Genomic DNA, 144,179 nt, shown 5'->3' on the forward strand with positions numbered 1-144,179 from the left:
TGGATTGGTACTGGAAAAGTGCTTCCTGCATCAGTGGGCAGTCACACCAAGCCGCAGCAGGCACGCAGTAGCTTATAGCAATGATCATTAGCACCTACAGTCTGACCATGTACAAGATTACCCGCGTCCCAATTAGCCATGACCAACAAACTGTAAAATATTAAATGTTCACTATAAAACCCATGTGGCTGTGTGCATATCACTAGCAGGGGCATTGGACTTCCCAAAATCCCACTGCACTGCCTGGCAAATGAGGACAAACCCTTCTCACTGAAGAGGGCAGCCTCAAAATTGGCCTTCAACGGAAGCAATTGAGAAAGGATATGTGCCTCTAAAGTCCTCCCTGTGCCTGCCAAAGGGGCTTGAAATGCACGTGTAAAACAAGCGCACAGGAAGTATGAACCTCCAACACATGGAAGCAGCACAAATGGACCGCTGCCCTTAAATGGCCACCTGATTGGCCAGCACAATGCACCACAAACACTCTCACTACGATGCCAGTGCCAGCATTTTGGCTCCCACAGGAAACAGTCCAAACAGACCATGGCACCAAGGTAGACCAGTCTCACTAGAAAGAAAAAAGGGGCAGCACATGCCCATAAAAGCAGCACCGCACATGCTTGTTCTTGATGCACTAGGCAGAGACTAGCACACTCCAGCACGGCACTCTCACAGGACCTGAAAAATCACGCCTCCACCGAGCTCACACCTATTCACCTGCACTGAACTCACACCACTGCATCCCACAGGCCCCAGCTCCAGCCCAGAAGCCAAGAGGGATGCAATCAAAGTAGGACATAACCACCACCCTGTGCTTCACCCCCCCCACCCCCAGGGGCCTTGAGGTAGAAATGTACCACCTGCACTAATACACCACTCCCACACCGTGCACCCACCAACATGAATACACCACTCCCGTACTACACACCCAGTGCTCACTGGACTCAGGACCTGCTTCCACTCCCACACTGTGCACACACTCGGGACCCAGAGGCGGGTGGCTAACATCCACCAGCATGTGCGGCCAGCTGGCCATGCACCATGCATTCCTCCCAGGATGCAAAGACCGACTTGAAGAGAAATGTCATGCCTACAAAGCCGAGGAACCAACTCCTGTGAACAGTCACCTCTCTGCGGCTCAAGCCATCATATGCAGGAGCAGAAAGCCAGGAGCACAGTGGACGCCAGATGATCAATTCTGAGTGACAAGCCACGAGAGGTAAGCAAAGGAGCATGGAGCAGCAGGCAAAATGGTGACTGCACTCTCACAGAAGTCCCTCTTACTACCTCCAGCGGCCACTCCTTCCTGCCTCCAGGACCTCTTCACTTAATCCCTGACTCCCCCATCTCTCTCCTATCCTATACACCTTCCCTTGCTTATCCCTGATCTGACCAACCTGACCTGACCTGACCTTTGAGTCCCTTCCAAATCCCCAGCCTCCCCTCCACCTGCACCCCTTTCCTAGCCGTGCTTGGGCTGCCACCTGTTTGTGTGACTAAACTGCCTAATTGGCTAGGTCAGCTTCCTTTCTGTCCTGCCCATCCATTCAGATTTCATTCATATTATCTACTCATCAACTCATCTCTGTGCCCTACATAAAGGGTGTGATATCAAAAATGGGGCAAACATCTAGCTGTAGCCTGGAGAACCTATGTAAGGAACAGTGGTTTGACTAAAAAGTGTTCTAGCTTTAATAGGGTATAATGCAATGTCCCCTGTAGCCATTCCTTGAGATGGCACAAAAGCACTGCAATATTGTATGCTCTAAGGCCTAGCAGTTCCATCCCCCTGACCCCCAACAGGCCATCAATCACTCCAGTGTCACTCAGCTTAGTTCTCCACCACAGAAATTTACATAGGATTCTGATTTAAATCTCTTCTCAGGGGGATAAGAGGCAGCATTTGAAAAAAATTATATATATATATATATATATATATATATATATATATATATATATATAATTTTTTTCAAATGCTGCCTCTTATCCCCCTGAGAAGAGATTTAAATATATATATATATATATGCAGAATAATTACCTTGTTGCAGAAAATCATGCTCTGTAAACAAATTGGGAGAGGTGTGGTGGGATATTTATCTGATATAAATCCCAGAGGTCTTGTAGAATAAGCATACCAAGGTAACGCAGACAGCCCCCTGAACCAATTTAAGGGAAAATCTCCTCCTCAATCCTTCCTTGTTTCTGATAGGGGTGGAAGGGCCTCTGATTTATCCATATTAAGCCTTAGTCCTGAGAAGAACTCAAAGTCACTAAGGGGTCTTTTTATCAAACTGTGGCAAGCACTAGCACACGTTTACCACAGCTTAAAAGGGCTTACCACAGGCATGCATACCACTCGGTAAAAAGCTATTTTTATTTTCACCACAGAGGGGGGTGTCTGCAATAATCAGTGCAACTACTCTGCCATGCACTTACAGATTAGCACCTACAGTATTAATCTTTAATGAGCACATGCTAAGGTCACTTTTTAGCACTGCTTTGTGAAAGAGCCTCTAAATATGTCTAACACAGTGGCATAGCTATGGAGGGCCTTGGGGGCCCGTGCCCCTCAATTCGGGTTTGGGGCCCTCATGTCTGCTGGTTTGCCTGGTGGGAGTCCCCCAACCCTGCAAGCAAAAGCTTTTCTGCAGTGATATTTGCCGCAGAGCTGTCTACCCTGCTTTCCCCCTTCCTCGTGCATAAGCTCGTTTTTAGTGAAATTGAGCAGGACGGAAAAGCAGGGCAGGCAAAGTAGCAGTGAATATTGCCACAGGAAAGCTTCTGCTGGCGGGGCTTGGGGACCGCCCCGCGAGCCAAGGTATATGGGATTATGGCAGGGGTCGAGAGTGGCAGGGAGGCGGGCAAATTGTGCCCCCCCCCCCCCCCACACACACACACACACACTTTGGTCTCATGCCCCCTCCCAAATCCAGGTCTTGCTACACCTCTGGTCTAATAATATAAAAGAATATACAACAGAGAGAAAAAAATCAACAATTTCTAATTGTGACGCAGTTTCAAAAAAGAAATGATGAAAACGGTGCATCAAGATATCATTGATCCATCAGTGAAAAACTGTTCAACAGAGCTCGAAAAAAATATTTTCATGAATTTCTTTCAATATGCCAAATTGAACAAAAATATGTTCAACCTGTCCAAATTTTCATTATTCTTAATACAGAAAAGTCTCAGTTCTGTACTTAACTTTGCAGCAAAGCTCTCAGTGAGCACTCACTGACTCTGCATAAGGGCAGGATAAAGCAGCAGTCCAAATTAGGGGGGAGGGTGCTTCTACTAAGCAGCAGTAAGCACTAACACAAGCTTACCATACAGGAAAATGCTCAGGCGTCCTGCGGTAGTGTTGGCATCTGCGCACACTTCCCACATGCTAAAAACACTTTTATTTCTTAGTGCTGGGAGCACGTTAGCGCAGCCACATTGCTGCACGCCTACCGATTAGCACATGGTTAGCATATGAGCCTTTTCCATCTACTAAATAGCTGAGGCATAGCCAGACCTCGCGGTGGGAGGGGGCCAGAGCCTGAGGTGGGGGGGCACATTTTGGTCTGCAGCCCCCCCCCCCACTGCCTCTCAGTCCCTCCTGCCGTCCTGCCGCTCCCCACCCACTGCCGCAGCAAATACCTTGACTGGCAGGGGTCCCCAACCCCCGCCAGCTGAAGCGTCCAGTGCCGCCGCATTGCCTTCCCTGCTCTGCTTTCCCCTTATGTGCTGAATTCTCAGTTTCACTAAAAGGAGTGTGCTGGACATGAGGAGAAGACAGAGCAGGGCAGGCTAAGCAGTGGCACCGGAGAGTGGCGCTGGACAATGCTTCAGCTGGCAGGGGTTGGGGACCCCCACCAGCAAAACCAGGGGCCCAGATTATATTAGGGGGCCCAGGCCCCCGTGGCCCCCACCTAGCTACACCACTGCTAAATAGGTGTAAGGGCTCATACACTAATTGGGAAAATCAGCCATTTATAGCTGTGCTAAAAGTGGCCTCAGCGTGTGGGGAAACCCATGCACTAGTCATAGCACAGGCCACCTTTTAGCGGAGCTTAGTAAAAGGGCTCATTGATGATGTTTTCAGATGCTGAGTAATCCCTGGAACAGAGAAGTACATGTCCTCCTCCTCTCACCCCGTCAAGGGGACAAAACTGCATATATATTTTCCAAGTGCACTCTGCGCATAGTCCTACAGAATTATTGTCTTAGGGCCCCCTTTACCAAACTGTGGCAAAAGGGGGCCTGTGCTGGCATCGGCATATGTTTTACATGTGCACCGAGGCCCTCTTTTGCTGCAGCTGGTAAAAGGGAAGTCTCGCCTTCCTGCAGGAAATGACTGTGCGGCAAGTAAAGCACTTGTCGCAGGGCTATTTCGGGGGAGCCCTTACCGCCACCCATTGAGGAGGCGGTAAGGGCTCCCGCTTTAACCCGGTGGTAGTGTGCCATTTTAAACTGAATTAGGCACATGTTAGCACCCCAAAGGACCCCAAAATATGCATGTTGAAAATGCCCATTTTTGTAGTGCTGGAAATGATGGTGCGCTAGGGGTGGGATGTACTGCTGGGCTGCTGCAGTAGCCTGGTGGTACTTCCCGTATAGTGAGCGGTAAGCCCACGTTGGGCTTACCGCCGCGTAGTAAAAGGAGCCCTTCATTTTTTATTTGTTTGAGGATATATGTATCCGTGAGGTTCTTTTATAAAGGTGCTCTAACAGATTTAGCATGATCTAATGATTAGCGCATGCAAATGACAGTGCAGTCCATTGTATACTTAAGGGCTACATGGCACTTAACTCACAATAATTCATTAGCACACTTTAGTAACAGGACCAGTGGCGTTCCTAGGGAGGCTGACACCCGGGGCGGATCGCCGATGCGCCCCGCCCCCACGGGTGCAGCGCCTCCCCCCGGATGCAGCGCGACCCCCCCCCCCCCCCCAGTGAAAGAACCCCCCCCCAGGTGCACGCCGCTGGGGGGTTCCGGCGCGCGCCTGTCCTTCGTTTGTTCCATGCTCCCTCTGCCCCGGAACAGGAATGTTCCGGAGCAGAGGGAGCATGGAACGAACGAAGGACAGGTGTGCACGGCACTCCCCCAGCGGCGTGCACCCGGGGCGGACCGCACCCACCCCCCCCCCTAGGAACGCCACTGAACAAAACCCCCCATATGATTTAGATGAGGGTAACTTTATAACAGGATGCCTGTGAGAAATCCAAAAAGTTACGTGTTTAATAAAATCCAATCAAACATCTATATCTATCGATCGAGGGGAAATGTGCTGCCTGAGAATGGTACGTTGATGCAGGGAGTGGGTTGGGTATTACTATCAGCACTGTCATGTGTGTGGTTTAAAATCAGGTCTTTATTGCCATACATTTCGTTTCACAAAGCAGCACAGCGTTTTCTTGTGTACGATATCGTTGTTAGCAGCTTTAGTGCTTTTTTTCATCTGATCTACAAGGTACTTTTTTCTACAGATAATACTAGACCCCTGACGCAGGCCTCACGGCCGAAACACGTCACGTGTCGGGTCATTTCTGCTACTGTCAATAAAGACCTTGTTCAGGAAGACACTCATTGTGAGAGGACTCTTTTGGATCCACTGTGTGTTTTGCCTTTCATTGGTTTTCCTGTGGAGAGTTCACCTTCTGTGGTTTAAAATCACCACATAGAAGTGACAGCACTGAACCTTACACGTCCAGGTGCCTAGGTGATCTGCCTCTGTGATTTTGCTATATGGATTTGTGAAATGGGTGCTCCTGTAAGACTTACTGTTGTAGGTATATCCGTGCAGGCTTTTTTTTTGTTTGTTTTTTTGTTTAAAGAGGATCTCTTTTGGCAGATCCTTTTCTAAAATACATGCCTGACTGTACACGCTTCAACCTGGGCATCTTTGATCAGGCTTGTGCATCCTTTCTAATATGCTGCTCCATGTCTCTTCATAAAGTTGGCTCTGAAAAGCTGAAGAAAGAGCAGGTAAACTGAAGCAGGTATAAATGGGAGTGTAAATCACAACTACGCCCATGCTCTATCCAAACTTCCCCCCCCCCCCCCCCAACATGCCAACACCCAAATCATATAAAAGTACACACATTCTTGTCACCGTGTACACATCTACACAAAGGAGACCTTTATAAGCCATATTTTATGCTACTGTACTTACATATATATGCCAAACACCTTCACAAAATTGCCCCCATTAAAATCAATCCTTTTTTTTCTTTTATTAAAAGACTGCATATTGCTTTTTTTCAGTTTTAAAGGAAAACGTGCATTCTTACTAAGTCAGGGAAAATGTTTGAGGCTGCCCATGAAATACGTTAGTTTTGTGAAATTACAATGCAAATAACAATATCTCTTGAGGAAACATAAAAAGCAACAACGTACTGCAATTAATCATACGATTTTATGCCCTTCCTCTGACATGTAGTGAACGGAGGTATTTCTACAGTTGTTTTCATTCCAGCCTTGAAAGGTGCTTCCTTAAATGTCAGGAAGGCAAACTTCAACAGTCCTCTCTGTTTGTGTTCCATTATTCTGTGCATCACACTGATCAGTCTGGGTACTGGTAGAGGTGGAAAAGGAAAGGGAATGGGACTTGATATACCCACCTTTCTGTGTTTTTTGCAACTACATTCAAAGTGGTTTACATAGGAAATACAGTGTCATTATGCTCATATTAGCCCTCTCCTCAAGTCACTTCACTGGCTTCCTATCCGTTTCCGCATACAGTTCAAACTCCTCTTATTGACCTATAAGTGCATTCACTCTGCAGCTCCTCAGTACCTCTCCACTCTCATCTCTCCCTACATTCCTCCCCGGGAACTCCGTTCACTGGGTAAATCTCTCTTACCTGCACCCTTCTCCTCCACCGCTAACTCCAGACTCCGTTCCTTTTATCTTGCTGCACCATATGCCTGGAATAGACTTCCTGAGCCGGTACGTCAAGCTCCATCTCTGACCGTCTTCAAATCTAAGCTAAAAGCCCACCTCTTTGATGCTGCTTTTAACTCCTAACCCTTATTCACTTGTTCAGAACCCTTATTTTATCATCCTCACTTTATTATTCCCTTATCTCTTGTTTGTCCTGTTTGTCTGTCCTAATTAAATTGTAAGCTCTGTTGAGCAGGGACTGTCTCTTCATGTTCAAGTGTACAGCACTGCGTACGTCTAGTAGCGCTTTAGAAATGATAAATAGTAGTAGTAGTAGGTACTTATTTGTACCTGGGGCAATGGAGAGTTAAGTAACTTGCCCAGAGTCACAAGGAGCTGCAGTGAGAATTGAACCCAGTTCCCCACGATCAAAGTCTGCTGTTTTAACCACTAGGCTACTCCTCTACTCAGGAACACAAGTAATAAATGGAGTGGAATATGCCATGCATATGGGCTCATGTGCGGCAGCCTTCATTAACTTTACTCAGGGATTCTTTTATTAAGCAGCAGTAAGCCCAACGTGGGTTTACTGCTCGCTATACAGGAAGTACTGCTGGGCTAACGCAGCAATCCAGCAGTACTTCCCATCCCTAGTGTGACATCATTTCCAGCACTACAAAAATGTATTTACCTTTGTAGCGTTGGAATGTACCCAACGGTAATTGGCAGTGCCACGTGCTGCCCGGTTACCGCTGGGTTAATTCGGGAGCCCTTACCACCACCTCTCCTTACTTGCCGCATGGCCATTTCCTGCAGGAAGGCAAGACTTCCTTTTTACTATCTGCGGTAAAAGGGGGCCTCGGCACGTGTGTAAAACACGCACCGATGCCAGCGCTGGCCCCCTTTTGCCGCAGCTTGGTAAAAGGGGCCCTGAGTTTCCAAGGGAAACAATGCACTTTGTTTCTCTTTGAAAATTAACAAGTGCCAAGGGTTCCTTTTACTAAGCAGCAGCAGAAAGTTGCTTTAGTGTGCCCTTGCGTGGATTTCTCCCACACACTATGGCCATTTTTACCACAGCTGTAAAATCGCCAATTTTAGATTTTTTTTTTTTTGTACTATTGGCTGTGCGGTAATTTTAACAGGAAAAAACCTCTGCGTCCGTACAACAAAAGTTCAAAAGAAGTGGAGAATGACACAAGATGACGATCAGCCATAGGAGTGAAGTCAGAAAAACTTTATTCAGAGCACCAGTGATGAAGACCCAGCAGAGGCCGAGTTTCGGTGGTCACAGTCACCTGCGTCAGGGGTCAGAAAATACCCTGTGGATGCGCAAACCAGGAAAAATCGGGTGTATATGGTGAATTGGACTAATACAACTCAGCTGTACTGTGAACTCAGTACACAGGGTAAATTAAAACTATATGTACATAAGTATTGCCATACTGGGAAAGACCAAAGGTCCATCGAGCCCAGCATCCTGCTTCCAACAGTGGCCAATCCAGGTCACAAATACCCGACAAAATCCCAAAAATGTAGAAAACATTTTATACTGCTTATCCCAGAAATAGTAGATGTTCCCCAAGTCCATTTAATAACGGTCTATGGACTTTTCCTTTAGGGAGCCGTCCAAACCTTTTTTTAAACTCCGCTAAGCTAATCGCCTTTACCACATTCTCTGGCAACAAATTCCAGAGTTTAATCACACGTTGAGTGAAGAAAAATTTTCTCCGATTCGTTTTAAATTTACTACATTGTAGCTTCATCACATGCCCCCTAGTCCTGGTATTTTTGGAAAGCGTGAACAGACGCTTCACATCTACCCGTTCAACTCCACTCATTATTTTATAGACCTGTTTCATATCTCCCCTCAGCCGCCTTTTCTCCAAGCTGAAGAGCCCTAGCCACTTTAGCCTTTCCTCATAGGGAAGTCATCCCATCCCCTTTATCATTTTCGTTGTCCTTCTCTGCACCTTTTCTATTTCCACTATATCTTTTTTGAGATGCGGCGACCAGAATTGAACACACTGAAGACGCCTAATTTCACTCCTAAGGCTGATTGTCATCCTCTACTTTTGTTGAACTTTTGTCATATGGTAATGTTGTCATTAGCATGTGGCCATTTAAAAGAAATTACCTTGTGAACACATACACCGTCCATTTTGTATGCAGTAAGAGCTCACATGGTAATCCTGCACTAACTGGTGAGCACATCCTAATGTGAATGTGGTAATCGTTTAGCACAGGAACACCCACCCGCCACCTCCTGACACACCCTCACCCAAAAATATACTAATTTTTTTAGCACCTGGATTAGTGCACACTAATTTGACAGATACCTCAGGATGCCTGAGTGCGTCCTGTAGTATGCCATTTTAAGATGAATTAGGCAACGTTAGTGCCCCAAAGCGCACATGTTGAAAATGCCCACATGGTTTTCACCTGCTATTTGTTCAGGTAGCCAAGAAAGGGTAAAACAATAAGCATATATTTGAAAATGCCAAATATGTCTGCTCTCTTAGTACCTTAATTGAAAACTGCCTCTTTTTCACTCCTCTAAAAATAAGTACATTATATGAGTCCATGCATACTTTCAACCAGGCAAAGGAAGAGGGTTTTCAGTAGGAAAGCCTACTTTTTGCCACAAGAAATCCAGATAATATTCAAACACAAGCTATCTGAATAATTTGCACATTGGCTTTTTATGCAACAAAATGAAACTGTGATACTGCTATTCCTGAAGACAAGAACACAAAAAGAAGAAGATATTCTCCTAATGCAGAAAAGTGTAGAGATTGCTTTCTCGATGTCACGCAGTCCCTAAACAGTTGTTTACAGTGGGGCTCATTTTTGAAAGAGGAAAATGTCCAAAAAGTGTCATAAGCAGCATTTGGATGAAATTTCTTCTCAAAACGTCCAAATCAATATTTTCAAACCTATTTTGCAGATATTTATCTATTTACACTATCTGGTTATTTGCTCTGTGAGTTTCAACAATCCAATCCCTCTATAGCAAATAATGTATGTTTCTACACAGTCTTCTAATAAAGAGGTAAAAAGACTTCAGATTCCCGGTGCCATTCTTATTTTTTTTTTGTATATGAGAATAGCACCGCTCCGCTCTACCGCTGGCTATTGCTAATACCAGTGCAGTAACAAGCGGGAATCCTCATCAGTCAAAACATCCTCTTATCGCTTACTGTTATACAGTGTATATAGATATTTTGCAATTATAAGAGAAAGTTTTAACTGTTGAGGATTCCCGCTTGTTACCGCACTGGTATTAGCAATAGCCAGCGGTAGAGCGGAGCGGTGCTATTCTCATATACAAAAAAAAAATAAGAATGGCACCGGGAATCTGAAGTCTTTTTACCTCTTCATTAGAAGACTGTGTAGAAACATATATTTATCTATGCAATTCATCTGCAGTGCATCCAAATTACAAGTGGGGGGTGTCGGGGGTGTTGCAAGGGTGAGCTTAGGGCGTTCCTAACAAATGGACGTTTTACAGCCATAATGCAACAAAATTAAAATGTCTAGACCTGTTTTTAGAATGAATAAGGCACAAAAAGGCTCCCTAAATGACCAGATAACCACTGGAGGGAATCAGGGGTGGCCCCCCCTTACTCCCCCAGTACTCACTGACCTCCTCCCATCCACAAAGATGTGATTAAAAATAGTACTTACCTGCCTCTATGACAGCTTCAGATGTTATAGCCAGGTCTATTAGAGCAGCAAGCAGGTCCCTGGAGTAGTGGAGTGGTCAGTGAAGTGCACTATAGAGAGGAGGACCCAGGCCCATATCCCTTGCTACCTGATACACTTATGGTGGAAAGTGTGAGCCCTACCACATTCCCCCAAAACCTACTGTACTCACATATAGGTGACCCCCTCACCCCTACGGGCTATTGTAGTGGTGTACAGTTGGGGGACAATAGGTTTTTGGTGGGTTTTGGAAGGCTCAGCATACATTATAAGGGGTAACAGCGAGATATGTACCTGGGAGCTTTTATGTGAAGTCCACTGCAATGCCTCCTAGGGCACCCCATTAGCATCATATCCCTTTTATTTGAAAGTTCTAATGTGTTCTTATTAGATATTTCATTGGTATTATGTTGAGTTTGTATTATATCTATGTTATTTGAATGGTCTTTTATGCTGCCTACTATGATATTGTTTGTATTGTACTGACATCTATCATATTTCTGTTACATGGTCATTCTGCAGTGCTGTTAAATGTGTATATTTTTGATACTGTTTCATGGTAGTCCTATTATTAGGTTTCAATTTGCGGTTTCCAATTTTACCTCATGTAATTTATTTATTGTTTGTATTTGATCATTTTACTATTATTGTGCTGTTAACAATGGATCAGCTGTGGAGTCCAGCTGCTCTGAGGGGATTAAATTGTTGATTTACCTCCATCCTCACAGCAGGAGCTGCAGTGAAAGCCCTCTAGCAGTTGTAGAAATTGGTTTATGGTTTGTTTACCTTACTGCTGGGAAAGCAGGGGGGGTTGGCTGGAGGTGTCCTGGGTTGCCAGGGAGATATTTAACGAGGATGACTTCCTGACCTGCACTGAGGACAGATAGCAGCAGAACGGATACTGGGCCAGCATGATCAGAAAAAGCCACCAGACAACAAAGGTAGAAAAGATCATTTTATTTTCATTATAGTGTTTGGAATATGTCAACTTTGAGAATCAGGTGCTCAACATTAAAAGTTTATATTTATTTATTTATTTATGGCATTTTATCCCACATTAAACATGAATTAGGGTGTTTTGTGGCTCTACATGAGAATTGTGATGATGTGATCCCTTGTTTCATATTGTTGACGGTCAGCATTTTCCATATGGGTGGTATATTGGTGTATTAGGTCTGCCCAGTGTAATATTTATGGTACAGTAAGGTTCTGAGTGTGTTTTTGGACAAAGTTATGCATAGTGTTTTGCAGTTGAGCGATTGTGGTTAGAATATGCTTTGAGCAACCACTTTATTCTTTGACATATGATACATATCTAATATCTAAATTTAATAAAAGGTATTAATTGTGACTTTTATTTTTATGTATTTATTTTTTCTGCATGTTATCAGACAATTATGGATTTAAGCTCCACCCTGGCCCCTCCCCTAACCCCGCCCCCTTTAGCCTCCTCAAACAGTTGGGCCACCGACTGCCTATGGTACCTGCTGTACAGCACCTCGGGTGAATCTCTTCATAGAGGTGGTTAATAAATCCCAATAAATAAATAAAATTAAGTGCAATTATGCTATTGTCAATCAGTAACATGGTCATGTCACATCAAGAAAGGCATCCAGTCACCCCCTACTCAGCTTCCCTCACCGAACTGCCCCCCCCCCCCCCCCCCCCCCCCCCCTCCCCGGTTAATCCAATTCCCATAAACATGCTTCCTACCCATTACTTCTCCTCTGATCAGTACCCTCTCTTTGGATAATGCCTGCTTCCCAATCAAGGCCTCTCACCCAAGATCAAGTCCCCCAGTATATACCCTACCCCTAACAGGGGTCATATGGTATTACAATTAGAGGTCATCCTTCCAAATAAGTAGTGATTGCCCATATATGGAAGGATGACCCCAAGCACTAGTACTCTGAGAATACTGCAGGGGATCACGTGCCATTTTGAATCCTGGAGCCAGATAGGGCAGAAGCGAAGGGGTATCTCTCCCACTGCATTCCAATAAACTAGGATTCTCCAGGTGAGTTTTAGAGGCGGGTTGGGGGTACTAGGTGTTGCTCCTTTAGGTGGTCACAGACCTTTGGTGGGGGCGTGTAGAGGGGTTGCTGTCGAGCAGGACCTTCTATGTACGGAAGTTTGACTGGGCATGGTTGAGTGGAGTGTTCCTTTTCGGGGGGTTCTTGTCTGGGGGTTTCTATTGTGGTAGTGCTGGTAGGGGGGATCAGGTAATACTACCATGTTCCTTATCTCTTAGAGTTTGTGCCGGGGACCTTGTCACATAACCAGTGCTAGTGAAACTGTCTTGTCTACTGGGTCACATGAGCCTATGCACTGCATGTTTTCCCTGTGTGCCACACCCCTTGGATTTACAGAATAGATGCACGTACTGCACCTTTGCAGTTAATTTACAGTAAGTGCAAAAACTGCTCTTCAGCAGACATGTTTATGTTTATTAAAAAGTTTGATATATCACCTAACTTCAAAAGATATCAAAGTGGTTTACAATATTAAAATATAGGACAATAAAGAAAAGGAAACAGAATTCCATTAAGATAGGATAGGTCAACAGTCACACATAAGGCGAACCAATAATAAATACAGGATAGTTAGGGTAAACCAAGGAAAAGGGGGAAACTGGGGAGGGGAGGGGAGGGGAGAAACAAAATAAGGTAAAATAAGAAAGCAGCAACTGAATGTCCCAGTGCCAGGGCCGCTGAGAAGGGAGGCGGGGGGGGGGGCAAGATTCCCTGGGCCCGGCCTCCAAGGGGGAACCGGCACAGTGGTCTGTCTCTCTCCTGCTGCTGTGTGTCGAGACCCTGGTGACTGTGTTATCGCAAAAACCCGGGTCCTGGCACACAGGAGTAGGAGAGTGACAGACCAAGGGAGGAGCAGATGCAGAAAAGTAAGGGAAACGGGGGGGGGGGGGGGGGGGAGTGATGGCTGCCTGAGTAGGGGGTAGGGCAGAGATGGCCTGAGTGTGGTGGGGGGGGGGGAGTCCAAGTGGGAGGGCAACATGTTCCAAGTGGGGGGCAGCAGCTGTGGTGGCCCTGCCCCAGGCCTAGCTCTGTCTCTTAGTGGCCCTGCCCAGTATCTCCAGCTGTTAGGAAGAAAAAGGATGTTTTGCCTGGACAAAAAGACTTTTGAATTTTTAACTTTAGAGAAATGCATCCAGTATTTTTATTCTGTCATGCTCCTGCTTTTACCAAACAAATGTTTAATGGGCTACATCTTTCTGTGATGGGAAAAAGGATCCTTGGGGAGAAATTCAGACAGTATGTTTCTAGACATTTAAAATAGAGGGTGGGGATGACAAAAGGAAGCAGAGGATTTCGGAAAGTCACCCCCAGAATAAACATGAAGGCAGAGGGAAAGGTCATGTAAATATAAAAAACCACCCAAACTCACTAAGCACATGGAAAGCGGTCCTGCTTATAATCAAAATAGAAAAACGCCTATATTGTGACCCAAATCGGGAGATAGACGTTTATCTCACAAAACGAATAAACGGTATAATCGAAAGCCGAATTTGGACGTTTTCAACTGCACTCCGTCGTGGATGCGGACAAAGTTGATGGGGCGTGTCGAAGGCGTGGTGAAGGCGGAACTGGGGCGTGGTTATCGGGCGATCAGAGATGGGCGCCTTTCGCCGATAATGGAAAAAAAGTATGCGTTTGTAGGTAGAATTTAGGGCACTTTTCCTTGGCCCTGTTTTTTCACGAATAAGGCCCCAAAAAGTGCCCTAAATGACCAGATTACCCCCAGAGGGAATCGGGGATGACCTCCCCTGACTCCCCCAGTGGTCACTAACCCCCTCCCACCACAAAAAAATGATGTTTCACAACTTTTTATTTTCACCCTCAAATGTCATACCCACCTCCCTGGCAGCAGTATGCAGGTCCCTGGAGCAGTTGTTTGGGGGTGCAGTGGACTTCAGGCAGGTGGACCCAGGCCCATCCCCCCCTACCTGTTACAATTGTGCTGCTTAATGCTTAGTCGTCCAACCCCCCCAAACCCACTGTACCCACATGTAGGTGCCCCCTTCACCCCTTAGGGCTATAGTAATGGTGTAGACTTGTGGGCAGTGGGTTTTGAGGGGGATTTGGGGGGCTCAACACACAAGGGAAGGGTGCTATGCACCTGGGAGCTCTTTTACCTTTTTTTTGTTTTTGTAATAGTGCCCCCTAGGGTGCCCGGTTGGTGTCCTGGCATGTGAGGGAGACTAGTGCACTACGAATCCTGGCCCCTCCCACGAACAAATGCCTTGGATTTATTCGTTTTTGAGCTGGGCGCTTTCATTTTCCATTATCACTGAAAAACAAAAACGCCCAGCTCACAAATTGTCGAATAAAACATGGACGTCTATTTTTTTTCGAAAATACGGTTCGGTCCGCCCCTTCACGGACCCGTTCTCGGAGATAAACGCCCATGGAGATAGACGTTTTCGTTCAATTATGCCCCTCTATGTGCACAAATGCTCGTAGTCTAAGTAAAAAGGTTCAAGACTTGCAAGCCCTGATGTTTGAAGAAAACTTAAATATTGTTGCTATTACGGAGACGTGGTTCAACAATTCTCATGAATGGGATGTGACCATACCAGGCTATAATCTTTTTAGGAAGGAGAGGGCCGAAGAGGTGGAGGAGTGGCTCTGTATGTAAGACAGAGTATCAGAGCGGCTGAAATGCGGGAAACCTGGAGAAAAGAAGAAGCTTTATGGATCATCCTGGAAAGAGAAGACGGAACCTGTATCCGCACAGGGGTTATCTACAGACCCCCTGCGCAAACGGAGAAGTTAGACAAAGATCTGATAGAAGATATTCAAAAGATTGGTATGAAAGGGGAGGTGCTACTGTGGGGTGATTTCAATTTGTCTGACGTGGATTGCTTTAAAGTTTTCGGATACAGCGGAAAGAACACTACAGCGATCGGATTAAGATAAGTGATATCTGGCGGGAACACCGGGGCTAAGCCTAAGGTTACAATATAAATGATATGGATTGTATCAGAAAAACATTGAAAAATTGATTCCAATATCTTTAAGCACACACACAACTGTTATTTGAGATTGAGAAGTATTCTGAGAGAAGTTATTTGAGTAACAGCAGTTAGTAATTAATTGATGGAGTTTTTTTAAGCTAAATGATGGTGCGCCGAACCTACGCCTTATAGCCGCCGAACCTATGCCTTATAGCCTGCTATGTCGGGCTGGCTGGGTGGCAATACTGAAGCTTTTTTCTCCATCAGTAATTGTAATAATTGTGATAAGATTGATAACAGGGTGTGTGTTTAATACTATATATACACAACCAGCATGAGGCTGTGGTTAGATTTTCAGTTATTCCATAGGCTTGAGTGGACTGTTAGTTAAAATTTAATGCCAAGAAGTGTAGAGTGATGCACTTGGGGTGTGGAAACCTAAAAGAGAGATACAGGATAGGAGGGGAGAGATTAGTAAGCTCGACTCAGGAGAGAGACCTTGGGATGTTGGTGTCAGAGGATCTCAAGGTGAAGAAACAAAGGGACTAGGCGACGGCTGTGCCCAGAAGAATGCTAGGCTGCATAGAGAGGGGGGCATAGCCAGCAGAAGAAAGGAGGTTTTGATGCCCCTCTACAAGTCATTAGTGAGGCCCCACTTGGAGTATCGGGTTCAGTTTTGGAGGCCGTATCTTGCTAAAGATGTAAAAAACTGGAAGCGGTGCAAAGAAAAGCTACAAAATTGGTATGGGATTTGCACTGCAAACTGTACGAGGAGAGACTTGCTGACCTGATCATGTATACCTTGGAGGAAAGGAGAAACAGGGGTGATTTGATACAGACATTCAAATATTTGAAAGGTATTAATTCGCAAATTAACCTTTTCCGGAGACGGGAAGGCGGTAGAACTAGAGGACATGAATTGAGGTTGAAGGGGGAAGACTCAGAACTAACATCAGGAAGTATTTTTCATGGAGAGGGTGGTGGATATGTGGAATGCCCTCCCACGGGAGGTGGTAGAGATGAAAATGGTAATGGAATTCAAACATGCGTGGGATAAACACAAAGGAATCCTGTTTAAAAAGGATGGTTCCGTGGAATCTTAGTGGAGATTGGGTGGCTACGCCGGTAATTGGGAAACAAAATGGGAGCTGGGCAGACTTCTACAGTCTACGCCCTGACCGTGACTGAATAGATAAGGATGGGCTGGAGTGTAAATTTTAAGGGGCTTCGATGTTAGCTTCAGAACTTAGTACAAGAACAGTACTGGGCAGACTTCTACGGTCTGTGCCCTGAGAAAGGCAAGGACAAATCAAACTCAGGTATACATATAAAGTATCAGATACCATGTAAAATCAGTTTATCTTGTTGGGCAGACTGGATGGACCATACAGGTCTTTAACTACTGTCATTTACTATGTTACTATGTTGTGTGCTGACATTCAGTATAGATTCTTTATACAAGGATGCAAGTGCAAGAGCTCCACTGAGGTTGATAGATAATTATTATCACTATTATTATTATCATATCCACTTATACCTCATACGATCACTATACAACTTTGTATTTGTTATCCACCGACTCGGCAAACGCCTTTGATGGTACTATGTAAGCCACATTGAGCCTGCAAATAGGTGGGAAAATGTGGGGTACAAATGCAACAAATAAATAAATAAATCATTATGTATAAAGAACAGTAACTGTTATTGGGGTCCCTTTACTAAGGTGCACTGAAAATGGCCTGCAGTAGTGTAGGCACGTGTTTTGGGCACACGCAGAATCATTTTTCAAATGCCATTTTTACAAATTTTTGCTGATAAAATATTTGGGTATAAAATATGTTTTCTTTAATCCTGTTCATTTGAAGCAATTTATAGATTTGAAAAAATTGTCATGAAGCCTGTTGGATAGTAGCAGTATTGACCTTATAGTGAAATGGAATAATTATAGATCTCCCATGTGAAAACGGCTCTTGTCCCCTCTAATTTGTGGTCTAATATAGGATGCATAATTATGTTTCTTGAACTAAAACATTTTCTGTAACTTTGTTTTATTTATATCTGATTTTCCTTTTCAAGCGTGATGAAGGCTTGTAATTTAAAAATGATAAATAAAGAATTTTAAAAGAAATTTTTGCTGAAAATGGATGTGTGGCAAAAAGAAAATTGCTACACATCCATTTTGGGTCTGAGACCTTACCGGTAGCCATTGACCTAGTGGTAAAGTCTCACACGGCAACCAGGTGGTAATGACCTTCACGCGTCAAATGCCACTTGGCACGCGTCCAATACACGTGTCCAAAAATACAAATTATTTTTCGTACGCGCGTATCGGATGGCAAGAACCACATGGTAGCCAGGCAGAAACTCCATTTTGGTATGCGTTAGGCGCACGTAGACGCTTACGTGGCTTAGTAAAAGGGCCCCATTATGATTACTATGATCATTGAAGACTGAGGTGCCAAGGCATTTTCACAATGTGACAAGGCAATTAGTTGAACTACTTCAACTAGTTGCCTTGCCACTACTTCCTTTAGGTCAGCTTGTCTCCTAACTGAATTGAGGGATTTTAACTAACAATAAGCAAGTACTGCAAGCAGGGGGGTATGTTGCACTATGGAATTTTTTTTTAAAGATTTAAAGATTACAATGAAGTAAAATGCACCATTAGCAGAATTTGAAAAACACATACCTATATCATTGATACAACATATCAGAGTGCTTTTTAATGAAAAATCACAATCCAAGGCCAAAGACTTAAACACAAAATAAGAAATCAAAGAAAGAAATCAAAGCCCTAGCCCTTCACAAACCAGAACATTAAAATAACGAGATTGTATTCAATTACATATCAATTAACCAGGTGCATTCCATGACTTATTTCCATAATGGTTTAGCACTGGAAAAAAAATGAACTGAAATGCTAAACCCATGCTACAAAATATTTGGTAATGCTTCTGTTTCTGCTCATGCCTCTCCCCTCAACTTCTAGCCTCTTCTCCCTTTCTGGGAACCAATGACAATTAAATCTATGGATGCGAGGAACTCACCTCACAGCACTCAGCTGTAATTATAATGCTGCAGCCGGCTAGCAGATCTGACAGGCTCCGTCTTGTCTGCCCCTTAGTGCTGTGGCATTTATTTACAATCTCAATAACTTCTTGCAGAAAATGAATTGAGCCTATGCCAGAGATCAGTGATTGATATATTGACATGAAATGTAAGTGGAGCAAATATTGAAAGGATTGAGGGATAATGGACAATTATATGCATTTTAATGAAGAAGGTGGTACCTGTTACAAAGCCTGTGCGCTTAAAAAAAAAAAGGTTTACAGACGATAAAAGGAAAAAAGAGAAAGGAAAAGATCATTTTTGTTTTATTACATGTATCTATATATCTATTTATTATTAGGATTCATTTACCGCCTTTTTGAAGGAATTCACTCAAGGCGGTGTATAGTTTAGACGTCGTATTGAAAATGCCTCTCTTTATATATCTCTGGGTTCTAGCTGATTGACATTGGAATTTGAACAAACTCTCACTTCCTTAAAATTGAAAACACTTAATAAATAATTCACACAACACCCTCAAATAGTGGCAAATACATTGGCTGCAGCCTTATTGCATAAACAATATTTTCACTTATTAACAAAAGCAATCATAAAACTTTACCCTAACCCCTTCCTATCCCTCACCACCAGTCGGTATCGAACTAGTTGCACCTTACCATTAAACACTATCATTTAATTACCCCCAATCTCTCTCTCTCTCTCTCTCTGTATATATATATATATATATATATATATATATTATATATATCAAACATATAAATGGCAAGTGACCGACTCACCTGCAAATACGCAGTAAAGACTTCCTTCTCTGTCCCGCTATCACGTCAAGATGTGATGACGTCAGAGGGCAGAACAGAGGGAAATGGAGACGGAGTCACTGTCGGATGCTGCCACCTGCAAACAAACATCGCGCGAACCAACCTCCACCCTCCCCGCCACCGCTCCCGCCCTTCTCCATATCGGGCCTCCTGCACTGACCTGACAGTACTTCTCACCTCCGTGTGGAAGTGCTGCAGGCAGCAGCAGAGCGATCTGCTGCTGCCTGCAGCGCTTTCACACGGAGGTGAGAGGCGCTGTCAGGTCAGAGCAGGGGGCCCGGCATGGAGTGGGGAGGGAGCGGCGGCGAGGAGGGTAGCTGGAAATCTCGCCTTATTCATTGTAAAAACAGGTCTAGCTCAAAACATCTAAGTTTAGTCATGGACGGTTTGGTTTTCTTCTATTATGGCTGAAAAACATCTAAGTCTTAGGAACGCCCAAGTTCCACCCTGAACACGCTCCTGGTATGCCCCCTTGAAATTTGGACACACTTCTTACGGACTTCAGAGAAAAACATCTAAAAATAGGTTTCGAAAATACTGATTTGGACGCTTTTGTGAGAAAAATGTCCAAATGCAGACTTATACAAGAATGTTGAAGAGTCCAGTATTGATGCAAGATATGTATTACTGATCTTGCTAACACTAGGAAAAGACCTCAATACACCCGAATGCCGACTTGAATTCTAGCGTCTTTCACTGGGGTTGTGGTGATCATCATCGGTCTTAAAACCTCGTAGTGTATTTTTTAAGTCTGTTTTTATTTATTAAATTTTTTGATCCTTAGTTTAAAACATATATTTGTTTTTTAATTATTTCTTTCAGTTTCTTATTGCAAATAGCAAATAACTTTCATTTATTATTTATTCCCAAACCACTTATGTTCATCTTATCTCTAAAAGAAAAAAAGCCGAGCACTTAGCTAACACCCGACAGTGGCCAGATCCGTTTCACTTCTACGGCTTCCTCAGGGGCTGTACTTCGACATTAACTGATTCCCAAGGATGGTGCCATTCATTTCAATGTACACCTATAAAATATATGCACCATACATTTAAGAGAGAAGACTATATGAAATGGCTTATATAAGATGTTATACATATTAATTATCATGAACAACCTTTCATATAGTCAGCTCCCCCTGTTTCTCACCTTACCTACCCCACCCTCTTCCTGTGAAACTGTCATTGGAAAGCTTTGGTGTTTCATTTATATATACATTTGCTTATTTCAGATCTGAAGAAGAAGGATTACCTTCATAAACTAATCAAAAAATGCATTGTTAGTCCAATAAATAAGGTATCATCTTGTTTTCTTTTCTCTGTTTTGTTTTATTTCTATTTATTACCTTTAAACATGGACTAACATGGCTACCACATCACTATACTGTGTGTTGAATACTTTGAGCTTTATGGTGACCTTATTAACACCCAAATAATAAGTAAGCCTACAGGGATACCCTTAACATTTTTGCATTATAATCCACCTTATAATTGAAAGAGAAAAACGCCTAGATATCGACCCAAATCGGGAGATAGACGTTTATCTCACAAAAACGAATAAATCGGTATAATGGAAAGCCGATTTTGGACGTTTTCAACTGCACTCCATCGCCGGGGGCGTGTCGGAGGCATGGCGAAGGTGGAACTGGGGCGTGGTTATCGGCCGAGAGATGGGTGCCTTTCGTCGATAATGGAAAAAAAGTATGCATTTGTAGCTAGAATTTAGGGCACTTTTCCTGGACCCTGTTTTTTCACGAATAAGGCCCCAAAAAGTGCCCTAAATGACCAGATTACCACCAGAGGGAATCGGGGATGACCTCCCCTGACTCCCCCAGTAGTCACTAACCCCCTCCCACCCAGTGCTTTTTTTGTAGAAAAAAAGGTGCCGGTACTCATTGTGGGCGGGGTCACTACACATGGCACTGCCCCTATTATAGCCACACCCACATTAGTCACACCCCTTATACCAGCCATGGCGCATATAAACAGACATCATTGAAAATATTAAACTAGTATAGGAGAAAAAATAATGTGATTTCTTTTCATTATAAATAATTTCTGTAAGCTGTTACAGCTCCAGTATACCCAGTGCAAAATAAGACAAATTCCAAACACTAAAATGAAAATAAAATGATTTTTTTCTACCTTTGTTGTCTGGTGACTTTGTTTTTCTATCCATATTGGTCCCAGTCTCTGATTCTGCTGCTATCTGTTCTCTTAACTCCATTTCCAGGGCTTCCTTTCCATTTATTTCTTTACTTTCTTCCTTTCTTCTTTTTTTGTTGCCCTGCATCCATAAGTAAAAGCTGGGTCCTCCTCCATGGAATTGACTGGAGGAGGTATAACATGGATCCAGCTTTTGCCTATTTTCTCCATCCATGTGCAGTTTTTCTCCTCTTCCCTTTCCCTCATCTCCATCCATGTGCATCTTCTTTTTTCTTTCCTCCCCTCCATTCATGTCCAGCACTTCTCCTCTCTCCTCCCCTCTATCCATGTCCAGCATTTCTCATCTCTCTTCCCTCCTCTGTATCCATATAAAGCAATAATTCTCTCTCCCCTCTCCTCCATCCAAGTCAGCATTTCTCCTCTCTCCTAGCCAACTCCTCCATCCATCCATGTCCAGCAATTCTCCTCTATCTCCTGCTCTCCTCTCCATCCATTTCTAGCATTTCTCCTCTCTCCCCTCTCATCCATGTCAAGCAATTCTCTCTTCCCTGTCCTCCCCTCCCCATCCAGCGATTCTCCTCTCTCCCCTCCATGTCCAGCAATTCTCTCTTCCCTGCCCTCCCATCCCATGTCCAGCAATTCTCTCTCCCCTGCCCTTCCCTCCCATCCCATGTCCAGCAATTCTCTCTCCCTTGCCCTTCCCTTCCATGTCCAGCAATTCTCTCTTCCCTGCCCTTCCCATGTCCAGCAATTCTCTCTCCCCTGCCCTTCCCTCCCATGTCCAGCAATTCTCTCTCCCTTGCCCTTCCCTCCCATCCCATGTCCAGCAATTCTCTCTCCCCTGCCCTTCCCATGTCCAGCAATTCTCTCTCCCCTGCCCTTCCCTCCCATCCCATGTCCAGCAATTCTCTCTCCCCTGCCCTTCCCATGTCCAGCAATTCTCTCTCCCCTGCCCTTCCCTCCCATGTCCAGCAATTCTCTCTCCCTTGCCCTTCCCTCCCATCCCATGTCCAGCAATTCTCTCTCCCCTGCCCTTCAAATGTCCAGCAATTCTCTCTCCCCTGCCCTTCCCTCCCATGTCCAGCAATTCTCTCTCCCTTGCCCTTCCCTCTCATCCCATGTCCAGCAATTCTCTCTCCCCTGCCCTTCCCTCCCATTATTTCCAGCGATTCTCTGCCTCTCCCCTGCCCTCCCATCGACGTGCGATTTTTCCGTCCCTCCCCTGCCCTCACCTCTCCCAAATCCAGTGATTCTTCGTCCCCCAGTGTCCTCCTTCACTGCCTGCCAGCCAGCGTCGGATGCAGAAGTGAACGGTGCAGGCAGCAATTGGCTGGCAGCATCGTAGCTTCCCTCTGCAAGTCCCGCCTACAACTTCCTGTTTACGCATAGGCGGGACTTGCGGAGGGAAGCTACGACGCTGCCAGTCAATCGCTGCCTGCACCGTTCGCTTCTGACTCCGACGCTGGCTGGCAGGCAGTGAAGGAGGACGCTGGGGGACGAAGAATCGCTGGATATGGGAGAGGTGAGGGCAGGGGAGGGACGGAAAAATCGCTGCACGTCGATGGGAGGGCAGGAGAGAGGCGGAGAATCGCTGGAAATAATGGGAGGGGAGGGGAGGGGAGGAGGAGAAAAAGGTGCCGGTACGCCGTACCGTTGCGTACTGGCACAAAAAAAGCACTGCTCCCACCACAAACAATGATGTTTCACAACTTTTTATTTTCACCCTCAAATGTCATACCCACCTCCCTGGCAGCAATATGCAGGTCCCTGGAGCAGTTGTTAGGGGGTGCAGTGGACTTCAGGCAGGTGGACCCAGGCCCATCCCCCCCCCCACCTGTTACAATTGTGCTGCTTAATGCTTAGTCGTCCAACCCCCCCAAACCCACTGTACCTACATGTAGGTGCCCCCCTTCACCCCTTAGGGCTATAGTAATGGTGTAGACTTGTGGGCAGTGGGTTTTGCATAATTACTTATGGCACTGAAGAATAGAAAATAAAATCCTAGACTGAAAAGCTGCCATCCCTCCCTGTGGGAGGGTCTGCCTTAGCAGGCTGTATGGTCTTAGCATGTTAGGCATTGGGTATCATAACATGATTTATTCTTGAACTCTACTGGTTACTGTGATGTAGCCACACAGCAGCAGGTTATCCTAGCACTAAAGATACTTGTATCATGGAATTTTTAGATGGCACCTTTATGTTTCAATCAAGTACAATCAGAAATAATATACCTATCCAGATACATTGTCCATTTCATAAAACTTACTTACTTATTTCATAAATATTTACTTACTTATTTATTTCATAAATATTTAAATATTTGATTTATAATAATATTTTGGTATTCTTGTTAATTTCTTTCTGTGATCTGCTTTGATACTATGTTGATATAAACGGGATACAAATGGCACTAAATAGAATAGAATATTGGGCCCATGAAGCTATGGAGGAGGACAGAGACCTTGAAGTCCTGAGTTGTAAGCCACAGCAAAAAATGGCCTGTGGAACTGTGAGTGCGTCTTTTGGGCGCACGCCGGACCAGATTTTACCGCATCCTAGAAAAAGGGCCCTTTTAAGGGGCTGGAAATGGACGTGTGGCAAAATAAAAACCATTTTTGGCCTGAGACCTTACTGCCACCCATTGACTTAGTGGTAAGGTTTCATGCGCTACCTGGGCAGTAGGCATGCAGCGTGCGCCCACTGTCATTTATCGCTGGGTAAGCTCCACGCAGTAGAAAATAGAAAATATTTTCTACTGCATGTTTTCAGCGCATACCAAATTCAGGCACGTGGTAGCCAGCCGGTAATGCCAATTTGGCGCACGCTAGATGTGCATAGGTCCTTATGCGCCTTTATTAAAGGACCCCATTGTGTTAGAGATCTCTGGGAAGGTGTTACATTGGGATAATGCCAGAGGAGCATTAATTCTGTTAGGCTGATTTGTGCTGGAGGCATGGGAGGGATACCTCACTCAAATTGTACCCCTGAAAAGATCCTGAAGAGGCCCTCAAAGCACACCAGCAGGCACATTAGCCTGTTGAGACTTTCTGAGAAACTTAACTACACCTCTACAGTGTACAACTAACTTTCCTGAACTTATAACAGATAGCAAGGTTTATTGCAAACTGCATTAAGCTTTAAAACATAAGAGTAGTCGTACTCGGTCAGACCAAGGGTCCATCTAGCCCACTATCCTGTTTTCCAAACAGTGGCCAAGCCAGGTCACAAGTAGCTGGCAGAAACCCAAATTGTGGCAACACTCCATACTACAAATCCCAGGGCAAGCAGTTGCTTCCCATGTCTGTCTCAATAGCAAACTATGGACTTTTCCTCCAGGAATTTGTCCAAACCTTTTCTTAATATTAATAAGTTGCCAACCTTGCATTTACACCTAATAGTAATATTTGTTAATGTGCTTTTAGCACACATTAAAAGCTGAATTTGGCATTTGACATTTGTTGCTTCCTTACCACAGGTTAGTAAATGTGTCTTTCAGCCCTTGGTGTCCACAACTAGCAGGTCACCACAGTCTGCTAGCCTACCAGTGCAGGAGAAGGCAGTTAAGGAGTGGACTGGCTTACCTTTAGGACTTAGATCAATATCTGAGTATGTGTTATTTCAATATTACATTGCTTATAAATTGTAATTTGATTTTTAGAAATAACTATTCTGTACGTCCTAGGTATGCCTAGTTTTATCTTTCTACAACTTGCGTTAAGCTAATATTTTGGTATGCACAGGATATAAGAATTGTACTGATATTGATATTTTCTACGTACAGCTCTGCCAAGTGAAAGCAATGTGACAGAAACTGTATTAGAGCCAACAGTTCCTGCATCTTTATTTATGCAGAACAGTGTAATGCATGCACACTACACGGAAACTAGCACCCATGTTTCTGGAAAGAGCTGCCCACTGGCAAAGTGTCCGGAAATCTGATCGGCTTGTGTTTCTTTAAACTGGCCTTTGAAACAAACCCCATAAAAAGTAAATACTCTTCAAATTCGGAAACTGATTAATGATGAAATATATTTAGTTAGGTCCCTGCAAAGCAGTAAAGACTCACTGATGACACAGTTGCATTCTTAGGGGAAATGGATGTTAATTGCTGTCTAGACATTTTATTACTACATTGGGGCACTAGCCATTGACCATCTCTTTTTTTTTTTTTTTAACGCATTAAACTATAGGTCAGACTAAATTGTTTGTTTGTTTCGGCAGAAGATAACAACTTAGTTTCAGGGTGGTATGTAACTGAGAACTTTGTGATACCAATACCTCTCTGTTGTGGAGAAATTTAACAGGCTAGTTTCAACCTAATGGCACTATCTACTTTACAGGGCACTTATTTACCTGACTTGTAAAATGCAAATAAGTCTACTTCTGAGCAGACTCCATTAGCTATGCATGTCTCTGATTTTCATTTCAATTTGTTTTCTTCTTCTTGCCTTTTTTTAGATTCATGTGGTTGCTGTTTGCTTTGCTTTGCTCACAGGACTTCATAGAGATATTCAGTATCGTTATCTTCTTCTCAGCCAACAAGATGCTTCAGTTTAGTGAGGGTCTCAAGTACTGATTGTATATGTATATTTTGTAATCTGCCTAGAACAGTGTTTTCCCAAGTCTGGTCCTGGATTACTCCTTGCCAGTCAGGTATTCAGGATATCCACAATGAATATGCATGAAAGAGATTTGCATGTAATGGAGGCAATGTATACAAATCAAGATCATGCATATTCACTGTGGATATCCTGAAAACCTGACTGACAAGGACTGGACTTGGGAAACACTGGTCTAGAATTTTGGATAGTGTGGAATATAAATTATTTTTTAAACCAAATCAATCAATCTGTGTTTGCATTTTAAAAAAGAATGTTTTGAGATACATTTATACTTCATGCAAACCATGTGCAAAGGCCTCAAATACAAGACCTACTACGCATCCAATTTCTCCGTTATAGGCAGCCAACTCTGGAACGCCATACCACGACACATCCGAACAACCAATGAACACCTACTCTTCCGACAACTGCTGAAAACTTACCTCTTCAAACAAGCCTACCCAAACGACCCAACTTAACTCTCGAACCTAATCCACACCACTAACACTACCCATACTCCAATCCTTTCCCCCACCTCTCTTCCTATTGTCCTATTCAGTGTGTTCTTTCTAGCAAAAAAGGTGCCGGTACTCAAATGCTAGACCACCCTTCAGGATTGGGGTGATCACTGAGAGAACCACCCCATAATAGCCAGGCCCCTGCAACCAGTCACAGAATCTATGACAAGACAGAATTGGTGTATAGAGCCTGAGCTCTATCATTAAAACTTGGGGGTCCATGGATCAATTTTAACAGACAATGGAAAAGATGCCGGTACTCAGTACCCCCTCAAAAAAAGCCCTGGTCCTATTCTACATAACTGTATTATCACAGTGATACTTTGTATCATACCTTGTGATATCTCTATGATACTTTGTTCCATATTTTGTAAGCCGCACTGAACCTGCTATCAAGCGGGAAAGAGCGGGGTATAAATGCTATAAATAAATAAATAAAAATGTGCTAAACTTATAATAGAGGCTATTTCACAATTCATCCATCTTTGCTTTCGAGTTTTCCTACCCTAAGGTGCCTACCAAAGGTGCTTGCTGGTCATGGCTCCTAGAAAAATAGGCAGCAAATTTCTTTATAGAATACTAATGTGAGTGGCTGAAAATGCAGCCCTAAGTGTGTATAGAACACATGTAAATTATAACAGTCTGTAATTTAAATATGTAAATGCCCTGCCTAATCCTGCAAAAACCCTGACCATGTGCACATCCACCGGCAAAGCACATGCCATCATAACATGGCACATATTTTTCCACTAGGAGGTCCTTTACACATGCAAGTGGCCACTTAAGACCATAAAGGACTTGAATGCCAGCTTTTATGGGCCTTCTTGCTGCCTACAATTGGGCAACTCCTTATAGAACTACACCCCATAGGCCAGATTCTATATATCGCACCTAAAAAATCCATGCAGTAAACATTTCTGCCTAAGCGTATTCTATAAGTGATGCCTAGATATAGGAGCAGTGTATAGAATATACTTAGTTGATATCCCAACAACTAAGATTACATGCATCCATTTACACCAATGAAAACGTGGCGTAAATCCCAGCATGTAGATTTACACGCACTGGACCATATTCTATAACAACATGCATACACCCACAAAACACTCATTTTCCCGTCTATAGTCACACCCCTTTTGAACTGCGCAATTTAAAATGTAGGCGCATTTCATTACACAATCCACTTAGCAAGCTATGCACGTAAATTCTAAATATTGCCAATTAGTGCTCATTATTGCTTGTTAAATGCTGTTAAATACGCTGATTAGCTTGTTAAACCAATTAAGTTATGAGTGTTGTTATAGAATATGTCTGGATTTTGGTGCAGATCTCTAGGCTCACTATATAGAATCTGGCAACATATGACTTAGATATGCCATTAAAAGTTAGAAATGCTAACATCCCAGCAGTTAATTTATGAATCTATTTGTACAATAAAAATATGACATTCTTAGAAATACTCTTTTCTTTTTGGACCAACATGAAAAGAAATGTGTTGAACTACTTAAGAATATTAAATGAAACCAGGCGTTGACTCTATCACATTTTGCCAAAATGACTGGAAGGCCATGAAGACTATTGTAGGTGATAAGGACTATGTTCCCCTAACAAAAACAGTGTCAATATATCAACCAGTGTCAGGATTTGGGACAATTAATTGAGAGAGGCAACATCATCTTCGCAGAATGGAGGTACCGTCTCCTTTTCAGGGATGTGTCAGGCTATGTTACTATTCATAAATCTGAGGGTTGTTTTTTCCTTAATGAACTCTTACAGAAAGGCATTTAGGGGCCATTTTACTAAGCCGCGTCAATTTTGAGTTACTACCCTGCTACTGAGTGGCCTTTGTGGTAATTTCATTTTTGACACACGTCCGCTATGTGCGGCAAGAACCAGGCAGTAATCATCATTCTATGCGCATAGACAATTACCGCACAGTTACCGCTTGAGACCTTATCACTAAGTCAGTGGCTGGCGGTAAGGTCGCAGACCCAAAATGGACATGCGCAATTTTTATTTTGCCGTATGTCCATTATCGGCAAAAAATTTTTAAAGGCCTTTTTTTACAGGTGCAGTGAAAAATGGATCTGCATGCGCCCAAAACATGCACCTACACTAGTGCAGCCCATTTTTCGGTGCACCTTAGTAAAAAGGCCCCTAAACCATTCAACAAAGGGATGTTTTGGATAATACAGAAATTAAGAAGAATTAGAAAATATCTTAATGAGAAGCAGTATAAAATTGTTGTTCAGTCATTATTTCTGAGCAAATTGGGGGGTCAAAGCAGGGGCATAGCCAAACTTCGGAGGGAGGTGGGTCCAGAGCCCAAGGTGAGGGAGCACATTTTAGCCCCCCTTGCACTGCCAACCCCCACTGCCATTTTTGACCCCCCCCCCCACTGCCGCCACTGCCACCACAACCACCTTTGACCCCCCCAGCACCAACCCTTTTGACCCCCCTTCCCGCCGTCACCGTCGAGTACCTTTGCTGGCGGAGGTCCCCAATCCTCGCCAGCCAAAAGTCCTCTTCTCCGGCGCGGCCATATTGCTGATCTGCAAGGCTTCTGTTTCTGTGAGTCTGACGTCCTGCAGGAAACAGAAGCCTTGTAGATCAGCAACGCGGCCGCGCTGGAGAAGAGGACTTCGGCTGGCGGGGGTTGGTGACCCCTGCCAGCAAAGATATCCGACGACAATGGCGGCGGAGGAGGGTTGGCGGCAGGATGGGGGTGACAAAGGGGTTGGCGGCGGGGGGACCAGGGCCAAATCTATGGGGGCCCATGCCTCTGTGGCCCCATGCCCCCATGGCCCCATGTAGCTACACCCCTGGGTGAAAGAGCTTTTTGAACCTACTGCAAACAATATAAAATAATGTGATTCACTTGATTTTTTCTTTAAAGATCTCTACATTATCACTCCATTTTACTTAACTATTCATTAGCTTCCGATAGAAGTCCACATTGGGCCAGTTTCTATACGAGGCGCCTAAAAAATCCACGCAGAAACATTTCCGACTAAGCGTATTCTATAAGAGGTACCTCGATTTACGTGTTGTATAAGAGGTACCTCGATTTACGTGTGGTTTATAGAATACGTTTAGTTGATATCCCAGCACCTAAAACTATGAGCCTCCATTTATATCAATGAAAATGTGGAGTATATTCCTGTGTATAGATTTACGCACACTGGTACACATTCAATAACTATACGTGTAAATTTTGGAATGCCTACAAAATGCCCATTTCTCCACCCATAACCATGCCTCTTTTTGCCTGCACATTAGAAGTTAGGCACACTGTGTTATAGAATACTCTTAGTGAGTTTTATTTATTTATTTATTTATTGCATTTGTAACCCACATTTTCCCACCTCTTTGCAGGCTCAATGTGGCTTACAATACATCATGAATAGTGGAAATACATGATAAGATAGATATTTAGTATTACAGACAGATCTTGTGTGCGTGAATTCTAAATATTTCCGATTAGTGCTGATTATTGCATGTTACATGCTGTTATCAATGCTGATTAGCTTGTTAAGTCAATTAAATTATGCACATTGTTATAGCATATGCCTGGATTTCTGTAATCAGTCACTATCTGAGAAATCTGAAAAATAATTTCTGTCGGTTTTTAAATAATTTTCTGACAGAACTCTGTGAAATGAAACTATTTTAGGGTTTATTTGTGACTCTGAGAATTTATCTCTGAAAAAAATATATACATGTTCTGGTAATAGACTGAGACCTTTATTCCTTTATTGAAATCCTAAGATCCTCTTGAAAGAAGGAGAGGGAAACCGAGGCTGAATTTAAAGAAGTGCCTGGTTTATAAAATTGCTAATTTTGATAAAAGAAAATATGTATTTAATCTTATCATTAAAAAAATAGTGAAGAACAGAAATTTGAATTTTTTATTACAGTTTACCTCAGTCACTTTCGACCCCTCTGCACCACCGCCCCTCCCCCGCCACTTTCAACCCACCTCTGACGATGACGACGACCCTCCCCCGCCAGATACCTTTGCTGGCTAGGGTCCCCAACCCCTGCCAGCTGAAGTCCCCTTCAGCGCCGGTCTCCGGCACATTCGCTGATCTGTTTGGGGACCCTGCCAGCAAAGGTATCTGGCGGCAGTGGTGGCGGGGGAGGATCAGCAGCGGCAGCGGCAGGAGGGGAGGTCAAAAGTGGCGGGGGAATTGAAAGTAGAAGGGGCCAAGGCTAAATCTGTGGGGTTCCATGCCCCCGTGGCCCCACCTAGCTACGCCCCTGGCGCTATCCCCAGCATGGATCTTTCCCACGCACCTAAGCCATTTTTAACGCGCCAAATAAATGGCTGATTTAGACCTTTCTGCAATAATGCCCACACACTAATTTTCCCATTAGTGCATGGCCATCAGCATGTGAGTAGTTACCAAGGGGTCCTTTTACCAAGCTACAGGAAAAAGGGCCCTGCACTAGTGGTGGGGACCGTTTTTCCCATGTGCCAGGGCCCTTTCTACTACAGCAGGTAAAAGCTCCCATACACACATGGCCATGCGATAAGAGAACTCTTACTGTGTGGCTATGCTGTAGGAGATCCCTTACTACCACCTTAACTAATTATGAGCCCCTTTCACTAAGCTACAGTAAAAAAGTTCTTTTTACCACTGCAGGTATAAAGCCCAAAAAAAGAAATGGCCATGCGGTACGTTTACACTTACCGTGCAGCCATTTTTGGGGGAGGACTTACCGCCACCCATTGAGGTGGCGGTAAGGGCTCCTGCTCTAATCCATTGTTAACTGGGCAGCACACGGTGCTGCCCCATTACCGCCGGGTAACCCCGTGATAATATGTTTCTGGAATTTCTGGTAACAGCAGAAATGCCACACACTGGGGGCAGAACTACCACCAGAGGCTGTGTTAGGCCTGCAGTAGTTCCAATTTACCATGCAGCAAGCTATTACCATGTGGTGGCAACCCTTTAGTGAAAAGGCCCCTAAGAAAATAGAAAGACCTGTGCTTTAAAGCTCACAGAGACTATCTATTATCTCCCTCATGATTGAGTACTTCCCTGCCCCCAAAGAAGACTGCCTAGAGATCCCCTTGGCAGCCAGCAAGGTTGTTAAATAGGAAGGTTCCCAAAATACATGTTTCACAGATTGATAATTTACCAAATATTTACAGGGATATTTCAAAAAATAAAAGAAGAAGAGGCTCCCAATTGTAAAACCCCAGGACACAGCAACAGAAAACGTTGCCTGCATTTCTGGGTTTTTCTAGATAAATTGGGGAAAAACAAACTTTGTCTACCCTGAAATTGTCTATCTCTGTTCTTAAAATAACTTTTTAACAACCTGTCTCTTTCAAAAACATTAATCAGTGTCACTAATACAGTTGCTTAAGACTGATCTCCATGGGTCCAACTTTGGTACAGATTTTGTTGAGGGGCTCAGTGGGTGTGGGTAATGCACTGCCTGCTGCAGGAGACAGTGAGCTGCTATAAGGACCAGTGACATAGTTCTATCAAAGGATAATTATAGCTTCAATTTTTTTTTCTTTTTCAAACATGACAAAAGCTTTCATGGTAGCATCATCAGTGATATCAGCATTTCCATAGTATTGCCACCACAAAATTTAAGGGTTATTCATTTTATTGCCAGCAGACCTGGCAGTAGCCCCCACACTCTGGAATGCACTCTCTGAAAGGCTCCACTTACATCGAGAAGGTAAATCTTTTCCCAGTTGTGCATGCCATGGTAACATCAAGACTGGATTACTGCAATGCACTATACAATGCTCTGACTACAAAGGGCCTGCACCAGCTCCAGTTGATTCAGAATGCAGCAGTAAGACTCATAGAAGGTTGCAAGCGACATGACCACATCACACCATTTTTGCAAAAACTTCATTGGCTACCAGTACAATACAGGGCTAAATTTAAAACTCTATGTCTGATCTTCAAGGCCCTGAAAGGAAATGGCCCTGAGTATCTGAAGAATAGGATGATCCTCCACACACCGCCAAGGACACTAAGGTCCTCCCAAGGACTTTCACTAACTACACCCTCTCCAAAAGACATTTCACAATGTGATACCCGCAAGCAAGCCTTCTCCGGAGTAGCCCCCACACTCTGGAATACATTGCCTGAAATGCTCCGCTTAACACAAGACTACTGTAACCTGGGGTTAATAAAATAAAAAAATACTTACCTGGGGGGTCTGAGAAGGTGTAAGGTCAAGAGAAGGAGAGAGGGAGCGTTGTGGGCGCTTTGGCCTCGTTCAGGGCCGTTTTCTGTAAGGCTGGCGGTGTCTGGGGTCTGTTTTGGGTCTTGAGGGCGTCTGGCGGCGTAGTTTTGGAAACCGGGAGCACAGGGGAAGGGAAACAGTGCTCCCGGTACAGTGTCGCATTTTTCGGGGTCCGGGGATGGTTGGGCACGTCTTCGGGCCTGCAGAATTGAGTCGGAGTGCTGGACGAGCGCTCCGGTACGGAGGAGGGGAATCAGGAAGCGAAGTGGCGTTTTTTTAACTTCCGGGGGCCAAAGGAGCGCATCTCCGGGAGTGAAGATCTTTTTCGGGCCCGTGTAAGAGAGGAGCGCGGATGCCGGTGGAGAGGACGTCGGGGGAGTCATGCGCGAGTGTGCATGAGGCGGCGCGCCTCATGCACGAATCGCGAACACGCGTCTTCGCGACTAGGCCGAAGCCGGGGCCTAAATTTTGGGCCGGCTTCGGTGTTTTTTTATTTTTGGATCCGATTTCGCCCCAGGACGTCCGGGACCGGAACCGAGGGTAGGCATCGAGTGTGCTGAAAATCTACATAAAGGTAAGGGGTTTTTTTAACCTAAAATTTTCATTTATTTATTTTTAAATTGTGTAAGTTCGGTTTTTGATTTTTAAAAAATCAGGGGTTTAAGTTTTTTAAATTTGGTTTTTAGATTCATGATCAGGGGATTTTTCTTGATTTTTCTATCGGATTAGTTTTTTGAATTTAAATATTTTTAGGGGTTTTTTTTTGAGGGGTGCTAGTTTGAAGGGGTTAATAAAGGGTTAAATTCTTAAATTCGACAGGGTAGATTAAAGAAGGGGTATATTAATTTTTGAGATGGGTTTTACAAATTTGGGTAGTTTTGGAGGGGTGTTAGAGGGGATAATGTGCGGCGGATAGGAAAATTGGGGTATTTTTAAAATTTAAAAGTATGGTTAGATGGGGAATTCGGGGTTTTAGTGGCAGGGAAAATTTGGGGTATTTTGGGGAAAATTGGAAGGAGTTATAGTTTAATTTTATAATTTCCCATTGAACTCTATGGGAAATTATAAAATAAAATGGAGATTTTGCTGTGCTTCTCAAGATTCCGCTGGTCAGCTAGAGGGTTTAGAATGTTGGAAAAGGCTTGGGATTGGTCAGTAATGTTTGGAATCCCAAGCCAAAGCTTGGTCTCCTAGGAGATGAGGCTAACTGACAGTGGCAGTGAGAGGCTGGTGACTGAAGAGAGCGGAAGCGCAGCTCAGTGTGGGAGAGTCAGTGTGAGATTATTGGTGACTGGAAGGTAGAAAGTGAGTTTAGTGTGATAGTAAAAAGTGTGAGAGTGATAGTGAATAAAAGGGAAAGCCTGTAAAAGGGGTTTTATTTGATTTTTGATTAATTATAATAAACTTGGGGGGTATGAAGTGTGATTGGTCTTGGTAGTAAAGTGTATGGATGATAGGGGAAAGGGTATGATTACATGTGAGAATAAAGGTGATTAAGGAATGTTGGAATGCAAGGGACTGAAAGGGTTATCAGCCTCTTCAGTTTAGGGAATTCAGTGATTATCATAGGCTTGAAGCAGTACAGGGATTTTTATTTAATTTTATTTAAATAGTCTAATTGGCCCTAAATATTGAATAATAATTCCCCAGAACTAAAAATATCAACCACGTGTGAGAATAGATAGGGTTTTTCTTCCTATTAAGTTTTAAGAGATAGGTTTAGGGAGAAGACCTGGAAAAAGAACCTGGAAGTTGGAGAACCAACAAGGGCCCCTCCGCAAGACAGACTTCACATCATCCAGTGAACGATTATCAGCTAAGTGACTATTGTGAGAATAGAGAAAAAGATAGAAAGAAAAAGATAGAGAAAGACAAAGACAACACTAAATATACTTACCTTGCTTGCTTCTCTAGAGTGAAGCAGGGGCGTATCTGCGTGGGGCCTCAGGGGCCTGGGCCCCCGCAGATTTCGCCCTGGACCCCCCTACCGCTGCCAACCCTCCCCCTCCGTTGCTCGCCTACCTTCGCTGGCGGGGGACCCCAACCCCCGCCAGCCGAGGTCCGCGTCCTCCTGCCGCTGCCGGCTGCCTTTGGTCCTTTAATTCTTCCATTGAAGCTGGCGCCGACGAAAGTTTCTTTTGAGTCTGACGTCGCTGCACGTTGTACGTGCAGGACGTCAGACTCAGAAATTGTTTCTGAGTCTGACGTCCTGCACGTACAACGTGCAACGTGCAGCGACGTCAGATTCAAAAGAAACTTTTTCGTCGGCGCCAGCTTCAATGGAAGAATGAAAGGACCAAAGGCAGCCGGCAGCGGCAGGAGGACGCGGACCTCGGCTGGCGGGGGTTGGGGTCCCCCGCCAGCGAAGGTAGGCGAGCAACGGAGGGGAGGGTTAGCAATGGCAGCGGCTGGGGGGAGGGGGATCGGCAATGGCGGCGGCGGCGGCGGGGGGGGGGGGGCTATAATGTGCCCCCCCTCTCTGGCCCTGGCCCCCCCTACCGCCGCAGTTCAGATACGCCCCTGGAGTGAAGACAGGTACCTGTGGAAATAAAAAACAAAGAACACACAAAGTATCAATTCTAATAATTTACTGTATAGCTTGTTTGTCATCTGATTTAATTGAAAAGAAATTGAGAAATGTTATTGGAGATACTTATCTGAAAATTCTTGAGACTAAACATGATTCCTGAAAAGAAAAAAAACAAGAAACTAAGTTAATATATTAACCCTAAGTTGAGAAATTATTTAGTTAGAATTGTGATACCAATAGAAAGGAATTTGGTTATAAATTAAAATGTTATTGTTCCTAATTTTTATGATTACCAAAAGGTGTTGAATAAACTTGTGTTATTTATATTTAACCTAATAGAGTTTTATTGTCTCCTTCAAATAAGGGATAATCCTGAATTTAGTTTTTTTCCCCTCATGGTCCTAGGGATTATGAGGAGAGGTTAGTTTTTGTAGCTTACCCCTTTCATTCTGAGGTAGAGTTCCAAAGTCACGACTACTGCCATCTGAAAATTTGGAGCTCTATTTCTGATGACATCTTGCGCCAGAGCGAGAGGGGTACAGCCAACACTACCACTACTTCAGGAAGCAGGTAAAAGCTTGGCTCTTCAACCAAGCCTTTAATGGAAGAAGTAACTAACTTGTTAGTCTCACTCATACACACAAGGAGTGACACGGGCTGCACATACTGCAGCAGGACATGTTTATCAACTCCTACCCTAACTGGGATACTATTAAACCATCTCTAATTCTTCACGAACTTATCTTAACCTACACCTTCCCAATTGTAGAGGAATTAAGTACAAGACCTACTACGCATCCAGTTTCTCCTTTTTGGGCAGCCAGCTTTGGAACGCTATACCCAGACCAATCCGATTAATAAACGACTTCTTGCCCTTTAGAAAAATGCTGAAAGCTCATCTCTTTAAGCAAGCCTACCCAAATGCACCAACCTAATCTCGCCAACTTCCACCCCCAATTCTGTTCTGACTTAAATACCAACCTCCCATCCTTCTCTTTCCATCTCTCCTTAATTTTATCCCTCCTTACCCTTTCTCCCAAATTATACTATCCTATCCTGTCTACCTTCTTTTATCCTAGTCATATTTTATCTAGCTCAACTTATCATACACTACTAAGCCCAACTTTACATTGTTTTACTACTGTTTTATTAAAATTCTATTAACTTTGTATTTCAAATTACTATGTAAGCCGCATTGAGCCTGCATTATGTGGGAAAGCGCGGGGTACAAATGTAATAATAATAATAATCTCTCTGACCTCATGTGCACCTTTCTTTAAATTAGTCACCTTATTTTCTAACTCCTCTTACTCTCTTACCTATATATGTTCCATCTTTGCTTATACCCTACACTGTCAATTAAAATGTTCTACTGCATATTGTGTTGACATTGTAAGTACATCGGTGTACACTATACACCGCCTTGAATGAATTCCTTCAAAAAGGCGGTAAATAAATCCTAATAAATAAATAAGTAGTATACTATGCTATACTGTCAGGCTCATTTTCGAAAGAGAAGGACGCCCATCTTTCGACACAAAGCGGATGATGGGTGTCCTTCTCACAGGGTCGCCCAAACCGGTATAATCGAAAGCAGATTTTGGGGGGGTGTCGGAGGCGTAGCAAGGGCGGGACTGGGGCATGCCTAACACATGGGCGTCCTTGACCCATAATGGAAAAAAAGGGCGTCCCTGACGAGCGCTTGGACGATTTTACCTGGTCCTGTTTTTCTTACGACCAAGGCACAAAAAGGTGCCCGAACTGACCAGATGACCACCAGAGAGAATCAGGGATCACCTCCCCTTACTTCCCCAGTGGTCACTAACCCCCTCCCACCCTCAAAAAACATCTTTATAAATATTTTGTGCCAGCCTCTATGCCAGCCTCAAATGTCATACTCAGGTCCATCACAGCAGTATGCAGGTCCCTGGAGCAGTTTTAGTGGGTGCAGTGCACTTCAGGCAGGCGGACCCAGACCCATCCCCCTTCTACCTGTTACACTTGTGGTGGTAAATGTGAGCCCTCCAAAACCCACCAGAAACCCACTGTACCCACATCTAGGTGCCCCCCTTCACCCGTAAGGGCTATGGTAGTGGTGTACAGTTGTGGGTAGTGGGTTTTGGGGGGGTTGGGGGGCTCAGCACACAAGGTAAGGGAGCTATATACCTGGGAGCAATTTATGAAGTCCACTACAGTGCCCCCTAGGGTGCCCGGTTGGTGTCCTGGTATGTCAGGGGGACCAGTGCACTACGAATGCTGGCTCCTCCCATGACCAAAGGGCTTGCATTTGGTCATTTCTGAGATGGGCGTCCTTAGTTTCCATTATCGCCAAAAATCAGAAACGCCCAAGTCTAGAGACAACCATCTCTATGGACGACCTAAATGTCAAGATTTGGGTGTCCCTGACCGTATTATCGAAACAAAAGATTGACACCCATCTTGTTTTGAAAATATGGGTTTCCCCGTCCCTCCACCGGGACATTTTGCAAGGACGTCCTCAGCAAAACTTGGGTGTCCCTATCGATTATGCCCCTCATTATGATTTAAAAATTGTAGTTTTGTCTGAAAAATATTACATTTTCATTACAAAGAAAAAATGCACTTTCACACAAAAAAGAAGTTGAAAAAGTTCTAAAAGTTACTGGCAGCTTATGACACATACTATGTCACGCCCACAATTCCTCTCCAGCTCACTCGCTGACAACCAGTTTTCAATTCACTTGCCAGCGTTCTGGACGTATGGTTCAACAACTCTTTATTGTACCATAAAAGTGTTGAGTAGTTTAGCTTTCTTTCATGCTGTCTGGGCATCTACCCATTTATTTTACTGGGACAGTAAAATTTTGTGCTGGCAGAACCAATATTTGTGCACCTGAATCTCTTGCCAGCTGCTTTTAATACTGCTAGCTATATAAACAGCACTGCACCCTCTCAGATCTGAAGAAAGATGGTACATTAAACTTCTTAAAACTTCCGTCAGCTCATTCTTTCATCTGAGCTGACTACGGATGCAGTAGAAAAATGTCTTTCTTATCAGACTATACTTCACAATTGATCAAACAATGAGAAGTCCAAGAAGACAGTATTGTGCTTGACAAGCTGCCTGAGTCCAGTTCCCCAGCCAGGTTTTCCTTTTCCCTGCTTGGCTGGTGAGGAATTCCCAGGCCTTACACAATGGTGGCACATTCTGCCAGATTCTATACATCGCACCTTCATTTACGCACAGAAATTGAAGCATATTCTATAGCAATGTGCTTGACTTAATTGGTTAATTAGCTAATTAGTGCTGTCAATCGGAATGTTAGCAAGCAACAATAGCACTAATTGGCATTAATTATTTATGGCATTAATTGGCATTAAGATTTATGCGCACAACTCACTAAGCATATTCTGTAATGTGATTCACGTAAATTCTAAGTTGCATAGTTGAAAAGGGGGCGTGGCCATGGGTGGGGTATGGGCGTTTTGAAAATCTATGTGCACTGTTATAGAATACACCTGCTCTGCACCTAATTTTGGAGCCCTTTTACTAAGCCGGGGCAAAAGGTGACCTGTGGCAGTGCGAGCGCATCTTTTGGTCATACATTGGGCCATTTTATGCCGCGTCCTGGATAAAGGGCCTTTTATAAGGGGCCAGAAAATGGACGTGTGGCAAAATAAAAACTAGCGTGTGTCCGTTTTCAGCCTGAGACCTTACCGCCACCCATTGACTTAGCAGTAAGGTCTCACATGCTACACGGGCAGTAGGCTTGCAGCACGTGCACACTGCCATTTACTGCCAGGTAAGCACCATGCATTAGAAATTAGAAAATATTTTCTACTGCATGTTTTTGGCGTCTGATAAATTCATAATTACCGCCCAAGGCATGCGGTAGCCGGGCAGTAATGCTGATTTGGCATGCGCTGGATGCGCATAGGCCCTTACGCACCTTTGTAAAAGGGCCCCTTATGCATCAGGATTTACACCAAGTAAAATGTGGCGTAAATGGCCTTGACTAAATCTGGTCATGTGGAGAGGCGCCCGGTGTATTCTTTATACCGCGTGGAAATTTAAGCTTATTCTATAAAATTTATTTTCCACATGGAATTTTCAGGTGCCATATATGTGTGTGTGTGTGTGTGTGTGTGTGTGTGTGTGTGTGTGTGTGTGTGTGTGTGTGTGTGTGTGTGTGTGTGTGTGTGTGTTTGTGTGTGTGTGTGTGAATGTCAATATTGAGATAGACACGGGGAAGCCACCGCTTGCCCTGGGATTGGCAACATGGAATCTAGCTACTAATTGGGATTCTACCAGGTACTTCTGACCTGGACTGGCCACTACTGGAAGCAGGATACTGGGCTAGATGGACCATTGGTCTGACCCAGTATGGTTATTATTACATTCCTATTAATATTCTAGTCATTTACATGCATATGTGAACACATACGTGCATAAATGACAATAATCAGACTACGAGCTACTCTGTAAGTACGTGCCAAACTTCGATGGAGAGTTCTTTGCAGGTAGGCATTCACATGATGAATTGTGAGTGTGGTGCACAATTACATGTGTAAATTATAGAACACTATGTTGTTCGTTTGTACTATTCCAAGCTAGACATGAGCATTTATATCACCTCTATGGCTGGCATAAGTGCTCATATGTAACAAAACTCAAACATATTTAACCAGTTACACTCCTATTCTATAAATTTATTTATTTATTTATTTATTTATTTAATTATTTCATTTGTATCCCACATTTTCCCACCTTTTTGCGGGTTCAGTGTGGCTAAAGAGAAATAGGTGCCTACTTTTCTTAATAGAAGGCTCTAAGGGGAGAGAGAAGTTATCAATGTGGACTACCATTAAGATGGGTTATTTTATTATGAGCCCTTTTTACTAAGCAGCAGTAAGCACTAAGGTTAAAATGCATTACTGCAGGGTGGGCTTAGGAGTCCCACAGTTTTTTCGTGTGCATGCACTATATATACACTAAAAAGGAAAGGGTCCGATATTCAACTGGCAGCGGTAAGCATTTTGTTCACCACTGATGGACTTATTCCTGGGTATTCAGATCTGGGACCTGTGCAAGCTTGGCTTTGAGCATCCAACTATTTTTAAGCTTGATAACACATAGCCACTTAAGTTGATATTCAGCTAGAGCATAACAACAGGACAGACATTTCTGTGGTCCCATTTAAGCACTAAACCTGGCTGCTTAAGGGCTAAATATCAATTCTTAAGTGGCCAAGTGCTGACTCCGCCCCCCTAGAATGCACCCACATCGCCAGCTTTGAGTTAGGTGAATTTCAGCAGCATTTAGTTGGTTCAGTGCCGCTGAAAATTAGTAGCTAGCCCTGACCAACTGAACCATTCAGCGACTGGCTAAATTGCTTTAAATATCGACGCCAAAATTTATTTATTTGTTTGGGGATGAGTGGGTGCAGTTATGCTAATTGGTTAGTGCATAGGCATTGCCACCCACTAACTGATTAGCGCAGGATTATTGCTTGAGGCCTTACCACCTACAAAATAGGTGGCGGTAAGTGCTGACACGTTAATGGCCATGCACTAACGAGGAAATTAGCGTGTGGCCATTATTGGAAAAATAGAAAAATCTACCTTTTACCGGCAGTGCTAAAAGTGGCCTCAGCGCACGTGAAAGACCCATGTTGGGCCTACCACAGGCCACTTTTTAGCACTGCTTGGTAAAAGGGCCCCTTTTAGCACAGGGTCCCACAGTGGAGTAGTAGCCTAGTGGTTAGTCCAGTGGACCTCGATCCTGGGGAGCTCTTTGTGACTCTAAGCAAGTAATTTAACCCTCCATTGCCCCAGATACAAATAAGTACCTGTATATAAGTACATAAGTACATAAGTACATAAGTAATGCCATACTGGGAAAAGACCAAGGGTCCATCGAGCCCAGCATCCTGTCCACGACAGCGGCCAATCCAGGCCAAGGGCACCTGGCAAGCTTCCCAAACGTACAAACATTCTATACATGTTATTCCTGGAATTTTGGATTTTTCCAAGTCCGTTTAGTAGCGGTTTATGGACTTGTCCTTTAGGAAACCGTCCAACCCCTTTTTAAACTCTGCTAAGCTAACCGCCTTCACCACTTTCTCCGGCAACGAATTCCAGAGTTTAATTACACGTTGGGTGAAGAAAAATTTCTCCGATTTGTTTTAAATTTACTACACTGTAGTTTCATCGCATGCCCCCTAGTCCTAGTATTTTTGGAAAGCGTGAACAGACGCTTCACATCCACCTGTTCCACTCCACTCATTATTTTATATACCTCTATCATGTCTCCCCTCAGCCGTCTCTTCTCCAAGCTGTATAGCCCTAGCCTCCTTAGTCTTTCTTCATAGGGAAGTTGTCCCATCCCCGCTATCATTTTAGTCGCACTTCGCTGCACCTTTTCCAATTCTACTATATCTTTCTTGAGATGCGGCGACCAAAATTGAACAGAATACTCAAGGTGCGGTCGCACCATGGAGCGATACAATGGCATTATAACATCCTCACACCTGTTTTCCATACCTTTCCTAATAATACCCAACATTCTATTCGCTTTCTTAGCTGCAGCAGCACACTGAGCAAAAGGTTTCAGTGTGTTATCGACGACGACACCCAGATCCCTTTCTTGGTCCGTAACTCCTAACGTGGAACCTTGCATGATGTAGCTATAATTCGGGTTCTTTTTTCCCACATATAATACATAATGGCATATAATACATAATGGCAATACACACACTGTACAAAATCTAAACATCAACATTTACACCTGATCTAAATGGCTGTCAGCTACTCATTTGGAACTAGGGTTGGCAGTAGTAATTGAGGGGGTGTTATTCCCGATGTGAGCCCTTGAGCCCAGGCTGAGGCCTAGTATAGGATTTAGGCCAAGGCCTAGGGTGGACCGAACAGACCCTATGCATCACCCCAGCCACCAAACCCCGCATATTCACAATAGCCAACAGGCACCACCAGAAAGGGGAAGATAGAGCATTCAGGCGGTCCTCACGGCCGATCGGGAACTCACTCACACAGAGACCAAGCAAGCGGGCCTCACGGCCAACCAGGAACCAAGTCACACTCTGGGAAGGGAGAAAGAATAACAAGGGTTCCACACGGAGCTGGGCCACATGCAGCACACACAGTGCAAAGTAGAGTCACAAAGGAAAGGGTGAGAGGCAGAAGCCTCTAAAGGTATACAAGGCTGTGCCACAGGCAAACAAGAATACAGGAAGCCCCAGAAGGAAACACTCTAAGCTTATACAACACAGCACTCAAGGAAAAAGGAAACCAACTATAGGAATACACTCTAGGCTGAACCATTCAGCACACAAGGGAACTAGGCTGTACCTACAGCATACAACAATACAGGGAGTCCCCACAAGGGAATACACTAGGCTGACTATACAGCATACAAAGGGAAAGGGAGAACTACACTAGGCTGAACTATTCAGCACACAAAGGAACTAGGCTGTACCTACAGCATACAACGTTACAGGGAGCTCCCACAAGGGAATACACTAGGCTGACTATACAGCATACAAAGGGAAAGGGAGAACTACCTAAGGAATACACAAAGCTGGCCCCACAACATCCCAAGAGAAAAAGGGAACTGCTAAAGGAATAAACAGAACAGTGCTACTCAGCAGACCAGGGAAAAGGGGGAGAGATAAGCAAACAGGGGAAGCTGCCTAAACACACACAGACCAGCAAAGGCACGCTGCACCTCGAACACAGGAGACAGCTACAGCAAACAAAGAGAACTAAAACAAACAAGAGCAAAATAGTAGGACAGGGGAAGGCAGAACCACAGGGAGCAGAGCAGAAGCTCAGCAAAACAAAGGGAACACCGAGGGAGAGAAAGTTAAACAAAGAAACTGAAATGGCTTAAGGCACAAGCTTACCCAGACAGTACTAAGTTAGAGCAGGAGAAAGCAAACCAGGTGTGGGGAGTGAGGCAATCAGGCTCATGCTGGGAATACCCAGCAAGCACGAGGAGAAAGGCTAAACTCCAACTTGAACTGGCTTCAGCAAAGCAATCAGAGTAATCAACGCCAAAGCAATGATTGCAGGGGAAAGACAGGCTTAAATAAATCAGGCTTCTGACGTCTGCTGGCTCAGCCCCTGACAAGCCAATCAGGAATGAGTCCCAAACATTCCCCTTCCTATCCAGCAGAATCATAACAGGGGGTAATTGTGCTTACTTCTCTGCTGTTTAAAACCACATCTAAAATCTAAAAAGCTTCACTTTTCTAGCTTGACTTCTTAATTGCATTCAAAGGCCTCAGTGAAGCCACTTTTTTGAACCTGTTCCTTTCTAAAATGGCTGCTCCTGCTATGTGTGCCAAAAACTACACATGTATTTCTCATATATGTACATGTATTTTCCAAAAGGCTTTATGCCATAAGCCGTTTATAAAATGCTTGAAAAATTATGTAGATTCGGACTTAGATATCCTTTTTCCTACCTAGGGGAGTCTTTTACTAAAGCTTAACTCGAGTTATCTGCAGCAGCGCCCATAGGAATAAAATGAGCCCTGCTGCAGATAACTTGAGCTAAGCTTTAATAAAAGACCCCCTAGATGACCTATGGAAAGTTGAGCTTATTGCCTTTTAGCCAGAAAGGCTTATGCTTCTACTGGGAGACTATGCCCCTCCTTTTGGTTCTGGGAGGTGCCTGTGAGCAAGTAGAAGCTTCAGGGATTAGTTTTTCCCCAGATTTTGTTTTAGCCATGTACAGACCTTTCTGTTTAATGAAGTATGGAGGGCTTCTCGGGAGCTGCCTTCCCTTGAAGTGGTATAGGCTGGACTGGTAGAATGAGGAGTTACTGGAAGTGGCCTCCTTCAATTCTGAGGAAGAGGCCATGATGTAGGATTGGCCCTAGGGGAGGATGCATGTGTGTTCTCAGGATGGTAATTCTAATACACAAGGATCTTAAAGACCCCAAAGGGTTATATAGTACTGTCAGTGAAATTACTTGGTAGTCAATAGTGCAGTGTAATGTATATTACTGCTGTAATTGTCTATTGCTTATGTTTGATTTATTCTTACTGTACACTGCCATGAGTGAATTCTTTCAAAAAGGCGGTAAATACATTCTAATAAATAAAAAATAAAATAAATAAATATCAGCAAAATTAGAAGCAAGTGTACCTATAAAGCTAACATTCCTAAATTTGAAAAATAATTTCAGTGTCCTGATGTTGTTAATTGAAAGGATGAGAGTTGCCAACAAAATATTTCTAGCTCATAACTCTAATTAGGATTCTTCTAGCAGCCCACTGGCATCTGGACTTCCACCATCCCTTTGCACTCTTCTCTTATCACTGAAACCCTCTGGAGCAAAGACGGCCCGCCCTGGTAATTGGTGGCTTGGACTCCAATAGAATTTCCAAAAATTTATACTCTGGTGGAGAAACCTCTAACCTGTGCATAATCACATTTTTTCACTTTCTGAGCTTAACACTCAGGTCCACATATTGCTATTCAGCTTTCATCAACTTACCCTTGTAGCTTAATAGTATGACCCAAGACATAGTTGTTACGGTTAACTAAAGAATCCATCTCCCCAATAACAGTACAGTCATTATCCAATGTTACAATAGGTGGCCTACACTGTGTAGAACTTAAATAAGCCAGAAATTCAAATTGCTGCACCTGCTACAGCTTCCACAGCATTCCCCTAATGTCTCATACCTTGGTACACTCTTCCATGCTCCATTTATCACTGCAGACAGTGCATTTGGGGCCCTCCAGCAAAGCTGCCCTATCAACTTGCTATCACCACCTTCCATCCAATCTGAGGGATTGCTGACTCAGCTACCAATCCTGGTATGGAAGGGTAAGAAAGCTCCTCTGGGTTAAGCAAGATTTCACTCTCACTGCAGCACACATCCACCAAGCCTGATATTTCCAGATCTTTATACCACCGAGCATGCACCGCCAACCAAGAACAGAACAATGCTTGACTGTACAAGCCAGAACTCCTGTGAGGCAGGAGGAATAAGCTGTTTACTATGGCCCTTGCATTTATTCACATCAACACTTCATCCTGCCAAAACAGTTTTCCGAGTTCTGCACAGGTGTGCCTGTTCAGCAGCCTAATATATTCCCTTGTAAAGACCATGAAGGAGTTCCATACCTTTACAGAAGTCTTGTCAAGACGGTTCAGACATGTTTTGACTGGAAAATGCCAACTGTTTGAAAAATGGATGATATTTCTCAAATTATCTATAAACTTACATTTCCCCCTGGCTGAGAATAAGGGTAGGAGGAAGTTATCGTTTCAGTTTGCACAGATGGTGACCACCCTCAGTCAACATTCTCATAAAAATGACTATGAACTTTGTTTCTAAATGAATCCAGACAGAGCTTTGGAACAGTGACGAGTGTAAAAAAAGGCAGAGAAAGAAAATCAGTTCCTGCTTGCAAATAATTTAATTTCTATCTTCTTTCTAAGTACCCCAATTTCCTGTGGCAGATTATAGTTAAATTCCGCAGAATGGCTGAAAAAATTCTGAGGCAATAATGGGGCAAATTTGACTACTTCTAAATAAAGTTTTGATCACCATACATGCAATAAAATGTCAGGTTTTATTGAAAATCTCCCATTATTCTTAAACAAGATTTAAACCATATACAGTTTATATAAAATGTAACCATTAATATAAAACCTTTAACAAATTAAAAACCCAGAAAAAAAGTTAGAGACCAATATTCAGCTGACCACAGTCAGTGTTTCTGATTGCCATTACATAATTAGACCCAGAAATTCAGTGCCAGGCTATATCCAGGCACTGGACCAGGATATTAGGGTCTTTGGCAATGCCCAGAACTTATCCCGGTATAGGCAATATTCATTCACCTACCCACATATCTAGCTGGGCAAAGCTAGGACCACTGTTCCCTCTAAGCAGAGCGGGTCTCCTAGAACTGCATTGCTGCCGGGGGGGGGGGGGGGGGTGCTTCAATATTGTGTTTTCAAGCACTAGAAACAGGCAGGTTCCCTAGAGTCATGTAGAGCTTGCCTGCTTCTCTCTAGTGAAAATGTGATAGTGAAACAGTGCCCCCCACTGGCAGGATTATAGGTGGAGGACTCCCACTCAGCTTAGAGGGAACAGTGGTTAGGACTGCTATTTATGGGGGTCCAATATGTCCACCTAGTTGTACAGGCACTAGCAATAAATATTGGCCAGCGCCTGCCTAATTCCTGACTCCACCCTGATTCCATCCCTGGATCGCTAGCACTAAGAGGAAGCGCTGCCTGATCCACTGAATTTCTGCCCGATTAAACCAGGCAGGACCCTTTTCTATGCATTTATCATTTTGAATATCAATCCCCTAGATTTTAACTGTAACTCTTGCTTCACGTCCTGCTAATACACAGGAGTTCCTGGGGGAGATCAGTGGCCTTCGAAAAGCCCATATTGCTAGGGTCCTTTTCTGGCAAGGGGAATGTTAATATTTGAAAGCCATTAAGCTCATGAAAAAAAAAAAAAGATATCTTGCAAAGTCCCCGCATAACAAAACACAGAACACACACAATGAGAATTTACATCTGCTGTAATCCATACACAAAATCAAAAGTCAAAACAGACCAAAAATCATAATCAATGCAACCTGTACACAGTAGGGCAGTGGTTCCCAAGCCTGTCCTGAGGGATCCCCAGCCAGTCAGGTTTTCAGGATATCCACAATGAATATTCATGAGAGAGATTTGCATGCACTGCCTCCACTTCATGCAAATCTCTGTCATGAATATTCATTATGGATATCCTGAAAACCTGACTGGCTGGGGAGCCTCCAAGACAGGTTTTTGAACCAGTGCACTAGGGGTTTCACCATCAATCACTACCTAACAAAAGCACTCTTTGGAGAGGAATCCCCTGTTCACCGACTATTCCCAGATTTTCAGTGGCATTATCTGGATAATGCTGCTAGAAACCATCTCTGACCACCTTGGCACTATCTGGGTAGTGCGGGAACTGTCTGGAGGCAGAGCTGAAAGTGATCCGTATATCACCAATATTCAGCACTGGTACCAAAACTGAATACCTGGAAACATTCCCAAGAAAGGTAAGTGCAAACAAAGGGGCAAAGCTGGTAAGAGAGTACTAGACTGGAAACACAAGGGAAATTGACATGTCTGAAACTGCATCCATATATAAAATAGGTTGACATGGTTAGACCGGCAGATGGGCCACAGACTTTCGCCAGTACTTACTCACTGCAGGATTGGATGGGGGCTGTGAACATCACATACGGACAGGGCATATACTATATGATACAGAATCAGACACAGGGGCACATCCCACCTAATCTGCCCAAATACAAGTCCCTACATGTAGTCACTGCATATGTATGCTGTGGTCTGATCTTATATGTAGAGTCATGAAGAGGTGCTGAGGCAGGACTTCCTGAGGTGAGAAAAACTTCATTGGAGTATCTTACCTGCCAGAAAGTACATTTAAACTTGGGGAAAAGGTAATGTTGGGGTTACATAGGTAATTTTCTTCTCTTCTTTTTTTAATTACTCTGTTTATTTAGTGTCTGATAGGGTTTTATATAAAACTAGGAAAAAATGCCCGTTTCTGAGCGCAATGAAACGGGCGCTAGCAAGGGGCCCCCTCCCTCCGTCCCTCCGAGCTACTTGCCTTGTTCACTGTGGCGTTTCCGTTTCGGCCCTGGAGTGTCATAGCTCCGCCCTCAACGTCATGACATTTTGACGCGAGGGCGGTGCAGACACTCCAGGGCACACCGGATATCTCGGGCGCCTCAACTTCCATGGAGGCTTCAGAACGTTGGGGTTGCCTTTTATATAGAGAGATGTGTTGTAGAGTCTAGCTTAGTATTTTAGGTTGCATTTTAGAAATTATCATGGCATCAGTTTAGAGTACACATACCAGTTGAGAGAAGCCTCTGTGTAAGATTTCCATGTAATTTCATTGAGTGTCCCCTGGTATTTGTACTTTTTGAAAGAGTGAAAATTTATTCATTTCTACCTTTTCTAAACCACTCAGACATCTCTTTTCCAAGCTGAAGAGTGCCATCCCCTTTATCATTTTGGTCACTCTTCTTTGAACCTTTTCTAATTCCGCAGTTTCTTTTTTGAGATACGGTGACCAGAATTGAACGTAATACTCAAGCTGAGGTCGCACCATGGAGCAATACAGAGGCATTATAATATTCTTGGGGAATCATTTTCAAAAGAGAAAAACGTCCAAAAAGTGGTATAAATCTGCATTTGCACATTTTTCTCACAAAAATAAAATTCCAAATTGGTATTTTCAAAACCAATTTTTAGACACTTTTCTATGAAGTCCATCAGAAGTGCATTTAAATCACAGGATCTGGGTGTTTCTAACACTTGGACATTTTTCTGTTATAACAGAACAAAACAAAAACATCCAGGCTATAAGTTGGAGGTTTTGGTCTAGACTTGTTTTATTAACGAATAAACCACAAAAAGGTGCCCTAAATGACCAGATAACCACTGGAGGGAATCAGGGATGACCTCCCCTTGCTCCCCCAGTGGTCACTAACCCCCTCCCTCCCACCCACCCAAAAAATGTGATTAAAAACATTACTTACCAGGCTCTATGCTAGCCTCAGATGTTATGCTCAGGTCCATTAGAGCAGCATGCCGGTCCCTGGAGTAGTCTAGTGGTGGGTGCAGTGCAGTGCAGACAGGTGGACTCAGACCCATACTTCCCTCTACCTGTTACACTTGTGCTGGAAACTGTGAACCCTCCAAACTCACCAGAAACCCACTTTACCCTCATATAGGTAGGTGCCCTCTTCACCCATAAGGGCTATTGTAGTGATGTACAGTTGGAGGTAATGGTTTTGGGGAGGCTCAGCAGACAAGATAAGGGAGCAATAGTGAAATGTGTACCTGGGAGCATTTATTTGAAGTCCACTGCAGTGCCCCCTAGGGTGCCCCATTGCTCTCCTGGGATGTCTACTAAGAATGCTGGCTCCTCCTATAGCCCAATGGTTTGATTTTGTGAATTTTTCACTTGGACCTTTTTTTTTTTTTGGCCCAAAAAGATAAACGCACAGAGCATTAAAGCATCTAACAAATAGCCATTTTTTAAACAAAAAAAAGACCTTTTTCTGTTTTGAAAATGGCTATATTCCCCACTTGAATTTTGCAGATTTTTAGCAAAATGTCCGAAGCTAGATTTAGATGTCATATCGAAAATGCCGCTCTACGTCTTATTCTGCATTCCTTTCCTAATAATTTCTAGCATCCTGTTTGCTGTTTTGGCCACTGCTACACACTGGGCAGAAAATTTCAGCGTATTGTCTACAATGACTCGTAGATTCTTTTCCTGAGTGCTGACTTCTAAGTTGGGACCTAGCATCAGATAACTACGATTCGGATGATTCTTCCCAATGTGCATCATTTTGGATATGTCCATATTAAATTTCAATTGCCATATGAATGCCCAGTCTTCCAGTTTCCTATGGTCTTCCAGCAATTTTTCACAATCCGCTTGTGTTGTGACAACTTTGAATAGTTTTGTGTCGTCTGCAAATTTAATCACCTTACTCATCATTCTGTTTTCCAGATCATTTATAAATATGTTAAATAGCATCCAGTACAGATCCCTGCAGTACTCCACTATTCACCCTCCTCCGTTGACAAAAATGGCCACTTAACCCTACCCTCTGTTATCTTCCAACCAATTTCTAATCCATAGAAGTACATTGCCTCCTATCCCATGACTTTTTAATTTTCTCAGAAGTCTCTCATGTAAGAGATCTCTTACATCTTCTTCCATAGAGACCGAAACAAATAATTCATTCTGTCTCCTCGCTATGACCTTTTCCTCCCTGAGTGCCCCTTTTGCTCCTTCATGATCTATCGGTCCTTCAAATTCCTTCACAGGCTTTCTGCTTCTGATGTACCTGAAAAAGGTGTTAATATGAGTTATTATCTCCACGGCAAGTTTTTCTTCATATTCTCTTTTAGCTTTATCAGTGCTTTGCATCTAGCTTGACACTGCTTACATTGCTTCTTATTTTCTTCATTCTGATCTTTTTTCAGTTCTTTGAAGGATGCTTTTTTGACTCTAATAGCCTCTTTCAATTCACCTTTTAACTAAGCTGGCTGTCGTTTGCTCCTCTTTCCACCTTTCTTAATACATGGAATACATCTGGCCTGGGCTTCCACAGTGGTATTTTTAAACATTGTCCACACCTGATTTAAAGTCCTAACCTTTGCAGCCGACCCTTTCAGCTTCTTTTTAACCATTTTCCTCATTTTGTCATAGTCACCCTTTCAAAAATTAAATGCTGCTACAGTAGATTTCTTTAGTGACTTCACTGTAGATATCAGCTCAAATTTGACCATGTTATGATCGCTGTTTCCCAGTGGATCCAACACCGTTACCTCTCATACCTTACCCTGTATTCCACTAAGGACCAGATCTAAAATAGCCTTCTTGTCTGTTCTTGGGTCAGTTGATCCAAGAAGCAGTCATTTATTACAGCTATAATTTTACCTCCCTAGTGCTCCCTGATGTTGCATTTATCCAGTCAATATTGAAGTAATTGAAATCACCTATTATTATAATGTGGCCCAGTTTGTCAGCTTTCCTAATTTCTGTAAACATTTTTTAATCTGTCTGTTTGTTCTGTCCTGGCAGATGGTAGTACAGACCTACCTGTATACTCTTTCCCTTCACACACAGAATTTCTATCCACATGAATTCCACGCTACAATCTGTTTCATGTGAAATATTTATTTTGTTTGACTCTATTCCCTCTTTAGCATATAGAACAACCTCCCCTCCAATTTGATCCACTCTATCATTGCGACATAATTTGTACCCTGATAACACAATGTCCCATTGATTATTCTCCTTCTACCAGGTGTCTGAGGGGCCCATTATATCTACCTCTTCTTTTAGTGCTATATACTCCAACACTCCTGTCTTAATTTTTGGGTTCCAGCAGTTGTATATAGACACTTCAAAATTGTGTTACAAGCTGCTTTGAAGTTGATGGGGATAATTTGCATCCTTTACTCTGTTCTCCAATTAAGCACTCCTGGCTTTCTTTCACCATTATTGAAACCTCTCTATTGTAATTCCATAAATTTTATTTATTGGAATTTATTATACTCCCAAGGTACAGTATAGTAGGTACAGTTTAACATGAAACTTATCATTTTTGTTAACAGCATAACAATAGTAAAATAACCAAATACAATAAGGGGCCACTAGGAGGAGTGCTTGTCAATGTAGGGGATCTTTATGTCAGGGGTATTGGATACTGGGGGTTTTAATGTTGCCAAGGGAAATCGGATGATGGGGGAATCAGATGTCAGGTCATCAGATAATACAGGGGCACTTGTGGTTGGGGGGGGGGGGGTGTTCAGGTCTTCAGCCTTTATAGCTGCCCTTCCAGTAGGCACTTATGTGTGCCTCAAGGCAGGTATAAATGCCAACTTCTATATGCTGTGACAGGTACAACTTGTATTCCTCTTTTGGTGTTGCCAACAAGCTGACCTCACTACCCCCATTGCCATTTAGATCTAGCATGGATCCCCATGTTTAAGTAACATGTGTAAAAGTTGCTATTTACACATGCCAATCATTCTAAAATAAGGACCATAGCTTGCCCATAGAAGTTCTGCTAATCGGCAACTAGACATATAAGTTATAAGGGCAATTTTATAACTGGATGTCTAACTTTAGGTGCCAAGAGTGTGTGTATATTCTAGAATAATAGCACTTAGCCTAGTGGTTAGTGCAGTGGCCTTTGATCCTGGGGAATTGCGTTCGATTCCCACTGCAGCTCCTTGTGACTCTGGGCAAGACACTTAACCCTCCATTGCCCCTAGTACAAAATAAGTACCTGAATATATGTAAACCGCTTTGAATGTAGTTGCAAAGACCTCAGAAAGGCAGTATATCAAGTCCCATTTCCCTTTCATTAATCAGTGGGAAAAACACATTGGGATTTGTAGTATGGAGTATTCTCACGATTTTGGTTTCCGCCAGGTACCTGACTTGGCCACAGTTTGGAAAACAGGATACTGGGCTAGATGGACCATTATCTTGACCCAGTATGGCTACTCTTATGTTCTTATGTAATAATTGGCAGTTGTACATGCTAGGCCTTATTCTAGACTGTACACACCAAAGTCGCTTAGCACATACCTACGAGGGGGTGAACATGTGTGCAGAGAATGGATGGACCATGGGCTTTTTGCCAAGTGACAGACACAACTTATAGAATACACACTTTCCCTGACTGTATCCCAATCAGTCCAAACGTCTTCACTCTTTATACATTCTCACAAGAATAGTGTGGTGGTTTCTATGCTGTATAACTGAAACTCACTGCTAGCCACAAAGTCCTGAAGGAAAACAGAGCAGTTGTTCTGGACACAGAGCCAGCAGAAAACCTCCGGACAAGGAGCAGGAAAGTATTTGTTATTGAGATAAGACAGTTAAAGAGCCACACTTAGGGTCACTGGGGGCTCCCACTGTCCCCCAGGTCCTTGCAATGAAGAACATTGGTATAGCAAGTTGGCCCTATATATTTCCTTTTGAAAATTATCCTCCCCCCCCCCCCTCTGATTTTCAGATGTTTTCATTTTGTTTCACACATCGAAGTTGATACAAAATTGTTGACCTGTACTAATTTACTTAGATTCACAATAGAAGAGTGTGTTCCATGTACTACAGATCTCTTTAATATAACAATGTTTGTATTTTTTTGCTTTTCTAGAACAGAAGTAGAGCATCTTGAAGTTTTGAAAGAGAAAATTTGGAGGACTTGAGTAGAATGATTTCCCATTTAATAAAGCAAAAAGCAAGGACTATTTATCCAACCATTTGTGATCTCTCTGGCTCCCCTCCTCCTCTGTTCTTCAATCCACTGCTCTGATTAATTTGCTTGAAATTTGTTTTCTCAAGTGTGTTACACGCTGCACCTGCCGCTCCCCATGGTATTTGGGGCAAGACAAAAGAATGTGAATAAGAATCTTTTTTTTTAGATGATTTCACATAAATTATAGACTGATGCATATGCTGTGAGATAGAGCAAGCACAGCAGCAGCAGTGGCCTAGTGCCAAAGGAAAGGTTTACTGTACATGGGAAATCATTGAGTGGGAGGGGGAGACGGCAAGAAGAGAGGTCCAATCAGGATCTGGCAACTGCTGTTAATATGGGGGGAAGGTGATTGGATCTGGCAACCGTTGTTAATTTGGGGGTAAAGTGATTGGGGGTGTGTAGAGGTTCAGCAGCTTCGAGCTATGAAACCCACGGGCTCTGCTTTAATATCATGCTTCTTAACGCAACAGGATTCCTCAAGGTCTGCCAAATTTTTTGCTTTGTCAAGACAAATATCAAACAGTTTCTATTTGCTTCAATTAATGTCATCATCATCTCATGGCTTCTTGCTAGGGAGCTTTACTTAGTTTATTTTTTTCTACATTTGAGTCTGAGATAGACATGTATAATCCAGTACTTTCTGAACCTCTTGCAGTCCTGAGACAGAAAGGAGAACACTAGCCAAATGACGGACTTGTCATTTATTTTTCATTTCATTTCCTCTGTTTTCTTTTAAAGTTTTTCTCTTTGTCTGGTGTGTTTGCTTTCTGTCTTATATCGATTTTGGAGTTCTTTTCCTTTTCATATTTTAATCTTTATGTTCCTCCAACCTGTTTGCCAGAGAGAGGAGTTTAGCCAATTTTATTTTAAACAGAAACATATAATAATATCACTGTGTGCAGTAGTGTTGAGTGCACAAGACATACAGGTTTCTTTTGGAAGTGTGTTTGCCCTAACATAATAACTGGGAGAAAGTCCGATAGTTTGGTACTGATATTCTTACTGATTTTAATAGTAACCCAGATCTGTACCTTTGATACGCTATTAAAAAATATAATCTATACATATATAGAGAGAGAGCAACAGTTCACTGCTGTTTATTGATATTTATTGCTTCATTTATTAGATAAAGGAAAATGTTTGGTTATTATAGACAACCAATATATTGGACACCTTAGGAGTTTATGTGTGGGTGATGATTCTAGCACGGACGTTTTTCTTGGAGCAGGGAGCATAGATGCCGATCAATTCAAATCCTGTCATATTTAACTTCTACTATAATAAAACGCACCTCCAATGTTCTGAAGCTGACTCCGTGGCTTCAGTGAAGGGTTCGTAACATCATAACATTCGTAAGTCTGTCACATCTCTCTATGCTCTGCCCTCGCGTCAAAACGTGACGACGTCGAGGGCGGAACAGTGAGAGTGAAGGCAACGGTGCACAGTTACGACATCAAGGGACGTATCACATGGAACTGTATGGGAAGAAGGGAGGAGCGTCAGGAGAAGGGGTCATTTTCAGTGAGTAAAGGCAATGGTGCACAGTTGTCAGGCAACGGTACGCGATGTCGATGGACCTATCAGAGGGAATTGTATGGGAAGAAGGGAGGAGCCTCACACAATGGTACGTGACGTCCAGGGACCAATTAGAGGGGCGTGTATTGGAAGAAGGGAGGAGCATCAAGAGAAGGGGTCATTTTCTCTGAGTGAAATCAACGTGGCTCGAGGGGGGGCAGGGGAGACAGGAGAATCGCTGGGTGACTGGAGGGGGGGCAGGGGAGATGAAAATCACTGAGTGGCTGCAGGGGGGGCAGGGGACAGAGGAGAATCGCTGGGTGCCTGGAGGGGCGCAGGGCAGAGAGGACAATCACACACACTCTCTCTCTCACAGACACACTCGCACCCAGTCTCACTCTCTCTCTTTCACACACACACACTCGCACGGTGCTGCCACCCATGCAGAGGGGGGAGGGGCAGGGGGTCCTGAGACCAGAGAGGAGGGGAACACAGAGGGGGAGGGGGTCCTGAGACTTGACGGGCGAGGGGAGAGGGGATCCTGAGACCAGAGGGGAGGGGATCCTAAGACCAGAGGGGAGGGGATCCTGAGACCAGAGGGGAGGGGGAGGGGTCCCCACACCACAGATGGAGGGGGAGAGGTATCTCTGTCGCACACACACTCTCTAGCTCACAGTCAGTGTCTTTCTCTCTCACACTCTCACACAGTCTCTCACACTATGTCTCACACTATATCACATTCACTCTCTATGTGTCTCAGAGTCACTCTCACACACTCTTGGTCTCACAGAGAGTCTGTGTATCGCACACATACTTTCTCACACTCTCTCTGTCTCACACACACTCTCTCTCTCACACACAGTGTATCTGTGTGAAACACTCTCTCTCTCTCTCTCTCTCTCACTCACTGTGTCTCACATACGCACTCACACAAACTCTCATTCTGACACACACACTCTCTCACAGACACACTCGCACCCAGACTCACTCTCTCTCTCTGTCACACAAACAGACACTCGCACAATCACTCTCTCACACACACACACACTCACTCTCACACACACACTCTCTGAAACATACACACTCCGAGGAAAACCTTGCTAGCGCCTGTTTCATTTGTGTCAGAAACGTGCCTTATTTACTAGTTTCAAATAATTGCCGCTGTCACCAAGGTTAGTTATATTATGATTAAAAAATTTAAAAAAACTTCACTTCTCCATGCTCATTTGAAGTTTGTGTCTATTGTCACTCCATACAGGTCTCTACCCCAGCCTGCTCAGAAACCTAATGCCATTGTACCACTGTTGTTGATAGTTATAACCAGTGCTTTTTTTGTGCCGGTACGCAACGGTACGGCGTACCGGCACCTTTTTTTTTTTTTTTGCTCCCCCCGCCCCGTGACGGACGCAGTGCCAGCCCCCATTTCCGGCCGCTGCTGCTTCTCCTGTTGAGCAGCAGCGGCCTACACAAAGAAAAAGATTTTAAAAAAACTTCAAACCTGGCTGAAACGCGGCACCCCGGCACTGTAGACAGCCATTAGGCATTGGCTGTTGTCCCTCAGCTGCTCCTCCTCTTGCCTCTACGTCACTGCGCTCCTCCGGGGTCTTCCTCCAGGGGCAGTGACGTAGAGGCAAGAGGAGGAGCGGCTGTGGGGCAACAGCCAATGCCTAATGGCTGTCTACAGTGCCGGGGTGCCGCGTTTCAGCCAGGTTTCAATTTTTTTTTTTTAATCTTCTTTTTTTTTGTGTAGCGGCCGCTGCTGCTCAACAGGAGAAGCAGCAGCGGCCGGAAATAGGGGCTGGTACCGCGTGCATCGCGACTTCGCGCCGTTCGCGGGAAACTTGGCAGGGAGAGGGAAACCAACAGAGGGAAGGATTGGGGAGAGAGAGAGAGAGAGGGAAAACAACAGAGGGAAGGATTGGGGAGAGAGAAAGAGGGAAAACAACAGAGGGAAGGATTGGGGAGAGAGAGGGAAAACAGGGGAGAGAGAGGGAAAAACAGATGGAAGGATGGGGAGAGAGAGGGAAAAACAGATGGAAGGATAGGGGAGAGAAGAGAAAAACAGATGGAAGGATTGGGGAGAGAGGGGAAAACAGATGGAAGGATGGGGAGAGAGAGAAAGAGGGAAAACAACAGAGGGAAGGATTGGGGAGAGAGAGAAAGAGGGAAAACAACAGAGGGAAGGATTGGGGAGAGAGAGAAAGAGGGAAAACAACAGAGGGAAGGATTGGGGAGAGAGAAAGAGGGAAAACAACAGAGGGAAGGATAGGGGAGAGAGGGAAAAAACAGATGGAAGGATGGGGAGAGAGAGGGAAAAACAGATGGAAGGATTGGGGAGAGAGGGGAAAAAACAGATGGAAGGATTGGGGAGAGAGGGGGAAACAGATGGAAGGATGGGGGAGAGAGAGAAAGAGGGAAAACAACAGAGGGAAGGATTGGGGGAGAGAGAAAGAGGGAAAAAACAGAGGGAAGGATTGGGGAGAGAGAGGGGAAAACAGATGGAAGGATGGGGAGAGAGAGGGAAAAAGAGATGGAAGTATTGGGGAGAGGGAAAAACAGATGGAAGGATGGGGAGAGAGGGAAAAACACAGATGGAAGGATTGGGGAGAGGGAAAAACAGATGGAAGGATGGGGAGAGAGAGGGAAAAACAGATGGAAGGATTGGGAGAGAGGGGAAAAACAGATGGAAGGATTGGGGAGAGAGGGGAAAACAGATGGAAGGATGGGGGGAGAGAGAGAAAGAGGGAAAACAACAGAGGGAAGGATTGGGGGGAGAGAGAAAGAGGGAAAAAACAGAGGGAAGGATTGGGGGGAGAGAGAAAGAGGGAAAAAACAGAGGGAAGGATTGGGGAGAGAGAGGGGAAAACAGATGGAAGGATGGGGAGAGAGAGGGAAAAAGAGATGGAAGTATTGGGGAGAGGGAAAAACAGATGGAAGGATGGGGGGAGAGAGAGGGAAAAACACAGATGGAAGGATTGGGGAGAGGGAAAAACAGATGGAAGGATGGGGAGAGAGAGGGAAAAACACAGATGGAAGGATTGGGAGAGGGAAAAACAGATGGAAGGATGGGGAAAGAGAGAGGGAAAACAGATGGAAGGATGGGGAGAGAGAGGGGGAAAACAGATGGAAGGATGGGGAGAGAGAGAGGGAAAAAACGGAAGGATGGGGAGAGAGAGAGGGAAAACGGAAGGATAGGGAGAGAAAGAGGGAAGACGCTGGATGGAAGAATGCAGAAAGAAATAGGGGAGACACTGGAAGGATGGGGAGAGAAAGCAGAGCTGCTGGATGGAAAAGGGGAATAGAGAAAGATTGGAGAATAAGAGGAAGGGGCATGGGGAGAACAAGGGTGAGGAAAAGATGAAAAGCCACGGGTAGATGAAGGAAATTAAAGAATGGATAGTAAGAATGAATTAAATCTGGACAGAGAGAGAGCCTGAAAAATATTGAAGAAAGCAAAGAAAAAGGAGACAAAAAATGACAAATGGCACAGAAGAGTTAAGCGAAAACAAAGGAAAGGAGAATCACAGACTGGGACCAATATGGAAAGAAAAACAGTCACCAGACAACAAAGATAGAAAAAAATCATTTTATTTTCATTTTAGTGTTTGTAATATGTCCAATTTGAGAATTTACATTGGCTGTCTTATTTACTGCTACTACTTAGCAAATCACGTTATTTTTTTCTCCTATAGTACTGTAATATTTTCAATGATGTCTGTTTATATGCGCCATGGCTGGTATAGGGGGTGTGGTTAATGTGGGTGTGGCTATCATAGGGGTGGAGCCATATGTGGTGACCCCGCCCATAATGAGTACCGGCACCTTTTTTTCTACAAAAAAAGCACTGGTTATAACTGAAATTCCATATAGACTAACCGAAATGCATTCTTAGATGCCAAATACAATCATACTAATGAGCACTGTATAAGGTTGTAAGAGGTGGTAAAGTAGTCAGGAAAGTAAAGATACAAATGGAATAAAAATAGCCAATTTGTTTAGATATGTTAATGATAGGAGAATGTGCAAAAGCGGCATTGTGAGACTAAAAGGTGAAGGGGAGGAATATGTTGAAGCCGATAAGGATAAGGCGGACTTGCTTAACAAATATTTCTGTTGTGTTCACAGCTTGGAGAAGAGACGGCTGAGGGGAGATATGATAGAAGTGTATAAAATAATGAGTGGAATGGATCGGGTGGATGTGAAGCGACTGTTCACGCTATCCAAAAATAATAGGACTAGAGGGCATGAGTTGAAGCTACAGTGTGGTAAATTTAAAACGAATCGGAGAAAATTTTTCTTCACCCAACGTGTAATTAGACTCTGGAATTCGTTGCCGGAGAACGTGGTACGGGCGGTTAGCTTGACGGAGTTTAAAAAGGGGTTAGATAGATTCCTAAAGGACAAGTCCATAGACCGCTATTAAATGGACTTGGAAAAATTCCGCATTTTTAGGTATAACTTGTCTGGAATGTTTTTACGTTTGGGGAGCGTGCCAGGTGCCCTTGACCTGGATTGGCCACTGTCGGTGACAGGATGCTGGGCTAGATGGACCTTTGGTCTTTCCCAGTATGGCACTACTTATGTACTTATGTACTTATGAAGATAGGTCTGCAGAAAACAAACACAAAAAGGATTGGAAGTATGGTAGACCCTGAACGATTTCTAGAGGACTGTTTCTGTGAGTCGCTAGCTAAACTAAAAGTGAACAAAGCGAAGGGGCCAGGTGGCATACATCCAAGGGTACTGAAGAAAATTAGGGAAGTACTGGTAGCTCTGCTGTCTGACCTTTTCAGTGCTTCTCTAGAGTCAGGAATGGTCCTGGAGGACTAGAGAAGGCAGATATGGTGACTCTCCACAAAAGCAGAACTACAGGCTGGTTAGTCTAATTTTTGTGGTAAGTAAATTAATAGAAATTAAAACCGAGAATGGTGAGGTTTCTGGAATCCAATGGATTACAGGACTCAAGAGAGTATGGTTTCACTAGAGACAGGTCTTGTCAGACAAATCTAATTAATTTCTTTGACTGGGTGACTAAACAGTTGGATCGAGGGCTGACGTTTAGAGGGTGAAGTACTTTCGTTGATGAAAGAGGAGTGGGACTTGGATGTGGCTGTATGTGGCCTGGCTTGGCCACTGTTTGGAAAACAGGATATTGGGCTAGATGGACCATTGGTTTGACTCGGTATCAGTGCCATGGCGAGGGTTAATGGCACCCGGGGCGGGTCACCGCTGCGCACCCCCCCAGGTGCAGCACGGCGCGACCCCCCCCTCTGCGGCGCACCCCCCCCCGGAGCCCAACCCCCCCCCCCCCCCGGACTGCATTCTTACCTGCAGGAGGGCCAATCCGCCTCGAATGCACGTCACTCGGAGCTGCGCTGGCCCCGCTGGTTCCCTGCTCTCTCTGCCCCGGAACAGGAAGTAACCTGTTCTGGGGCAGAGAGAGCAGGGAACCAGCGGGGCCGGCACCCCCCCGAGCGCGTGCACCCGGGGCGGACCGCCCCTCCCCCCCTTCCTACGCCACTGCCCGGTATGGCTACTCTTATGTTCTTATTATAATGGGGATTACTAAAAATCATGAGAGAAGTCTCCAGAGTTACTGAAGGGAGGGTTCTAAGATTGTGGGTGGTAAAGGATACAGCCCAAGGGAGTGGGAGGAAAATGTTTCTGGTTATTGAATGACAGTGTGGGAGGAGTTTGTAGTTAATAAATATAAGTGTCGGGGAAAGCACAAGGTCTTTGGTTGCCTCTACCCCCGCCAGGACCCTTGGAGGATAGGTTCAAGAAACTAAGGGGGTCTTTTACTAAAGCTTAGCTTGAGTTATCTGCAGCAGGGCCCATTTTATTCCTATGGGCCCTACTGATGATAACTCAAGCTAAGCTTTAGTAAAGACCCACTAATGCTGACCAAAGAGGGAAGTTTCTGCCAGTAAAGCATTAATCGTGAAATGGAGGTAATTCCTCACCCCTTTAAACCGTTTACTTTCATTAACAGTGTTCTTTTTTGTATTTAAACTGTTTATTGATAGAAAAAGCACTTGTGCAGTCCGTGATGGGTGTAAACTCCCAGGCACTGTTTTAAGAAAATTACCAGCTTTTGTACAGAAAACTTTTGGTTGTACAAATTGCTATCCAGCCAGCAATATCTACTTTGAACTGAGGTGGGATTTGGGGCATTCCAGATGTAGGGCTGAATAACACAGAGAGCATCAGCAGCTCTTTGTCTAAGATATGCTCAAGAATAACTTTACGTGGATTTGATTTTCATGTAACTATGTATTGCTGCCCCACTGAATACTAATCTCCACATTTTTACGTTCCCTTTTGCACGCAAAAGTGGTCATTTTATAAATCCATGTTTTTGTGTGTATGTGGTAATATATATCACACCTTGATTTCTGTGTGGAAATCAAAGTGTATTCTATAATGTACGCTTTAATTTAGGCCAGGGGCATAGCCAGACTTTCTGGTGGGAGGGGGCCAGAGCCCGAGGTGGAGGGGCACATTTTGGTTTGCTGCCCTGCCATCACTCCCCCACCGCCTTGCCGCCCTGCCGCCCTGCCACTCCCCCAATTGCTAACTGCAAGCTACAGCAAATACCTTGACTGGCGGGGGTCCCCGACCCCCACCAGCTGAAGCCTTCTCCAACACCGGTCTCCAGCGCCACAGTGTTGCCTGCCCTGCTCTCAGTGCTTTCTCTTCCCCCTCACGTCCTGCATGCTCCTTTTAGTGAAACTGAGCATGCTCAATTTCACTAAAAGGAGCGTGGAGGATGTGAAGGGGAAGAGAGAACAGGGCAGGCAACTTGGCAGCACCGGAGACTGGCACTGGACAAGGCTTCAGCTGGCAGGGTTGGGGACCCCCCACCAGCAAAACCAGGGGCCTGGAGGAAATTTGGGGGGGCAGGCTCTTGTGGCCTCACGTAGCTACACTACTGATTTAGGCATACATTGTAGAATATGTCGAGTGCTGCTCCACACAACTAAATTTAGTCGCAGTCAATTATGCCAATTAAAACCTTGTGTAAATCCTGACTCCTAAATTAGGCATGGAGTGGGTATATTCTATACCACCACATATAGATTTTAGAAACGCCCACGACTCGCCCATTTCACTTCCATAACCATGTCCACGTGACTTAGAATTTATGCACACCACATTACAGAATACGCGTGGCAAGTAGTGTGCATAAATTCTAATTACTGCCAATTAGTGCTGGTAATTGCTTGTTAACATCCAATTGTCAATGCTAATTAGCTTGTTAACTAATTAAGTTATGCGCATTGTTATGGCATACACTTTGAATTCCGCATAGAAATTGAGGCGTGGTACATGGAATCCCAGGGAAAATGGCTCTTACAAAATTCTGCAAAATGTTAATGGCATGTTTGCGCACTTTTATTGTTGGCATTAGTAGGGGTGTGGTCTGGGTGGAGTCACAAAGTATAAATGTGGATTATAAAATACCTTCATTCACATGGGCACTTCAGTAATTTACATGTAGATGTTTTGACCAGTTCTTGAGTAGTCGTAATGGAATAGATTCTATATATGGTGCCTGTAAAATCCATGTGGAAAAAATGATACCTTGGTATATGCTCTGAAGTACACCTAAATTTTATAGTATAGGCTTAAATTTACACATGGTATATAGAATATACTGAGCACCTCTCCATGCGACCAAATTTGGTCGTGTCCATTTAGGCCACATTTTACTTGGTGTAAATCCCGATGCCTAAATTAGGTGCAGATTGTGTGTATTCTATAATAATGTGCATAGAGTTTAGAAACACCTATACCCCGCCCATGGCCACACCCCCTTTTCAACTATGCGACTTAGAATTTAGGTGCGCCACATTATAGAATACACTTAGCGAGTTGTGCACCTAAATCTCAATTAATGCCAATTAGTGCTGATAATTGCTTTTCAACATCCAATTAACAGCACTGTTTAGTTAGTTACCCAATTAAGTTATGCACATTGTTATAGAATATGCTTCAGTTTCTACGTGGATTTTCAAGTGCCATATATAGAATCCGGGGGAATGTCTGTGCCTGCAATGTAGGTGCCATCTCTGCTGTATTTACATTAGTATTCCATAAAGATAAATAGGTGCCTATTTGTCTTTAAAAAATAGATGCAAAATAGGCACCTTCCAGCCCACATAGCCTTGGTGCCCTGTTCTACAATTACCCTCAAAAAACAAATTCTTATGGTATTTGGAAAGGGTCACTGTAGATATATATTATTGCTGACTCATTCATTTTCTTGTGCTTAGTTTACACTTTTACACAATTTATTTATTTATTTATTGGTTGGGATTTATGAAGAGATTCACCCAAGGCGGAGTACAGCAGGTACAGTTTAACATAAAACTTACAATTTTGTTAATAGCATAATAATAGTAAAAGTAGACAAATATAAACGTAAATACAATAAATAAGGTAAACATGAGAACAACAAATATGAACCTAATAAGAGGACAACAGCATCAAAAATATACACATTTAACAGCACTGCAGAACTACCATGCAACAGAAATATGATAAATGTCAGTACAATACAAACAATACCATCATAGGCAGCATAGAAGACTATTCAAATAACATGTCAGCGTAATACCAATGAAACCTCTAGGGGTCCTTTTACTAAGGTGCGCTAATGGATTTAGTGCACGCTAATGATTAGCGTGCACTACACGATAAAACGCCATTTATATTCCTATGGGCATCTTATCATTTAGTGCACATGAAATCTATTAGTGCACTTTAGTAAAAGGACCCCATAATAAACTAATGTGCTGTTCTAAACATATGTGGTTACTCTTGTGATTTTAGACTGGTGCCACACTGACAGCATAATCTGTTCCAGTTTTATGCTCTCTGGATACATGCACTATTTTACTTGTTGAATTGAGATAACATGGTTTCTGCACAGATATTCTGAAACCTCTTGGAACTCTTTATTCGAAAATGATTTTTCCCTAATCTATGCTAATAAACCAAATCTGATATAAACCACACACACACTCATCACATAGAATGATATGTGCTATTTGTACTATTTTCATAACATTGGACATAGTTCAAGCGTAGGCATAATTCATGCACACAATTGTAATTTGTTTGTGTATAACCAAAATGAGGTGACTGCATGATCTCTCGATGGTCACACATCAGGGGGAAAAAAAATCAACCCAAACTATTTAGCATTCTCACAGATGTCGGAGTAATGTGGTAGATGTGTTAGTCCACTATTAAAGGTAATCAAAAGAAATAAAATAAAATAAGATGATACATTCTTTATTGGACTAACATTTTTGATTAGCTTTCATCAGATCAGAAATAAGCAAATGAACAAACTTATGGAATCAACACTTGCTTATTTCTGATCTGATGAAGGGTTACCTTCGAAAGCTAATCAAAAAATGCATTGTTAGTCCAATAAAAAAGGTATCATCTTATTTTCTTTTCTATGTTTTATTTTATTTCTATTGATCACAGATGTCAAAAAGTAGAAGACATTACCATTTATGTGCCGTCAACTTATCTCTATCTACTTTGTCAGCAATGCTAATTCCCCAGTTTTGCCCTTTTCCAGTGTAAACAGAAAATGATGCCTGCAACGCATACTAAGTCATTAAAAGGCAGCTTTTATGCCTTGTCTTAATGTTCAGCAACATAAGGCAAGCACTGATGTGGCTTCGCAGCTGTTGCCAGGGGAAGGAGGAATGCATCCTGCCACATCTGGGGTGACATCTTTGAAGAGGCATTTAATCTGCAGTGCTGAGGTATGCTAAGCCTCTTTGCTTTTCTTTCCCACATCTTCCACTAATGCTGCTCCTGGAGAGCAGGGCTGATTTCAAATCCAGAGGAGTGGGAGGTGAAAGAACAATTAAGGACAGTGATACTCGGATGTATTGTGCAAAACAGAAAGGCAGGACAATGGTCTGATTCCTTGATCAGTCCAGCAGAAGATGTGCTTTGCCACACTTAAATTGCAGGATTGCTTACACTCAGCTGCACTAGGGAACAGAAACAAAAACCCATCAAGAATGTTTAATCACTGTGTGCACTAGTAAAGATAGCAAGCCTTAAAAGACTAGCGAGAGGTTGCCTGATGTTATTGAAATGGATGGCAGCAATTTTACCTTCTTGCAGCTTTTAACGTTTTGCCTACAGTTTGCTGTCTTTGCATCATGGGAAAGGTAAAATGTCAAAATACTGTTTGAAAGATAAGCCTGTAAACTTGTCACATTTTCTTTGCTTAAGGCAACTCTCTCCCTACCATTTTAAGACAGATTCTGTCTTCCACTCGTATCACTGACTTCTTGATCTAAGGGGTAAAATCACAGTGGCTGAAAGTATGATCAATTTTTAATATTTTTGAATGAATTATAACCCGTTCTGGATTCTTTGTGATAACTTGCACTGGATCAATACCAGAACTTCTAAAAATATATATGAGCTTTTGAGACCATCTTGGGCCCCTTCTTCAGATGGGACCTTATAAATCATTCTGTGAGAGGTGTGACAGTCAAGGGATAGCTGAGCTGTTCTCAAACCCACTCATGCATATCGTTGCTTTATGTTCTGTGACATAAAAACAATACAGGGTAATTTGAGAGAATCATAGATTTTGGGGGGAAAGGTGCGTTTAGTAAATAAGACAAAATAAGTCAACATTAAGGTCTATTGCAGTGATGGCTGGGCAGAGTTAGGAGGAAAGATATAAAAATAGAGAAAAATCCCAGGTAGTTGTAAATCAGGGCCGGTGCAAAGCATTAGGCACCTAAGTAAATCTTTATCCTTATGACCCCCCCACCCTATTACTATGTCCCTCCCCACAAGGCTTTAATAACTGAACTCAACACTCACAATTACCCATAGGGATTCCAAGATGGCCGCTGGCTTTCGCGACTAGCTGCAGCATTATTCCTAGCTCATGCCTAAAAGAAGAGGAAGGGCTGCTGCCCGTGCCTCCCAGACCCCTTCCTAGATACCTGGACCGATTGATCGGTTTCTTTTGCCGCAGAGGGCTGGTGGAAGTGATCCCGGGACCAGCCCAAATTTAGACGCTAGCGATGGTGAGGAGCCTTCGGCGTCTTTCGGGCCTGAAACAACATTGAGCCCCGAGGAGAGAGCTCTGCCCCCGCAACCAGTAACAATGAGTTCCCCGCTCTTGGGGGTGACAGCGTCTTCCCGAAGGGGTTTTTCGACGTCGGAATTGCCAGGGACCCAAGAACAGCTTGTGATAGCGGGAGACAAGAGGTTTAATCCTCTTGAAGAACCTCGTTTGCCTGGAGAGATTTTGTGAGGAATGGAAGTGACGGGGGAGAAGAAAGCTGGACAAGGATTTACTTTTCCTGCTGGTTTGACTACCAAACCGAAAGAGGTAACGTTAGATTCACTGTGGGATCTTATGTCCCAGTTGGGACAAATGTTTCTTTCCTATGTAACTACACAAACTCAGCAAATAACTGATATGGAACAGAAGATTGAAAAACAAGGAACTGAGTTAGAAAAAATTTCTTCTAGACTAGATACAATGGAACAAAAAATACAAAAGTTGGAGAATATACAATTGACTATTGTTAAAGATGTATCTAGCCTAAGAATTAAGACTGAGAACTTTGAAAACTACACCAGGAATCAAAATTTGCGTTTTGTAAATTTTCCTTATGTACCTATGATAAAGCCTGAATGAATGATTGAGTGTATGAAGGAATTGTAGAAAATAGGTGTAGATTTTCATGGAAATAACTGATTTATAATAAACATGAGTAAATGGTTTGTAAGATTTTGAAAATAAATATTTTGTAAACAATTAAAAAACTTAGTGGTTACTTGGTGATAAAATAGTAATATAGTGTGTAACCTCTATATATAGAGAGAGAGCTCAGGTGGTGGTGTTTTATGTGATAAAGCCTGAGGACATGTTAAGAAGATATCTACTTGAAAATCTTGGAATACCAGAAATTAATTTACCACTGTTTTCAAAGGTTTTCTATCTTACTCAAAAATTGCCTTCACAACAGAGTTTGAATGTAACAGTTCTTCTTGAGACATCGGATACTCAACAGGCTACGGCGGCAACTTTGGTTGCAACCGTGGTCTTAGTTCCTGACAAGGCATGGTTTTTCCAGATGTTTTTAAGCATAAGGAGAAACCATTTCTTGGTTTTAGAATTTCCTTATTCCCAGATTTCTCAAGAGAGACTCAATAGAAAAGGAAACAATTTCTCACAATGAAAATAGCAGTAACTCAAGCAGGAGGTACCTTTTTTTTTAGATACTCCTGTAAGTGTACAATTAGGTTTGATAATGTCAAATATGTGTTTACGGATCCGCCTCAGCTTTCAAAACTTATCGCTTCCAAGATGACAACTGGAGTATCATAAATATTGAATCACCAATCCCTTCGTGAAAGCTATTTTCTTCTATTTTAATTTGCCTTTCGATTAATCTCCTCTTTTTTTCTTTTGATCTTGGAATCCTGTTTATGGACTTGAGTGATAAAATTGGTAATGTTGACTATACCTTAAGAATTATGTAAGGAATTTTCTTAATTTTACCATTTTCTTTTCTAGAGGTTGTACTTGATTATAAATATTGTAATCTAATAAAAAAAAACCACTCACAATTACCCCAATACTAGCCTTTCCAGAATGATCCTGAATCATACTTTAAAATCTTGAACAGTAAAAAACACACGTTGAGAGTTCTGTGAGTTTGTGTGGCTGTCAGGATCTATTTGCTTTGACTGCAGCCGCTCTTTATTCCCACCAGGAGGTGCCATCCTAGGCAACTGTCTGGGCACCAATTGAGCAGGAGAAAATGCTGGTAAAAATGAAAAAATGCTGTTTGAGCAGCTGTAAGAATAGCAGCAACAAGTACTGCTAATACAGAGACCTAAATAAATAGCCAGTTTTTTCACAAATAATGGTCAGCGACCATCATCTAACTCTGACCCACTTCCAGTCAGTCCTGCATCCACACAAAGAGGTGTTTCTAAGATTGAACCAGTGTTGTTAAAGAGCAGTGATGAAAGTGCTGGTGAAAAGGTACAAGTATTTCTAACATTTTCTCCATTTTCAGCCAGCACTGAGTTCAAGGCAGGGGCCTTTTACCCGCTGCAGTAAAAGGGGGCCTTAGCACATAACAAATCCATATGCCAATTCTACCGCAGGGCCCCTTTTACCACAGCTTGGTAAAAGGGACCTTAATCTCCTCACTCATCATTCCCATTTCCAGATCATTTATAAATATGTTAAATAGCTCCAGTCCCAGTACAGATTCACCTTCCTCCACAGGGAGAAATGGCCATTTAAACCTTCCTTCTGTTTTCTATCTTTTAGCCAGTTCCCAATCCACAACAAAACATTGGCCCCCTTTTACTAAGGGCAATCATGTTTTTAGTGTGCGCTTAAATTGTGGGTGTGCTAAAAATGTGAGTGTGCTTTAGTAAAGGGGGCTATTCTCTCCTATCCTATGGATTTTTAATTTTCTCAGGAGTCTGTCATGAGTGACTTTTGTCAAAAGCTTTCTGAAAATCTAGATACAGTACATCAACTGTTTCACCTTCATCCACATGTTTATTCATGCCTTCAAAGAAATAAAACAAATTGGTGAGGCAAGATTTCCCTTGCTGAGTCCATGTTGACACTCTCCTAATAGGAGTGGCTGTGTTTGGTAATTTTATTTTTTATAGTAGTTTCTATCATTTTGACCGGCACTGACATCAGGCTCATTAGCCTATAATTTCCCAGATCACACACACATGGAATCCTTTTTAAAAAGTGGCATTACATTGGCCACTCTTTAATCTTCAGATACTACGAACAATTTTAAAGACAGGTTACAGATCACTAATAGAAGATCAGCAATTTCATATTTGAGTTCTTTCCAGTCCAGGTGATTTACTACTCATTAATTTGTCAGTTTGGCTGAGCATGTCTTCCAGGTTCACTGAGATTTGTCTCAGTTCCTCCATATCATCACCCATGAACACCATTTGTGGCACGGGTGGATCTCTTACATCCAAGTCTCTCTGCTATGGCCTTGTTCTCCCTGAGTATCCTTTTTACTCATTGATCATCAAATGGTCCCACTGATTTCCTCACAGGCTTTTTGCTTCTGATATATCTTCATATTCTCTTTTAGCCTTCTTTATCAGTGTTTTGTATCTAACATGCAAGAGCTTATGCTGCTTCTTGTTTTCTTCGTTCAGATCTTTCTTCCATTTTTGAAAGAGGTTCTTTTGGTTCCAATGGCCTCTTTCTTTTCACCTTTTAATCATGTTGGCTGTCATTTGCTCTTCTTTCCACCTTTATTCATATATTCAAACTTCTTCTATTAACCTATAAATGTACTCACTCTGCTGCTCCCCAGTATCTCTCCACACTCGTCCTTCCCTACACCCCTTCCCGTGCACTCCGCTCCATTGATAAATCCTTCTTATCTGTTCCCTTCTCCACTACTACCAACTCCAGAATTCGCGCCTTCTGTCTCGCTGCACCCTACGCCTGGAATAAACTTCCTGAGCCCCTACGTCTTGCCCCATCCTTGGCCACCTTTAAATCTAGACTGAAAGCCCACCTCTTTAACATTACTTTTGACTCGTAACCACTTGTAACCACTCGCCTCCACCTACCCTCCTCTCCTCCTTCCTGTACACATTAATTGATTTGATTTGCTTACTTTATTTCTTGTCTATTAGATTGTAAGCTCTTTGAGCATGGACTGTCTTTCTTCTATGTTTGTGCAGAGCTGCGTACGCCTTGTAGTGCTATAGAAATGCTAAATAGTAGTAGTAGTAGTAGTAGTAGTAGTAGTAATGTAGAATGCATCTGGTCTGGGCTTCCAAGATTGTATTTTTAAACAAAGCCAATGTCTGATTTAAAGTTCTAACCTTTATGGCTGCTCCTTTTAGCTTTTTCTTAACCAATTTCCTCATTTTATCATAGTTGCCCTTTTCAAAGTTAAATGCTGTTATAGTAGATTCCCTTAGGGGTCCTTTTATTAAGCTTTGTAGGCACCTATACACGTCCAATGTGCGCCAATTTGGAACTACCTCCTGGCTACCGTGTGGCCCAGGCAGTAATTCCATTTTTTATGCGCTTGCAATAGGTGCACCGGAACATAATTTTTATTTTCCAATACGCAGTGCTAACCGGGCAGTAGTCGGCAGTGTATGCACGCTGACAATTACCGCCCAGTTAACGCATGAGACCTTACTGCTAAGTCAATGGGTGGCGGTAAGGTCTCAGACCCAAAATGGACGCGTGCCAATTTTTATTTTTCTGCACGTCCATTTTCGGCCAAAAAAGGCCTTTTTTACAGGTACGCTGAAAATGGATCTGCGTGCATCCAGTACACGCACCTACACTAGCGCAGGTCATTTTTCAGTGCAAAAGGATCCCTTAGTGTCTTCATGCTAGTTATTAAGCAAAGACAAAGGTGACAAAGACAAACAGATTTAATATTTATCTGGGCAGGGTTATGCTGGGATTCCTCCTGGTTTCCTGGTATCTGTAAAATAAAATATATTTAGAAAAGATCAGTCCTTTAGAAATTAGAACTAAAGTTATAGTGTTATATAGTTGCTTGGTTAAGTAATTTCAATACAGATACTTTTCTGATGTCTTGTATTTGATGCTTCTTGTCTATTGACAGGAAATACCATTGATTAAGAGTTAAAAAGTACACTTCTCTTCCCCCCCCCCCCCCCCCCCATGTTTACTAAGCCATGCTAGCAGCTGCCGATGCACTAATGCTGACCCAGCCCATTCACTTTGAATGGGCTGTGTCGGCATTGCCACACGGCAGCTGCTAGCATGGCTTAGTAAACAGAGGGGCGGGGGTTATCTGGAAACGAATATTTTAAAAGAATTAATATTTTAAAATAGTTCAGCTGAATCTCATTTTTAAACTGTAAAGTTTTAATTATTCAATCTATATTTTCAACATCACTTGTAAACAATACCTCTGTAAGACAACTGGTATTTTATTATGTTTACATATAGTGAATGTCTGAATTTTGGGAAAAATTAAAAGGGAAAAGGGAATGGGACTTGATATACCGCCTTTCTGTGGTTTTTGCAACCCCATTCAAAGCAGTTTACATAGAAAATGCATGAACTTATTTGTACCTGAAGCAATGGAGGGTTAAGTGACTTGCCCAGAGTCACAAGGAGTTGCAGTGGGAATCAAACCCAGTTCCCCAGGATCAAAGTCAGCTGCACTAACCACCGATTCTTTTGGCTGTAAAATTCTTTAGTTTACATTTCCTGTACATTATTCAGGATGGTGTAGATGTGGTTAGTGTATTGTACACCTCTATACAGAAAATGCATTTGGTCTGAGGTGACTGGCCATTGCCTAAGTACTATTTGGTGATCTATAGGACCATCTGCTGATTTTATGGAATATGATCCCCTCAAGGTACACTTATCCTCCATTGGTGTCTTGGGAAGAGGACCAATCTCCCTTCTCTGTGCCCTTGGGCAGACAACTCAGCTCCAAAACCTTGTACATCTTTGGACTCCCTCCTGACACCTCCTTACATTCACTTTAATATTTCAAGAACACATACTACCTAGGTCTCCCAAACTAGCCCACCCTCACACTACCTTTGAGTGGTACTGCACTGGATCAAGGACCCAGAATGTTCCTCCTGTTTTTGTAAGGAACATACATATTGGCATCTTACTATACAAGTAACAATGAGAAGTTGTGGAACTTAAATTCAATTTAAATTATAGGTAATAGAAATAAATCAAAATGTGGAAAAGAAAATAAGATGATACCTTTTTTTATTGGACTAACTTAACACATCTTTTGATTAGCTTTCGAAGGTAACCCTTCTTCTTCAGATTGGAAATAAGCAAATGCTGACAAATATCAGAATATAAAGTGAAACACAGAAGCATTCCAATGACAGTTTCACAGGAAAAGGGAGGAGTAGGTTAGGTGAGAAACAAGGAGAGCTGGGTGGATGAGAGACAGAGAGAGATGTATGGCAGATATGAGAGTGACAAAGCAGTAGAATTTTATGGTTTATATTAATATTGGATAGAAAGCCCAGATCTTTGTTAAGTCCTGTCTGGTGAGTGTCAAAATATTTCATCATTTTGACTTCAGACATTCACTATCTGGATTGTCTTAACATTTCTTTTTAGTGTTCTTACCATAAGATCATTAATGCAATGCTTTGGTTTAGTAAAGTACTGTTCAGTTCTGGTCACCATATCTCAAAAAGATACAGTGGAATTAGAAAAGGTTCAAAGAAGAGCGACCAAAATGAGAAAGGGGATGGAACTCCTCTCGTATGAGGAAAGGCTAAAGAGGTTAGGGCTCTTCACCTTGGAAAAGAGGCCAATGAGGGGAGATATGATTGAGGTCTACAAAATCCTGATTGGTGTAGAAGTAAATCGATTTTTCACTCATTCCAAAATTATGACTAGGGGACACTCAAGGAAGCTACATGGAAATGCTTTTAAAACAAATAGGAAGAAATATTTTTTCACTTAAGGAATAGTTAAGCTCTGGAACTCTTTACCAGAGGACGTGGTAACAGTGGTTAGCGTATCTGGGTTTATAAAGGTTTTTACAAGTTCCTGGAGGAAAAGTCCATAGTTTGCTATTGAGACAGACATGGGGAAGCAACTGCTTGCCCTGGGATTGGTAGCATGAAATGTTGCTACTAATTGGGTTTCTGCCTGGCATTTGTGACCTGGCTTGGCCACTGTCTGGAAACAGGATACCGGGCTAGATGGACCATTAGCCTGATCCAGTATGGCTACTCTTATGTTCTTTCTGATAATCATTTCATTTACTGTAATAAAAAAAAAATCAATGAATCGACTCTAATTTTAAAATATATATACATATCTACACATATATTTATATCTATATGAATATAGAGAGATTTCCCCACAACTTTGAATTTTTTTTTTTATTGAGAAGTATCACTTTTTTAACCTTCAGTCCTTTCATTCATACTTTGGGCTACAAGAGTATAAAACGTGTAATTAACAAGTTCTTTATTGCTTCTGCACTAGTAATTGCCATGTATAGCCTAGAGGGATAGTAGTGAATATAAAAAAAAAATTCTTTCCTAGACTCTTTCCCCTCCTTCCTCTCGACTCCCCCATGCCCCATATTTAACTAGCATTCAGTGCTTATTATTAGGATCTCATCAACACTTTCACCTTTAACAACAGCCTCCCGTGATAAAAGTGTAATCCCCATGCAGTGACCTCTGCATGCAGCCATCAATAAATGTGCCACAATATTCCTCTTTCTCACCGTACCAGTCCAGCCTCAAAAAAAAAAAAAAAAAAAAAACAAGCTGGGCAGAGATTAGCTTATCAATTATCATGAAACTGTCTGCAACTTCAAAGAACTCTAGAGCAGAGGAAACCACAGTTTATCAGTCTTGTAAGTGTCCTGCAATTATCTTTCATGTCACCCAGATGTGGAGCAGCAGATGGGGGAATAACTTGGGTCTGCAATGAGAGACTTGGTTGATGGAAAAATATAAAAGCAGTATTTTCTTGGGAGTATGAATCGCTGGGATTAGGTCATATATTGACAATGAGCAGGGCTCCAGGATATGCTGACTATGGACAGTTCAATCCTTGGTTTAGTAATTTAGTAGTTTAAAATAATTTGATATACCACCCTTTTTGTAAAACAAGTCAAAGTGGTTTACAGCAATAAAATCAATGCCAGAAAAGTAAGTCAGTGTGTCTGTACTTATCCCCCTAATTCTATATATAATGCTCAAAATTGTGCATGCAAATTTGAGCGTGTGCCAAATTTACACACAATTAAATTACTTAACAATCAATTATCGGTGCTAATTGGCAATAATTGAAATTTATGCACACATCTTTATAGCCGCTATTCTATAAAGTTGTGCGTGTAAACATTTTTGCACAGATCTGAAAAGGGGGCATGGCCATTGGAGGAGCATGGGAGGGTCAGGGGTTTTTCTAGGATTTGCATGCATTCTTGTAGAATTCGGGGGATCCGCGCCTAATTTAGGCATGGGGATTTACACCAGGGTTAATTTTGTATAAATCCATATGATCAAAACTGGGCACAGATCCCGGCACTAAGCACTGTTCTATAAATGGCGTCCATCCTGGCAGGGCCGCCGAGAGGGGGGGTGACAGGGGTGGATAAAATTCCCCGGGCCCGGTCCTTCAAGGGGGGCCCAGCGCCACAGTCCCTTCCACCCACCCCCCTCCATCCACCACCGGGCCAGGTCCCCCTGAATTCAAATCATAGCGCCAATCTGTAAACTGCCGCTGCTGCGCTTCTTTCACATGGAACAAGGTCGAGGTGAGGCGCTATGATTTGAATTCAGGGGGACCTGGCCCGGTGGTGGATGGAGGGGGTGGGTGGAGGAGTGCGGTGACGACAACGATGACCTCAGGGGGGCGGTGGCGAGGCCCCAGGGGCGGCCTTGTCCACGCCCAGCCCAGTGTCTCGGCGGCCCTGCATCCTGTAGCACTGTTTATAGAATATTGCTTAGCATGCATTTTTTTTCAGTCCCCAAATGTGGGCATCATTTACAGAATCAAGTCCTGTGTGTCTATTTTATTAATAAATAGACTTGGGATGCTCTTCTCCCTCCCCCGCCCCCTAAAAAAAAACTCTAAACCTTTTATGTGGCTCTGCATGTATTGGACTAAAGTCTATATATGGCGCTGAAAAAAAGCACTGTTCTATAAGCCACACTTAAATTTAGCATGGTTTATAGAAAGGGGTTCATGCCTTTCTTTAGGTGTGGTCATTTGCACCAACTGAAACATGGTGCAAATATATGCACCTAAATTAGGCATGTATCCCCCCCATTATTCTATAACACATGTAAATGCTAGGAATGCCCCCATCTCACCTATTACCCTATCATTCATGTGCCCTTTTTTGTTTTACATGTGGATCCCGTGTCTAAATTTACCCAATTACCGGTGCTAATTAGCTTGTCATTTAATTAAATTGCACACACAATTGTTGATGACTTTTATAGAATTAGGGGAATTGAGGCAATTCTGACAATGAGTGCCTCCATTAGACACCCCAAGGACGTGTGGTAGGAGACTATTGTAGAACAGCACCTGGGTATCTAACTTTCATTCTAGAAATCAAACATAACTCAGGAGTAGCCTAGTGATTACTGCAGTGGACTGTGATGCTAGCAAACTGGGTTCTATTCCCACTACAGCTCCTTGTGACATAGGGCAAATCACTTAACACTCCACTGCCACAGGTACAAATAAGTATCTGTATATGCCATTTAAACAGCTTTCAATGTAGTTGCAAAAACCACAGAAAGATTTATTTATTGCATTTGTATCCCACATTTTCCCACCTATTTGCAGGCTCAATGTGGCTTACAGTATTCCGCTCTGGTTATCGCCACAGCGGAGTAAAAATACAATTAATAATTACATAAGAACATGAGTAACATAATGGGATAAAGCATTAGGTATAACGAGATCAAAAATGTAATAACAGTTAAAGCAGTAATGCGCTAAGGTTCAAATGATGAATCATTGTGGTATGTCTTATTGAAGAGATAGGTCTTCAGTGATCTCCGAAAGTTGATTAAGTCTCTCATTTTTTTCACATCAAGTGGTAATGCATTCCAAAGCTGCGTTCCTATGTAGGAAAAACTAGATGCATTTGTTAATTTATATTTTAGGCCTTTGCAACTGGGGAAATGAAGATTTAGGATTGTGCGTGAAGATCTTTTGATGTTCCTGGGTGGTAAGTCAATAAGGTCTTACATGTAGACCGGGGCATCTCCATAGATAATTTTATGAACAGTATATCAAGTCCCATTTCTATTAGCATTGTTGTGTTTAGTAGTTTTAGGTGTTTAGACCATATTCCACTCCTTTATTACTTATATCCCCAAGTGGAGGAGTAGCTTAGTGGTTAGTGCAGCAGATTTTGATCGTGGGGAATTGGGCTCAATTCCTACTGCAGCCCCTTGTGACTCTGGGCAAATCACCTAACCCGCCATTGCCCAAGGTACAAATAAGTACCTGTATGTACTATGTAACCCACTTTGAATGTAGTTGCAAAAACCACAGAAAGGTGGTAATCATTTCCTCTTTCCCCCAAAAACTTTGGTGCCTACAATTACACTGGTCATAGAGCTGGCCTAATTGCATCAGGGATGTGTATAACTTACAGAATTATGCATGTGAGATCCATACCCATATACATTTCCCCTTTGCAAACATGCAGTATAGAAGTTAAGCAGATATTTTTTGAATGGTACTTAGGCACTCTGCTAGCACTTTTATGGGTATGAGTGTGTTCATCAAATAAGTTACTCTTAGATATTGCTTCATTGCATCAGGGCAGGCTAGAAGAATATAGAACACACATGTTTTATGTGGCAGTGGAACTCACTTCCATTTAGCCTATAAAGTGCTGGCAATTTTCTTCAGTTCCGAAAATTGTTAAAAACATACCTGTGTAACGGGAAGCCTATTTAAAAGTGACATGACAATGATAATATCAATAAGGGAAGAGAAGATATCAATGATTTTGCTTGTAAATGTGTTGCAAACATGTTGTAACTTTAGATTTTGTTTTGGTTTTATGTGTACATGTGCCCCCTAATTTTATGAAAGTAGCCGAAAATTGCATGCGCAATTTAATTGAATAATGAGCTAATTAGCGTAACTAATTGGCTTTTAACAAGCAATTATTGGCACTAATGAGATTTAATTGGCATTTATGCATATAAATTTAGGCGCATGATCTGCGCCTAAAATTTACATGTGATCTGAAAAAGAGGGAGTGGAAATGGGAGGCTGATGAGAGTAACAGGTACAATCCTAAAATTATCACCCGTTGTTATAGAATAACAGGTATACACAACTAATGTAGGCACGTACATTTGCACTATGCAAATGACCATACCTAAAGGGGGCCTTTTACTAAGCCACAGTAACATTTTTAGCTCGTGGTAGAAATCAGCAGGCGGTAAACCCCATAATGGGCGTCTTAGCGTTTACCATCAGCTGATTTCTACTGTGAGCTAAAAATGCTACCATGGCTTACTAAAAGACCCCCAAAGTTAGGTGCAATTCCCGGGCATAAGCATTATTCTATAAACCACACCTAGCTTTAAGCATGGCTTATAGAATGACGCTTTTTTTCAGCGCTGATATTCTTGGCACCATATAAAGCATCTAGCCTATGATGTATGTTTTTATTGTTATCCGCCTAGTACATTGGATAGTGCAGGGTATACATTTTTGAATAAATAAATAAATAAAAGTGTTAGCACTCTAAACATTTATGTATGCAAAGGGTGTGTATATGCAGGCACCTAGATTATAAAATTGCCCTTCTTGTGAATTGTCTGTCAAAATATGATTCATTGATGTTCAGTTATACTACATGGTACTTCTCAGTAGTTCCCACAAACACCAGAAAACAGATTTACAGTCAAATAAAAGAGAAAAATCTGGAAGCAGCAAATGCCAGCAACTGACATCACAAGATTTTTCTTTGCTTTGGTTTGGTTTTCTCCTCTCTGGTGGGATCTGTGAAGCTTTCATTTGACCCATAATAGTTTTACCAACAATGGAAAATTAACTATGTTCATTCATTAATATACAGAAAAGACCTCTGGCCACAAACAGAGCTGAATAAGTCCATTAGTATATAGTCACAAGTTTGGTTAATAAGCAACCATCTGTACCAGGATATGAAATAGAATACCTTCTTTGCTTTATGGACAACCTTACATATGATTTCTCCCCATGCTGTTCTGCTTGCAAATTCTTGTTCTCTTGAATCAGTCAGAAAGGAAAGTTGTAAATAACTAAAGATGATTCTGTTAGGGAATCAACCCTTCTGCACAACTATCAGAAGTTGCTGGATTGTGACAGAAGACATGATAAACATTTCTAGGGCTCTGAAGAATCGATCAGCAAAACTGATACATACTTTTTGATTGCTATAACAGAATCAGCAGGTGAAACACATGACTAACATGAATTCTAATTGTGGCCAGTGATTGATTTAAATTCTGGTGTACCTGTAACTCACCTTGAACTCAGATTTGGAAAGGTGAATAATTACAGCTAAAATCCCAAATCTAAATCCTAAACAAATGCAAATGTGTTCTTTTTTTCAGGTAGGTCAGAAAATATGTTGAACTGCACCTCTGGTAAGGGAAAACACTTTACCTAATCAACACAAACAGTACTCCATGCAAAGTTTGCGATGTTCCTGAGAATTCTCACATTACTTTGAGGTAGAAGGGTTGCAATGATTCAAAACAGTCTATTCACAGTTCAGAAATTCAAGACTGTCTATACAACTTCTCCAGTCACCAGCCAGGTAACTTTTTATAAAGAAAGCTGCCAACCATGTTGCAGATTACAGAAAGGGCTTGCTAGAAAAGAGTAATATGAGGTGAAGTTGAATCTCCAAACAGCCTCCCTAATCTTTAGGCATCCTTCCAACATGAAAGCACTCAAGTTTCTCTCATTCCCTTTCTCTCAGGGAACTGATGCACCCCTAGTAATAGAACATATACTGCCCATCCTAGAAAATAAGCAGTGGATTTTCCCCAAGTTCATTTTAATAATGCCTATGGACTTTTCCTTTAGAAAGCCATCAAACCTTTTTTAAACCCCGCTAAGCTAACTGCTTTTACTACATTCTCTGGCAACAAATTCCAGAGTTTAATTACACATTGAGTGAAGAAACCTTTTCTCCAATTCATTTTAAATTTACTACATTAATCAAGCTTTGACAAAATTAGCACAAATTTTGGTGATATTATAAAGAAATGACAAATTTTAGCAGTCTGTTGGATATGTGCAGAGAAAGAGAAAAAGAAGTCAAAGATGATCCCAAGGTTATGAGCTGATAAGACCAGGAGGATGAGAGTGTTATCCACAGATATAGAGAATGGGGGAAGAGGAGAGGTGGCTTAGGGAAAAGATAAGCTCACTCTTGGTCATGTTTAGTTTCAGATGGTGGTGAGACATCCAGGCAGCAGTGTTAGACATGCAGGCTGATATTTGGGCCTGGCTTCCTGCTGAAAATTCTGGTGTGGAGAGGTAGATCTGGGAGTCATTAGCATAAAGATGATACATGGAATGAGATCAGAGCACGAAGAGAAGTACAGATGAAGAAAATAAGCGGTCCCAAGACAGAGAGATCTAAGATACACCAACTGATAGTGGGATAGAAGAAGAGGAGATTCCTCCAGAGTATATGCTAAAAGTGCGATGGGAGAGATAAGAAGAAAATCAGGAAAGAACAGAGCCCTGAAATCCAAGTGAGGACAGCGTATCAAGGAGTAGGTGATGATCATTAGTGTCAAAAGCAGCAAATAGATCGAGAAGGATTAGGATAGAATAAGGACCTTTGGATCTGGCCAGGAACAGGTCATTGGAGACTTTATCAAGGGCTGTTTCAGTTGAATGAAGAGGGTAAAAGCCAGATTGAATTGAATCAAGAATAGCTTGAGAGGGGGAGATAGGGTGATAGTTGGAAGGACAGAAGTCTCTTCCCTACCAAATCCTTTCGCCTCCTGATTCAAACACTGATACTGGACCAGCTAGACTATTGCAATAGTTTATACACAGGTTGTAAAGATCTGAGCCTGACAGAATTACTAACTGTCCAAAACATGGCTGCCTGCTTGATTTTCAGGTCTCCCCATTATCAAAGAGCCTCTCTCCTACTGCAAACACTCCACCGGTTCCCTATAAAAGCCACAATAAGTTTTAAGATCCTGGTACATGTCTTTACAACCCTCCCAGGTCTAACCCCCACCTACTACTACTATTTAACATTTCTAGAGCGCTACAAAGTGTACGCAGCGCTGTACAAACACAGAAGAAAGACAGTCCCTGCTCAAAGAGCTTACAATCTAAATAGACAAAAAGTAAAGTATTTAATATTTAAGCAGTCAAGCACAAGAGAACAGTCACAGAAGGACTGAAGATGTTGAAGGGTGGTCAGTGTGATTAGGTGTAACTCTGGTTGGAGTAGTGGGAGAAGGTGATAGAAGAATAGAAGTGGGTGAGGTAAAAGTAATGAGTGGGTTGATAGGGAGGTTATATAAGACATGTCACTCTAGGGGTGGGTGGGTAGAGGGGTAGGGTGGGCGGGACTAAGTCTAAAGCAGGAGAAGGTATTCTCTGCAGCCTATCTGTGAGATGGAAAATGCTCTCTGAAGCTGCTGCTGCTATAAGTTGTTAGTTTTCTCTCCCTGAAAGAGATCCAAGCCACACCCACAAAGTTCAAACTGTCAGTGGGGAGGGGGAGGGGAGGAAATGGCAGTGCTTGATGAAAAAGAGAGCTCAGTTTGATAGGAGATATACTATAGGATGTCATTCTGAGGCCAGGCTAAGTCTAAAGCAGGAGAAGGTATTCTCTGCAGCCTATCTGTGAGATGGAAAATGCTCTCTGAAGCTGCTGCTGCTATAAGTTGTTAGTTTTCTCTCCCTGAAAGAGATCCAAGCCACACCCACAAAGTTCAAACTGTCAGTGGGGAGGGGGAGGGGAGGAAATGGCAGTGCTTGACAGTGTTGCCAGGTGGGCGGTTTTACCGCCCAATTGGGCGGTTTTCCGCGACCCGCCGCAGGAAATTTTTGCCCGCGGCGGGTTGCGGTTTTTTGGGCTGTTTTTTGGGCTTCAGGGCGGTTTTTTGTGCGGCTTTTTCGGCCGCGGGGGCGGGGTTAGTGACGTTTTTGGGCGGGGTTAGTGACGTAGGAGGCGGGGCCGATGACATAGGAGGCGGGGCCGATGACGTGGGAGGCGGGGCCGATGACATGGGAGGCGGGGCCGGTGATGGGGAGGCGGGGCCGGTGACAGCGGGGGCGGGGTTGATGATGGCGGGGGCGGGGGTGATGACGCGGGGGTGGGGGTGTCAGGGGCGGGGTTTGAGTTTGGGCGGGTTTTGGGCGGTTTTTGTGCTGGATTGGGTGGGAAAAAAATTTCCCACCTGGCAACACTGGTGCTTGATGAAAAAGAGAGCTCAGTTTGATAGGAGATATACTATAGGATGTCATTCTGAGGCATTTATACCCCGCTCTTTCCCGCTCGGTAGCAGGCTCAGTGCGGCCTACAGGATATGGTACAAAGTATCATAGAGATAACACAAAGTAAGGTACAAGGTACACAGAGTATGGTACGAAGTGTAACAGAGATGATCCAGTTGTAAGGAGTAGGACAATTGGGAGATGTGGGGGAGAGGATTGGAGTATGGGTAGTGTGGTTAAGTTCGAGAATTAAGTTGGGTTATTTGGGTAAGCTTGTCTGAAGAGGTAAGTTTTCAGCAGCTTTTGGAAGGGTAGGTGTTCATTGGTTGTTCGGATGTGTCGAGGTATTGCGTTCCAGAGTTGGCTGCCTATAACGGAGAAGTTGAATGCATAGTAGGTTTTGTATTTGAGGTTTTTGCAATTGGGAAGATGGAGATTAAGGTAAGTACGAGAAGATTTGGACCCGTTCCTGGCTGGAAGATCGATCAAGTTGTTCATGTAGCTTGAAGATTTGCCATAGAGGATCTTGTGGATCATTGTGTGGGCTTTGAAGTTTATGCGTTCCTTGATAGGGAGCCAGTGAAGTTTTGCACAAAGTGGTGTTGCACTTTCAAATCGTGATTTGCCAAAGATGAGTCTGGCTGCTGTGTTTTGGGCGGTTTGGAGTTTTTTCATGATTTGGGCTTTGCAGCCGATGAAGATACTGTTGCAGTAGTCGGCATGGGTTAGTACTGTGGATTGTACTAGATTGCGGAAAGTTTTCTGTGGGAGGAATGGTTTTACTCTTTTCAATACCCACATCATGTTGAACATCTTCTTCGTCGTTGCTTTTGCATGAGTTTCCAAGGTTAGGTGGTTGTCTAGTGTTACTCCTAGGATTTTTAGATTGTCCGATATTGGGATTGTAACGTCTGGGGTGTTCAGGGTGGTTGGGAGCAGAGTAGTGTGTTGTGATGAGAGGATCAGGCATTGAGTCTTTTCTTTGTTCATTTTCATCTTGAAAGCGTTGTCCCAGGATGATAAGATGTTCTTTTGTTGCACTGTAATCCACATTGAACCAAACTTGACATGAATAATTGGGATACAAGACTAAATAAATGGAAAATGGAATCACTTCACGTCTTTTGATGTCCTTAGAGAGATACAGACTCCAAAACTGAACACAATACTCCAAATGGGGCCTCACTTGTACAGGGAAGGAACACCTCCTTTTTCTACTGGACATGCCTCTCTGATACAACCTAGCATCCTTTGGCAACGGCCACCGCCTTGTTGCATTGTTTTGTTGCCTTAAGATCCTCTGAAACTATCATCTCAAGGTCCCTTTCTGGGTCTGTGCTTATCAGCCTCTCATCTTCTAGCAAATGCAGCTCTCTTGGATTTCTACACACCAGGTATATCATTCTGCACTTCAGCACATTACATTTTAACTGCCAAACATTAGACCATTCTTCTAATATTTTTTAGATTTATTTATTTTATTTATTTGTTACATTTGTATCCCACATTTTCCCACCTATTTGTAGGCTCAATGTGGCTTACATAGTACTGGAGAGGGCGTTTGCAGACTCCGGTGTGAACAAATACAAAGTGATGTTGTGGTAAGATAAAGTACACGTGGCCCAGCCACATGAATATGTATTAACAGCAGTATAGTTGGGGTATGTAGTATACTATTACAAGTACTCTGAGATATTATTATAAATTGAAGGCTGAATTGAATGCTTGTAGCATTAGCACATGGCCATAAATAGCAAAAGTAAACAATCATTCCTTACGGCCATATTAAAAGATCACTTCTCAAGATCTAAAATGCACACACTAATATTTAGGAGGCAATTTTATAAATGGACGCCTAGAATTATGCTCCATTTGAGCGTGTCATTGGTGCTAATAATCTGCAATGGCAGGTATATTCTATAAAGTAGTGCCTAAGTGTTGTAACGCATAACTGCAAAGGGGCATACACATGGGCAGAGTATAAGTGGTCCATAGGCCATTTACACTTGAAAATGACTAGAATGCTGCCCATTTACATGCCTTCCCCATCTAAATCTAGGCAATTCCTTATAGAATCACCTCCATAGGGGTAAATTCTATAAATAGCGCCTAAAAAATCAGTGCCGAAAAAAGAACACTTAAGCACTAATCTTTAAATCATGCCTAAAATTAGGTGTTGTTTATAGAATAGCACTTAAGCACAGAGGTCATGCATAAATTAAGGCATATCCATTTGCACCAACAAAAACGTGGTGTAAATGCTCTCACCTAAATTTACATGTGGAACCCCCTTATTCTATAATTGCATGTGTAACTGAAATCCACGCCCATGCTCTACCCTGAAATGCCCATGACCCTCCCATTTCTCCCCCTTTTCCAGGACATGAGTAAGATTTAGGCACAGATCATATACCTAAATTTGCACACATGCATGTTAATTGATTTCAATTAGTGCCAATAATTGCTTATTAAAAAGACAATTATTGGTGCTAATTGGTTCATTATTCAATTAAATTGCACGCACAAATTGGGAACATACCCATATTTTGCTTACAATTTTTAGTGCTTTTTATAGAATTAGGGAGACAGTGTGCAATTCTCAAGCTGTCCACATTAGGACAAAGTTTATAGGTAATTTTGACCCATAGACATTGCACCAGCATTCAAAGCAAAGATATACACACACTTTCACTTTGAAGCTTGTCATGGGTATAACATACCCCTAGGTATGTCTACCTGCCTTTTGCGTGGCTAGAATTTTGCTGAAAAAATAAGTATAGAGAGCTGAAAATGCAATATATGTGTTTACTTTTCCTCCCTTCATCTACTCATGCCCTTATGAATGCTGCCTCTAAATTTCTATAAATGTACAATCATCGTGGAATAATATGTATGCTTTTATCTACATTGCAGAAAGCAATTTTCACACAGCCAAGTTACATTGGTAAATTGCTATTTCCTGCATAAATTGTATCAGTGGCAGTCGCACATTCTTCTGCCTCGCATAATACCACACACCCAACTTCATAACAACTCAGGACTCGTATTTAAACCAAACATTAGGCAAAGATTGGCTGCAGCTTTATTAACACAGTAACTTATTAATAGTTTGTCCAACAATAACATTTACACCCTTTTTCCCTCCCCCAACCTGAGCAGCTAATCGGTGATGACCTAGCTGCCCCAATTTAACAATTGTCAACTTCTCATAAACTCCCCCATGCATGAACCTCAATGCCGCACGGTTGGTCTACATCCTGTGGCAGTGCCACACACGAGACTAAACTCACATATGCCTCCATTGAGTCCCCTCTTATTAAACCATGTTCCTGCACCTTCTCCTTCATCCATTCCTGTTTTCCCCACCTAGATGTGACTGTCCCTCCCCCACCACTCTTGCCACCCTCATCCTCAGAATGACTCCCAGAAACATCCTAGCATCCCCACCCCAAACTAAGACCTCCCAATGCAACTTCCCATGACGTATCACAGGGAGAGGTGGGAGGGACAACAACACCTCTAACCCATGACATCCCTGACACCTTCCCTTTTCCCAACAACCTCCATCCCACCAACTATCTCATAATATATCTGTCCTATCCTGACCCCCAACCAATGGCATAGCCAGACAGCCAATTTTGGGTGGGCCTGAGCCTAAAGTAGGTGGGCACAAAATTATCTCTGCCCCGCCAAACCTCCACCTCAAAATATAAATACTTTAGCTAATGAGGATCCTCAAGCTCTGTTAGCTGAAGACTTTCTCCGAAGGCAATTAATACCAATCGATCCACCACTTTTCTCTCTTCCCCGCCTCCAGTCCCCGGTCTGGCACCTCTCCCTAGCTCCACCCCATTGACAATTAATACCTTTAATTAAATTTAGATATTAGATATGTGTCATATGTCAAAGAATAAAGTGGTTGCTCAAAGCATATACTAACCACAATCGCTCAACTGCAAAACACTATGCACAAATTTGTGCAAAAACACACTCAGAACCTTACTGTATCATAAATATTACACTGGGCAGAACCTAATACACCAATATACCACCCATACGGAAAATGCAGACCGTCAACAATATGAAACAAGGGATCATATCACAATTCTCATGTAGAGCCACTAAACACCTTTTTAGGGTGGATAGTGTTCACAATGAGCTCCTTTTATTAACAACCATATTTTATAACGATCCTTCAAGAGGTAGTGTGTCATGATTTAGGCTCTACACCATATCTGATGTTTTGGTGCCACTTCAATAAGGCCAACACACAATCTCCCCACTGCAAAACACTATACACAATCTTGTGCAAAAACACACTCATAACCTTACCAAACCATAACAGCACTAATTCCAAGGGCAGGATGAGCTACAACCTTATGCGTGGAAAGGCAGCACTATAATTACACCGGGCTCTAAAACACCAGTACACAACCTAGTGAAACAAAAAACAAAACAAAACAAAAAAGGCTGCAAATACTACACGCTAGCAGAATACTGCACCTTGATCACACATGAAAAACACATGACACAACAGTGTAGCGCTCTAGAAATGTTAAATAGTAGTAGTAGTAGTAATATGAAGGCAAATTTCTGAACTGGAAAGTTACCTCAAGAAGTCAGACTCAGCATGCAGCAATACTAGAAAAATTGAAACTTACATGCAAAATATCACAAATGCACATTTCCAAAAGCTGACATATTCCAATTAATAAATTCTGAATTAAAAAAAATGTTTTCTACCTTTGTTGTCTGATCATTTAGTTTTTCTATTCGCTTTGGTCCCAGTGTCTTCTGTTTTATGGAGTGTCTTCTTTCTATTTGATATTTTTTCACTCACCATGTCCACCATCCTCCTGTGTCCTTATGTTCTCTCCCCCTGCCCTCCCCTCTCCTCATCCATGTCCAGCAATTTCCTCTCTCCCCTCCATCCATCCATCCATGTCCTGATGTCCAGCAATTTTCTGTCTCCCCTCCCCTCCAGCGATCCGTTCTCTCCCCACCCCGCCCTCCTCTTCATGTCCAGCGATCTGTTCTCTCCCTCTTACTCCCCCTGCCGTGATGGCCAGCGATTCTCCCTGCCCTCCCTCAGCTTCCCTCTCCCTGCCCTCCCATCCCATCCATGGCCAGCGATTCTCCCTCCCATCCCATCCATGACCAGCCATTCTCCCTGCCCTCCCTCAGCCCCCCAACAGCCCTCAGAATACTCTCCGTTCCCCCCCTCCCCTCCCATCCATGGTCAGCGATTCTCCCTGCCCTCCCTCAGCTCCCCAACAGCCCTCCGAGTCCTCTCCGTTCCCCCCTCCCCTCCCATCCATGGCCAGTGATTCTCCCTGCCCTCCCTCAGCTCCCCAACAGCCTGAGTCCTCTCCATCCACCCCTCCCCCGCCGCATCGAGTCCTCTCCATCCACCTCCCCCCCCCACCCCGCATGCACACGAGTGTGTTGAACCTGCCCTTTTTCTTTCAGTAGCAGCGAGCGACGTGAAGGAACTCCAAGTTCGCCAGCTTCAAGTTCTCCATTTCCTCTTCATACAGTGTCGGACCCGCCTTCGCGGAAACAGGAAATACGTCATCGTAAAGGCGGGACCGACACTGTGTGAAGCAGAAAGGGAGAACTTGAAGCAGTGTTTTGACGTCGCTCACTGCTACTGAAAAGAAAAAGGATAGGTTCAACGCTCTTGCGTGGGGGGGGATGGAACAGAATGGAGGAGGAGGAGCGGAGGAGGGCTGCCAGTCGGGCCGAGGGAGGGAAGGAGGCGTGCCACGCGGGGCCTCTTAGAGAGCGAGGCCCTGTCACCCGCACTGCCCTAAGACCAGCTCGACTCGGGATGCACCATTCCTGGGTGGGCCCTGGGCTTAAGCCCACCCGTGGCTACGCCCCTGCCCCCAACTCACAACACCCTCCAATCCCCTTTCTCTCCTTCCCTGCCTAAACCAGTTCTGCTGCTAGCTCAACCCTTACCCTTGTTCCCCTCACCCTCCCTCTCCTTTTCACTCCCTCCCACCTCTCTTCCTTGCCCTGGCTCCAGATGGTTCCACCACTGTTATCCCCCCCCCCCCCCCCCCCCCATTTGGGATGGGGAGGCTTCCTTTTCATTAAATTGTCCTCAGGATCTATCTTGTCTAAAATCACTTGATATCATTTCAAGTTCAAATAAGCTGGAAAGTACATGATACAAATGCACATTTTCCTTCTCCAGATTGAAAATTTATAAAAGGGATCAAGACTAAGTGGTACAGTTACTAATATACATTAAAGGAATAATATGCAATTTTTGCCAAATAATACATGTTAAATAGCAAGTGTGTGTGTTATTTTACCTTAACACACCTTGTTTGACCACAATACACATTAGTTAATAATAAGATAGAAAGCATGTATATGCATGCAGATCACTTCATTATAATTCAAATCAAATAATGCAGCTTGCATTGAGCTTCACAAGCTGTGGTATTCCAGCTTTGTGTTGGCATTAATTTTCCTCTCCAGCAGCATCAGGCCACTAACTTGTGGCTCAGTGCTCTGAGGGGGTCATCATAAAGGAGCCAGAGGTAAAATAAGTGTTTTACAGACACTGGAGGGTGTCTTCAGGGGGTTGGGGGTCTTTGCTGAGGAGCCAGGGGGTGGGACAGATCTCGTTTTATTCACTAGCCCCTTTAAGAAGGCTCCCTGGAACATCAGCCCACTGATTAGCAGCCGCATGCTTGTGGAGATAAAAAAAATTGCAGCGTGCAGTAAAACAAAATATTTTAACACTGCTTAGTAACTACCTTCCTATAAGTTGGCAAGCAATTATAATTTTGCATCAATTGTAACCCAAATCACAAATTTCTGACAACCTTTAATCTCAGTAGTTGGTTTTAAGTTAAACTAAATTTGTGCAGTTGTTCTTGAGTTTCAACTTGCAAACGGACAGATGCACCAATAAAAGGAACTCCCCCACTAGCACAACATGCCTAAAATACAAAAGGTTAAGACGCCTCATTTCAAAAGTGTGAAAAACAAATAGTTTTCAGAAAAAGAAGTATTGCATTAATCTTTGAACTGTTTCCCTTCATAGGTGGTGCACTTTGGTGTGAATGTTATCAGTTGATCTCAGATTTAAGTGGCCTGTCTGGAATGCTTGACAAACAAATTTTCTCATGAATTATACATAATAATGAAAACTATACTTAATGGGAGTCTGGAAACAAGGCAGGTATTTCCATCACCTAGGGGTGAAGGCCTTGTAAATTAACAACAAGACGGTTCATTGAAGCAGGTAATGGATTGGTCTACGAACACAAGAAATCTTTGTGGGAATGAATGCAATTGCTAATATAGTTTGTTTGCTAATTATTGTTAGTATGAACATTATTTTTAACTGCTTTTAGGAGCTTTGAAAATGAGTTTCCTAGTCAAACAATGTACTGCAATATTGGAAGAGCATTAGACATTGAAGGAAGTGCCTTCTAATTATTACATAATGATGGCTTGAATTCACAAGGAAACATATTTCACTTGGGCACTAGGTAGTAATTGATGCATGGACAATACATGATCAGGTGATGCAAAGCATTAGGATGTGCTGGATTTATCATGTGTTTTGCTTCATTTAAATTTTCCTTTTGCTAATGATTGAGAAGTCTGGCAAAAGGAAAGCAAAATGTTAAATGTAGACAGAGAAATTTTTCTTAAGAAGAAAAAAAAAAGTTGGGTCCAGCCACATTGAGGAAAATGAAGCAAGTTGAAAATGTTTCCAGTTCAATCACCTGATATGACCTAGCAAAAAAGCGCCACTGTGCATTGGATACAGCCATCCTGTACGTTTATAAACATAGATGCGCTGTTTTAAGAGGTGACTGGATATGGGACGAAAAAACAAGGACAAAGGCCATGCCGTTTTCACACTGGCCAGACGCAAACTCAAGTTACGAAATACAGTAGGGATATGCACTTGTTCTGGAACAAACTATAAAATGTAATAAATGAGTCCATTTTTTTTATTTTGGTGTGTTTGAAACGACACAAATGGACCGGCTCGCGAAAGAATGGAGAATCATTTGTTGCCACATTTCTTATCATATTCTATGGGAGAAAGATCAGCAGTTCTTGATTTTTTTTTTTTTCTTGTAGCCAGGCAGAACAGAACCCCATTCGAGAGAGTTATGGAAGACGCAGAAGTCACTTGACCTACAATATCAAACTTTTTCGACAAGCAGCCTATTCTAGCCACACTTCTTCAGTCTCTCATGGTTGATGATTTCACACAGCAAGGTTGCTGGAATGCTGTTTGCTTCAGACTTTGGTGAAGGGAAATCATGTTAAAAATATGAGAGAAAGAATGCAAAACAACACTGACAGGATGGCCTCTTACAGGCAGATACTCAGTGTGCATCTGTGCATATAGGAAGAGTGACTTAAAATACTGTCAGAGCTAGCTTGGCTTTCAGGTTCTTTGTGAGGAGTCAGAGTGATAAGATTCATGGGCATAGCAAAGCGATAAAACAACAGAGGCCAATACTGAGCAGAAGGTGCCCCGTTCCCTCCTGATGAATCCATGGAGCAGATTTTTGCAGATACTGAATTGGATAAATCATCATGGGGTCCTTTTATGAAGCTACACTAAAAAGTGGCCTGTGCTTTTGTCAGTGCATGGGTTTTCCACGCACTGCAACCACTTTCAAAGCATTGGTAAAATGGCCACATTTCTATACATTTTAATGGCCACACACGAATTTCCAAATTAGCATGTGGCCATTACCATGAGAGTCCTTGCTGACACCTATTTTGTTGGCACTCAGGGCTCCCACGCTAACCCGTGGTAATCAGGCAGCCCGTGGCAATGTGCCCTTGCTGCCTAATTAGCCCAGGGCATGCCTACTCTCCACCCATAGTCACATCTCCCATGTTGAAAAATAAAAAATATTTTTCACCATGGAATTAGCATGCTGATCGGTATAGTACTGTGAGGCACCTCAACGCGTCCTGAAGCAGTGCTTTTTGCCATGCAGCAAGCGTGTACTAGTGCTTACCGTGGCTTAGTAAAAGGGGCTCCATGTGAGGGATTTGCCGAAAAAGAGGATATTGAAAGTGTAGTAGCTGAGGTGAGTTTGGAGATGATAGTCAGTAGGGATGTGCATTTGTTTGAAATGACATAGGAAACATCAGCAACACATCCCATGTTGTTTCATGTCACTAGCAAACGAAAATGTGTAGACAAAACATAAAATTTCATTTTTTACGTGGGTGCTATCAGTCGTGCATGGTCTTTCAGAAAGAGTAAGCATGCTTAATGGCGTTGATCCCATGATGATAGAAGTTTTTGAAAAAAGGAACATTCCCAGATACATTACGGGAAACAACACGAAACAAGCATTTTCTGGCCACACACCCCTTTAGAGTAGGAGAGAAAATGAGGCTAGTTGGACTAGAGAATGACATGGGAACGGGGACCTGCAGTAACCGCGGTGATGGGGATGGGGACAGAGAGGGAACAGATCTCGCGGGGATGGGGTAGGGACGGGGACAGATCCTACGGGGATAGGGCAGGGATGGGGACAGAGCCCGTGAGGACGGGAACAAACTTTGTCCCCATGTCACTTTCTACTTTGAAACCTTTTAATGAACTGGACATTTATTTATGTTTGATTGATGCAGACGACAATATTTTTATTTTTTTTGGAAAAACAAGCAAACATGCTGGCCACAGCTAGCAAAATTTGCATGGGGGATCCTGTACATCCTGCTACCAACATATCTTCTATTTCAGGAGGGACTGTGGAAGACAAGAATCCTGAGATTGTTGATGACTTCTTATTCATCCACAGATTTAAAAAATCATAACATTTCTTCATAGGGCATATTTCTCCCCTCTAGGGCATACTACTACTACTAATAGCATTTATATAGCGCTACCAGACGCACGCAGCGCTGAACACCTGACATAGAGAGACAGACCCTGCTCAAAGAGCTTACAATCTAGATAAAACAGACAGACAAGACATTACGGGCAAGGGAATTACAGGGTAAAGAGGAACAAAGGGGAAGGGCAAATGAGTAGCGGTTAGGAGCCAAAGGCATACAGAGCAGGTTGTACTGTGTACCCTTGGAAATTTTAATTAATTTGGATTAGGATTCCTTGGGGTAGTAGAAGTCAGCTATTGTTGGGGTTGGTGGGAGGGTTTATTATAGTTGCCCATTGTTATTATTGTTTTCTATTTGTAATTTATACACAACAGTTGTACGGCATATTGTTCCTTTTTATACTGTAATAAAAAGAATTAAATATAAAATCAAAAGTGTTCAAGGCTTCTGCAGATGAGAACAGAGGGACAGGGTGGGGATGGAGACAGAAACCACGGGGACGGGGCAGGGAAGGGGACACATTTTATCCCTGTCATACTTTAGTTTGAACCACAGTGGAGCGGGGGAAGCAGAGAGGAGATCTGTGAGAATTCAAACTCTGTTGATGCTGCTTTTCCTCAGTCACAGAAGCAGGTGGGGGGAGAAGCTGTCTCTGGAGAAACCAAGGAAATCTCCAAGTGGTTATCTCTCCCTTCTCATCCCTGATAGCTGTCTGGGAAGGGAGTAGAGAGCTGCACGGGGACGGGGTTTGCGGGAATCCCGCGGAGCCCGTGGGGTTCCCGCGGGGACGGAGGCAGTTCCTGCGGGGTTCCCGCGGGGATGGAAGCAGTTCTGTGGGGTTCCCGCGGGGACGGAGGCAGTTCCTGCGGGGTTCCCACGGGGATGGAAGCAGTTCTGCAGGCTTCCTGTGGAAGTGTAAGCTGCACCTGCACCAGCCTCTCATCTACCGAATACCAATTTCTTTGAGTGCTGTCTCCTCCTCCTCCTCTTCTTCCTTGCTTTAACAGCATAAATGTGGAAAGTCTTCCATTAAGGAGGTGGTAGAGTCACAAATGATGACGGAATTCAAAAAGGCGTGGGATGAACACAGAGGATCTCTAATTAGAAAACGGAAGTTATATAAAAGCTAACCTTAAATGGCTGCATGTGTGTGGATGTGTCAAGTGACGCTTAGATGGCGACTCTGGCTGTGATGAACTAGGGCTGATACCTGGCAGACTTGTATGGTCTGTGTCTCATACATGGCAATCTGGTGTAGGATGGGCTGGAAAGGGCTTAGACAGCAACTTCAGTGGCTGGAACATGAGGACAATGCTGGACAGACTTTTACGGTCTGTGTCCCACAAATGAGAAGACAAATAGACTGGAGTGGGCTTCAACGGCAACTCCAGTAGTTGGAACGTAAGGATAGGGCCAGATAGACTTCTGTGGTCTTTGTTCCAGAAACACGAAAGACCATAATCAAGTATATAATATCACACTCGTTGATTTAATGATGAATTGATCATGAGTGTGACTATTGGGCAGAGTGGATGGACTGTTCAGGTCTATTTGCTGTCACTTACTATGTTACTATTAATCCTCTTTGCTACCAGGCTGGTGCACAGACCTCAACTCTGACACAGGCACAAGAATCAGATGTCACCTGACCTACTGGCGCATGCATGTGGCGACCTCTCAGCACACACTGCCAGTGAATCAGAGACAAATCTTACATGCGCATCCAGAGTGTTCCAAGTTCCAACTTCCGTTCCTTCCTTGCCTACAGTGCTGTGGTTCAAATCCAGAGAGAGACTGAGGGAGCTGACTAGAATTTTCTTTTATGTACCATTAAATTCTTACGGGGATGGGTGGGCATGGGTTAACTTTTTAAGGGGATGGGTGGGGATGGGTTAAATTCTTGCGGGGATGGGTTGGGATGGTTTAAATTTTTGCGGGGATGGTGGGGATGGGTAAGATTCCAACAGGGATGGGTGGGGATGGGTAAGATTTCTGTCCCCGTGCAACTCTCTAGAAGGGAGAAACTAGAGCAGGAAACAACAGTCTGTTCTACTACTACTACTACTATTTAGCATTTCTATAGCGCTACAAGGCATACGCAGCGCTGCACAAACATAGAAGAAAGACAGTCCCTGCTCAAAGAGCTTACAATCTAATAGACAAAAAATAAATAAAGTAAGCAAATCAAATCAATTAATGTGGACGGGAAGGAAGAGAGGAGGGTAGGTGGAGGCGAGTGGTTACAAGTGGTTACGAGTCAAAAGCAATGTTAAAGAGGTGGGCTTTCAGTCTATATTTAAAGGTGGCCAAGGATGGGGCAAGACGTAGGGGCTCAGGAAGTTTATTCCAGGCGTAGGGTGCAGCAAGACAGAAGGCGCGAACTCTGGAGTTGGCAGTAGTGGAGAAGGGAACAGATAAGAAGGATTTATCAATGGAGCGGAGTGCACGGGAAGGGGTGTAGGGAAGGACGAGTGTGGAGAGATACTGGGGAGCAGCAGAGTGAATACATTTATAGGTTAGTAGAAGAAGTTTGAACAGGATGCGAAAACGGATAGGGAGCCAGTGAAGGGTCTTGAGGAGAGGGGTAGTATGAGTAAAGCGACCCTGGCGGAAGATGAGACGGGCAGCAGAGTTTTGAACCGACTGGAGAGGGGAGAGGTGACTAAGTGGGAGGCCAGCAAGAAGCAGATTGCAGTAGTCTAAACGAGAGGTGACAAGGGTGTGGATGAGGGTTTTGGTAGAGAAGAAGGGATAGTGCTGAAGTCATCTCTGGAGTGAGAGAAGGAAAGGGGAGGAGGAGTATCTAGGCCACCCCTCCACTCCAAATCTCTGGGTGACCATAACTGAAAACTTCCCAGATATGTTTCTGGGGCCTGTGTTTTGTAACTTCTTGGTACCAACTAGCTGCTGACAAGGGAAAGCTATTACCAAATGAAGGAGCAGGGTGCTTTGGGAACTTGGGCAAGTCTGTGCTGAGAAAGAGCCCTTAACAGACCTGAGAACCATTGCTGGTAAGGGAACTTGGGATTAATGAATATTAAACAACAGTTAGTTGGGGGAGAGAGAGAGAGAGAGAGATTCTGGCCATTAGAGAGATGCTGAGTAATGTTAGGGGAGGGGAGGGGATGGAGAAAGAAAGATAGAAAGTTTTGGCACTGGATTTAGAGTGCTTGTCTCAAAGGGTTTACCAACTTAGATGCTGTACAGATGATAAGGAGAGAGAGAGGGAGAGGGAGAGACTTAATAATAACTATCATGTTTATAGTGCTGCTGGAGGGGTGTAGAGTCTGGCTGGATTGTTCAGTGTGAATCTTTAAAAGCTGCAGACATTACAGAACACAGCAATCCGTATTTTGAGGTAGGGCATGCAAATATGAACATGTCACTCCCTTATATCTGCCTTTGGTTGCGGGTATATTATAGGATTTTGTTTAAGGTGTTGGTCTTAACACATAGGACTTATGTAGGGAAGGTCCCTGCTTCTTTGACTGATTTGGTTACTCCATACAAACTTTGCATTCAGTAGGTGCATCTCAGTTATCTGTTCCATCATCACATAAAACTCCATCGACATCAACTAGGAAGGGGGCCTCCTTTTTATTTGGCTCTGTGCTTGTGGAATGTGCTCCCTTTGGAATTGTGGGACAAAAGATCATTGTCGCACTGTAAATGCCTTTTCAAGGCACATTATTTTATGCCGGCATTTGCTGTTGCTGTAATTTATACTATACGATTAGTAGGGCAACTACTGGAAATTTCTATTTTGTTATTTTAATTATTAAGACGTATGAGTGGTGCTTGGTTGAGTGTGCTTTCCTATTCTATTTGCAGTTCTTTTCAATTGTTTTTTAAATTGATTTTACCCTGTAAACCGCTGTGTTCTTGATCAAAGCCATAAACTATAAAAGTGTTCAGGTATGAGTCCCTGCCTGAAGAGCTTACATCCTCAGAACCTGAGCAGGGCATAATGGGCAGAAGAGGGAGACAGATGGTTGAAGACTAGGTCTTGGGAAGGGGTGAGAGACAGCCACAGAAAAAAAGAACAGGTCAGCTATGGAGTAATTAGAGACAGGCAGGTAAAGATAGGATTGCTATTTTCCCCAGGTCAGTCAAACCGGTTGATCCAGTCATGGTTTTGTCCACTACAGGCATGGCTTTATAGCTCTTATTCGCTCATTGATTGCTCTAAGAAAATGAGAACTACAACTCTCTGTATACAATGGGAAGGAGGGGGAGTATGAAACAATCAATGTTTGGTATGAATCAATGTTTGGTTGACCTGGGTGAGCTGGCAACCCTAAATAAAAGTTTTTATTTTGATTACATGACGCTGGAAATGTTTAGGTTATTTTATATGTGCTTATTTCAAACAGTTTTAAATATACTTAGCAGAGTCATTGGCAAGGGTGAATACATTTAACAATTACCCAGGTGCTATCATGCCTCCTTGCTGCTGCTATCGCTGAAGAGGCAGTCTTGACTGTTGGCATAGTGTTGTGGTATTGTGTTACAAGACTGCATCATACAGTACAGTCTCGATTATCCAACGTAAATGGGACTGACCCGTTCTCGGATAAGTGAAAGTCAGATAATACGATAAACAAAGGTAACCCCTCATACAATGCAAGAAAAACATACTTTATGCATAGGGTATCTTTAATTTTAAAATATCGTTTAGTAACACTAATCAGCAATGAAAAAAATGAGAAAAATTGTACAGCAGACAATTTGATCACAAATACAGAGCAGTATGCACAGCACAGCAATTGTACAGCAGGCAATGTGAACAGAAATACCACACAGGTACAGGACCAAGCAAGGGAAACCATATTTATCAACTGCATATACAGAAATACAGAACCAAGCAAAACACCATTTCTCAAGATCACTGTATTGTCTTCTCCAGTCAAAACCAATATGAAGCAGAAATCAAGCCATCAAAACGGAAACTGGAAACCTTTCAGATCTAAGAATGAGAGTATGAATAAAGAAAGCGTTGTAAATGTAAATGAACTGTAAACCCCTTAGTGGTGGAGTGGAGAATTATAATAAACAGCTAAATAAATAATTAGGTAGAAATGTCACAGTTTCGGGTAGGCTTCCCAAGTAAACTCCACACATCCAAGGGATTTGACGAGAAAAATTTAGATATTTTATTAAATAGTAAATAAATGAAACACCTGGATATGCTTCTTCTAGTTGGTACCAATTGTTAAAGTTTGATGATATTAAAGATTATCAATAGAAATCAAACAAAATAAAACATGGAAAAGAAAATAAGATGATACATTTGCTTATTTCCGATCTGACGAAGAAGGGCAACCTTCGAAAGCTAATCAAGAAATGTATTAAGTTATGTCCAATAAAAAAGGTATCATCTTATTTTCTTTTCCATGTTTTATTTTGTTTGATTTCTACTGATAACCTTAAGAGTGGACTAACACGGCTACCACACTCCTCATGATATTAAAGAGAAATGATACAATTAATTAAATACTTTGCAAAGGCAATAAGATGTTTAAATTTACAATTAAAGTTACCAAGATCCCAATTCAACTTTTGCAATAACACGAGACATCCCAAACATTTACACAAACTTGATTGTTACTTCGCTCCTTCACTACCTCTGCTACTAAAACTCAGTCACTCTACAACGAGAACTTTCAAGGACTACAGCATCAGATAAGTACACATAGCTACCCTTTCTCCTTAATGTAATTTAAATTCCATCCCTAAGAACCTCGACCCCTTGGTTCTCAAATCTTAATTGTCTTTTACAGGTTTCAATGACTTCACATACACCCAGGTCTCCTTCAGATCAGTGTGTTATGGTGGGTGTATACTGATAATTAGTGCACTCAGATCTGAGATTTTGGGGGGGGATAAATTTGTGTGCATATCAAATCTTCGCTAGCATTGCAACTGTCTTGCGTTGGGTACCTTGGTCACCTCCGCACCCACGTCTCCTCAGGTGATGGTGTCGGCTCACTGGTTCAGATACTCCCAGGTACCTACTATTCTGACTCAAAAGAACTCACAAAACGAAAACCCTGACTCCCTATCCTCAGTGTATGCACCCTAACCTCAGTCAGTACTTTCTTTGGCAAAGAGCCATTTGGACTAACTAAATTTAAATAAAAGATAAGCAAGGGAAATTCCTATCTAGCCCGCCCAACACATACCCCTTTTTCCACCCATTCTTTACCCACTACTTGAACTCACAGACAGCAAAACTAACCCCTCTAGACAGGCCTCTAACAGAAGACACTCACTAGTTTAAGAGCTTAGGCTAGACAACTTCTTCATAACCCAGTACCCACAACTGTACACCACTACCATTGCCCTTATGGGTGAAAGGGGCACCTACATGTGGGTACAGTGGGTTTGTGGTGGGTTTTGGAGGGCTCGCAGTTTCCTCTACAAACGTAACAGGTGGGGGGGTATGGGCCTGGGTACACCTGTCTGAAGTGCACTGCACCTACTAAAACTACTCCAGGGACCTGCATACTGCTGTCACGGACCTGAGTATGACATCTGAGACTGGCAACCAATATTTTGAAATATATATTTTTGAGGGTGGGAGGGGGTTAGTGACCACTGGGGGAGTAAGGGGAGGTTATTCCCGATTCTCTCCGGTGGTCATCTGGTCGTTTTGGGCACCTTTTTGTGCCTTGGTCATAAGAAAAACACAACCAGGTAAAGTCATCCAAGTGTTCATCAGGGACATCCTTGTTTTTTTTCCATTATGAGTCAAGGACGTCCATGTGTTAGACATGCCCAAGTCCCACCTTCGCTATGCCTCCGATACGCCCCCTTGAACTTTGGCCATCCCTGCGACGGAAAGCAGTTGGGGACATCCAAAATCGGCTTTCGATTATACCGATTTGGATGACCCTGTGAGAAGGACACCCATCTTCCGATTTATGTCGAAAGATGGGCCTCCTTCTCTTTCGAAAATGAGCCCAATAGTCTGCTGAAAGTTCTCTGTTTGGATTTTTCTACATTGGTGGGCTTGGGGTTTAGCAATGTATTAGCCTTGGTTTTTTGTTGCTTTTGCTAGTGTTCTTTTGTACTAATTGTATGGGGGGAGTATGTATTCTTTCTGAGGGGTGTGTTGTGGGGTGTATGAATGGCAGGAATGTTGTCTGAAGTATGAATGGAGGTTGGAGTTGGTTTTAGTATACATGCATGGGGAGGTATAAACTAGGGTTAGAGAGGGGTAGCAGGAAGGGGTGAGATGCTAGGATCTAGGTTAGATATAGATCTGTTGATAGTGTTGTAGCCAGGTTCCAGGAGTGCTGTAATCTTGTAAGATTTACTACTACTACTACTTATCATTTCTATAGCGCTACTAGACGTGCGCAGCACTGTACACTTGAACATGAAGAGACAGTCCCTGCTCGGCTGATTCTGGAATCCCTGTCATGTATGGGAGGGGGGGGGGCTTCTAGTTCATCTCAACAAAGGATGGGAGTAGATTTCTGGGCTAGAAGGGTGGGAGATGTGTTGTTCAGGTTTAGGTTTGTAAGGTTTTTCAAGGTTTTGTAGGGAGAGATGTGTGTGCATAGGTTTTCCTTGATGAGCTATACATTTACTTTAGACAATGGGAGGCATACTAGGTGGATGTGACTGATATGGATGTCATGGCTGCTGGGGTCAAAATTGTTTCTTTAAATAACCTCGTCTCCTGCTAAGTGCAAATGCATTTTCTAGTTCTTGAAAAGGGAATGTTTTAATGCCCTTGTATCATTCCATGGTGCGACCACACCTCGAATACTGAGTGGTATTCTAGTCACTGCATCTCAAAAAACATATAGTGGAATTAGAAAAGGTATAGAGAAGGGTGACGAAAAAAACTGAGAAAAGTTTTCTTCACTCATGAGGTCCTTTACTAAAGTTTAACTCTAGTTATCTGCAGCAGGTCCCATAGGAATAAAATGGACTCTGCTGCGGATAACTTGAGCTAAGCTTTAGTAAAAGACCCCCTCAATGTGTAATTAAACTCTGGAATTTGTTGCCAGAGAATGTGGTAAAAGCAGTTAGCTTAACAGGGTTTAAAAAAAGGTTTGGATAATTTGCTAAAAAAAAAAAAAAAAGAAATCCAAAAGCCATTATTAAGATGGACTGGGAAAATTCACTATTTATTTCTAGGATAAACAGCATAAAATCTGTTTTACTATTCTTGGATCTTGTCAGGTACATATGACCTGGATTGGCCACTGTTGAAAACAGGATACTGGGCTTGATGGACCTTCGGTCTGTCCCAGTATGGCAATGCTTATGTTTTTATGTTCTTATGTTTTAAATAGTTTAATGGATAAATGGAAGGAGGTGTTCATGGTGGAGAGACATGGGTGGGGCATAGGCAAGGTCAACATTTACATGCTTAACTTACAGAATACCATATATTACACAAGTAAATTTCATATTTAGACACTAACCTTTACACCACCCATAGACCTGACTTAAATGTTAATTCCTAAATGTTGATGCTGACTTACTCTAGTATTCAATGATGGCAATTACACATGTAAGTGCTATTATAGCCTAGGTGCACTACCCACTTAATTTTGGTGCCGAAATAGTGGCATGCTGTTATAGACTGGAGTGAGATCCTGTAATATTCTACCCAGTGGTTTATTGGATTATAGCCGAGACAGTGGCAACTCTATCCTTACCTGTTGAGGATGCACAGGAGCCAATCGCTTATTTCTGATACCATTAGAGACTTGGATTATCGTAATCCTGCCTCTGAATATTTTGCCACCTTCTGGTGGGAGGTACTGAAGATGGTCTTGCTGAATAAGAGAGGTGAGCTAAGCAAGAGGTTGTTCTTCTGCACATCTCTTCCCTGGTACACAGATGTGGAGAGTAAGTCTGTAACATTTAAACAGCTAGAGTTTGCCTAGGTGGCGCCTGTGCTATAAAAGAAAGTGGTGTCTATATTTCTTTATAGAACACTAGCATAACCATTAAAATATGTGCCTATAATTTAGGAATAAGCACACCAGCCATACAAAGGCCAGAGTTACCCAAGTAACTTATAGTAAGTTACATGTGTGCGTGCCCTGCCCACCCTTCACCCAGACTTCTCACATACGTGCACCTCTATGTAAGATATGCACTTATTTAGAATAGAACTTAGGCAGAATTTTGACATTTATGTACACACTAGTAAGGAAGGCCCGTTTCAAATCGCAATGAAACGGGCGCTAGCAAGACTCCCCTCCGTCCCTTTCTGTCTCCGTGTGTCGCCGGCCCCCCTGCAGCCTCCATGCAAATGTGTGACCCTGGCCCTTTTGGCACGCCCCCCCCGTGTGCTCCGCCCTCGACGTCATCGCGTTTTGACGCGAGGGCGGAGCAGAGGTACAGTGCAGTACAACGTTGGAGCTGAGAATGTGCTCCGCCCTCAACGTCATAACGTTTGACGCGAGGGCGGGGCCCACAGACTGTGATTTTCTGTGGCTTCAGAGCTTCGAACTTACGAACCTGGCTTCAGTGACGTCAGTGCAAATAGAACGTTGAGGGTGAGTTTTATATATATAGATATACACATATATGCCAATAATTTCAAAGCAGACCTGAAGACTTACCTCTTCACTAGGGCGTTTGGCTAGGTACCAGGGCTAAGATGAGGGCCAGCGGACATGGAGCTCCTCTGTCTTCTTTCCATGAAACTCTCTGCTCTTGGCTTTTCCGTTTGAAACATTGGTGTTCCTTTCTCCTCTATTTAAAATGTATTTTGTGTAAATCGCTTTCTTTTTGTTTATGCAAGAAAGGTGGTTTATCAAATAAAGACAACCATTGCCACATTCTAAAGGCCCGATATTCAGGCTGCGAGAATTAGTTGGGCTGACTCCCGTGGTCAGTGACGAGCCCGGATTTTCAATGCCGGGTCGTTTCCAGTAACTGGCATTGAATATCTGGTTTATTTTTGGCTGTTTTAAACTTAACCGTCCAAACTGTTATTCAACGCTAGCCAGTTAAGTTGAAACCGGCCAAAGATAGGCCGGCTATTTCAGCAGCCTAATTTGGCCGCCAAACCTAGCCGGCAAAATGCTGAATATCGGTGGATAGCTAGTTATATTGCAAAATATAACCAGTTATCTGCTAAGCTCTAACTGGCTATCTCCAATTGAATATTGCCGGACAGCCTGTTAAGTGCCATGTAACTGGCCATGAGCCATTCCTGCTGATTAAATGGTTTTAAATATTGGACGGTAAATATTTATGTGCATAATCAGTGCAGAAGTATTGGCATTCATTTTATAGAATGACTAGTTCCCCCAAAGTCTATATAGTGAGCTCCTAGCGAGAGGAACTGCAAAGCTTGCAGAGACAGAAAGCATAGCCACCGAGAGGGGGGGGCAGGGGGGACAAAATTCCCCTGAGCCCAGGCCTCCAATGGGGGCCTGGCGCTTCAGTCCCACCCGCCCTCCATTGTCGACCATCTGCCACCGGGCCGGGCCCCCTGCATTGAAATCACAGCACCTCTCACCTCCGTGTGAAAGCACTGCAGGCAGCAGGGCAGCAGATTGCCTCTCTTCGGGCCTCCTTCCCTCCCTGTGTCCCGCACTCGTCTGACGTAACTTCCGCGAGGGCGGGACACAAGGAGGGAAGGAGAGCCGAAGGGAGGCAATCTGCTGCTCTGCTACCTGCAGCGCTTTCACACGGAGGTGAGAGGCACTGTGATTTCAATGCAGGGGGCCCGGCCCGGTGGCGGACGGAGGGGGGGAGCGGCGGCGGCGATCTCGGGGGGGGGGGGCAGCGGGAGCAGGGCCCCGGGGCGACCTTGCCCCGGGCCCGGCCCAGTCTCTTGGCAGCCCTGACAGAAAGCATGGCTATAAAGTGAGGGCACTCCACCCAGGATGCTTAGGCCTAAAGCAGGGTGTATGCTTATCAGTGGAGACAGAGATTCAAGTGGAAGGGTGACAAAAAGAACCCTTGCCAAATTATTGAATTTTTCTGTAAGCATTCCTTGCAGTTTTAACCAAATTATTTGTCCTCTTTCCTCATGGATTTGCATCTGTCTGATTTAGATGATGCACCCCTATTACCTTAGGGGAGATAGAACTGGCTATAAGGACACTCCCTGGCAGAATGTGTGTAGGCCTAGATGAGTATCTGATCAAGTTATATATGAAACAACTGCTAGACCTTTTTAGTGGATTGGTTTAATTCTTTTGTCTTTCCCAGTAGAGATTCAGGTAGGCTTTTAGGTAGTGGATGTGGTAAAAGCAGTTAATGTAGCTGGGCTTTAAAGAAGTTTGGACAAATTTCTGGAAGAAAAGTCCATAAATAATTATTAAAGTAGGCCTAGGGAAAACCACTGCTTATTCATGGGAGTAAGTAGCATGGAATCTTGCTACTGTCCTGCCATGTCCTTCTGACCTGGACTGGCCATAGTTGGAAACAAAACACTGGGCTAGGTGGATCATTAGTATGACTCAATATGGGAATTTTTACATTCTTACAATGCCCTATAACCATTACAATGGAGGCTAGCAGGCTTATTTTCAAAAGAGAAGGGCACCCATCTTTCTCACAGGGTCGCCCAAATCGGCATAATCGAAAGCCGATTTTGGGCATCCTCAACTGCTTTCCATTGCGGGGATGACCAAAGTTCACAGGGGCGTGTCGGAAGCGTAGCGAAGGCAGGACTGGGGCGTACCTAACACATGGCGTCCTCGACCCATAATGGAAAAAGGAAGAGCATCCCTGATGAACACTTGGACGACTTTACTTGGTCCTTTTTTTCTTACGACCAAGCCACAAAAATGTGCCCTAAATGACCAGATGACCACCGGAGGGAATTGGGGATGACCTCCCCTTACTCCCCCAGTGGTCACTAACCCCCTCCCACCCTCAAAAAAAATTTTAAATATTTTTCCAGCCTCTATGCCAGCCTCAAATATTATACCCAGCTCCATGACAGCAGTATGCAGGTACCTGGAACAGTTTTGGTAGGTACTGCAGTGCACTTCAGGCAGGCAGACCTAGGCCCATCCCCCCACTTGTGGTGGTAAATATGAGCCCTTCAAAACCCACCTGAAACCCACTGTACCCACATGTAGTGCCCCACTTCACCCATAAGGGCTATGGTAGTCATGTACAGTTGTGGGTAGTGGGTTTTGGGGGGATCAGCACACAAGGTAAGGGAGCTATGCACCTGGGAGCAATTTATGAAGTCCACTGCAGTGCCCTCTAGGGTGCCCGGTTGGTGTCTTGGCATGTCAGAGAAACCAGTGCACTACGAATGCTGGCTCCTCCCATGACCAAATGGCTTGGATTTGGTCGTTTCTGAGATGGGCGTCCTCGGTTTCCATTATGGCTGAAAATCAGGGACGACCATCTCTAAAGTCGTCCTAAATTTCATGATTTGGGTGTCCCCAACCATATTATTGAAACGAAAGATGGACGCCCATCTTGTTTCAATAATACGGGTTTCCCCGCCCCTTCACTGGGATGTCCTGCGAGGATGTCCTCAGGAAAAATTGGGCGCCCCTTTTGATTATGACCCTCTAGGTAGACCTATAATCATAACAAAATAGAAATTTGCCTATTAGTCAAAACTAAAATTAAATTAATATGCCTTAAAACTGCTACAAGCACAAGCAAATTAATGTTTTTATTTTTACTAAAATATTAAAATGCTTTACTAATTTTCTTGAAAATATTCTTCTTACTGTGAGAACAGTCATCCAAACTGAGGAAAAATTACAGGAACTGTTATTCTCCTTTGAGGTAAAGTCAGAATTGGATATCTCTTCCTTCAGTCCTGTATTCCTGGAGCAGAGGCCTGGTTTATTTTAGAACCATTCTCAAGTTATCTTTGGAAACTATAACAAAGAATGTGCTGTATTCCAACTGGAGATAGCAGAGCTGGACTTTTTTCGCTAACTGGGGAAGTGATGTCATATCAGATATTATTATAACAGATACGCTTATATATGTACAAAGAAAACCAGCTTTGGGAAGATTGGTTTTTTTTCTCTAAATTTCTTACGTTGACTGATAGCAGAACAGTGTGCTGGACAGTGTAGTATTCTTGCAAAAAAACTGTTTTGATTATACATTAAAATTCCTTCTTCATGTCTGGTTGTAAATAATGTCATTATTCAATAAATCTAGTGAAGTATTTAGATATGTGCACAGAGCTATGTGTGTTTGTAACCTGGCCAGATGTGACAATGAGTGGATTATAAATCCTTTTAAATAAATAATAAACACATATGCATATACATGCACTTATACTATAGTGTAAGGGAAAGGGGGTGGGACTTGATACACTGCCTTTCTGTGGTTACAATTAAAACCGTTTACATATTATATACAGGTGTTTATTTTGTACCTGGGGCAATGGAGGGTTAAGTGACTTGCCCAGAGTCACAAGGAGCTGCAGTGGGAATCTAACTCAGTTCACCAGGATCAAAGCCCCACTACACTAACCACTAGGCTACTCCTTCATTATCAGTATGCAAAGAAATATTTTCAAAGTGACTAGCTTAGTTACAATAAAGGTAATTTTATGTCTTTTTTTTTACATAAAACAGTGTTTTAGATGCAGAAGAAGACACTTCTAAATTAACTACAATGTTCCCACACCACACTTCACTATTCAAAGTAGGCAGACCATGAGTAGGTTTGGGTCCATCATATCATTAGGGAAACCAAAACTAGTATTTGTGATCAGTCCATTTTCATCAATTTATATTTCCAAAATCATTTATATGAAAAATCAACGGCACACATAAGAAACACTACTATAGTAAAGACAACCAGGAGATATGTCTTCTTTCATGATGTTTATATGTATTCTTTATTTGATATTCCACCTTTACAATGAAAGGTCAAAGTGGCGTACTAAATCGGATTTAAAAAAAACAATGCTTAGGAAAAGAACTACAATTGCAAAAGAAAAGAAGTCATCTGGGAAGGATCCTCATGGCACCATCCACATATGTAATATGCCATTTGTATTCTGCCAACCCCAAACTTAGGGCACTGTTTATTAAGCCGTGGTGTTGTGTGCTAACTTTTTAGCGCGTGCTAAAAATCAGTGTGCACTAATGATAGAGGCACCCATTATCCGCCGTCATTTACTATGTTATGTTACCACGTTACATTTTTCTTGAATAAGAAAAAAGATAACTTTGCAGCAAAACAAATATTAAAATCATTCCAGGACCTCGATACTTGAACTGCAAGAAGTCTGTCAAATATTTTAAATCCCTGTATTCCCTTAATTGATGGAAGGACAAAAAGTGAATTGTGAAATGATCTTCTATCTCTATTATTGGAAATAAATTCCATATCATTCATTATATGAATTGGGCATTCACCATTTAGGATCTTATATACAAAGCAAAAGAATTTGAACATAATTTTCGCCTCTATTGGTAACCAATGCAATTCAACAAAATATGAAGAAATTTTATTCTGTTTCCTTAGTAAAAAAAAATTAATTGGATTGCAGTGTTCTGGATTGTTTGTAAACGCCGGATAACTTCTCTAGGCGCATCCAGATAGATAAGATTACTATAGTCCAACTTTGACAAAAGCAACGCCTGTACCAATAATCTAAACTGCAGAAAATCAAAATAATTTCCTTTGTGTCTTAAATTCTTCAAAAGAAAGAGCTTTTAGTCAGACCATTGATTTGAGAATCAAGGGATAAATTCTGGTCAACATAACCCCCCCCCCCCCCCCCCCCCCCCAGTATTATTAACAAAAAGGCTTCTATTTTATGCTTATTTTATAAAGATAATTATTATGGAACAACTGTTCCATAATAATTACCTTTATAAAATAAGCATAAAATAGAAGCCTTTTTGTTAATCATTGGTCTTCCCCCTCACCTATTTTTATAGTCCTTTTTTATTATAACAGAAATTCTTCAAAAGAAAGAGCTTTTAGTCAGATGTTTTTCTGTTAACAACTGTTATCAAATATAACTTTAAGGAAGTGAAACTAATGAAAAAACCCCAAAATATAATTTCAGTTCCTAATCAAAAAGATACAGGATTTATTGATATGAAAACCGTTAGTTGTTTACTTTTTATTTTAAAGCAGTTGAGCTGTATTACAGTAGTTATTTCGCTGTTATAAGCATACAGGCATTTCTCTGTTATAATAAAAATGGACTCTAAAAATAGGTGAGGGGGAAGACCAATGATTATAGCATAGAGCCACTTGTAACAGTAAAATGAATGCTGTAATAGGACTCAATTGTTTTCTGAAGTCTCCTAAAAGGTCAATGACAAAAGTATTTGAAAATGAAAGGGCCAGTGAATCCTATCAAAAGCCCTGTCAGGGTCAAAGGCCACTGTTTACTTAAATCAGCACTGAACAAACTGTGCTATTAGATGTACATAGTGATATACAGAAACATGCTATCCCTTCTCACCTACAAATCTGTCTCGATTGTACAAGGTGTTCATGTTTTAGTGTTATTACAGCTTCCCTTTGGAATGGCTTGGCACTAGATATTCACTTGGAGACAAATTTTAAGAAGTTTTAAAAGGCATTGAAGACCTTTTTACTTTGCCCAGGAATTTCCTCTTGAGCTAGCCTGAATGGCACTGAAATCTCAAATGATGCTGAAGAATTCATTTGCCCATTCACTCCCTCTCTGAACTAGTTTCCACTCCCCTTAGCCTCTGGTTGCATTCATGGGTGTTCCTGGGTGGCATTCCTTGTACAAGTCACTGTCCTGACTTTTAAATACCCTCCCTCCTTCTGTGTCTTCTCTTTCTTTTACCTCATAATTACCCTTGTTATTCTTTCCAGTCTAATAGAAGTTGGAAAGAGTTATGCAAAAGGGTCGAGAATGTTCATCTATCTGTCTTTCCATCTGTCTCAGAGCAAAATAATTCTCTGAAAATTAAAGGGACGGAATGAAATTTGGCATGAGGAGAAAACTGGCAAAAAGATGCAACAAATTTGAAAATAAGTCAAATCAGACTGGGGTTCCAGAGAAACAAGCTTCCCCTCACCCCAAAAAAAGACTCAACACATTTCTATGGAATCAGGCATTTTTCTTATATACTGCCTGCAAACCCAAAAGCTATTGAAGCAGTGTGCATTCAGGTATAGCAAGTATTTTTCTGTCCCTGGCAGGCTCACAATCTAAGAATCCTTTTTACTAAGCTGTGGTAAAAGGTGACCTGCACTATGTGTGGGTTTCCCTGCATGCTGAATTTTTAACACAGCTGTAAAATAGCCAATGTTCCATTTCTTTAATTAATGGTCATGCACTAATTTCCCAGTTAGCATGTGGCCATTAGCACATGAGCCATTACCGACACCTATTTAGTAGGCGGTAAGGGCTCACATGCTAACCATGCGCTAACCGACTGGCATGTGGCAATGTAGATGTGCTAACCAGTTAGCACTGGACATGCCTATTCTCTACCCCCAAATATGCCCCCCCCCCATGCTAAAAAATACAAACTACTGCAGAATGCCTGAGCGCTCCCCGCAGTAGTGCATTTTCGCCCACAGTAAGCACGCATTAGTGCTTACCACCACTTAGTAAAAGGACCCCGAAGTTGGTGCCTGAGATAATGGAGGGTTAAGTGTCTTCCCAAGATCACAACCTATGTAGCACAGAAAAGTTAACATAAGAACATAAGTATCGTCAGACTGGGACAGACCAAAACTCCATCAAGTCTAGTATCCTGTTTCCAACAGTGGCCAATCCAGGTCACAAATACCTGGCAAGATCCCAAAAGAGTAAAGCAGATTTTATGCAGCTTATCCCAAGTAGAAGCAGTGGATTTTCCCAGTCCATCTAAATAATGGCTTATGAGCTTTTCTTTTAGGAACTTGTCCAAACCTTTTTTGAACCCTACAATGCTAACCGCTTTTACCACAATCTCTGGCAACAAATTCCAGATTTCAATTACATGTTGAGGGGTCCTTTTATCAAGCTGTGGGAGAAAGGGCCCTGCACTAGCAGCGGGGGTTGTTTTTCCTGCGCACCAGGGCCCTTTTTACCACAGAGGGTTAAAAAGACCCCAGCACACATGGCCATGCGGTAAGAGAACTCTTACCGCATGGCCATGTGGCAGGGAGCCCGTACCGCCACCCATTTACTGTCTTTTTTAAGAAATTCCCCCAAGGCGGTGGAGGAGTGGCCTAGTGGTTAGGTGGTGGACTTTGGTCCTGGGGAACTGAGGAACTGAGTTTGATTCCCACTTCAGGCACAGGCAGCTCCTTGTGACTCTGGGCAAGTCACTTAACCCTCCATTGCCCCATGTAAGCCGCATTGAGCCTGCCATGAGTGGGAAAGTGCGGGGTACAAATGTAACAAAAACAAAAAAAATTAAAAGCAAGATCAAGCTGGATCTAGGCAATAGATAAACAGAAAATAATATTCAAATAACAGGACATATTGTGGCATAGTATGGTACAAGGCCAACATGATACACAATAAAACATCTTAATAGACAGCGTAGAGTATAAATGAAGACGGATAATATAGGGACGATATTCAGATCGGCTAACTTGCACGGTCAATGCTAAACCCAAATATTCCATACCGGGCCTTTTCCAGTGAATATCTGGTACATATTTGGCTGGTTTTGATCATAACCGGCTAAATCAATATTCAGACTTAGCCAGTTATGTTCAACCCGGCCAAAGATGTCCCATGTATTCATGCGGCCAAATATAGCCGCTAAAGTGGGTCTGAAAATCAGCAGATAGCTGGTTGTAAACACCCACTTAACTTAGGGGGGTCTTTTACTAAAGCTTAGCTCGAGTTATCTGCAGCAAGGCCCATTTTATTCCTATGGGCCCTGCTGCAGATAACTCGAGCTAAGCTTTAGTAAAAGCCCCCCATAGTGCATATTTGCAAGGGAGCATATACAGGGGTAGAGCATGAGTGGGTCAGGCATGGCTCCCATTTATGAATATAACTTGTAGAGCAATGTGAGTTACATGTATCACTGCCACACTTATGTGCCTTGATAGCCAGTTACACCAAATTTTAGGTGCATTGATAGCCAGTTACATTTGTATTCTATAACAGTGTCTAGGTGCCAATGTTCTGTTACAAAATAGACTCTCACTGCCCACCTCCAAGCACCTAATCGCAGCTACCCAGTTATAAAATTACCCCCTTACCCCTGGATTCTATAAAGGTTGCTCAGATTTGGGCACCCAAAACTGAGCGCATATCCCAGATCACCACCCAAAATAATTAGTTAATGGGCTCTAATGATTTCATTATTAGAAACAAGCACTGAGGGGTCCCAAAAAATGGCCTGCGCCAAAAGTTGATCACTGAATAAAACTGAGCCCCAAATTTGGCACTCAGCACTATTCAGAATGCTCATCTTGAAGCATCCTTTATAGAATACCATTGCATGTTGAATTTTCAGCACTGTTTATAGAATCTGGCCCATACACTATAAAGGGGAAATCAGATATAACCCCTACGGAGTGCCCTGAGCATATGCAGGTAGTTCTCAGTAGCCCTGCTGACTAAGCACAAAGAATACAACTGGTCAAGAGATAGCTGACCATGCCTAATACTGAACAGTTCTTACTGTTTGCAAATCAGGATTAGTGCATTGTGGAGACTTAATGCTCCCTGGTGCAGGGTGGGGCAGGAAGTCCCTTTTTGATATGAGCTACTAGATCCTTGATTTTTAAACAGATTTATTATGAGCAGCACTAAAAATTAACAACCCCAAATACTGTTTCAGATCAGCCGCACAGCAGAACAGCTGCATATGGAATATTCCATCGATTTGCTACAGCATGCAGTAATAGTTCAGTCCAGCTGACTTGGCAAAATGCAAGTGAACTTACAGAATACATTTGTGAATCCTTTCGTGAACAAGCGTAACAAGCTGTTCAATTTCTAGCAGACTTGCATTAATATGCCCTTTAATGAAACAATCTCATTACTGCTACTGGATTTCAGAGTGGATTTGAAAGGGCTTGTGGCTTTGAATATAGCATATCCTGGACCCTTGCAGCAATAATGTGTGTCACTGCTACATTCAGTGTAAGGTTATGTACACAAAAGAAAATGCTATTAAAAAATCAAGTTCTAAAAATGTTCCTTTAATAAAATAGAAATAAGGGTCAATAAATAATGTGCAGGTCATAACTTTTTATTAGTCTAACTCAATAATCTATAAATAGAAAGTGAAGAAATAGCGCAGTTACACTGGATTTAAATTTTGCTATCTGCGTCACCTCTACTAAACACCTGGTCCCTTTAATGAGTTGTAACAGCATCTCTGTTGTTTGAATTTCAGTGCTGTTAAATATGTATATATTTTATACTGTTTCACGGTAGTTCTATTATTAGGCTTCAATTTGCTGTTTTCAAGTTTATCTCATTTATTATTTTTATGTTTATACTTGGTAATTTTACTATTGTTATGTTGTTGACAAAATTGTAAGTTTTATGTTAAACTGTACCTGCTGTACACCGCCTTGGGTGAATCTTTTTATAAAGACAGTTAATAAATCCCAATAAGGGGTCCTTTTACAAAGCCGCACAAGCGCTTATGCGTGCCCAATACATGTCAATTCCGAGTTACCACCCGGCTACCACGTGGCCTGGGTGGTAATTTCATTTTTAACTGAGTGATTTAAATGCAGCCAGTGACTAACAAGCGGAGTCTCAATTTTCTTGAGTCTAATATTACTGAGATGTTGTGCTACACGCATTTTAATCTTCCGTGTAGTTTCACCAATATATCATAATTGGCACAGACAGCGTATACTATATACCACATTGTGGGTATTACAATCAGTTCTAGTTCTCAGGTAATAATATTTTCTGATAGATTGGACCCACACCCGATCAGTACATAAAGCATATCTACAATAAACACATGCATTACACTGTATTTGTCCTCCCGGTATCTCGTGCCCTCTCTGTACTGTCAACCTTTTCTTTGACAAGATCTCACCAACATTCCTATCTCAAGTGCATGAGAACCGTGGCTTAGTTCTTAATGCTGGATGTAAAGGCAATGTAACCCTCGTATTAATAATGAAAAATAATTCTATGTGCGACCAAAACACGAACTTACACTACCACAGACCATTTTTCAGCACACCTTAGTAAAAGGACCCCTTAACAAATAAATATGTAGACTGCTTCATGCTGAGCTGAATCTGGGGTCCTTTTACTAAGCAGTGTTAAGCATTAACACGCTTCTAACACAGTAAAAAATGGCCTGACGCAGAATGTGTTAAAGCATCATGCGTTAGTTTTGGAAAAGTCACACGATAAATATTTTAGGAGAACTTTTTAGGGAACAAACAGTCCTCACACAAACAGCAGCAACACAAGGCACAGTGACAAACTGGGAGTGGACAAAAGGAGGAACAATGAGAGACAGAAGACAAGCAGGTAAGGTGTTTGAATAAGAGGTGTGGGGGGTTTGGGGACAGTGAGGGTTTGGTGGGGGAAGAGGGCGAAATACAGAGCAAGGGGTAGGTGTGACTGGGGGGCTAGCAGGTGTGAGCAAGGACTTGAGGAGGTGAGGGTCCAAAAGCCGGATTGTGAGGGTCCAAAGGTTCAGAGTGGGGCAAACAAACACAGGTAACAGATCACTCAGCAACTCTCCACTCTTTTACGCAAGCCAAAAATTCCACCTCTGCAAAATCACAAATGGGTCCAAAAATAAGTTTGGTCTTGTGCTAGTTGCTTTTAAATCATGTCTAAATCATGACATTTTTCTTTCTGGCCCAAGAAAATCAATTTGCTGTTATTGCAAAAAAAAACAGTATATCATGTAACACCGCCCATCTTATGCTCCCGACATGCCCCTGAAATGCCTATTGCTCGGTCGCCAAGATGGCGTCCGAGCAAGTCGCTCACTTATAAGCTCCGGATTTCGGCGGAAGCAGCGCCGGGAGGGTATGGCAATCAGCGATCGGAGCAAGCAGGCCAGACCAAGCGGAGGCAGTAAGCGATATCGTCACTGTCCCCGGTGCAGGGAGAGGCAGCTGAACCTCTCCCCCCGGGGGACCACGTGAGGCCCGCGTAATGGCGTTCGCGCACCTAGCCTTTCCTCCCGCCCGCCTGCCTCCCACCCGGCACAACGGAAGGTGACCGAGCCTCAACATACTGCAACCCTGGCCGTGTGCCCGGCCTTGCAACCTTGCAATCCGTCAGCCGATCTAGGAGTGCAGTGGATAGTGAGGAGCCTGAACCAGCATGGCCGGCGCAACGGGAGACGACCGAGCCTCTGCACACCTGCGACCCTACCGTGTGCCCTGCCCTACCAGATCGCAACCCATCGACGATCTGGGAGGGCAGGAGACAGCGAATGCCAGACTCAGCGTGACCACCTCAGGAACAGAGACAAAGGAGGCGCGAGGGTGCTCCAGAGAGATGGTCAGAACAGCTGAGAGCTCGGCTGGTGGTGTCTCACAACTAAGCGATCAGAGCAGCGGCAGATAATACAAGCAGGGAGAGCGACGCTCGTGGCACGAAGCAGAGGGGGTCAGACAGAGAAAGCAGTCCCTGCGATGATCCCAAGGTGAGAACTGATGAGAGAAGCGTTCTCTACAGTGACCCAAGGGGAGGTCAAACGGAAGAGTTAATCTCTATGGCGAGCCGAGGCAATGCAGGGGTCCCGACCAGTTCATGGCTGTCCACGCTGCTTCATGCCGCACCCCAGAGCCCAGCACCTCAGGAACAGCTGACTGAAAGAAGACCACAAGTGGCTGCACCAAAACGAAAACGGACGAGGACTTTGAGCGCCACTAGCACCACAAGATATTGAAGGTCCGGGTTCTGGGATCACCATAAGGACTTCCAGAGCTGTGCACTCAAACAATTTTGTAAACATTCCCCATTGACAGAAACTGTGGGGCTGATTTAAACTTAGGACAATGATGTCACGAACTTGTCTCATCAGCTCGTAACCTTGGGGTCATCTTCGACTCCTCCCTCTCCTTCTCTGCACATATTCAGCAGACTGCTAAAACCTGTCATTTCTTTCTTTATAATATCATCAACATTCACCTTTTCCTTTCTGAACACACGGCTGAGTCAGAAGCAGCCTACCCACGTCCTTGAGGAGAGGGTTATTGTGGGCGGACTACCCATACTGGGACTGCCATAAAGAGAGGAGAGATCACGGGCGGGACCCTAAATCTAGCAAAGGAACTAAACACGACCCCACCAAACCCGTGGCCGCAGCACTGCAGGATTAGACCCGAAGCCCGCATACGACCCCGCCGGAACTCAGATGGGGGCCAGCCGCACCGAGACACCTTGAGATATTGCCAAGACAGAAGCCGAGGACGGAGGCTACGGAAATGACACAGATCTAACGCTAGCGTACCCCAGGTTTTTTTTAATCTATGTGGCATGGTATGGAGAGTTGCTGATAAGGAAGGAGAAAGAGCTGGGATTTGGAGAAAGCAAACAGAGATGGTGCTGTGTCAGGCCTAAGGAAAGTGCACTCTCTCCTTGTTAATTTGTGTGAATGTAAGGAGCATAATGACAGAAATTTCCCTTGGTGCTGGCTCATTTCAGTTAAAAAAAAGAAATCTTCATTGCTTTGATATACTGACTTCATATTCAGTGTTTTAGTCTGGAGGGTGTGTATGTGTGTTTTGAAGAACCATAATGAATATGTATGTATGTATGCAAATGAATATGCTGATAAGCCAAGCCACACCCTTTGCCCCCCAAATGAAATGACCAAACTATGCACATGTGGTTAAGGGCTCATGCACTAACCATGCACTAATCAGTTAGCACGCAGTGATATAGCTGCGCTAACCAATTAGCACTGGGCACGCCTACTCTCCAGCTCCAAACACATCCATAGTGCTAAAAAATAAAAAGTATATTTTAGCATGTGAAACAGGGGCGTAGCCACGGGTCGGCCTGGACGGGCCCAGGCCCAGCCACTTTTGCTCCAGGCCCACCCAGCTTCTTCTGCCAGCTCTCCCCGTCCGCGTGGTCTGCTGACTTTTACTGCCCTGAAGCCTTCTGCCAGCGCACGTCGTCGGGGCCTCTTCTCAGGTGCATCCCGCCTACTCTGCAACTTCCTGCGTCCCACCTTTGTGGAAAACAGTAAGTTGCAGAGTAGGCGGGACGCGCCTGAGAAGAGGCCCCGACGACGCATGCTGGCAGAAAGCTAGCTATGGGAATCACCGGTGCTGGAGGGAGAACGGCACTTCAGGTCAGTAAAAATGACCAGAACTGACCATGTGCAGGGGGCTGTCTTGGGGAGGGTAGTAGGTGGAGAGGAAATGTGGCGGCGGCGGGCAGCGGGCGGGGGGGTGGTAGCAGGTGGGGAGGAAATGCAAGGCCTGTGCCCACCCAGTCAAGGCCCATCTAAAAATTGAACTCTGGCTACACTACTGATGTGAAAAGCACGTGATGTCAAAATTACCATGGGATGCCAGAGCGCACCCCGTTGTAGAGGTTTTTAACCTGCAGTAGGCACGAGTTAGTGCTTACCGCAGTTTAGTAAAGGGTCCCTTAAAGAGTTATATTTTCAATTATGACTCCTATATATCTCTCATCTATACTTTGCTCCTGAAACATTACTGATGCACAAGTTTGTCCTTAAGAAATTTTTCCAAACGCAGAGGATCTAGAAAAACAAACTTATTGGTCCCATATGTAATCAGAGATTTACATGGAAATCACTGAAAAAAAGTGGCACCCACTGCTAGGACTGGGGGCTTTAACAAGAAAAAAGTCTTCCATTTTCGCTGGATCTACTTAGCTACCTGAGGAAAAATGGTTAATAGCTTACAACAAAAAGGGATATTCTTTTTTGAGAAATACAATTTCAAATTTGTTCTCTTTTCTCCTTCTGTCTGAAAAGTAACTATCAATGTAGCACATGTAGAGATAACATTTTGTGATGATTCAAGAAATTGTGAGATATCATGACTATCTGAATTGGATACCCCATCATATTGCCCTTCTTTAGTCACTATCTGAGACTCCCTGGAATAATTTTATAAAGGCACATAGGTACGAGAACCACCTTCAAATTATGTACCTTTATCTTTCAAATCCTAAATGGCACAGCTCCAGACTATATGGTACCATTCATAAACTTACCTCAAAGAAACTATCTCAGACTACACCTCCCAAATTGCAGAAAAAGTGACCTACAAAACTGTCCACTCTGCAGACTTCACTTACCTAGGAACCAAATGGTGGAACTCCTTACCACCCAAAATAAGAAATGTACAGGAACATTCACAAAATCCTCAAATCGTTCCTATTCAAACCCTCACAACCATATCTCAAACAACTAATTATTACCTCAATTGATTATTACTCTATTTACCATTAATTTTCTCTTTGCTTCATGTACAATTACTCATTCATAATAGATTTTCTAAATGTTAAACTTCCATAGTCATCTCAATATGTTTATGATACTGTAATGTAAAATTGGATTCTTACAACAAATTACTTTCTTATTCATTATTCTTTGTTATGTATCCTATACTGTTTTTGTAAGCCACATTGAACTCAAACTTGTTTGGGATAATGTGGGATATAATTGTCACAAATAAATAAATGCAACATATGTGCCAAGCCAATAGGCCTTTCTCGCCTAGAAGCCATGTTATAAAATTACCCCCCTTATATGGCAGCTTGATCCCTAGCAGTGGTACCACAAGACTACCACTAGGGGTCAGAGGTACCAACAGGGCAGAACAAATGAGGATCATTCCTACCCTGTCTCTAGATATCAGGAAGATCTCCCTGTGAGAGCTGGAGGGGTCAAGGGGTGGCTTTCTGTCAGGGGAATCAGAGCTGTCAGAAGGTTACCTTTGTGTTGGAAGTGCTGCACTGCTCATTGCTTGCAGCAGTGCAAAAATGGAACGTGCTTTTTAACAATCTTTTCTTTTGTATAATTGTTGTTTCCTGTAGATGTGCACTCCTGCACATCCTTATGTGTGGAGCAGTATTTTAGAAAGGGCATTCAAATCAGAATTCAGATGTCATGGTTGGGATGTCCCATGTTCCACTAGTATTTTACAACAAAATCTGACAGAGTACAGTGTGTGTGCTGGTTACATGTGTCATGAACATCCATTTTAGAAAAATAAATGTCTAAAATATTGAGTCAAAGCATGCAAGGAAACATTTATGTTGTAGAATAACAACATAAATATCCATGTGCTTGGCCATCATTTAGCCATTTTAGAAACAGAAACGTATTTTTCTTGAAGCTGTCACAGAGCCTGGTTTGTCTTGTCAGTTTGGCTTTCAAGGGGGACATCAAGAACTGGGGGACTAGGGGGTGACTTCCCCTGATCCTTGTATTGGAGCACTACTCAATAGAGGCACTTTTCTTGAACCTAGAGGTCCCAGGTAGCAGGTGTAAGTCTAGATGTTGATGTGCTTGGACATAGATAATCATTCCCGTTCTGAATGGGGAATAAACTTTCATTTCTCAAGCCTGCCCAAAGCACACCCAGACAATGCACCCTTGTTATTTGCATGTTGTACAGTTTTAAATGTGTATATTCCAGCTTTGTAAAATCAGAACTTAGACGCTTATACAAGAAAAAGGTTTAACTACTTACCAAGAAACATCAAAACCGAAAAATGAAGGCAGACAAAGACCATATGGCCTACCTAGTCTGACCATCCATGTCATCTAATCTCCCTTAGAGATCCCTATGTACTTGTCCAAAGCTTGCTTGAATTCAGATACTTTCATCTTCAACACTTCCATCGGGAGACCCTTCTGCAAATTCACCACCCTTTCCATGAAAATTTATTTCCTCAAGTTACTCCTCAGTCTGTCCTCTTTCACCTTCATCCTATGCCCCCTCATTCCAGAGCTTCCTTTCAATGGAAAGACACCTGCCTCCTGTGTATTTATGCCACAGAAGTACATAAATGTATCTATTCATATTTCCCATCTCCTGCCTTTCTTCCAAAGAATACAGATTGAGATCTTTAAGTATGTCCCCATGCACTTTATAATGAAGACCACTGACCATTTTAGTAGCCACCTTCTGGACTGACTCCTTCCTGTTTACATCTTGCTGCATGTGTGTCCTAAATGCTAATGGTGTTACTACAATAAGTTCCATTTTACAAACAGCAGAGATTTTTGTAAAACACTGGGTAACTGAGCATATCCTGACCTGGATGTCTCAATTCTCTTCTCCACATCCTATCTGAAAAGGGGCTTCATGTCTTTTGGCAAAGACTCTAAGGACTGAGCTGAATATTTAAACAGAATAGAAATAAAGATTATTATAGAGTATTAAAGCAGAAAGGGAGACTTAATATTTCTATTTTTCATATGGTGCCCTTTTCCAAGGACTCAAAGTGGTTTACAATTATTACAAAACACAATTGCATCAGCAAAATATAACAATTACAGTAGCATAAAAATAATTAGCAGCTATTAATGTTCAGTAATTTCCAGGGAGAAGGTAACCTCATGCCCCAAGCTCCTGGCAACAGTAAAATACTGAAAGCTACCTACTCAAGGTCCTCTAAGACTTAAAAAAAGGCATGAAACTAAATAGTCAAGGTGAAAAGTGAGAGCTGGCATAGTTTTATATTTCTACACATGAGATTTGTACCTTGTGATTTAAATCAAGCATAGGCATGAGGCTGCAAGGAGGCAAAGGCAGTAACAGGGGTGTAGCTAGGTGGGGCCATGGAGCATGGGACCCCACAGATATAGCCCTGGCCCCCTCTACTTTCAACCTCTCCTCCCGCCATTGCCGTCGCCGATGACAACCCTCCCCCGCCGCCGCCAGGTACCTTTGCTGGTGAGGGTCCCCATCCCCCGCCAGCCTTAGTCTTCTTCAGCGCCGGTCACCGGCAAGTTTGCTGAGCTGTGCTGTGAGTCTGACTCCTGACTAATGATGTGCATGCAGGACATCAGTCAGGACTCACAGCACAGGAGCCTGGGAAAGAAGGTGAAACTACAGGGATCCAAGTGGGAAGGAGGGGCTCAGGCATAGCCTAGGAACTTTCAGTGGTTTTCAACCCAGTCCTCAGGGGCCACCTGGTCAGTCCTCAGGGACCACCTGGCCAGTTACGTTTTCAGGATATCCACAATGAATATGCATGAGAAAGATTTGCATACCAAGAAGGCAGTGCATATAACTCTATCTTGCACATTTTCATTGATTATCCGTCATACAAGGGTTATACTCTATTTGTAATTAGTGCACTGTATTAAATACTCTAAACACTCGCTAATTACTCATCAACTACATATCCATTCATTTCTTATTTAATTTCTTCTTTAAAACATTTATTAAATTGGGTGGGCCAGACTAGTGTATACACGCCTTTGGAGATGGAGCGTGCTTATTTTGCCCCTTATGACATTCTCACTCTGCTGCATATAGAGAACAATCAAATCCCAGTCCAATTCAAACACTGTACACTGCTGCAGCCGATGCGCGTAGTGTGGCAGGTACTGGTTAAAAGCATGGGGGGGAAGCCGACAGTGTCAGAGTTACTAGCCCTTAGAGGCAACCCAAATTTCGAACCTGGGCAAAGTGATACCACATTCATGCGATGGGAGAAGTGTGGCATCATTAGGGTGGAACACTTGCTTCGACAAGATGGGGGTCTCCAAACCTATGAAGAGTTGCAAGAGAAATTAGGGAGTACATGGGGAAGCCGATTCGCCTATGCTCAGGTCAAACATTATATCTTACATTTGGATCAACCTAGTTTGCAACAGAAAATAGGTAATAAAATAGAGACCTTTTTCCAAACCTTGGAGTTGGTAGGAATAACTGTATCATCCCTGTACAAAGCCTTGGTGAAACGTAACTCCCCAAAAAATTTTAGCTGCATCAAACATAAATGGGAAAGGGAGTCGGGGAGGGCCCTAGATAGATGGGACATACAGGCCACCTTGAAATCATTACCAACAATTACTATAGATGAGAGACTCAGAGAATGTGGATATCGGGTGATTATGCGGGCGTATATGTCGGGACAACAATGGGGCCACATTAGTACCACACAGGAAGCGAAATGTGTTAAATGCGAACATACACCTCACACCTTATACCATGCCTTCTGGGACTGCCCAGGGGTACGGACCTTTTGGAACCAGGTTCAGGGATTTATGTCCAAGATTATAGGGGCACCAGTGAGTGGAACTTGGGACCACTTTGTGCTAGACACGCAGTCTGCATTTAAAAACAAGACTAAAAGTGCTAGGACGTGGTGTCGCAAGGTATGCTTGGTGGCCCGTAAGAGTGTGCTACAGCGGTGGATATCTCCAGAGCCACCGGAGTATTGGCAATGGCGAAACCAAATACATGAACTAGCTACCTGGGAAGCTAGGGAGGCGAAAGGGAATCTAAAAAAGAAGAAACACTTCTTACTGATCTGGAATCCATATATACAGGGGTTAAGCCCACGGGGACGCAGCCTGTTGTTAAATATGTTGTAGACTTGCATGGGGACCACTGGTTAAGTGATAATCTGTCTTCACGGAATGGGTTGACAAGAGGGGGGGAGTAGGGACCCACCTGGGTTATCAGAACACAAACCCAGGGGGGATATTGGGGATAGGGGCTTGAGGGGGGGAGGGGAGGATGGGTGGATGATTTGCAAATATTGATGGGAAGGTAGTCTGAATTTGATCTTGCAAGAAGCCTGGAAGATAATAAAAAGAGGCGGGTTGGGGATAAAAACTAAAAGATTGGTGCCGGTATGACACATAATTGTGCAGTGTACTTTAATATAAGGAAAATATTTTTCTTGTGTATTCTCAGAATGTGAACTTTGTAATTTCAGTATGGCACTAATAAAAATGTTGAAACATAAAACATTTATTAAATCAATTATTACATCAATCAATCCCATTCCACCATAGTAAGATCTCGAATAACAATTCCTTTTACATAACATTCCGCTTCTTCTGACCCTGTTTGTTGACTCAAATGCACAGTCCAAAACAGTTCATCACGGGTCCTTATACCCTGCTCCAATGTTTCAATAGATGTCATAGTCCATCACTGTCCACTCATAACATCCTCCAACCAGCGTACAAAAACAATTGTCAGGGATTTCAATCTCTCGTGAAGAAAGGATATGTGCAAAAATAAGCACTAATCTTGCGCTGCAATTCTTAAGTCTTGTTCACCTTCATCCACGCTCTATTCCACAGCGTTCAATTTATACGAGTCTCACATCTGGTTAGATCATCTCCATCGATCTACAAACATCAACTGGTCTCAACACAGGCTGTGTTTCATTGTCTTCATCAGGAGACCTTACACAAATAACATCCCATTATTACACATATTACATTTTTATTCTGCCATTTACCATTTAACAAACAATATTTTCACAATACCTTTTACAGCCCCATTAGAGCATCTGTTACACCTAGGTTCACCCTGTTTCTGGTGCCTCCAGCCACGTAAGTCAATTTCATGACTCCATGTACCTCACTTTCTCTTTTATACTGCTATTAATAAGGACCAATCTACTTCTTTGTTTAAACCATATGGTTCCACAGTGCCCCAATTATATATCATCCCTTGTTCCCTCCGTACCAATTCCCACTCAGGATTTCCCCTTTGTCCCTGTAGCTGAAATAATACAACAAATCTTAGATCATCTACCGAATGGTTAAATTGTAAACAATGATTAACAATCGGAGTCTCAACTTTTTTACACCTAATGTTGCTAAGATGCTGTGCAACCCATATTTTGATCTTACGAGTTGTTTCACCAATATACCATCTTAAATAGAGATCATCTGAAGAAACTCATACCAAACCAGCCTTCTGTGGGCACATTCTACATGCTACCCAAAATCCATAAACCTGGAAACCCTGGCAGACCAATCATATCAGGTATTGGCACACTCACAGAGGAAATATCTGGATTCATAGAGGGAATTCTGAAACCTCTCGTACACAAAACTAACAGCTTCATACAAGACACCACAGACTTTCTGAATAAATTGAAAAATATCAAGCAATTACCACCAAACACCCTTCTGGTCACGATGTATGTAGAATCACTATACAGCAACATTCCACATGCGGATAGCCTAGCTGCATGTGGGAGACTCCTAAAAAGATCCACACTGGACCATCAATACTCACCAGAAACTGTTACAAAATTAATCAAATGTATTTTAAATCACAACTACTTCCGATTTAACAATGATATCTATCTACAAATAATGGATACTGCGATGGGCACCAGGACAGCACCTCAATATGCCAACATTTTTATGGCTGAGCTGGAAGAGACATTTCTGAATACATACCAGACCAAACTTCTAAAATACTACTGGTACATCAATGACATTTTTATGATTTGGACGGAGGGGGAAGAAACTCTGAAACAATTTTACTATTCCTTCAATACATACCATCCTACAATCAGATTCAAAATTGACTACTCCCCAGAAAAAGTCAATTTTTTGGACACCACAGTCTCAATCAGTGATGGCTGTATACAAACATCTATATACAAGAAACCAACAGACAGATGCAGCTACCTCCACAACTCCAGCTTCCACCCTTCACATACAAAAAGATCCATTATTTACAGCCAAGCCACAAGATACCACCGTATCTGCTCTGACCCAGAGGATAAAGACAGACACCTTGAAGCCCTGACTGCATCCTTCAAACAGAAAGGCTACAACCCCAAAATAATCTCCAAGAATATTGCCTCCTCCCTCAAAACACCCAGGGAAAATCTGCTATAGTACAAAGAAAAAAAAGCCACAGACAGAATTCCCTTTGTAGTGACATACAACCCAGAGCTGGAGAAACTGAGGAAAATCATGAGAGACCTATAGCCCCTACTCCAGGAAGATGAATTACTGAAAGAGATATTCCCATCCCCACCAGTGCTTGCCTTCCAACAGCCACCAAACTTAAAACACAAGCTGATCAGAAGTAAACTCCCAACACAGACTGAAAAAGAAAAGGGCACGTTTCCCTGTAACATATCCAGCTGCAAGCTATGCCAAAACATTTCACAGGACCCCACGGTCATTCACAAGGGAAAAATATTCAACATAGAGGAATTTTACATGCTCATCTTCCAATGTGGTATATATCATTCAGTGTAAAAAATGTAACGAAGGATGCTATATTGGAGAAACAGGCCAGATGCTTAAGACAAGATTCAATCTGCACAGAAATCAAATGAAAATAGCCAGTGCCAGTCAAGCCCCCACCCCTGTGGGCCAACACTTTACAAGACCAGAACACTGCACCAGTGATTTCACAGTAAGAATACTGAAAGGTAATTTTAAGACAATACAGGAACATAAGACCTTTGAAGTAAGAATGATTGAATATTATGACACCCAACAAACAGGACTTAATAAGGATCTGGGTTTTCTAGCCCATTATAAACCATAAAGTTGTATTTCTCTGTTTATTTCTCTGTTTATCACCCTCCTCTTACCTACCAACACCCATCCTGTTAGAATATCAATGAAATGCTTTGATGTCCCCATGCATACCCCCACCCTCCCACTCTGTCAGACTGTCAAAGTAATGCTTTGATGTTTCTCTTATATATACTATATGCTACCACATTTGCTTATTTCCGATCTGACGAAGAAGGGCAACCTTCGAAAGCTAATCAAGAAATGTATTAAGTTATGTCCAATAAAAAAGGTATCATCTTATTTTCTTTTCCATGTTTTATTTTGTTTGATTTCTATTGATAACCAATATACCACAATTGGCACAGGCAGCATATACCATAAATTACATTCTGAGAGTTACAATCTGTTTTTGCTGTCAAATAAAAATATCTTTCAAGTGACTTAACCCACACCCGATCTATACATAGGGCATACCTACAATAGACACAAGAATTACATTGCATATGACCACCTATCATTCCAAGCTCACATCGATTTATCAATCTCTTCTTGGATAATATTTCTCCCATATTTCTATCTCGCATACATGAGAATCTTGGCTTTTTTCTTAATGCCGGATGTAGTGATAAAACTGACCAGTGCTTCATCAATATATCTTGTATTGCTCTCGTTTGTTTATAAAACGGAAGTATACAGTTGACTTGTTGATCCTGATCCATCTCTCTATCACTAGAAGTATTTAACCAACACTGGTGGACTTGTTTAGCCCGTTTATAGGCTCTCTTAATAGCTTGTTGCTGATACCCACGATGTTTAAATCTCATAGCACGCAATTGTGCCTGTTGATCAAATTTTTCTTGGGTAGAACTTAATCTTTTGACCCTCAAAAATTGGCCAATTGGTAGACTCTCCTTCAATTTTCGCAGGTGATGACTCTCAAAGTGAAGCAACGTGTTCCTATCTATAGACTTGCGGTATACCCCAGTTACTAATTGATTGTTCACAAATGCAATATCAATATCTAAAATTTGAACTGACAGACCCAATGCTTGTTTTACAAATTGGATATTCACGTCACAGTTATTTAGATAGCTAACAAACCTCTCTCCATCTTTCTCGAATCCCGACCATATGATGAAAATATCATCAATGTATCTCTTCCAATTTACAATATGATTTAAAAATTGATCCGAGGGATATATAAACTGATCCTCATACTCTGCCATATACAGGCAGGCCGCCGTATTTCTTTCAACCACCAATTGAGCCATCTTAAATAACAACTGCTTTTTCTCTCTAGACAATTCCAAACGTGTAAGCACTTTCTTAATTATATCCAAGCAAGCCTCTTGAGGAATGCTCGTATACAGAGCTGTAACGTCTAAAGTCATTAATAGGATCTGTCGTTTCGGAGGTATTTGCACTGTATTCAAAAATGTTAACAAGTCCCCAGAGTCTCTCACAAAGGAACAAATTTTCTGAACCTCTAAATGTAGATGGTCTGATTCTATATATGGTGCCTAAAATTAACGTGTGCTAGGCAATTATGCCTAAGCATATTCTAAATACCACCTGTGTAAATTTACATGCGATATTTAGAATACACTTAGGCGTAGATTTATGCACACTGGCCCATATTTTATAACAAAACGTGTAGATTTTGGAATGCCTACAGATCACCCATTTCCATCCCCTAAGCAAGCCACTTTTTGCCTGCATGCATTAGAATTTAGGCACAGTACATTACAGAATATGCTTAGAAATGTACATGCGTAAATTCTAATTTTTGCCAATTAGTGCTCTTTATTGCTTGTTAAGAGCTCTTAACAATGGTTAACACCTTTGTTAAAACAATTAATCTACATGCATAGTTCTAAAATACACCTAGGTTTATACGCGGAATCAAGCGTTATTCTAGGCACGCTATATAGAATCTGGTGTTAAATGCTGCATGTCTGATTTTATTCCTATGGGCCATGTGGTACTTAGTGCATGCTAATGTCTGTTAACACGCACTAAGCTTTAGTAAAAGGGCCCTTTTGTTTGCTAAACATATATAAATACTTGTAGATGTGCTGGGACTTTTTTGTGGTTGTTGCTGGTGATGCCTTCCCCACACTTTAAATGATTTGGACCCATTGAAGTGACTATTATAAATTAAGCACATGCATTTATGCCAATCATACAGATGAAACTATCAAAGCCTTACTCTTAACCTTTCAAGACCTCAGCGGTGTTACTCAATAGCATAAATTACAAGCCCTATTCACATTTGAGACCATGCATAAACCAGCATTGTAATGTGTATCTTGCATAAACATCTAAGTTTCCATTTTATAAAGACAGGATATGCACTTCTTAAACTCAAGTGTGTGCAAATGGAAAGGGTGTGTGTTCTGGGGCGTGTTTTGAGTGGGTTAAGTTCACAGATGTTTATTCCCTACTTCAGAAGAAAAGAAAGTGTTATGTCCTAAAAGTTCGATGTCGAGAGTTTCATCTACTATGAAGCATGTTTAGGATTTGGAAAACAGCTTCTACTGAGCAGCACTCCACTGGAGGGATTTGGGGGTTTTCCTTCTTTAATTCCCCAATGGTTTTGGTCCTCCACCCCCCCCCCCCCAACTCCCCCAAATCCAAACTGGAAAGGGAAACCAGTCATTGTGACAGTGTCGGGATAATAATCTGTTATGCTTCTAAGATCACAAAAATAACCAGTAATGTTCCGACTTCAAAAATGTCAATATTCTATCTGGGTGATATTCTGCTAGCAGTGGTCAGTGATTTTTTAAACACTGACCATTGCCAGCTAAATTAGCCCCTGATATTCAGTGCTGGGCTATGTCTGGATACTAGCACTGAATATCCAGGGCTAATTCACAGTGTCCTGGTCACAGAAGCATAGGTGGGCCCTGGCCAATATTCTTAATATCATCTGGCATCTGCATAATAAAATTCTTGCCCAGATGCTGATCCCTCTCCCACCACCTTTCAAAATGGAAAGAATCCTCCCCTGTCCAAAATCCCCCTCCTTCCCATCCTCGAAGATACGTCAAGGTAGGCCTGGGCCCCCACTCCCGCCGGCCCTGCCCCCCCCCCCCCCCCCTTCGGGCCTACCTTGAAGAATCCTTGGTGATCCAGTGGTAAATGGGAAGAAGTCAATGGATATAACTCCTGCCCACAACTGAGGCCACTACAAAATGGCTGCCATGACCTCTAGCAGCAGCCTCATGGTACCTGAAGTATTCATACCATGAGGCTGCTGCAACAGGTCATTGTGCCCAATATTCAGACCAATACCCTTACTAGATAAAGTTAGGAAAGCCTTTTTAGGTTTGAGGGCTATCACCACTAACCAGCTAAGTGGCCACTCCGCCCCTGGCCCACCCCTAACCTTGCTGGTTAGGGGTTGGCCATTAAGAAGCAATATTCAGTCACACTATCTAGTTAAGTGCCACTGAATATTGTTACCTACCCGTGGATAAGCAATTTAAACTGCCAGAAGCCTCTCCTGGCTGATTAAATCACTTTGAATATTGACCCCTCTATACATTGTGTGTAGCCGGTTTCTCTATCATAGGCACCCATTCTGGATTTCCCCATTTACTATGGTGGCATTTTGTGAGATCAACATTTATCTCCTATACATTTCCCACACTTTTTAGATGTCTTGGTGGGTGGAGGGGTGGAAATATGCCAATCTTAATGGAGGAGTAGACTAATAGTTAGTGCAGTGGGCTGAGAACCTAGGGAACTGGGTTCAATTCCCATCACAGCTCCTTGTGACTCTGGGCAAGTCACTTAACCCTCCATTGCCTCAGGTGCAAACTTGGATTGTGAGCCTTCTGGGGACAGAAAAAGTACCTGCATATAGTATATGTAAACCACTTTGGTTGTACCCACAGAAAGGCAGTATATCAAATCCATGACCCTTTACCTTTACCCTTTATACGCTTACATGTACAACCCTAGTAATCTACAATATGTCACAGGCTCACCATGCTGTCACTAAAACATCTATATTGCAACATCCACAACTTATCTAAAATGATACTGTGTGTGTGTGTGTGTGTGTGTGTGTGTGTGTGTGTGTATGTTGTAGACACACCCATTCCCCTCCAAATGTGTACCCCCTTGCAGTTGCATGCTAATGCACCTACCTTCTATTTTACAGAATAGCGCATAGTACACATACGCACATAAGAGCCAATTATCTTGGCACTTCTGCGCATATGGAATGCTGAACTATATGCACACACATAGAATTTCCCTTTACATTTGTACCTGTGATAATGCTGAGTCAAGTGACTTAGCCAAGATCACAAGGAGCAACAACAGGGCTTGAACTGCACTTTCTGGGTATGTGAGCTTTGGGTGCCCTCGTCTTGGTGCTACCATTCGGGCATCATTGTTTGGGCACCCATGACATATGGGCACTGCCGTTTGAGCACCAGATTTTTGGACACCCAAATGGCAGTATCAAAAATCCCTCTTTCTACTCCTCCCCCAGTACTGGTGAGCAGAAGCAAGGCCCGTGGCTGCTCATTGCTTCAACCAGGGGTCCTTGGAGCAGAAGGGAAATCTCTGGGCTGCCCCAAGCAATGCCTGAGAGGGAAGACAGAATAGGTTTTCCTGAAGAACCATCCTCCCTCATAGGCACTGCCTGGGACAGCCCACATCTTCCTTCTGCTCTAAGGACCCCCGGCTAAAGCAGCGAGCAGCCTCAACTGATGAGTACAGGAGGTCAGTGTGGATGAGAAGTAAAAAGAGGAATATTTGATACTGCCATTTGGGTGCCAAAAAGTCCCAACAGTCAAAGGTCCAGTGGCTAAACGTCTGGCACCCAGTGGCGTTCCTAGGGGGGGCAGTGGGTGCAGTCCGCCCCGGGTGCATGCCGCTGGGGAGGGGGTGCCACGTGCCTGTCAGCTCCGCTCGTTCCGTGCTCCCTCTGCCCCGGAATAGGTTACTTCCTGTTCTGGGGCAGAGGGAGCATGGAACAAGTGAAGCCGACAGGCGTGCGGCACCTCCCCCCCCCCAGCAGGTAAAAATGCACCCCGGGGGGTGTCGTTTCGCCAGGGGGAGGTGTTGTTTCACCGGGGGGTGATCTGCCCCGGGTGTCAGCCTCCCTAGGAACGCCACTGCTGGCACCTTAACTGTGGTGCCCAAATAGTGGCACCAAAAAGACAGTGCCCAAAAGTCCTGCTTCAGGGCTTTCCTGGTTGTCAGCCCACTTCTCTAACCACTAGCTTACGCCTCCACTCTATCACTGCTAAAAAATATTGTTGCTTTGAGTGAATCTATCCTATCTCTAAACACACATGAAGTGAACTCTTGTATATTAGATGGAAAGACCAACAATTGTGTATCTTAACAAATACAAAGCCACTGGAGGAGATAATTGCAATTAAAAAAAAAAAGAAAAGAAAAGATAGAATATATGGATCATCACACCTGCCACCCTTTTGAGTTATTGACCTGTTATGTGTCTATAGCCCGCCTCCATCAGCGTAATATCCTCACTTTACCCTTAAGGCAGTCAGCAGCTGCTAAATGACTGTCTATGACAGTTTGCTAGAAACAATAATATTACATTATAAATCAATGAAAATGAAGTTTTGCCATGATAATCTGATATAAATTTGCTAACATTTGTATGAAATTCAATTCTATTTGATTGCATCTGCATATATTTTATTTCTTCCAGGACTATTGATTCTCAGGCTTTGTACCCATATGTCTGAATTCTTGCTATTATATTTTTGCATCACATTTCAGAAAAATCCTGCATCAACTGCAACTTTTACTTCAGCTTTCAGTCTGTTTCTTTTGGTTTGTCAATCATTTTCTCTGACACAATTCATCTTTTCAGAGGATGAAAAGATGTGATGATCTAATTCTGAAAGTGGAATTTCTAGAAAGATGAGTGACATAAAGTCTCAGTTACAGATTTTTAAAAATATGTTAGTTCTCTTTATTTTCATTGTTCAGGTAAAAAATTGGCATCCCCGATGGGTGCTATTTAACCAGCCAGAACCGGGGATAACTGAATATCCCTGATTAGCGGCTAGCAGATACACAGTTATATCGACCAATATAACTGGCTAGCCACTGATTTTTAAAGCCAGTTTAGTGGCCATATTTGGCTGCGTGAAAACGTGGGATATCTTTGGCTGGTTTAAAGATAACTGGCTAAGTCTGAATATCGACGTAGCCAGTTATCTTTAAACCGGCCAAAAATAAACCGGATATTCAATGCCAGTCACTGGAAACAGCCCAGCATTGAATATCTATACAGAGAGAGAGATATGCAGGTGATATGTAAATAATGTAGATATATTACTGAACAATCAAACTGTGTAATTTGCATATGCATATCAGGTCAGTTTTCAGCAGGATAGCAAGTGAATAATCTGAAATGCCTAATCTAGACAGTTCCAATCATTTGCACATTTAGTGCTGGCTACAGTTACTAATGGTGGTTGGGAGGCAGGGCTAGTACTGAGCAGACTTCTACGGTCTGTGCCCTGAAAATGGTAGATACAAATCAAGGTCAGGTATACATATAAAGTAGCGCATATGAGTTTATCTTGTTGGGCAGACTGGATGGACCGTACAGGTCTTTTTCTGCCGTCACCTACTATGTTATGTTACTATGATGTTTTTACATTTAACACTGCTGAATATGCTAGTACATGTAAATGATTCACTGTATGTATAGAATATTCTTATAAGAGCCAAATATCAGCCCTTAGATTTAGAAATTATACACATAAGCAATGATAGTAACATACCTATAACTTTTCTGGCCAATCTTCAAAGTGATTACGGTGGGCAGGAGAGCCACTTAAATCTATTACTAACATAACATAACATACTAATCATTTCTGTAGCACTACTAGATGTATGCAGTGCTCTACACATTATGTCCAGGTACTTTTCTCTCTCCCTAGAGGGCTCACAATATAAGGGTTTTTTTTGTACTTGGGGCAATGGAGGGTTAAGTGACTTGCTCAAGGTCACAAGGAGCTGCAGTGGGAATCAAACCCCACTGAACAAACCATTTAGGCCACTTCTCCACTCCTTGTCTGTGGCTTACCATCGATATTCAGTGGCACTTAACTGGTTAGTGCCACTATTTGCAGTTCACGCCTGCACTGAAACCAGCTAACTTGTGGGTGTCCTGGGGGCAGAGTTGGCACTTATGCAGTTAAATGCCAATATTCAGGCCTTGACTGCATAAGATAACTGCTTAAATTGGGCCACATAAATAGTAGTCCTATCTTTATGCAGTTCAACTTATGCGTTTACCCCCTAATTCTGTAAAAGTCACCAAAAATTGCACAAACAAATTTGGGTGCATGCTCAATTTGCATGCAATTTAATTAAATAACAAGCTAATTAGCATCAATAATTTGCTTCTGAACAAGCAATTATTGGCACTAATTAAATTTAATTGAATTTTACATGTGTAAATTTACACATGATTTGAAAAAGGGGGCACAGAAATGAGAGGGTCATGGGCAGAATGGGGACATTCCTAAAATTAGCATGTGTTGTTATGGAATAATGGGGATACATGCCTAATTTAGGTGTGTACATTTGCACCACGTTTCAGTCGGTACAAATGGCTACACCTAAATTTAGGTGTTATTCTTGGACGTAAGCTCTATTCTATAAACCATGCCTAACTTTAAGCGTGGCTTGAAGAATAGTGCTTTTTTTTCTGCACCAATTTTTTTGGCGCCATATATAGAATCTAGCCTTTAAGGGTTGAATATTGCACTTAACAGCATAAATTATAGCAGCCAACCTAAAACCGAATATTCAATGCCAGTGCCCAGACATGGCATAAAAACGTCGACCACCACCAGCAAAATATCAGCCATTATCCTCCAGATTCTATATAGCGTGACAGAAATTGCATGTGCAAATCCAGTCATATTCTGGATTTGTGCACGCATTTTAATTACTTAACAAGCCATGCGCACTGCCAAAAGGGGGTATGGCCATGGGTATGGAATGGGCGGACCATGGATATTCCGAAAATCTACGCATAGATTATATTGTGAGCCCTCTAGGGAGAGAGAAAAGTACCTGCACATAATGTGTAGAGCACTGCATACATCTAGTAAGATCTCTAAGGCCCTCTCAAGGATCATCACTATCTGTACCCTCATCAAAAGAAATTGTACAATGTGATACCTGCCAGCGAGCCTTCTCAGAAGTAGCCCCCAAACTCTGGAATTTACTCCCAGAGGGGCTACGTATAACTTGAGACTACCTCTACTTTAGGAAGCAGGTGAAAACTCTACACTCTACACACCTGCTCCATGCCTAATTTACGCACCAGTATTTACACCAAGTTTTACTTGGCGTAAATAGACACGCCTAGTGTCAGGCACAGGCATGGCCATTAGGCGTATTCTCTAAACCGTGCCTAAATCTAGGTGCAGTTTACAGAATATGCCTAGGCGGAAATATTTTCGGTACCAATTTTTCAGGTATTATATATAGAATCTAGTCCTATATGTCTAGTTAGTGCTGCCCTGGCACACCCCCTGCCATGCCCTTTCATTTTACATATAATACCAGATGTATATGGGTAGATTCTTCAAAGGGCACCAAAAATATGGGCACGATGTTTATGCTGCTAAATTATGCTCATAAATTTAGGAGTGTAAACTTTAGGAGCATAAACTTTAGGCACATAACCGTTATAGAATAAGGCCCTAAATGCTAATTATGTAATGGCAACTGCGTCTGAAATTGACAAAATACAATAGGGTGCAAGTCAGCATGTGCATGCCTAACTTTAGACGTGAGCACTGGTACTAAAGTTGTGCGTGTAAGTGATAATATTCTGTAACTTATGCATGCAACTGCAAGACCCACCCCTGGCCCGCCCATGGCCACACCCCTTTGTAACTGCACACTGCTGCTTTTAGGCACTAGGGGTCTTATTCTACAAAGTGTATGCTCCTTAATTCATGCTCATGCTCCTAAATGTATGTAAGAACATAGATTACGCTCGTAATTTAGAAGCTTTGCAGAATAAAGGCCCTAGGTTCATAGAATAGTGCCTCAGTGCAGTGGTGCAAATAGCTACAAATTTGTGCCACTTAGGGCCAGATTCTATACATGGCGCCTAAAAAAATCTGAGCGGAAAGCATTTCAGCCTATTTATTTATTAACTGCCTTTATGAACAGATTCACCCAAGGCAGTGTACAGCAGGTACAGTTTAAAATAAAATTTACAATTTTGTTAACAGCATAACAATAGTAAAATAACCAAGAAGAAGCATAAATACAATAAATGAGGTAAATTTGAAAACAGTAAATTGAAACCTAATAATAGAGCTACCATGTAACAGTATCAAAAATGTACACATTTAACAGCAGTGGAATTCAAATACCAGAGATATAATAGAATGTTAGCTTAATACTAAATATACACCTAATAAGCATGCATTAGAGCATTCAACTAACATAGATATGATGCTAAAGATTTTCTACAATACGGCTTACCTTATAGCTGAGAAACCAAGAGTAGACATATGATGGGAACAAGATGAGTGGTACAGAGTCAGTTGGGATAATTTGATAGCTAAAATCAAGGCAAGTTTTTTGTATAGTTAAGCAATAGATAAGGAACTGATCTGAGTTACAGTATGTGTAGCAAGCTAGTCCAGATGGAAAATGGTGTATAATCAGTCACCCTAAGTATTAAAGGCTTGGAAGAAAGAGTCAAGTTTTCACCTGCTTCCTAAAGTAGAGGTAGTCTCAAGTTATACGTAGCCCCTCTGGGAGTAAATTCCAGAGTTTGGGGGCTACTTCTGAGAAGGCTCGCTGGCAGGTATCACATTGTACAATTTCTTTGGATGAGGGTACAGATAGTGATGATCCTTGAGAGGGCCTTAGAGATCTTAAAGGTGTGTAAAGGGTTAACTTATTCTTTAAGTACTCTGGCCCATTTTGTCTGAGGGCCTTGAAAATCAAACAAAGAGTTTTAAATTTAGCCCATGTCAATCTGGATTCAGACCTGGGTACAGAACAGAGACAGTTCTTGTGTCCCTTCTTGATGATCTGCACAGAAACCGTGAAAGGGGATCTGCCTCAAATACTAGCGTTGCTTGATTTCTCAGCACTGTGGATCATAATATCATGCTTACAAGACTGGCAGAAATAGGTATCAGCAGCACAGTATTTACTTGGTTCAAATCTGTCAGATAGACAACAATCAGTTCTATTCAGCAACAGCACATCATTACCTTGGGCCATAGGAGCCAACTTTTCAAAATGATTGGGGGTGCTGAAATTTTTTTTTTACAGGTGGTGCATTCCCCCCTCATCCCCTCTCCCTCTCCCCATCCCCCCTCCCCTCCCTCTGTCCCCCTCCCCGTCCCCCCTCCCCCTCATCCCCTCCCTCTCCCCCTTCCCCTCCCTCCCTCCCCCTCATCCCCCTCCCTCGTCCCCCCTCCCCTGTCCCCCTCCCTCATCCCCCTCCCCCTCCCTCTGAGTTCCAGGCTCCTCCTCCCTCTGAGTTCCAGTCCCTCCCTCCCTCCCAGTTCCAGGCCCCCCTCCCTCCCCTCTCTCTCTCCTTTCCCTCCCTCCCTCCAAGTTCCAGGATCCCCCTCCGAGTTCCAGGATCGTCCCCCTCCCTCCAAGTTCCAGGATCGTCCCCCCTCCCTCTGAGTTCCAGGGTCCCTCCAAGTTCCAAGGCCCCCCTCCTCCCTCCCTTCGAGTTCCAGGCCCCCTCCCTCCGAATTTTAAAAGTCATCTTACCTCGTCGGGGTTACAGCAGCAGCAGCGGTAAAAAGCGTACAGGCTCAGCGCTTAGTTCAGTCTTCCCTTCTCTCAGCTCTGGTCCCGCCCTCGAGGGCGGAAGCAGAGCTGAGAGAGAGAGAAGGGAAGACTGAACTAAGCGCCAAGCCTGCACGCTAAATTTAGGCACAGTATATAGAATATGCTTAGTTGATATCATAGCGCCTTAAACTACATGTGTCCATTTCTGCTAATGAAAACCTGGCATAAATCCCTGCGTGTAGATTTACACGCACTAGGCTATATTTTATAACTACACATACAAATTCTGGAATGCCCATAAAATGCCCATTCCCACCATTCCCACACCCATAGCCACCCCACTTTTGAACTGTGTGCATTAGAATTTAGACACAACTCATTACAGAATATGCTTAGCAAGTTGTGTGTGCAAATTCTAATCAGTGCAAATTAGTGCTCATTATTGTTTGTTAAGTGCTGTTAAAAACGCTGATTGGCTTGTTAAGCCAATTCAGTTATACACGTAATTATAGAATGCTCCTGGATTTACATGTGGAAATCCAGATGCGCTATATAGAATCCCCAGGTTAAGGGTTATTATTGGTCTTAATGCCAATTGGTGCCTAATTTAAGTTAGGCACACAACAGGCATTATTCTTTAACTTGCGCACCCAGGAGTCCTTTTACCAAGCTGTGGGAAAAAGGGCCCTGCGCTAGCGTCAGGGACTGTTTTTCCCATGTGCCAGGGCCCATTTTAGCACAGTGGGTAAAAAAGCCCCCAGACACAAATAGCTATGTGGTAAGAGAACTCTTACCCATTGAGGTGGCCGTGTTCAGCCGGCAGTAGTAAGCCCGTCGTGTTTGGCCAGCAGTAGTAAGCCCACATTGGGCTTACCGCCGCTCTGTAAAAGGGCTCCCAAATTTGAGTGCTAGTCAGAAATAAGGGTGCGCATCTTCATAGAATTTAGGAAATAATGCATTTGTTTATTTATTTAGATTTTGCTCACACCTTTTTCAGTAGTAGCTCAAGGTAAGTTACTTTCAGGTACTCTGGATATTTCTCTGTCCCAGGAGGACTCACGATCTAAGTTTGTACCTGAGGGAATGGAGGGTTAAGTGACTTGTCCAAGATCACAAGGAGCAGCAGTGGGATTTGAACTGGCCACCTCTGGATTGCAAGACAGGTGCTCGAACCACTCCTATGCATTGCACTTCCAGAATTACACTTATAATGATGATTTTAAAAAAGCACCGATATATGGTGTTAATCTATGAGTGCTTTTTAAATATTGTACAAATAGATATACAGTGCATCTGTGTGGCGACAGATGAGTAAACATGTCCAATTCCCTCTCTTCTTGCATTAAATGACAAAGCTCCTCCATAAACTACAGGATAGATCTCAAGAAAGAAATCCTACTAGTTTTCCAGAGAGCAATTAGATCTAACACCTGGACACATAATGGGAGAAAAGCCTTGTTGAATCATATCCAAAGTGGGACAACCCGTTTCATATCTCTGGTTTATAGATACAAAGAAAGACTGATAAACAAATAACACATATACTGTAAGTTTGTTGAGTACGGCGTATTCACAATTATAGTCACCTGTCTTGTGTCTATTGTCTCTCCACTTTCACTTGAAAATGTTCACGGTTTATTTTTATCCAAAAAAGAAACCTCAAACCCAATAGCTTACAAACCATCATTATTATTATTATTATTACATTTGTACCCCACGCTTTCCCACACAATGCAGGCTCAATGCAGCTTACATAGTAATTTGAAATACAAAGTTAATAGAATTTTAATAAAACAGTAGTAAAACAATGTAAAGTTGGGCTTAGTAGTGTATGATAAGTTGAGCTAGATAATATATGACTAGGATAAAAGAGGGTAGACAGGATAGGATAGTGTAATTTGGGAGAAAGGGTAAGGAGGGATAAAATTAAGGAGAGATGGAAAGAGAAGGATAGGAGGTTGATATTTAAGTCAGATGTGTTTGGGTTGCCTAGATATTATTGCTAAAGATGAATGAAGAAATACCATTGCAAACAGAGGCAAAAAGAATCCCAAATTTGTGAAATACTATGGGACTGCTAAAGTTCTCTCCCTGATGCAGACCCCTCTCCCCCCCCCCCCCCCCCCCCCCCCCACCGTGTGCACACACACACACACACACACACACAAAGTTATCTAGGCTAATTTCAGAACAAGCAAAGCATCTGCATTAAACTTTGCTTTTTGTCCTTTGCTAGGTTTCAGCAGGATAATAAAGATGATGAAAGCACTGCTTCTAGTGTCCTGGCCCTCTAAAGGGTTTTACATGGTAGCATTTGCTGAAAAGCTGTCATGACCAGTTATGGCTGGGTTAAAGGCATGCACTTATCAAGCTGCCTATACCCGCTGCACTTTTTCTCAACCTCGGCTTTTTTTTTTTTCCTTGTGCCTCACATTCACTTTCTTTACTGCCTCTTTCTCCTTTTTTCAATCTTTCTCATCTGGCCTTTCCATTGTTATTCACCCCGTTTATTGCTTCGAGCAACCCTGACATACTGGACATCATCTGAAAGTACAAACGACAGGATGCAATAAGCTGCAGAATAGCAGTAATCTAAGAAAAGTTCTTCATTCACTCTTGTTCCTAACTCTCTGTCTTCTTATCCTACATAGAAAATAAAAAAATCAATACCACCTCACAGGACTTGATAAAAGTGCTGGACGAGTACAGCAGGCACACTGAATATAGTAAATTAAAGTGATCAAAATTTTCCAGTCCATTCTACCTATAGCCCACGTAAACTAACAACCCTGTCTGCACATTGCCTGTCATCCTGGGAGCGGTTTTTATCTCTGCTTCTGATTATCTGGGGAATACAGATAGATAAATAAAGACAGATATATAGAGAAGGAGACATCTATAGAGAAAGAGAAATATAGAATTAGTTTCTGGGTTGGGAGGACCATATACAGAGGGTATATATTTTATCTATATCATGGGCCCTATGTATGAGGCTGTGGTAAGTTTTCGCAGTTACCACATGGTAATTGCCGAAGTGGTAGCTTCAAACATCTCTGCATTTTCTATTGGAACATTCCTAGCAGTCTCCCATTCAGTGAAGGCAAAGAGATTACCATATTTTAATGTGTGTTAGCAGCATCGCAGATAATGCAATGCAATTTGATACACCAATAGAGGTGACATTAACTGCGCAGTTGTATCTGCCACATTAACTGTTAACGTGCAGTAACTACTTCCATGTTAACTGTAAGGCACAGTCCCCGCCCATTCCCTCATTTTGCATTAGGTGTCAATGTGGGAATTACTGCGCATTAAGGAGGTAATTCCTTAACTGCTCCTAGAAATCACCCAGAGGGTGTCTGGTAGGACCCTATTCTATAAAGCAATGTAGGAGCCTACTTTTCTTTTTATATATATATACAATCAAGTAAACACTTGTACAGAAAAGTGATTTAAAAAGTAGAAAACACTCCATCAAATACTTAGGAAACATCATCACTCAAGTCCAACACAAGATCCAGGATTTCAAAGAGGAGAAACAATGAATAAAAACTTAAAGCGAATTATGCACCTGAAGTGTTATGGGCTTGCCATCAGTTTATAATGAAAAGTTAACATCTATTCTGACAATCCTTTGGTAACCAAAAAAAGTTCCAAAAATACATGTTTAGTGGATTTATATCTAGTGATACATTTACAAGGATGTCTTAAGAAAATGTAGCTCCAATTTGAAGTGTACCTGTTTTTAATACCCATTGGGTATCTCTTGACACATCAGGAAATAACTGAATCTTGAAGCCCAAAAAGGTCTTCTCTGTATGTTTGGATGCCTACTTTTCTTCATAGAATACTAGCACAATAGCAAAACTAGGCACGGTCACTTATTCCAGGCATAGAACTGGCATAAGTGCTCACATCTAAATGCCACAGATATGTGAATAAATTTGAGTTCTGCCCATGCTTCACCCAGACTCTGTCTATGTGTATGCCTACCTTTAAAATACACTATTGGGCTCATTTTCGAAAGAGACGGACGTCCATCTTTCGACATAAATCGGAAGATGGATGTACTTCTCCCAGGGACGTCCAAATTGGTATAATCGAAACTCGATTTAGGACATCTCCAACTGCACTCCGTCGTAAAGATGGCCAAAGTTCAAGGGGGCGTGTCTGAGGCGTAGCGAAGGCGGGACTTGGGCATGCCTAACACTTAGGATGTCTTTGACCCATAATCGAAAAAAACAAGGACGTCCCTGATGAATACTTGGACGTTTTCACCCAGACGTGTTTTTCTTACGACTAAGGCACAAAAAAGTGCCCAAAATGACCAGATGACCACCGGAGAGAATCGGGGATGACCTTCCATTACTCCCCCAGTGGTCACTAACCCCCTCCCACCCTCAAAAAAACATATTTAAAAATATGTCGTGCCAGCCTCTATGCCAGCCTCAGATGTCATACTCAGGTCCATGACAGCGCATGCAAGTCCCAGGAGCAGTTTTAGTGGGTACTGCAGTGCACTTCAGACAGGCAGACCCAGGCCCATACCCCCCCTACCTGTTACATTTCTGGAGGGAACAGCAAGCTCTCCAAAACCCACCACATACCCACTGTACCCATATATAGGTGTCCCCCTTCACCCGTAAGGGCTATGGTAGTGGTGTACAGTTGTGGGTAGTGGGTTTTGGGGGGGTTGGGGGGCTCAGCACACAAGCTAAGGGAGCTATGTTCCTAGGAACAATTTATGAAGTCCACTGCAGTGCCCCCTAGGGTGCCCGGTTGCTGTCCTGTCATGTCAGGGGGACCAGTGCACTACAAATGCTGGCTCCTCCCAATACCATATGGCTTGCATTTGTCCGTTTTTTACATGGACGTCTTTGGTTTTGAAAATCGCCAAAAGTCAGAAACGTCCATGTCTAGGGATGACCAAATCTAGGGATGTCCAAATTTAAGGATTTGGACGTCTCTGATGGTATTTTCGAAACAAAATATGGACGCCCATCTTGTTTCGAAAATACGGGTTTCCCTACCCCTGGATTTTGCCGTTTTGCAAGGATGTCCAAATCGCAACTTGGACGTCCCTTTCGAAAATGCACCTCTATGTAAAATATGTGCACACGTACATATGTAAATTACATGCCACATAAAATAAGTGCCTATTTATGGAATAGTGTGTGAGCATTGATACATGTATGTGCACACATACAAATGTAAAATACACGCTATGTAAGATAAGTGCCTATTTACAGATTAGTGTATGAACATTTACACATATATGTGCATGCTATGTAAGATAGGTGCCTATTTATGGAATAGTGTGTGAGCATTGACACACATATGTGCACACATGCACATACTCCCAATTTGTGTCGAAAGATGGGCACCCTTCTCTTTCGAAAATAAGCCTGAGACTCTCTCAAAAAAAGGCTACATTATCAGTTTACTTTCAAAGAAGGCCCTGGTCTTGGCTGTCTTACTGTGAGAATAGGATAATTTAAACCTAACTGTGTACTTATGTAGTTTTATTGTATGTAATTCCATTTGTATTCCATCAATTTTAGAAAACAACTAATCAAAATAGATTATTAAAAAACCATAGGCATAAAATAGACAAAAAACGTAAAACAAGTAAACATTAAAAATCTAGAACAGCACAGTCAGCCTACTCAAGTACCCACCCTGATTATCAAAGGAAACAGAAAACAGAAAAGTCTTAAGATCCTTCCAAAACTTACAACCATCTTTCTCCACCTTAAGAAAAACAGGTAATTTATTCCACAAATCAGGTTAAATAAGCTACCAAACAGATTTCCAAGTGGCAACCAAGGAACCAAGGGAAATAACAACACATTAGTTTCTGAAGACCAGTGCACCTATGATAGTTGAACAAGGGATAAGAAATCACATTAAAAAACTTGGACCAAATCCCTACACGACATTAAAGATCAGCCACCATGCCTTAAAAATAACTCTTTGCTTGAAGGAGGACCAATGTACCCTTTCTATCTCTGGGGTAATTCACCCTTATGGGTTCCAACCTATAAGAAGCCTTAACACCACATTCTGGCTCAATCCAAAACTTCTTTCTTCCAGTCCTTTAGGGAAACAGATTTGTTAGCAGATGGGGGGCGACCCATGGAAGATTTAAAGGGATGCAGGATCTTGTACGAGTACCATTGTGTGTGGCATCATTGCATAAGACAATGAGGGCTAAAAAGTAGACCATGTGCAAAAAACATAGTTAATGGTAGGGATGACCCTGTTTGAAGGAAGCACACAAGCAAAGCAAAGCAAAGTCCAGCTGGGATGACCAAAGAATAATAAGAAACTAGATCAAATATGGCATCCTTTATTAGAGATGGAGCCTCTAAAGGACTCGACACAGGCCATGTTTCAGTGTGGCTGCCTGCATCAGGAGTCCATAAAACATTCAGAATTTGATCCTAAAATGATGTATATGAAGTAAAACACAGAATGCTCCTACGTGCCCTAAACTGACAACTAACAAAACCACTGCTGACATGGAGCATCTAAAAACAATCTGTGGAAAAGCGAGCCACAAAAAAGATTTATGTTGTACAGGACATATTCTTTATGCTGCCAAAAAGGGTATCTTATTTCTTCAAACAGAGAAAAATGTACCTAGTGGGGTAGACAGTCCGATCTTACTTGGTATTTCCAGAAGATTTTAGTACTCTGTTCCCAAATCCTGCTACAGGAAGATGGACTTTCGTCCTTGATCAGTCTGGTCCAGTTGCTTCCATCTTCCAGATCAGTCTGGCAGAAGATTCCTGGCCAATACCACAAGAATGATGCACAATAACAGTGAAAACAAATTGTAATCATTTGAAGGGAATGATAGCTACAGAATGTGAAAAATCAACACCATTAGGGATGATTTCCCAGTCAACATTTTCATCCTGACTTATTCCCCTTTTAGATCTTTTGGGCCTTATATTCAGCTGGCGGTGGTCAATATTTTGCTGACCACCACCAGCATTATCCTAAAAAATTCAGTGCTGGGCCATGTCCAGGCTCCGGCATTGAATTTCTGGATGTACAAGGGCAGCCAAAACTTAGCCAGTTAATGCAATATTGAGCACTAAACCAGCTAAGGTGAACCACATAAAGATAGGACTGCCTTTTATGTGGTCTTATTTATAAAGTTACTTTGACTGGCTAAGTGCTGAATATTGTTTTTTTTAAAAAGAGTAACATAGTAAATGATGGCAGATAAAGACCTGTACGGTCCATCCATTCTGCCCAACACTTCTCCCCCCTCCCAACCCCCAGTTTTGCTTTTTTATCAGTTATTTTTCTAACACTTTAGGCTTAGTTTGGTTAGTTCAACTTAGTTTCTATTTATTTATTTATTTTATGCATTGTTTTTTTGATGTAAGCATTGGACTATGTGACTGTTGTGTCATCAGTATGGCGGGTCTTTTTAAATCGATGGTGTTTCATATCATCGTCCACAGCTTTCAGCCTCGAACAGCTTTGGCCAGATTTTTAAGGTAAAATGAGATTATTTCAATTTTCTAGTTTGGATTTATTGTTTGTTTGGTTTTTTCAGACTACCCTGGCGACTAGCAGAGACCCCAGAAGCAGGTCAGAGAGCTTGAAACACTGTTAATGTGCTTCAGTAGGCATCGGGTGTCTGAAGATTTACACAGTGCTCTGACTGTTCAAGCTGTCAAGTAGTTGCATTTTTTATTTAATTTCTTAGTTATTGGATGTTTCTTATTAAGAATATATCTAAGAACATTTTGTTGATATACTCAATGAGTTTAAAACAGAGATGGGAATAAAGAATTTAACAGGAAGTCAACTGCAAGTAATTGATAACCCTAAGCGGGCTCAGGATTTGAAAGTTTATCTGATGTACTTGCTTCCTTATTGTGTGGAGGAGTAGCCTAGTGGTTAGTGCAGTGGACTTTGATCCTGGGGAACTGAGTTCAATTCCCCCTGCAGTTCCTTGTGACTGTGGGCAAGTCACTTAACCCTCCATTGTCCCTGGTACAAAATAAGTACCTGAGTATATGTAAACTGCTTTGAATGTAGTTGCAAAAAAAAAAAACTCAAAAAAGCAGTATATCAAGTCCCATTTCCTTTTCCCTTATTGTGTTACTATACAACATAGAGTGGAGGAGTGCTTTGAATGTAGTTGCAAAAACCTCAAACCTCAGAAAGGCGCTATATCAAGTCCCATTTCCCTTTCCCTTTTTTCTAAGTGCTCAATTTCTGACTCCACCCCCAGAATGCCCCCAAAATAGTCAGCTTCAGCTTGGACACTATCCTGAAATTGTCAGCAGCACTATCTGATTAAATGCCACTGAATATGCCCAATTAGACCCAGTCAGGCGATTTAAGTGGTCAGGAGCTTCTCCCAGCTGTTTAAATCGCTTTAAATATTGGGTCCCTCAATTTGTAATTGTTTCTTAGAGAATCGGGATGTGTTTCAAAGCAATTTCTTAATGAGGTAGAAGGATGAACGAAGTTTGGGTGAGCATTTTTAGCTTCCTGGCCTTCCTCATACTGATATTGCATTGCAAGCCTGCTCTGTGCACTTTCTGCATACTATTCCAGATGCTAATGACATCAGTAGAACAGCTTTGCATGCTGGAAAGAAGATATTAAGGCTCATGCATAACACTATACACTACAACAGGGTGCCAGAAATTAGGCATCATCCCCTTAATTCTACAAGTCACTAAAAATTGTGCGTGTAAATTTGGGTGCACATCCAATTTGTGTGTGTAATTTAATTGCATGATGAGCTAATTAGCGCTGATAATTGGCTTTTTAACAAGCAATTATTGGCACTCATCAGATTTAATAGAAAGTACGTGTGTAAATGCAGGCGTGGAATCTGCATGCTAAAAGGGGGTGTGGAACTGGGTTAGGGGCAGATCACGAGTGTTCCTTTCAATTATGCACGTAGTTAGAGAATACGGGCATTCGCACCTAATTTTACATGCGGGTATTTGCACCACATTTTAGTTGGTGCAAATAGCCGCACCTAAAGTTAGGCATGATTCCCAGGCATAACTGCTATGCTACAAACCGCGTCTAGCTTTAAGCACATTTTGTAGAATAGCTCTTTTTTCTTTGCTGACTTTTTTGGCGCCATGTAGAGAATTTACCCCCATATTTCCATGGGCATTGAGTCTATTCTATGAGAACACTGACAACCATGTTCTTTTACAATACTAGCATAAGTCAGTATCAGCTCACCCAAATTTAGATGCAAACATTTATGCCAGGTCTATGGTCGGCATAAATAGGTGCATCTAAATGCAGCACTTACGCACATAACTTACTGTATTCTGTAAATTCCATGTGTAAATGCTGGCCCTGCTATGCCCTGCTCCTGTGAACATACACCCGCCCCCCCCCCCCCCCCCCCAATAATTATGTACTAAACCCTTTTAGTGTGTAATATAGAACAGTGTTTCTCAACTTTTTTAAGTCAAGTACCCCTAAGTCAAACAAATTTCAACCGGGTATCCTCCGAGCTCTGACCAGCAGAGATTTTGAAATGGACATTCCAAAAACAGATATATTCTAATAACAAAATAGAAAATAAAATTATTGTTTCTACCTTTGCTGTCTGGTTATTTTATTGATCTAATTGTGTTGATCTAGGCCTGGTTTCTACTCTCCTCCATTGTTTCTTAACTCTTTTGCCATTTTTCTCTCTCTTTTTCTTCCTTTCAGCTTTCTTCAATTTACTTTTGTGCCTCTCTGTCCAGATTTAATTGATTTTTACTATCCAGTCTTCAATTTCCCTCTTTTTCCTGCATGTTCCTATAGTTTTCCATCTCATTCCATCATCCTGGTTCTCCTATTCACCTTCTTTTACTCCCCACTCATTCACTAACTCTATCCTCTTTCTTTCCCCAATGCTCCATCTAACATCTCCCTTCTTTCTCTCACAATCCTTCCATTTAGCATCTTACTTCTGTCTCCCTCCATCCATCCAGTATCTTCCCTCTTTCTCTCCCCTTCCATCTAGCATTTCCCCTCTTTCTCTCCCCATCCTTCTATCCAGCATCATCTCTCTTTCTCTCCATTTCCATCAATTGTCTCACTTCTTTCTCTTCCCACCCTTCTATCCAGCATCTCCTCCCTTTCTCTCTCCACCTTTCCATCCAGTGTCTCCTCTCTTTCTCCCATCCAGTGTCTTTTCTCTCTCCTTGCACCTTCCATCTCCTTCCCCATCTTCCTGGTCATCGCTGCGCTGCTTCTCCAGACCAGCAGTAGCAGCAAAGCAACTTACAGCAGTCGTATGGCCCCAGCCCCCTGCCTCCTCTGACGTCAACTTCCCATTCCAGGGTGGAGACTGACAGAGCCGCCAACATACATCTGAAGACTGGGGCCATGCAACTGATGTAAGTTGGGGAAACAGCAGCAGTGCTGGGGGTGTCAGTGGGACAGAGACGAGGAAGGAACCACATAGGTTTTCAACACGCACCACATACCCACTGCAGAGGTCTTGCGTACCCTTTGGGTTACTCATTAGTCTCCTTAGTTCTATGTATAGCACTCAAAATTATATGTGCAAATTTGGGCATGCACCCAAATTGTGCGCACAACTTAATTGCTTAAGGAGCCAGTTAGCACTGATAATTAGGTTCTAACAATCAATTATTGGTGCTAATTACCAATAATTGGAATTTACAGGCACATCTTTATAGTTCCCATTCTATAAATATGTACCATAAATTTTTCATTGTGGATCTGAAAACAGGGCATGGCCATGGGAGGGGCATAGGCAGGTCAAGGGCATTTCTAGGATTTGCAAGCAGTGTTATAGAATTCAGAGGATCCGTGCCTAATATAGGTGGTGGGGATTTACTCCAGGGTTCAGTTGCAGGCTTATTTTCGAAAGTGATCGCCGGCCATTTCCTCACATAAATCGGAAGATGGCTGGCGCTCTCAAAAGCGGCGAAATCGGTATAATCGAAAGTGGCCTTTTTGACAGCATTGCCGCTTTCCTGTTGCCTCGCCAGCAAAAGTTCAAGGGGGCGTGTCAGCGGCGTAGCAAAGGCGGAACATGGGGGGCATGGGCGTGGCTACTAGATGGCCGGCTTTCACGGATAATGGAAAAAAAAGCGGCGTTAATCAGTATTTCGCCGTGTTTACTTGGTCCTTTTATTTTCACGATCAAGCCTCAAAAAGGTGCCCCAACTGACTAGATAACCACTGGAGGGAATGGGGAATGACCTCCCCATACTCCCCCAGTGGTCACCAACCCCCTCCCACACTAAAAAAATACAAATCAAAACCTTTTTTACCAGCCTGTATGCCAGACTCAAATGTCATAC

Source organism: Microcaecilia unicolor, chromosome 1 (assembly GCF_901765095.1).
Source record: "Microcaecilia unicolor chromosome 1, aMicUni1.1, whole genome shotgun sequence".
Taxonomy (NCBI): Eukaryota; Metazoa; Chordata; class Amphibia; order Gymnophiona; family Siphonopidae; genus Microcaecilia; species Microcaecilia unicolor.